Genomic DNA, 144,179 nt, shown 5'->3' on the forward strand with positions numbered 1-144,179 from the left:
TTTCCTTTCATATTTACTTATCTATTTCATTTAGTAAGAACATCATTGAATAAGAATGATTGTTTGCAACCATGCCAACATCTGTATTCCTTGTATAATTCTCAATAACTGCAGAATGAGATTGATCAAATGCCAATATGACCCTTAACCCAAAAACTTGCAGCATCTCTTTACACAAAGTGAGGATGCTTGTAAGAGAGTTAATTAAGGTATCATCATCAAAGACACAAAACCACATGATAACAAATCATCGATGAGGAACATGGATAAATACATATAATATCCCCATACCCAAATATTTTATAAAATTTTCTTAAACCGAGAATTTCATGGCCATTACATAAAGTGTAATAGAATTCTAGTGCAAAATAAAAGGATGGTAGTGAAAATAGACAAACCCAATAAAAATTTCTTGTATTAGTGATATCCAAAGATATATTTTCAGTAACTTGTATGATATAATACCGACCATAGAACTTAGGAGATATATTTTTGGGTACCATATCATTAATCGATCTTTGCTTATAGGTTTGTAGGAAAAGAAACATAGAGTGTCCTTTGGTAGAAGAAAATTCAAATCTTTGTTGCTCAACTTGTTATCTCATTTGATTTTTCACCATAACCAAGTTGTCCTTGAGGGTACAAATAACTGATTCTCTAGTGTGAATCATTCTATATACTACATGAAACTTGAAGGTTCCCAATATGTAGGGTTCCATTGACAAGGATTTTTGGCTTTAAACAACTTCATATGGTGTCATATATGTATCTCCATGAAAAGTGTTGTTGTACCCCCATGGTGTGGAATTTTAGAAGAAAACCATCTCAAACCAATTTTTAAACACTTTTGGACCACTTATGTCTAGCCTTTAGTTTGGGGTGATATGTAATTCTCATATTCAACTATGTACCTTGAATCTGAAATAGACCCTACAAAAATTTTCTAGTGAATGTGGTGTCCCAATCCAAGACAATATAAGTAGGAATGCCATGTATATTAAATATATGATTCATGAAGGCTTAGAAAGTAGATCAAGAAGTGATTTTTCTCTAAATCTATGAAACTAACTCCTAAATGTAAGTCATCAATGCCTACATCCATAGAAGATTGTCCTCTATATTCTTGGAACTAAAAATAAGTTTGGATTAGGTTCTTCTTACCCAACATTCATTGATAAAATGAAGAAATTCCAGCGGAAAAGGGGAAGGAATTATAGGAGAGGATAGATAAGAGAAAAAGAGAGTTTTTTCTTTGAAAAGGAAGGCTACTAGACTATATGATGGAATGGCCATGAAAAGAAGACATTAGAGCTCTAAGAAGACTATGGACCAAGATAACCCTATGGGGTTTTTTGGGGCATCACTATGGTCCTTTTCATGGATTAACTAAATAGCATTAGATGGAAGATACTTCTAATGGACTATTGAGTAGAGAAGGAATGCCTCTCGTGTTGTGTGGACCTAGGTAATGTAGCTATTAAAGATATCCTTTCTCTTTGAAAAACTCTACTGTAAGACACTTGGATTTTAATATTGTTGTTTGAGATAGAAAATATATCTTAAGTTATCGACATCAGTTTTTCATATTGGTGGTATCATAGCCCAACTACAGCATGATGTCAATAGAAATATAGTTATGATTTTGTGGAAAAATTCTTACACATAACTAATTTCCTTGGATCTAAAAATATGAATCATATATGGGTGGCTTCAACCTAATTATGGTCTTTCATGATGCATTAGTGGCAATAAAAATATGGAAAAAGATAGTATGATAACTTGGATCAATGATTCTAAAATCTTTTCTTGAAGAAATTCAGGATCTAAAAACTTCTTTTAATAGTTTCTCCTTATGTCATATATACAGGGACCAAAATGATACAGTAGACAAACTTTCTAAGGAAGGTTTGTAGCAGAATCTGGGCAGCTGGAAAATCATAGAAGAAGAACACGGACAGATCTGTGTGTCAGAGTTCCCTCCCTATATTTAGATACATGGATGCAGTTGTTTTATGTTTTCTTGTCTCTTTTTAAAATTTTGAAAAATGAAAACACAAAAATATAAAACATTTCAGCAAAACATCTTAATATGTAAGGGTTGTTTTCCTCTCTTGAGGGGACCTTGTTTTTTGACTGTTTTTACCCCTTTTTGGGAGGATTTCTTATAGACTATGGCTAGGAAAGTTCTTAAGCTTAAGGCTTGAACAGTTTTTCAGTTTTTTTTCTCATGGACAGGTGGTCTTTCTTAAAGGAAGGACAGTTTGATCGCAGCAGCTGTATGGACTGCCCCATAACAACAAAGGAATGCTATGCATATGCAATGTAACTTTTTATCATTTCAATAAAAAGTTCGCTTTTTCTTCGGAAAAAAAACTTGGATCAATGATTCTAGATGCTTTTATAATGATTTTGAATATGGTGTAAAACAATTAAATGTAGAAAAATGAGTTAGATTTGCAAATATATAATTTTTATTTATAGGAATTGTGTATACTATGTGGCATTTGACTTTTCTTAATAGTGGTATTTTATGGTCATGCAAAATATAATCCATATGTTTTATTAGTGCTCATTTTGACTACCTAAATTGTGGTATTTTACTACAAATATTTGTCAAATTATATAAATTACATTATTCTTGTGTACATATATTGTTTTCAAATTTTATGATCCTAAGTTTATAATCCTAAATTTATAATCCTTGCAAGAAAAGGTGTGGAATCTCTCTCTGGATTTGTTACCAAGTGTAGCATTTGACTAAGTGATCATTTGGTCACTCTAGTGATAAAATAGAGGATAGGTGGGTGGATGGTCAACTAGTGGGAACACAAACTAAATGCTTAGAGGAAATGACTAAACTATTAGGTTGACTTGGACAATTAACTGATCGACAAGAATTTTATCGATGAGATAGTGTGGATTTGTTGGAAATAGTTATGAACATTCAATGTTTTTCAGTGGACCAAATCCTCTTTGATTCAAGGAAATTGGTTAGATTTGGTAACTACGAATGAAGAACCCTATGCAAAGAAAAATTTAGGGGTGATATTTTTTGAATTATGATCTATAAAATGCCATGGATATTCCACTGTATTGTTCATCACAACAGATCTAATAATATTATATTAAAACTCTAAAAACTTTACGCTATTACAGTTTATTAAACTTTAAGATCTGTGGATTTTACTGTAATTAGTGAATGCATGCAAATGGAAATTATGCAGAGAAGTAGAGAATGAACAAATAATCTAACACACACATAAGACACAAGATATGATTTATGGGCAATGTGTGTGGCTTGTGGGCTGCTACAATGCACATATCCTCTTTATGTGCTCTACCTCCTATCTCTCATGACTATCTTTTCTCAGCTATGGAAAAAAATGCTCTCGAAAGAATGGAATTACCTCTTCTTCCTAGTGGCTCAGTTATAATACAACCCGATAGCCTACTAGTGGCTAATTTTTTATTACATCAATGCTTAACAAGAGTTACAAAATAGTGTTAAAATTGGAAACTAGGGAAAAACTTCATGTGGGTCATCTTATTCATGGCTAATAATATTTTTATTAGATTCCTCTCGTTGAGAGGTGTAGGATTGATATAAATATCATCCATTCCAATAAGTATTCATGGAGATATGAATTTATTTTGATTATGGAATTATTATCAAGCCGACCTACAACTCATGTAGGCTTAGAAGCCCAACAGTCGTATCTATTCACCCACCAACGTTGTGTATGAATATAAGAGGACTTTTCCTCATTTAGACTCACTCATCTCATCACATCTCTCTCTCTCTACTGCGCAGATATGAGTCTCTTCTCTACTGCGCTGAAATGGGTCTCTCTCTCTCACACATGTGAAGCCGGAAGCTATTGAATTTAAAGCTGCAACTACAGAAGTAAAGATTGACTTGCATGGCCTAGAAGGTCTCCTCTTTGGAACTGTGCTATAGTTTCATCTGAACCTCCTTTGAAAGTCGCAACTTTTGGTGGTGGAATGAAGTCAATCCGACGAACGGTTTGCAAGATATCGACTGCCCTAGTTTGAAGTCGGAAACTGCTGAAACTAAAGCTGCAACTGCAGAAGTAAAGATTAACCTACGTGGCCTAGAAGATCTCCTCTTTGGAACTGCGTTGTAGGTTCATCTTAACCTCCTCTAGAAGCCGAAACTTTTGGTGGTGGAATGAAGTCAATCCGACGGTCGGTTTGTGAGATATCATTTGCCCTAGTTTGATAATGAAGCCGCTAATGCTGATGCTACTGATCTAGGGTTTGCTACTGCTGATATGAATCAGATTTATTGTACTATTTCTCTCTGCTGAATTATTGAAGATAAAAGAAGATTTGATCAAAGGGTTTCTCCACACATTGTGGGGTTTGTCCTTGGCTAGCCGCCACATCTTGTGTCTCTTGTCTTGGCTTGTTTTATGTCGATCATTTAATGTTCTATCTGCACTTTACTTTATGTACATGTGATTGCTAATCGGTGGAATATAATAAGAAAAAGAAGTAAACTGTTATAAGCATAGAACATACCATAAATTAACATGGTATCAGAGCTGAGGTGAAGACAAAGCCCGAGCAAGAGCAAGAGCAATCATTGAAGAGAATATTGGCAAGGCTATCCTAAAAGAACTATGGGGTCCTCAACACTCTTTCCTACTGAAGACAAGCTCCGTGAGAAAGCTGACTATCACGGATGGAAGATGTCTATCGATCTAACCCTTGAAGATCAAGGAGTGTTGGACCATGTAAGAGGCAATATTGTTGAGCCTTCATCAAATGCATCTGCTGCTGCCTGGAACAAATGGAAAAATGGAGAAGTCAAAACAAAGAAGATCATCCGGGACTTTATCGACAAGCGCTTGGTGGCCTACATCTCTGATCTAGATACCTCCAAGGAAATCTACGACAGACTGGTGAGTTTATTTAAAGTTAATGATGCAAATCAAGTTTTGTTTCTTAGAAATAAGTTGAGGGAAATCAAGAAGGGTAAAGATGAAAGTATGCAAGCATACTTCTTAAGAATCACCGAGATGAAGAACGATGTCCTATCTATTGGGGAAACCATTACTGACAGAGAAATGGCACTCACAACTCTCGGAGGATTACCATCTGAATGGTATGTGTTCAGGACTACTCTTCTGAACAATAATGTAATTCCTAGTTTCGAGGAATTAATGGCTAGATGCATTCAAGAACAAACAAGGGTAGAAGAGCAGGAAATGCCCTTGCCTAAAGGTCCTCCTGCTGCTTTTTCTTCTCATGCTAAGAAAAGAAATAATTTTGGGTCTAAATCGAAAAGAAAGGCTGGATTTAAGGGTCGAAGAAAAGGACGATGTTTCATTTGCAATAAAGCAGGTCACTATGCAAGGGAATGCGCAGATAGAAAGGACTCTCACTGTGACGATGATCAAAATCCCTCTCATGGTAATTGAAGGAATGGAAAATTCAACAACAAAGGAAAAAGGAATGCGGGAAATCAAGGAAGAGGGCAACCATTCAAGAAGGCTAGAGATTCCAGGTATGAATCTAACACTGTTGATGATAAGCAGGCTGAATATTATCTACCAGCTGCTCTATCTACCTCCGCTCCTTCGGACTGAATGGGAATTTGGCTCATTGATAGTGGTGCCTCAAGACACTTCACTAGTTACAAAGAAGTACTCTATAATCTGGTAGAGAAATAAACTAACCTGGAAATTGTCCTTGGAGATGACATGAAATACCCAGTGAAAGGTGTAGGAAATGTTTCTCTTTAACTGAATCAAGGTAATATGATTCACTTACAAGATGTATTATATGTACCTGATCTCAAAAAGAACCTGGTATCCATCTCGGCAATGGAAGACAAAGGCTATAAGGTAACCTTCAGTGATGGTAAGGTACGCATATGGAAAAATAATGTTAAAGATGCTTTCACTCTTGGGTTTCGAGTTGATTCTTTATATCAAGTCGGTGGAAGTCCGCTAGGTGTCATGTCTTGTGACACAACGCTTCAGTCTGAACTTTGGCATCGGAGGTTTTCCAACCTTCATTACAAAGCTCTACCCGATGTAAGACAGATGGTAACAGGGATGCCTGAATTCCAAGTAGAGAAAGAAGGTGTATGTCCGGGATGTGCCGAAGGAAAGCTCAAAAGGGGACCATTCCCTTCAAGTCAAAGCAAGACCTCTGATATATTACATCTAGTTCACTCAGACATATCAGGTATGATGCCTGTGAACTCCTTGGGAGGATACTCATATTATCTCACTTTTACAGATGACCATTCTCGAAAGACCTGGATATACTTCTTGAAAAAGAAGGATGAAGTGTTCCCTTGGTTCTGACACTTCAAAGCCCTAATCGAGAATCAAACCGAAAAGAAGATCAAGATCTTAAGAACTGACAATGGGACTAAATATGAATCTAATGAGTTCCATGATTTTTGTAAAGAGGCTGGCATCAAGAGGGAGACTACTACACAATATACTCCTGAACAAAATGGTGTGGCAGAAAGGAATAACTGCACAATTATGGAAGCTGTCCGGACCATGCTACATGATCAAAGTCTTCCTAAGTTTCTATGGGCTGAAGCTGCAAACACTGCCGTATATGTACAAAATCGATGCCCTCATCAAGCATTGGGTTCCAAGACTCCTGAAGAAAAAATCACTGGTAAGAAACCTGATGTTTCTCATTTTAAAATTTTTGGAAGCCCTGTATACTTTCATGTGCCGAAAGAGAAAATAAATAAATTGGGAGCATCTGGAAAGAAGGGAATTTTTGTGGGCTATGGTGAAAATACTAAAGGCTATTGAATCTATGTAGCCGGTCAAAGGGAAGTCATAATTAGTCATGATGCCACCTTTGACGAAGATATGGCTCTCAGCAAGGTGATCAATCTTCCGACTTTGAGGAGCTCTCAAGAAGCCGACACCAGGGAACCGAAAGAAAAGGATGATGAAGCAATGCCTGATCCGATTGATCCTCCTCCATATGAGCCTTCCTCTTCTAGGAAGAGGCCTTCATGGCTTAAGGGGTTACTTGATGATGCTGAAGGACATGCTGCACCCCAAGGAACCTTTCGTGAAAGTAAGAAACCTAATAGGTATCAAGGATTCCTGACCATCATGAGCATGATCATACAAAATGAGCCTTCGTCATTCTCAGATGTCGTCAAGCATCAAGTATGGAAGGATGCTATGACCAAAGAATATGAGTCTATCATAAAGAATGATGTTTGGGAAGTAGTTCCCAGACTCCAGGACAAGACTGTTGTTACTTCCAAATGGCTTTACAAGATAAAGCATGCAACAGATGGAAGCACAGAAAAGTATAAGGCTCATTTTGTTGCTCGAGGTTTCTCCCAAAAGGAAGGTATAGACTATGATGAGATATTTGCACCTGTTTCCAGATATATGACCATCCGCTCGATCATAGCCCTTGCCGCTTCACAAGGATGGAACCTACATCAGATGGATGTCAAGACTGCGTTCTTGCATGGCTCGATCAAAGAAGAGGTCTACGTGGAGAAACCTGAAGGATTTGAGATTTATGATCGAAAATCTCATGTATGCAGGTTGAAGAAAGCTCTCTATAGGTTGAAGCAAGCACCCCGAGCATGGTATGAGAGGATCGATAGCTACTTGATGAAGCTGGGATTCACTAGGAGTGAAGCCGATCCTAACCTTTACTTTAAGGTTGAAGATGACAAGCCTCTCATACTGGTGTTGTATGTGGATGACCTATTTCTAACAGGTGCAGACCCTCTCATTCACAATTGTAAGAGGGAGCTGGCCTCTGAATTTGAAATGAAAGACCTAGGACTGATGCACTACTTCCTAGGACTTGAAGTGTGGCAAAAGCCAGGAGAAATTTTCCTATCTCAAAGAAAATATGTGGTGAAGATATTGGAAAGATTCAGAATGGTGGACTGCAAGCCTGTAACTACTCCAATGGAGCTTGACTTCAAGAAGTTAAGCGGTAGTGCTGCTGGACCTATTTTACGAAATGCTACCGAGTATCGGCAACTCGTTGGAGCATTAATGTTCTTAGTGAACTCTCGTCCAGATATATGCTTTGCAGTCAACACGTTGAGCCAGCATATGGTTGAACCCCACCACATACACTGGATTGGTGCCAAGAATCTACTGAGATATCTTCGTGGCACTACCACTTATGGGTTAAGATACATTGCCAGAGATGTGAGACTATTTGGATACACAAATGCTGACTAGGCAGGCAATGTGGAGGACCGTAAGAGCACTTCTGAGTGTTGTTTCTCCTTGGGATCTGCTTCGATATCCTGGATGAGTAGGAAACAAAAGTCGGTGGCTTTGAGCACCACCGAAGCAGAGTATATTGCTGCTAGCATGGCTTCTTGTGAGGCAGTTTGGTTGTGAAAGCTCTTCAGTGAGTTGTTTGGATTCACATTGGATACCACTGTGATCCTTTGTGACAACCAAAGTGGGATTCGTTTGTCAGAGAATCCTGTATTCCATGATCGCTCCAAGCATATTGATATCAGATACCATTATATTCGAGATATGGTGCAACGGGGAGCTATAAGGCTCCATCATATCGGTACAGATGAACAGGTCACCGACATTCTGACAAAACCCCTTGGGAAAGTAAAATTTCTGACTTTCTGTGAACAACTTGGAGTTGTTCAAGGACCCTCCAATCAGGGTCATGTATGATGCATTGAGCTCTGAGAGCTCTAGGGGGGTGCGGGGTGCTTCTTGGAGCAGCATATGACCACAGGATTATTCACTATCCCCTGGTGGTATACATGTACACCCTGTGGCGACATTGTAGCAGGATTGATGTGTTCTCCTGTGAGGCCTGGATTGATGTGTTCTCCATGGCAGCCTGGATTGATGTGTTCTCCTGTGAGGCCTGGATTGATGTGTTCTCCATGGCAGCCTGGATTGATGTGTTCTCCATGGAAATTGTAGCAGGATTGATGTGTTCTCCTGTGAGGCCTGGATTGATGTGTTCTCCATGGCAATTGTAGCAGGATTGATGTGTTCTCCTGTGAGGCCTGGATTGATGTGTTCTCCATGGCAATTGTAGCAGGATTGATGTGTTCTCCTGTGAGGACAGGATTGATTAGTTCTCCTGTCGAGGCATCCTACCCATGCAGTCTGGGACTCATGGGAAGTACCTCTCATCTGATCAATGAGCAGGGAAATGAAGTTAGGGACCATAGTAGTACCGATGGACGCATCGTTGTAACTACTGTACTCCCTATGCTAGGATGACCTCCATTGATCTGGGATCAATGATACTGGTCTGGGACCAGTGGTAGGAGTTGTACCATACTATGACGCTGACTTCAGGTCGGTTGAGACTGGTCTGGGATCAGTGGTACATACTCTGAGACTGACTTTGAGTCAGTGGAGGATGATATTGGTCTGGGACCATTGGAGTTGTACTCACTATGACGCTGACTTTGGGTTGGTTGAGACTGGTCTGGGACTAGTGGTACATACTCTGAGACTGACTTTGAGTCAGTATGATACATCCTCAATCATTTCTTCTTCTTCATAATTCGGACAAAAGCAGAGTAGAACAGAACAATGCAAGAGTAGAGCAGAACAGAACAAAACAGTACAGATCAGTGCAGGGAAGAACAAGAAAAAGCAGAACAGGCAAAATAGAGCAGAGCAGGGCAAGGGTTAGGCTGTACAAGGCAGTGCATTTGATGGATGAATAGTAACGACCGATAGACAGATTGCAGATGAAGTTCTCCATGGTTGAGAGGGAGTGTTAAAATTGGCAACCAGGGCAAAACTTCATGTGGGTCATCTTATTCATGGCTAATAATATTTTTATTAGATTCCTCTCATCGAGAGGTGTAGGATTGATATAAATATCATCTAATTCCGATAAGTATTTGTGGAGATATGAATTTATTTTGATTATGGAATTATTATCAAGCCGACCTACAACTCATGTAGGCTCAGAAGCCTAACAGTCGCATCTATTCACCCACCAACGTTGTGTATAAATATAAGAGGACTTTTCCTCACTTGGACTCACTCATCTCATATCATCTCTCTCTCTCTACTACGCATATATGAGTCTCTTCTCTACTACGCTGAAATGGGTCTCTCTCTCTTACACATGTGAAGCCGGAAGCTGTTGAATTTGAAGCTGCAACTACAAAAGTAAAGATTGACTTGCGTGGCCTAGAATATCTCCTCTTTGGAACTGCACTATAGGTTCATTTGAACCTCCTTTGAAATCTGCAACTTTTGGTGGTGGAATGAAGTCAATCCGACGAACATTTTGCAAGATATCGACTGCCCTAGTTTGAAGTTGGAAACTGCTGAAACTGAAGCTGCAACTGCAGAAGTAAAGATTAACCTGCGTGGCCTAGAAGATCTCCTCTTTGGAACTGTGCTGTAGGTTCATCTGAACCTCCTCTGGAAGCCGAAACTTTTGGTGGTGGAATGAAGTCAATCCGACGGTTGGTTTGTGAGATATCGTCTGCCCTAGTTTGATAATGAAGCCGCTAATGCTGATATGAATCAGATTTATTGTACTATTTCTCTCTGCTGAATTATTGAAGATAAAGGAAGATTTGATCAAAGGGTTTCCTCACACATTGTGGGGTTTGTCCCTGGATAGCCGCCACATCTTGTGTCTCTTGTCTTGGCTTGTTTTTTGTCGATCGTTTAATGTTCTATCTGCACTTTACTTTATGTACATGTGTTGCTAATCGGTGGAATATAATAAGAAAAAGAAGTAAACTGTTATAAGCATAGAACATACCATAACTTAACAAATAGACTCTTCTAGAGTATTTTACATCAAAAACATGTGGCTATCACATTTTCCATGAATAATGGGAGTTGACATGGCATCCTCCCAAAGTATAGGTGTGAAAACATGAAGGTCAACTTCTAAGTAACATAACTTTTGCATACAAACTCTAATTGACACGCTTCTTAGACTGTTGGAAAGGTATCTATGTGTAGAATAACATGAAAGGTTTCGTGCAAAAGAAATAAATTTTTACCCCCAAAAAATGTCGTTTGATGCCTGAAAACACTCTTCGGAAGGTTTTAGACCCTGTTTTGCCAAACTGGGTCCCACCGGTAAAAACAATCCCAAGAGCTGATCCTCCTGTTTTTTCACTCCAAATGCATCAAGATGGATGAAAAATAATATAATTATCCAATTAAGACCAAATTAGCTAATTTTTTTAAGTTTTTGAAAAAATAATTGCCCATTTAGTGAAGATATTTGCCTATTTTTACATGTGATTGAATGGATGATATTCACCAAAAAATTACCAATTTTAACACTAATTACATTTTTTATTTAATATCTGCCTACAATCTTTATGCATGAATTTTCAAACCAAAATAATCAATTATAATATTGTACATAGGCATAATATTTGGATCCTTCAAAAATACCTTTACCCTATGGGTCGAATACACAATATACTTGGTAGTACATTGATTGTGATTGTATTTGTTACTATGCATTGTAATGTTCTAATCACAATGCATTATGATTAAATGCTATAGTAGTTTCTTTAGACACCAACTATGATCTTAGAATTGTTATTAAAAACTATTTAAATTTTCTTTAAACTCAATTATTTGTCCTCTATTCTTGATTTCTCTCATTCCTTACCACTAATTCCATGTCAATATACCAATAACCTGATACCACCATACCATACATTGTATACATGCATTGTTAAAATATTTTGAGCACTAGTTATCCTTCATGAGGCCCTCGACATGGCCATGGGAAGAAATGTAGTGATTAGACCCTAAAGTAAGAGTTTTGGAATACATAAATATGAAAAACATCTTGAACCACCATACAGTACCTATGGAAGTTATTCCTTCATTTGACTATGGAGATGGGTGTTATTAGGGGACTTTTACTACTAGGTACATGATTCTTTAATCCCATACATATTTGAAGTAGAAAACCTAATCCTTACACCATAAAAGGAACCTTCTAAGAATCAAGGTTCAATAATGACACCTTGATTAACTAAATATGGCCTATTAAGAACATTATTACCCTTTAAGTGGGGATATTGACAATGAAAACCATTAGAAGGTTTTGATCACTACCAATGTGGTTTCATGTCACACATCAAATAGAGAGATTTTGAAACAATTTTTTTTTATTTAGTATTAATATTCAGAAAAAGGTGACATGGATGGTTTTTCTTTTGAAAATAAGAGAATAAAATAAAAGTTACCATAAACAAATAAATTTCTCATGTTCATATTCATGTTGGATATCCCTATGTCTTAGATTCATCCAACATTCTATCGGATAAAAAACAAAGTTCATATGCCAAATATATCACTATTTCGCCCCACGTATCTTCATTACTTCCATTTATCATTACACAAACCTTTCCTCCGCACACTTTCTCACACTCCATGTTTTATTACTTAGTTTATCTTATCTTCATTCCTTTTCTCCCTTAATCAATTTTACTCTTATTTACTTTTATTTTCACACTTTCTTATTTGGGAGCTAGTTTGGCATAGCTTGAGTTGACAATTAGAAGGTATTAGTCCAAAAGAGACCACTAGGCAATGGTTTATCGTAATGACTAGGAAATGAGGTGGTAACAAAAAATTACATTAAGTGTAATCTATGTAAGCTTTTGTGTCTCTTTCTACTTCGTATACAAAGTATATAAAAAAATCATTTTATTTGTAAAGCATTATAAGTCCCCTCCCATAATGCATGTGGGATGAGTAAAGCATATTTATAAATCCAAAGGTCAACATTTATGTGGATAAAGCCACAATTATTTAAGTCATTTCATGCAAATCAATGGTGCTTGAGCCATGAACTTCTAGGGGCCACAACTTGAGTTCCTGATGTCCATTTTTTGAAAACAAGATTTTTTGGAACTATATAAGAGAGAAGAACACATTGGGAGTGGTCTATAGGGCTAATATTATAGATAATAACTTATAAAATTAAAAGAAAAATCGAGATCAATTTCAGGTCCCACTTCAAATATTCCATATTTCACATTTTATAAATTATTTTAAAAAAGAATTTAAAGTCAATCCCTAACTGTAGTTTCTCTCATACTTTTAGGCACCCTCACATGTACCAGTCAAAGGGAGCCCAATACTAGTCCCTTAGGGACAAATTCCTTTACATTTTATGTTAAGTATTAGGATTTTATGAACTATTGTAGCAACTAATTATATTCAAAAACTTAACCTTGTAAAATTATTCTTTGACTCTTGTAGAAAGTTGTTTTTGAGAGAACATATCATTTTTCATTCTAAAACGTTTAAATGAGTAGGAATTGAATCATGAATTTTTTCGTGTGCTCTTTATGAACATTAAATTCATTGTATCATTTTAGAGCTCTCCAAATGTTTGATCCACCTTCTCTTAATTTCTCCTATTGAATGCAATTCAAATGTGTATCCTCAAGATATGTGAATGGATGAGTATATTGGAATGAATCTTGCAAGTATATATTTTATTATTATTTTGAAAATACTTATTCCACTAATAGGTGCATGTGTTGAAGGTTCACATTTTAATATTTGAGTCATTTTAATATTTGAATGTGTGGAAAAAGAGGTTTATCACCTCTACAAAAATGTAGAGGGAACTTGAAAATAGACCCTAGGTGGTTCAATATTTTCCATAATAGAAAAACACATCAACAAGCACCAAGTATAAGTCATGGCGTAATAAACATGGTCAATGGAGATAAATCAAGCCTTAAGACCTAATTTACGCTTCTAGGAATTCAAATTTGGGAACAAGCCATAAAACCACAATATGTAATGTCATAAGAGTATCACCTCCCTCTTAATTGGGATATGCACATAATTAGAAGGTATTAAGCTCTAGGTATGAGTCTCATTTCCTTAACCATGGTTAGGGAAAAAAAATTATGCCCCAATGCCCAAAGTTGTTTTCTTAAATTGAAGGGTTAAGAACAAAGATTCGAACCACCACTTGAGACATTTATATTTGATATTTGACCCTTACAAGGATTTATGGAACATATTCAAAGGTTTTTAGCATAAATATTCTGTTCTTGGGGACTTGTACATTGGTGGGAGAGGAAACCCTACCATTAGACTATAAATAATACTTCTGAATCTTGGGATAATAATGTCAACTCAAACCTAGGTCTTAGGGTCCTGGACATAGTTGAGTGAGGAAACATGAACCATAGTCTACAATATAAGCTTTTATCCATTTAAGTCTAATAAGTACACCTCAAACAACCACAAATTCCGTCTTAAGGGTATCCCTTCCATATTGTTTGGGAATTTATTACTAGTATATGCTTTTGATTAGTAGGTATGTATCCCAAGAACTTGGAAATGATCTAGGGAAGAAGGCAATGCATTAGGCTGCAATCAAAGTTTGAGGCATCTAGAGCATGGCCTTCTTTAGATTCCTTAAAATTTTCTTTAGGACTAAGATGTGGCCTTCTTCCCTATATAATTTTCATGATATCCTTACCTATATCATTTCTAGGGTCCTAGGCAACATATCTATTTCTCAGAATCACATAGTGGAATTGATATCCCTAATCATAGGCCGAGGATATCCTCAAGATGCCATGTTTGGTTGTTCAAGGCGTCCTTCTAAGCCCTAAAAGAGTAGATGTTTTTTTCATCCTAAGGTTTATGTTCCTTCCCATGACCATGTACATGTCCATTTTCCCAAGACCCATGTTTAAGGTGAAAATATTGACCCAAAATTTGTAAAATATTATTTAGGGCCTAAGGATTTTGTTTTATTCCTTAATCATGATGAAGGGATTGTAAACAAAATATAATTCTTAAAAACTTCCAATAAATCACAATTCCCTTCTTACAGGCTATTGATTCCATGGAAGGGTCCTACATTATGGATCAAGTCTCCATTCATTTCTCTTCGTCCTTGGAGGCTGCCTTTAGGGATTGAAGCTTGAGTATCATCCCCCAATCATTATCAAGGCTAGTCTAGATGCCATAAATATTTCTTTATAACCTAAATCATGGCCTTCTTCCCTAAATCATTTACAACACCCTAGGAGACATGTCTACTACTCATTTTCCATCTTTTAGTATTTGGGGTTCTTGTGTATCCATGCCTCTTTGCAACTTTAGGCTCTCTCCTTAATCAAATTTTATTATTGTGGTTGTAAGTCAGCCAACATAACCTTCTTTAACATTCTAACTAACATTTTTGTTCCATTCTTATAGAGTTATTATTTCATGGCAATTTAAAGGTATTACATATGTTCCCACATGTGTAATGATATATGGTTCTATATGCGTTATCTCATTTATGTAGTTCAGGCTCTACTTGGACCCTACCTTGTGCATATTATTTTTATTCTAAAACAATAGAATTTTATTCTACTTCAACACTTTATTTGTCCTCAACTTTTCTATTTTTCTCCTCAATTCCTATAATTCTCTTGTCAAAAAAAATTCATCCACCTCTACATGTTATCTTTCTAGTCCTAAACCATTTCACATGACATTTTTACACTCACGCTTCTAATAGGCTCTTGCTTCAATTTGATACCAAATTTGCAATGGATGTGGAATCGGCCCCTCTTACTCACTATGCACAATTCAAACCTGAGTTCTCTATAAACCTTATGAAATGAAAATACTTAACAAATTATAAAGAATCCACAACAAAATGAGAAACACTAATATAGAAATATTAATGAACATATAAGAATACAATAATTTTACCCATTAATATTCAAAGGTCTGTCTGTAATATATGTAGGACATAAAAATCAAGAGACATTGAAGGGCATTTCCAACTTGCAACGATAGGATTTACAAGCATATAATAAATTATATCATATTATCATATTGTAAGTTCATTTGACTCTAGCTTATGTTGACTTAGGATTAAATGAGGATTTTAAAACTTAGCCTTAGCCATCATAGATTAATACAAGCTAACACAAATCAAATTCTTCAAACCCTAGATAGGAAATCCACCAAAGTAACAAACCTTAGCCACCAAATATGGTTTTCAAATTCCACAAAATAGGGTTTTCAAATTACACAATACTAAGTATTCAAATACATCTTGGTTTTAATTAGTGAGAATTCTTTAGATTTATTATGTGTCCTTTTTATTAATGGTTGGTTGATTTATTATGCATCTCACTCATTAATGTTTCTTCTTTTTAGTGTCCTCACAATTATTTTTATCATCCACATTATTGTCTTTATAATATCTAATTTTTGTCCTTTTATTACATTTATTATCACTTAATTATCCTTGTAATCATATTTTAGCTTTTAAACCTAATACCAAACTCACAATGTTCCTTAAATGTCTCTAAGAAGTTAGGGTTCCATTATATAAAAATTGATTTATTTGAGGTTCTCTGGAGCTATGGTTTTGTTAAGGACCAATGGAAATTTTGCACAAAGGGGTTGATTTTGCAAAACTTTACATGAATGATTATGGGTAGTGTGTTCCCATGGGCCTTTTTCATACACATTATTTTGGATATTATGAAACTATTTTATGTTTCTAAGTCTTATTTTTATACCCTTGGACCAAATCCATATCATCCTTGCATGGCTCCAAGAAGCAAGCTGCAACTCACCATAAAACTCCAACTAAGAATCGAATGGATGAAATGTCAATTTTGTTGCACACATGACACTAGACACAACTAGGGACACCTGTCCAATAGGATCTCATTGGCCCAAAATTGATTTATCTAAGGTTATCTAGGTCTATTATTTTTCTTAGAAATGATTAATGCAAATTTTGCACAAAGGGGTCAATTTTGCAAAACCTTGGCTGAAACTATTATCGGTATCATACTCATATGGGCCTTGGAAAAACACACTTTTTTAAACATACAAAAATAATTTACGCTACTCAATTTCACTTTTATACACATTGACCAAATTCATGACATGTCCCTAAATGGCTTCAAGAGGAAAGATACAACTCAACATAAAACTCTAACCAAGACTTCAATGGGTGAATATTCAATTCCATTGTATCCATAACATAGAGTTAAAAGCTAGTGTAAGCCCTACCCTAGGATTACATTACCCACAAAAATAAGTTATTCAAGGCTGTACTATAGCTAGGGTTTTGTTAAGTTAAGGTCCAATGCAATTTTTGCATCAATATGTTCATTTTGCAAAATTGTAGGTCAAGTGATTATGGGTAGTGTGCTAACATGAGCTTTGGAAAAACATACTTGATAGAGCTTACAAACTCATTATTGTTGCTTGGTTTTTTTTTATACCCCTAGAATAAATTCACAGTGTATCCTTGAATGACTCTAGGAAGCAAGTTACAACTCACCATAAAATTCTAAAAAGATTTTGGTTAGGAAAACCATAAATTTTTATGGAATACTAACATTAGTATGTATTTAGGTGAACCCATCCCTTAGGATATCTTGACTATAATTTGACTTATTTAAGTATCTTTAGACCTAAATTTTTACTTGATAAGGACCAGTGAACATTTTGCACAAAGGGTTTGATTTTGCAAAACCTTATCTCAAGAAATTTTGGGTAGTGTGCTCACATGGGCCTTATCCAAAAGAATTTTTTTCAATATTAAAAGACTCATTTTACTACTTGATCTTGATTTTATAACCCTAAACAAAATTCAGAATGTGTCCTTGAATCGATCCAAGAAAGGAGTTGTAACAAAAACTCTATTCCAGACTGAAATGGGTGAATCATTAATTTATTTTGGAATATTGAACTCAATTTATAGCTAGGGGACTCTCCCCAGGATTCTATTGGCTAAAAATTGATTTATTGGACAATATTCAGAGCTACAATTTTGCTCAGTAAGGAAAAATGAAAATTTTTCACAAAAGTTGAATCTTGCAAATCCCTAGCTTATGAAGTTATGTGTAGCATGCTCACATGGGCCTTGGCCAAACAAAATTTTCAAATATTAAAGAATTCATTTATGTTACTACATTTGGATTTTATAACCTTAGATCAAATTCACAATGTGTTTTGGAATGGCACTAGGAAGTGAGTTGCAACTTGTCATAAAACTCTATATGGGACTGAAATGGTTGAACCATTGGTTTTTTTAGACTCATGACACCATATTATAGATAAGGTTACCCATGCCATATGATTTTAATAGCCATAAATTGATATGTTTAAGAATCCTTGGAACTACGACTTTGCTCAATAAGAAAAAATGTAAAATTTACATAAAGAGGTTGATATTGAAAAATCATAGCTATAGTAATTATGGGTGTTGTTTATAGGGCAGTAAAAACGGTCTTTTTCACCTCTATTTACCCCACATTAACTTATCAATCTAGGAACAATTTGTTATCACAAAGACTATACTCAGTTTGAGGTGGTCATTTGTCAGAGTAATGCTAGTAGTATAGTGCTCAGAATACAAGAGTAAACGAATGCTCAAAATGAGATCTGCTCATAGCAAATCACTTTAAGACCTAAATTATGCATTCATAAAACTAAAGCAAATTATTAGTCAAGGGTCCAGTAGTAGTAACTCATCCCTCTATAGAATGATGTAGCTAAATATAATCAAGGAACAGATCATCAACCTAGGAAATAAACAACAAATGTCAATGCTCACTATAGTCTCAGATCGTTCTACACACCAAAGCAATGATAACACAAATAACAGGAAATGGAATAGCAACTAGGAAATGGAACAACAACTAGTTCTGATAAATAGCAAAACCTTGATCTACAGAAATAAGTGTAGCAATCGTATCCTACAGAAATGAAATAGCAATATTTACTCTAAGAATAAATCGTACAACACATGGAAATAGAACGGCAACTGATTCGCAATGAAATATAGAACAACACTTAGAGCCAAATGTAAATGTACAATGAACCAAGATAAATAACACACACGACACGCCTTAATATTGAGAAAAACGGTAATCTGACTTCGATACCACAAATATCAATCTCAGTTATAAAGAATAATGAATGTAATTCATAATGGAAAAACAATGTCAGTTGAACAACAATCGTGATTAAGTGTAAACCATAGATGAATACAGTAATACCAACTTATGAATGTTACAACATGAGTACTCTATAATTGAAACAAAAATAGCATTCTGTAAGGACTAGAAATGTTATATCAATGATTAAAGGAACAATAATGCATTACAAAGTCAAAATGAACAATACGACATTCCTGACATAGAGAATAATATTACTCAGTTGAACATAAATCAAATATAACAGAACTGTGATGTAAAATAACAAGACACATCAGATTACCGAACAAAGATAATAATGAAAACCATGCATGAATTTAAAGATAATGGTACAGGAGCAAGTGTTCCACCAGGGCTGGGCCCTTAGCCTCCATAGACACACCGCTTGAGATTATTCCAAGATCAAAGATGGAACATCAACCATACTTATATTAAATCATCAAAGCAAAGTTATAGTAGATCACTTCTCAACGAGAATCGATGATCAAGTTTCAAATACAAAGAGAAATTACATAAAAATAACAACAGATCATCCCCTGGGCCAGCAATGCTGCCCCTTTTTATAACAGTCGAGAGGAGATACCAATGATGCAAAACTAGTTAAGATAGTGATCCATCAGGATCAAAGGATCCTGAGGGATTTGCCAAACTGTTAATTCCCAGTTATCTATTTGTTTTCTTGCGCCGATTTTACATCTCCTTTTCCTTTTCTTGGCTGATACGCTTTAATTTGGATCACCTTGTTTGCATGTGGTTACCCGCCAAAGGGACAACAATTAACTTGGCCCTGTCTTTTTCTTTGGAACAACAATCTTTCGTTTTTCCCTTTCTTTGCATAAGAAATGGCAATTATTAGTAGTTTTGTGTTGCATATAAATCCCATAGATTTTGTCATGATTTCTTATTATCTACCTAGTTCATGATGCAAAGAGGTTATGAGTTTTAAAGAAAATATGACAAAATAATCAATAAAAACATACCTTCTTCAGTACTCCACACACCCCCCTGCTTACCCTTTTTCATGCCCTCATGAAAAAATTATAGTTGACATGTAAGGCAGTGACAGAGTAGGCTGGAAATGGGATCTCATGTGGTGGTCTATAGCCATGATGCCTAACTAGGTGTTCAAAAACATGGCTTGTCTGAACCTCAGGCATCTCATACAGGGCTTGGTATCCAGGTGCAGGGTGCCAAATAATCAAACTCCGGAACCTATATCCTAACCAAAATGGCCCTACCCTCAAGATAAATTTGCCATAGAGGTTCAAGTGATCAGCGGCTCACTTAAAGTTCTCATAATTAAATGGTTCAGTGAGTTGCATATTCGGATTAGAAATCTGATATCAAAATTTAGCAGCGTCAATGGCAAGGTCTTCGATGGTAAAGAAGTATTCTATCCCTTGCCGATTGATTGTTGTATGAATGGGCCCTAATGCTTCAATCACACCTGGAGTCCTCATGAGGTTCCTATGTTTCCTCCATAATTGCACTGGATTTCTAGGCTCAACTCTTACCCACAAATCTAATCCGTTTTCTTGTCTTTGGAAGGCATTATAGGCTTTAAGCCATTTGATTTGATTAACCCCAAATGAAATAAATGCCTGCAGTTGGATATCACCAACGAAAGGGTTGAGGTTCTGCTCTGTCTCTTGATCTAACACAAGGTTATGCAAATAGAATTCACACAATATTCTTTGAACCTTTACTCCATAGTGCTTACAACAATTTATAAAATCATCAATAGTATTAATTTGTATAGGGGCTCCTGCTTTGATAGCCTTAATTTTCAATTGCAAATATCGTTCCATTAAAAACAAGGCATAATTCTTAGCAGGGGCTCTACATGCTAGGACGTTAGTGTACAAAGAGCATAAGGTATCCATCTGCTTGATAACTACATCTAAACTATGAGTTATCTTTGTGAATTTTTCTTCTTCCTTTCGCCATCCTTCAAAAGCCTGGCTTTCGAATAAATTGACATTCCTTAGCTGTTGTTGTAATTCTTCATACTTTTCTCGAGAAACCGTTTGTTCTGTGAGTTTTTCTACTGCTTGTTGAGCTTGCATCAAACCCTCTCATAGGGTTACTGTCCTCGGATCATTGTCCCACATGGTAGTGGTAAGTAGAAGGTTCACTTGAATCTTCTTATTGCATCATCTCGTATTTATGGTTCTCATTTCTTTGGAGGGTTGTACCTCTTTCTGAACTTCTTTGACAGAGGCTGATATATCATCTGTCTGCTCTTCAACATGGGCAACAACTGAATGTTGTTCCTTTTGGTTTTGAATGGTAGGCTGGACTTGGGTCCTTCTACCCTTTTTATTGAGGGGTCTTGTTGGAGTGGTTGCATGTCTTACTCCCGAAGTCCTTTTTGCTCTCTTTCTCATTTTCAAAACCCTGATTTGTTGTCAAAGTCGAGCTATCTCATTCAGTAATATTTGTTGTTCTTTTCGTAATATTTTAATTTCTTCTATTTCCTTAGAAGGAACAACTGTCTGTTTACTTGGGCCTGGACCATCATCTTGGCCAATTCGCTGGTTTTCTTCCTGGGGTATTCCTTCATTGCTCTGTTCGGGTTGCTCAGGAATAAAAACCCTAGCTGGTTTTGTTATTTCCTGGGTGACTTCTTTTTCCACCCCTTCTTCTCCATGAAATTCTTCCGGTGTAATCTGGCTGGGAACAGATTGTTTCTCTTTTTTATCTTCATCACTTTTCTCCCCTGTCGTACTTTCATCATGAATGGAATGATTCTCCTCTTTTTCTTCCCTGTCATGCAATTCTTCGGGTACATTTTTGTCCTGAGCAGAATTATCTTTTGGTTCTTCTTCAATATGGAGGCCTAGCGGGCTGAGAGGTTGGGTATATTCGCCCATATTGGCCATAATTTGGGCCAATTCATCCTCTTGCAATTGATTTTGCAATGGGCTTTCTTTGCATTTCTCTGTCTCTTCCTCTGCCTGCCCAGGCTGCTCAGTCTCTTCCTCTATTTCTCCTTCCTTATTTTCTCCCATTTCTTTCTCATTCTCTTCTCCTTCCAATTGCAGGGGTTGCTCATCCCCTGAATCATCTATCTCCACTAGTTGGCTGGTATTCCCTTGGGGATTTTCCATCCTCCCTCTAATCCATTCTATTCTAACTAATTTTCTCCATTTCAGTGGTCTATTTGATGTGCTGGCAGCATGTTTACATTTTGGGGCTGGCAGAGTGAGTCCACGATCTATCATGGCAATTAGCTCTTCCCAGCTACTTTGTTGTTGAGCAAGACTGTGGCTAACTATCAGTCATATCAACCCATGGTGAATTACTACCAATTCTACATGTTGTGATTTTTTCATGCTTCGGGAAACATTATGAAGTAATGAATTTAAAAATGCAGGTAAGTTCACAGAGCATTTATGTTTTAATATGGCTAAAAGTTTGAGGTATGGTGGTCTTACCACGTCTTTCCTGCCTTCACAGGTGATGTAGTTCTGGATGATCTTTGCCAATTCTTCCCACAACTCTCCTAATGCTGCTAGTAGAACTCCCTTTCCTCTGACTGTTAGGTTCTGGCCTTCATCTTGGAAGATTTTTAATGATTTTTTGCAGTCTCTCCTTCTTCAGAGTCCACACTGGTCCAGTGGCTGTCAATCCCGAGACCTCTGCAATTATGTCATCGGTGACTGTTATGTGTCTCCCTCTTATTGTGGAGTGATATTCTTGCAAGTTCTACAAGAATTCTATTGATACAGTCTCGTTGGATTCTTGTAAATGATTGAGATAAACTAGCCATCTTGCCCTTGTCAGGATTTCCCGTGTAGCATCAGAAACTGTCAATACCTGTGGTTCTCTCCAAATTGATCTTCCTCCCATGCTTTATCTCACTGTAAAAATGCAGAGATGGCAATGGAACAACAGGTTGTTCAAACTGTTAGAAACACAGAGAGAATAACAAAACAGTAAGGCTCGTTCAAATCCTAAGTCACTTACTAATTGCTGCAGAGTATAATACGGAAATAGCTTAGGAATAGAAAGCCATGCAAATTGAAAAATGATATATCATTGAGCCTTGATATTCCCAAGTAAAAGGTTTTTGAATAATATTCTAACATGTATACCAACAAATTATGAGGTCACCTGCCTCCCCTCTGCAATGTGATAGGCGGTCCTCAGTCATCAAATGAGGGAGCGACGTGCCAAACTGCCATGGTACAGAGTCATAAAGGAACATCATATGCCAAAATGCCATGTTTACAGAAGGAGGAGGTTACCAAAATCAAGGTATAAAATAGATTCGCTTAACAAATAAGAGAATGATGTGATATGATGTGAGGCTGGGAGGATAGGACAGCTAATGTGCAGAAAAAGTCTAATGCAGTCAGTAATGAATTTTTCATCATGATTGGTTATAATAGATTTTCATGTGTTTAATGGTTCAGGGAAGTGATATATATAATCTTATTTGACGTATTACAAAGGTATAAGACAAACAATGGTGTTGATGATTGCTATTGGTGTATAAGGAATGTGACTTCAATACCATTAACAGAGTTTTGCTACCGACAGGTGTCCATAACCTTGACAGAGTTGTTTGTTTCAACCATGGAACCATGATCCTTTGTGTATGCTTAGGAATTGTTGTGCAATGTCAAAATGGAGGTCATTATGCTGGCTTGGTAACCAGTTAAACCATAATGCCATTCACCAGGAAGGAGTGAAAGGTGGGCAGGCCGGCTCGTGATGAGACCTCCTATTCCAAGGACTCTCTATTTTTTCTGATGTGCCTCTTGGATCATATCCCTGGTGTGGTTGCCATAGTGGGAATGCCACTTCACTTTCTTCCTTATGATCATGGTAGGCTAGCTGTTGATGAGACCCCTATCCTGCATTTGACAACTCATATAAACAAGTCATATAAACATTTTTCTCTCTTTTTTTTCTTTTATAAAGTACTTTCCTATTTATACAAAAAGGGTGGCTCAACACTCCTTAAGAGTAGGAATGGTGGAATAAGTCTTAACATCTCAATAGAAAAATATAGACCCTTTGTTCTTATTCTTTAATAATGATCAAAGAAGATTATGGGAATTTAAAAAAAGAACCACCATGATAAAGATAACCAATCATATCAGTATTAGCAGGATAATGACAGAAAAAGTGATGAATAATTATGTCCTTTCCTCTTCCATACTATCAATTCAAAGGAATTTCTTGTAAGAATAGTGGTTTTATATAATTTGTTGATTTCAGTATGCTCTAGCGCTGTATCCATTGCATAAGTGTATAGTTGTGCTCCAAGAGACTTGAAACAGTAGGAATAATAGGTATCTTTAAATTTGAAGAGCAAGGAGAACAAGCATAAGTAAAGGAATACAAGAATGTTGTCGTTTCAAAAAGGAAGAGAAAAAAATACAAGTGATGTTCCTTTGGAAAAGGAACAGCAGAAAACACAAGTGTCGTTCCTTTGGAAAAGGAATAGCATAAACCAAAAGTGTTTTTCCTTTGGAAAATGTACACAACAAAAACCAAAAGTGTTGTTCCTTTGCAAAAGGAACAACAAAAATGCAAGTGTCATTCCTTTGGAAAAGGAACAACAAAAACACAAGTGTCGTTCCTTTTGCAAAAGGAACAAAAAAAACCAAAAGTGTTGTTCCTTTGGAAAAGGAACAACAAAAATGCAAGTGTCATTCCTTTGGAAAAGGAACTGCAAAAATGCAAATGCCATTCCTTTGGAAAGGGAACAGCAAAAACCAAATGTGTTGTTCCTTTGGAAAAGGAACAACAAAAACGCAAGTAAACCAAAAGTGTTGTTCCTTTGGGAAAGGAATAGAAAAAATTCCAGTGTCGTTCCTTTGGAAAAGGAACAGCAAAATGAAAGTGAAAAAGGAACGGATAAAGCAAAAGGTGTTGTTCCTTTGAAAAAGGAACAGCAAAATGAAAGTGTTTTCCCTTTGGAAAAGGAACAGTAGAAAAACAAAAGTGCACACAAATGATGTTCCTTCAGAAAAGGAACAACAAAAGCGACAGTGTTGTTCCTTTTGGAAAAGGAACAACAGAAAAATGCAAGCGTTGTTCTTTTTGAAAAAAATAGGAACAACAAAATAGTGAAGGTGCTGTTCCTTCTAAAAGGAACAAAAAAAATGATAGAATTGTTGATTCTTCGAAAAGGAACAGCAAAGTGTAAATACAAAAAAGATATGTACAGAGAATAACTTATGCTAACAAAACAAAGGAATTATGTACAAAATGTAAAAACAGGTGAATCACTTAATGAATCATAGGTGAGGAAGATTTCTCTTCCTCCTCCAAAACTTTCATGTCGGAGTCTTCACGGAGTTGCCGGTGGAAGGACTCTCGAGTAAGTGGTTTGCGATAAAGTCGAACTCGTTGGCCATTTGCCTTGAAGGTATGTCCAGATTTGTCAATGGTGACCAGAGTAAGGGTGCCATTATCATGTACCTTCTGGATTTCATATGGCCCCAGCCAATGAGTCTAAAGCTTCTCAGGAAAATCCTAAAACCTGGAATTGTATAAGAGCACCCAATCTCCTTCATGGAAGACTTTATTTTTAATGAGAGCGTCATGCCATTTATCTCGTTGTTGTTGGATTAATGCAGTGTTTTGAAGGGAAAAGAGCCTAATTTCATCTAGCTCATTGATCTGTTGTAATCTATTAATCTGTGCCTCGTTTGAATCTAGACGGACTTCTTCTGTTGTTCAGAGTGTTTGGATTTCGAATTCTATGGAAAAAATGGGTTCCTTTCCAAACACCAATTGGTATGGTGAATAGCCGGTAGTGCTTCTCCATGTTGTTCTATAAGCCCACAAGGCTTCTAGTAATCTTGTAGCCCAATCACATCTATGTGACGCAATGGTTTTTGTTAAGATTGCTTCTATTATTTTGTTGCTACTTTCTACTTGACCATTTTCTTGTAGGTGGTACGGAGTGGTGGTTTTGTGCTGGATATGATAGTTTTTTAATGTTGCAGCAATCTTGTTACCAGTAAAATATGGTCAACCATCTATAATTATATCTCTTGGAAGCCCATACTGCACGAATATATGGAATAGGAACTGTATGACAGAATCCTCTGTAGCTCTCAGCAATGCCTCTACTTCGACCCATTTGGTAACATATTCTGATGCTACCAAAATATATGCTTTCTGGTTCAAGGATGGGTTAATTGGACCAACAAAATCGAGGGCCCATCGCTCGAATGGTTTAATGACTAGCTGTGGATTCAGGGGCATTTCGTGGGACTGACCAGGGTGTCCTGCACTTTGGCAACTGTCACAAGCTTGAACAAACTTCTTTGCATCTTTGAAGATCATGGGCCAATAATACCATGTTTGTAGCACCTTATGTCCAGTTCTCCGATGGGCAAAATTTCCGCCACATGGTCCATCGTGACAAGCTTTCAAAATGTCAAAAATTTCATCCTCATGGACACATCTCCTGATGTGCATATCTGCCCTTGTGTGGAACAGGTAGCCCCCAATCCAAGAAAATCGAGCACTTCACTAGACAATCTATTTTCGTTCATTGGTGGTCAGATGTTTTGGTAATTTACCTACTGCTAAGTAATTCACAACATTAGCATACCAGGGTTTTTTAACAGTGACAACAAGCAAATGCTCATTTGGAAATTGATCTTCAACTGTTGATGTGTCTACTGGTTTTGGCATTCGCGAGAGAAATTCAACTATAGGATTTTCTTTTCCAGGTTGGTCCTTGATTGTAATATCGAATTCCTACATTAAAATCAGCCTTCTAGTTATTCTACCATTTGTGATTGGTTTATTTGCTAAATATTTTATGGCAAAGTGATATGTATACAAGATAACAGGATATCTAGTAATGTAATGCCTGAACTTATTGACAGCATGTATTACAGCTAGAAATTCCTTTTCAGTAACAGTATAATTCAATTCGGTAGGAGATAAGTTCTTGATAATATAATAAATTGTATATGGTTTTTTATCTTCCTGCCCAAGGGTTGCTCCAATAGCTGTATCTGAAGCATCTGATGAAATTTGAAATGGCAGGTCCCAATTTGGACCTCTGAGTACTGGGGCCGTTGACACAAGCTTCTTTAGATCCTGGAAAGCACGGTCGCATTTTTCTGTCCAAAGAAAGTCAACATTACCTGTCAGTGCATATAGAGGTGCAGCAATATGCGAAAAATGTTCTATAAATCTTCTATAATAACCAGAAAATCCAAGAAAACTGCGTACCTGTGTTTGAGTGGTAGGAGTAGGAATTAGCAAAATTATTTGAATTTTGGTCCTGTATGCTAGCTGCTGAGATATAATGGCCTAGAATAAGTCCTTCAGTCATCATCATATAGAATTTTTCATGGCTCAAGCAAAGCCTGGTGGCAATGCAGCGCTGCAAGACTTTTTCCAGTGTGTCCAATGCTGGGTCAAAATCGTCTCCGTATGGTGTAAAATCATCCATGCATACTTCGAGCCCTTCATTTATTAAATCTGAAAAGATGTTGAGGATATCCCTTTGAAATGTGGTAGGAGCATTGCATAAGCCAAAAGGTAGGCTTCTGTAGGCAAATGTTCCCCAAGGACAAGTAAAAGTGGTTTTGTCTTGGTCTTCAGGGGAAATCTAAATCTGATTGTATCCACTGAAGCCATCTAAGAAAGAAAATAATTTCTTTCCTACCTAAGTGTCTAATACTTCGTCAATGAATGGAAGGGGAAAGTGGTCTTTTTGTGTTTTTTTTATTTAGCTCTCTATAATCTACACAAATCCTCCACTTTCCAGTATTTTTTAGTACCACAACAAGTAGAGAGACCCATTTACTATCAGAGATAGGGTAGATGAAGTTCACATCTAAAATTTTTTGAAGTTCAGCTTTTACAACATCTTTTACATGAGGATTAAGTCTCCTTTGTGGTTGGTGAACAGGTCTCGCATCTTTTTCTATGTAAATGTGGTGTGTACGTAACTGGGGATCAATTCGTTTCATATCAGGATAGTCCCATGCAAATGCTTCTTTGTATTTCCTCAGTAGTGGGATGAGCTTCTCTTCTTGTTCGGAAATCAGGTTGGCATTAATGTTTAAAGTCTTTCCTGGCTCAATTTCTACAATTTTGCTATTTGAGATAGAGGTAGTAGATATTGTTTGATCATGTGTAACTTTAAGAGGATCTTCTTCTAATTCATTATCAAATGTTGCTTCTATCATGTGACATTGTATATGGGATCTGGATTCAGCTTAGCTAATGAAATTGTTAATGGCATCATCTTCTGTTTGGTCTTTGAAATCAAGGGCCTCTTTTATGGTTAATGGAGATCTAATATTTTCGGTGAGGTATAATACAAGATGCTTGTTAGTTTTTATTATTGTGACACTTGGCTACCCTGGAGGATATAAATCTAGGTTCTTGATATTTTCCCCCCTAGTTATGGTCATACTGCCTTGTCGCCAACAAATATAAGCATCGGAAGTTGCAAGCCAAGGTCTGCTTAAAATCAATGGATGTCCATCAAGTCGGTTTTTGGGGTTTATTATCAGAAAATCAACCGGATACTCCCAGGAGTCAACAAGTACCATGACATCATGTTGTTTTCCTTCTGGTCTAACCACAAATTGGTTAGCCAGTTCTAGTAAAGTAGAGGTTGGTTCTACTGATGTGATGCCCAGTTTTTGGCAAGTGGTGGTTGTTAAGATATTAATTGTAGCTCCTAGATCAACTAAGGCATTTGAGAAGGTTTTTCCATAGATTTGTACGGTTACTATTGGATTTCTTGGGTCTTCGTATTTAACGGGTGTTTCTTTTCCTGATAATAAGTCGGATAGAGTACCAACTACTTGGACTTTTGGGTTATTTGTTATTTTCCTCCTTGGTTTATTTATACATAGCTCTTTGATAGTCTTTGCATATATCGGGATGTCTTGAATGGCTTGGAGGAGTGGGATTTTTATGTACAAATTTTTTATCTCCTAGAATGTCAAAATCAGGATATTGTATTGGTCGAGGTATAATTAATCATTATGGGAATGGGGGAGAGGATGTGGTTGCTTGATCATGAATTTGTTGTTTGGTCACGTCCTCTTCTTATGACGGTTGTTCTATAGGTAACTAATTTTCAACTTGAGTTATTTTATCTCCCTCTGTTTCAATGATACGCCCAGATCTTAATTGAAGGTCATTACACTCCCTTAGATCAGTTCCTATTTTTGGTGTATCAATTATTTGTATAGATTGGACCGGTCTGTTATTTGGATTAGGGTTGGGTTGGGCTGGGAGCTGTAGTCTTAAGTTAAACTAGGGGTTTTGTTGTAAGGCTGGCAGTGTAGGTTGAGGGAGCGGGATGGTTCCTACTAGCTAATTCATCGGTCTTTGCCAGTTTGTCTGCTAAGCTTGACTCTGTGAAGTAGGAGGGGACCATTGTGCTGGATATACATTATTTTGCCAATATGGTGGGGTATAGGGGAAATTTGGCCAATTGGGTTGGCTTGCTTGATTTGGCCATGGAGATGATGAAGGAAATGATTGTTGTGACCAATTCAGGAAGGGAGGTTGATTTTTCCACATTGTATTATATTGTTGAGCATCATATTATGGAGGCTGAAAAGAAGAAGCTGGGTCTGAAAACATACCTAATTGTTGCAACTGCCATTGACGGCGCTGATTGAGTAGATACACCGATTCTGGCTCTTCTTCTGCTTCCTTGTATACTGCTTTCAATCTAGGAAGTGAGGGACAACTCTTTGTAGAGTGGTATTTTGTACAAATGGCGCAAACTTGGACTGCATCTAATGGACACTCCTTATGGTTGTGTTTCTTTCTGCATCTAGTGCAGAAGATTGCCAAATTCTATTTTGCCTCTGCTTTCTTTTGTTTGGCCTGCATAATATCAAGTTTTGTTTTCAGTTTCCCCAATATGTTAGTTTTAAAATTTTCTAATAAATTTCCAATTTCTACACGAGTTACTCCTTCTGCCGAAATTATGTTATCTCTTGCAAACCGATCATGTTTTGTTGGTTTTAGTCTTGTGCTGCCTCTCGAGCTCCTAATACATAGATTAATAATGTCAGCAAAATCTTCCTGATAAATATCTCCTTTTCCCATAATATTTAGTGTTTCAATCCATTGTTCCTTCACTCCCCTAATTAATGTTGTTTTTAATACATTATCAGGTAAGGGTAATTATGCATAAGGAGATCTTTGAAGATTATATTGAAAACATTCAACATACTGTTCTAATGTTTCATTCAGTCTAGCTAATATCTGAAATATTTCATCTTTTAACTCTCTAGACCTGCAATAATCCAGATATTTTTTTAGAAAAGACTCTCTCATTTGATCCCAGTTATTTATAACACCACCATCTAATCCCATAAATCATCTTAAATTAGCCCCTTTTAATGTAGAGGGAAATAATTTCAATTTCTGGGGATCGGTGGTATAGTCATATCCTCTACACAGCACATCAAATTCAAATAAGAATGCATCAGGATATTCTGATGTAAGGCCATGGAATGTAGGGATATGCTGGAGAGGAATTGCTTTCATAGGTGCATTAACTGCAGTATCCAAAATGGGGTATTGTAGTGTAGAGGTTTGGGTGTTTGGCTGGTTCTGGGCCATTTGGTCAAATATAAGCCAATAACCTTTTGGGATATCTAGGAGGGTATTCCTAGGTTGTTGAGGGGAAATGGCTCTAACGGGAATGGCCTTAACAACACTTCATTTATCTGGGATGATGAGAGTGCCTAATGTCTTGGGAGGTTCAGATTCTTGAGTTTCTTCAACTTCATTATAAATGATTTTTGTAGCACTTCCCTTATCTGGGCTGCTTAATGGCTGAATTAACCCAAGAGGAGATCTTGGTTCTTCAGTCTCTCCTGTTTCTCCTGTCTATCCTTTACAGAGGTTACTAAGGTTCCCTTCTTGCAATGATTTTGGGCTAGAATTTTCAATTTCTTGAAAATCTTTCTCTTCGATTTGACTATGCACCTCAGTAAAGGCTACAGATGGTGATCCTGTGGCCTGAAGGGAACTAGTAGGCTATCTATAAGTAACTTTTCTAGGTCCTACTAAAGGCTGAGATTCTGCTTTCTTAAGGATTTCATCTATAAAGGTCGATTGGCCAAGGGTCACCAACCCCTTAGCTTTATCAGGCTTAGGTAGAGGTTTGGGATTCTTTTCTAGCTTTTACTGCTTAGTCATGCACACAAATCAACTGCTAAGTTCTACCCAAACAAAACAGCAACAAATCTGCAAGAAAGGAGGCAAGGGAGCAGGGCTATTACATACTCCACACGCAGGTTCTTACCTTCCGTTGTTAAAACCCAATTCTTTCCTAACAGGTTCTTACACTACTCTGAAAAACAAACAAATGGCTACACTCTTCCTCGGCAATAGCTCCAAAATTTCGAGCAATAAAAAGGGTCTTTTTCACCTCTATTTACCCCACATTAACTTATCAATCTAGGAATGATTTGTTATCTCAAAGAGTGTACTCAGCTTGAGGCGGTCATTTGTCAGAGTAATGTTAGTACTATAGTGCTCAGAATACAAGGGTAAACGAATCCTCAAAACAAGATCTACTCACAGCAAAGCACTTTAAGACCTAAATCATGCATTTAGAAAACTAAAGCAAATTATTAGTCAAGGCTCCAGTAGTAGTAACTCATCCCTCTGTAAACTGATGTAGCTAAAGATAATCAAGGAATAGATCATCAACCTGGGAACTAAACAACAAATGTCAATGCTCACTACAGTCTCAAATCATTTTGCACACCAAAGAAATGATAACACAAATAAAAGGAAATGGAACAACAACTAGTACTGATAAACAACAAAACCTTAATCTACAGAAATAAGTGTAGGAATCATATCCTACAGAAATTATATAGTAATCTTTACTCTAAGAATAAATCAGACAACACACAGAAATAGAACGGAAACTGATTAGCAATGAAATATAGAACAACACTTAGAGCCAAATGTAAATGTACAATGAACCAAGATAAATAACACACACGGCATGCCTTAATATTGAGAAAAACAGTAATCTGACTTCGATACCACAAATATCAATCTCAGTTATAAAGAATAACGATTGTAATTTGTAATGGAACAACAATGTCAATTGAACAACAATCGCGATTAAGTGTAAACCATAGATGAATACAATAATACCAACTTATGAATGTTACAACACAGGTACTCTGTAATTGAACAACAATAGCATTTTGTAAGGACTAGCAATGTTATACCAATGATTAAAGGAACAACATTGTGTTACAAAGTTATAATGAACAATACGACATTCATGTCACAGAGAACGATATTACTCAGTCGAACATAAATAAAATATAACATAACCGTGATGTAAAATAACAAGACACATCAAATTATTGAACAAAGCTGATAATGAAAACCATGCACGAATTTAAAGATAATGGTACAGGAGCAAGTGTTCCACCAGGGCCAGGCCCTTAGCCTCTAGGGACACACCACTTGAGATTATTCCAGGATCATAGATAGAACAACAACCATATTTATATTAAAGAATCAAAGCAAAGTTACAGTAGATCACTTCTCAACGAGAGTTGATGATCAAGTTTCAAATACAAAGAGAAATTACATAGAAATAACAACAGATCGTCCCCCGAGCTAGCAGTGCTGCCCCTTTTTATAACAATTGAGCAGAGATACCAATGATGCAAAAATAGTTAAGATAGCGAACCCTCAGGATCAAAAGATCCTGAGGGATTCACCAAACTGTCAATTACCAGTTGTCTATTTGTTTTCTTGCACCGATTCAATATCTCCTTTTCCTTTCCTTGGTTGATAAGCTTTAATTTGGATCGCCTTGTTTGCATGTGGTTACCCGCCAAAGGGACAACAATTAACTTGGCCCTGTCTTTTTCTTTGGAATGACAATCTTTTGTTTTTCCCTTTTTCTGCATAAGAAATGGAAATTATTAGTAGTTTTGTGTTGCGTATAAATCCCATAGATTTTGCCATGATTTATTATTATCTACCTAGTTCATGATGCAAAGAGGTTATGAGTTTTAAAGAAAAGATGACAAAATAATCAATAAAAACATACCTTCTTCAGTACTCCACATGAACCATAAAGAGAAAGAGGTTGATATTGGAAAACCATAGATGTAGTAATTATGGGTGTTGTTCTCACATGAACCTTGAGAAAACATTCTTTTTGGACATTATAAAACTTATTTATGTTTTTTTTCCTTAGTTTTATACTCCTAGACTAAATTCACCAAGTATCTATATATGTCTCCAAGAGGTAAAACACAAACAAAGACTCAAATGGGAAACCATTGTTTTTGTTGAACTCTTAACACTAGGTTACATCTAGGGGTACTCGTCTCCTTGAATTCAATTATCCAAAATATTATTTAAATTAGGATCTATGGAGCTACAATTTTTCTCAATAAGGACAAATGAAAATTATGCACAAAGAGGTTGATTTTGCAAGACCCTAGCTTTAGTGATTGTGTGTAGTGTTTTTATGTGCACCTCATTCAAACAAACTTTAAAAAGTTTTTAAACTCATTTATGGCTCTCAATTTGATTTTATGTCCCAAGACCAAATTCTCAATGCATCACTAAATGGCTTCAATAACTTGCCATAGAACTATAATTGTGACTTATATGGGAAAACAATTGATTACATTGGACTCCTGACACCAATTTGCAACAGGGGAATAACTATTCTTTTAATCTATTGGAGAAAGGGGTTTTCTCTGTAAGGGCTAATGCAATTTGGATAGGATTTTCACATGGGCCTTAGAAAAGTACACATTTCATAGCTCACGAGATTCATTTATGCTTCTCAATTTGGTTTTTATATCCTTTAGTGACCCTAAATGGCTCCAAGAATCAAGTTGGAACTTTCCATAAAATCTAATTAGGAATCAAATGGATGAACTGTCAATTGCATTAGAATCCTAAAATGAAGTTACAACTAGGGGAACCACTCTCCTATGATTCTATTGGCGGGAAACTGATTTAATTGAGGATATTCAAAGCTATGTTTCTTCTCAATAAGAACCAATGAAATTTTTGGAAAAGGTGTTCAATTTTCCAAATCCTTTTCTCAAGAAGTTTATTGATACGGTATTCACATGAGTCTTTCCCAAATGCACTTTATAGAACATACATAATTGATTTATGATACTTAATTTGGTTTTTATACCCCAACACCAAATTTACAATGTGTCCCTAAATGTCTTCGGAAATAAATTTCCAATTACCATAAAAGTCTACCTAAGACCTATATGGGTGAACCATTGTTTGCATTGGACACCTAACATTTAATTAAAAGAAAGGTAGCCACTCTTGTATGATTCAACTAGTTATATATTGATTTATTTGAGGATATCTAGAGCTAGAGGTTTTTGCAATAAGGACCAATGCAACTTTTACACAAAGGGATTGAATTTTCAAAACCTTACTTCGAGCAGTTATGGATAGGTATTCACATGGGCCTCAACTGAACACACTTGCAAAAGCTTTCGATTCCATTAATGTTACTTAATTGAGTTTTTATGCCCCTAGACAAAATTCATAATGTGTCTTTTAATGGCTCCAGGAAGCAAGTTACTATACACATGTGGACTTTTAAGAGGGTTATAGAAAATAAAAAAACTTATCACCAATGGAGGTTTGAGGATGTAAAGTCCCTATCCATAGATGACTATCAACATATGTTAAATTCTAGGCTGCTAGGGGAGAAGAGGTCTCATTCTTTATGTTATGAACCTTTCACCTCAAAAATGATAAGAAACCTATAATTACAATCTACTTTGAGGGGGAAGCTTCATTTTAAAATAAATACAATGTATACGACAAGATTTTATGATCCTAATACTAGTTTTCCTTAATGTATATATAGGAGAAAAAGGGTATAATTATAATAAAGTGGGACTATGAAGTGCAATACATGGATGTTGTTCTAAAAACATGGTTTTGATATTTACCTTTTGTAGGGTTTCCACTTGGTGTAAATCAAGTTATTGCTTCATTTGGAATATCCATCTCATATGATCATTACCGTCATACATCCCCATATTGATATTTGGAATGTAGTATTTCCTTGGTATTAACTTTAAGACCTATTGATGTGGATCTTGGATTCAAAATTCATGATTTTGGTTTTGTGATTTAAAAGTTTATGTTCTCCAATTGTGATAAAGTATTCCCCATATGTGATTGATTCTCAACACCATGTTTCTAATTATGTTCATGATTTGATTTTATTTTCATATCTCTTTTAGATAGATCCTTTAATGGAATGTTTGTGATCCTATTATTTTTTGTCTAATGGATTTTTATATATCCTCCATATTTCCATTCATATTCTTTTCCATTTAATCAATAATTTATATTTTCAAGTTTTGTTGACAACTTGATAAGTATACCTTTTTTAACATACTTCCATCCATTTCAATAACTTTCTTCTCTAATTGGGAGAACCTAAATTCTAACTCCTCACATTATTCATGGATATTGGATCAGCCTTCAGGAGGTTAATTCATGTAGTAGTTTTATTTGGAGCTGTTATCTCAAAATCAGACCCTGGAAGGCTGCAGACCAGGAAGACTTCAAGTAACTGTTTCAAACCAATCTTTTGACTAAGGCTTAGCCTCCTTAGCCTGAGAGGGCTCTCTCATAGGGTTATTGATTTTGATTAAGAATAAGATGGCTAACTCTTGTGAAATAACAGTGATAAAAATGAATGCTGGAATTACATTAAACAAGTTTCCATTGGGCCCATGGAGTCAATAACACCTCAGTAAACAATGATACTGCCTTTACATAGAAATCAGGGCATTTAGCATTTGGATGTTCAGAACACAACTCATATAAAACCATAGTTCATAAATGCATACAGGAAATCAGAGCACAATCAGTGAATTCTGAGTGATTACACATCTATGCAAATGTAAAAGACATTAAGGAAAAAATAAAATCACACATTTTGAACATGGAAATCCTTCATGAATCCTGAGAAGAAAAGCAGCCAAATTATATTACTGAAACTCTGTCTTTGCATAAGCCAAAACAGTCCTCTGTTATAAAATTTCCAACCCTCATTACATTGTTGTTTCAGCTATATATAGAATCCTTACTCTAACTAATTCGAGCTTCCTCCTCCAGCATGAGGGGAATTCGATAACTACCTCTAATGACACCTATCAGCTATTTAACTAACTAATAAATACAATAAAGTGCTGACTGGATTTTTTAAAGAGTTCTAAATTAACTATGACTCTAACTCCATTTTCCATGCATAATGGCTTCTCCTTGTTCTTTGACACCTGGTCCTCTTTCGATTTGGCTGAGCTAGATGTTTAATACTCCATATTGACCTTGAACGCTGAATCTTTTAACTGCTTAGAAGTATTAGGAGATTTCCCTTGCTTCTCGGCTCCAGTTTTCCTCAAAATGCTCGAATGTACAGAAGCATGTTTTCTAGCCTTTAATAACCCAAAATATGGAACACTGCCATGTTATTGATGTGTTGTAAGCTGCATCGATGGACATGTGTGCAGGAAAAAGTTCCTTGTATGCAAATCGTTTGATACCTCTTGAACGGTGATAAAGGGACTTTACAACAGAAATTTAAAATTGGGTCGAAATATTCCACCTTTTTAAAGCATCCACCTGTCTTGATCTGATTGACTATTGTTGTTCCAGCTGATGTCTTGCATACCCTTTTGGCGTTTCCCTTTCAAAATTCCCGCTCATAATACAAAACTGCCTGTCTGTGTTAAAATCATTACCTACAGCAGTTTCGTAGCGCACTACGAAACTGCTGAATTATTTGAAACAGCTTGCCTTTGACCCGAGATCTTTATCACCCAAACATTTGATTGCCAAAAATTCCCTTCAACTTTTCATATGTATAACAGGGATGTACATTTCTTCAGAACAATAAGCCTAAGCAAATTTGACAAAATTTGGAGCAAAACCTTTCTTGAAAAGAAAATTTATTTAGCAAGTAACTGGCCTAGCTGTGCCTTCAGGTCTTCAATTTTCCTCTTCATAGCTTTATTCCTAGCTCTTAGTTGCATATTTATCCTTCTAATGTACCTGGCCTCTCTGATTGCTGGTACTGTCCATGTGTGAAATTGTGCATGGCCATCAACTACTGAATTCAGCTGGTTTTCTAGGGTTTCACTCCCTTTCCACAGAGCTTTACGATAATTTGCATACATGACTGCACGTTTTCTAGCAGCTTTCTTCAATTTAGCAATCTCATATTTAGCTGCTTCTAATTGACTCTTTATGGCTGCTATATTATCTCCTTGAGATGTGATGACTGTTCTGCTTGTATCTTTTTGCCTAACTTTCCCGGTTTCCTCTGTTCTTGGCAGCGCTTCCTTTACTTGCCTCCTTGTAATAGGTATTCTGGGGTTAAAAATAAATTCTTCACCTGGCTCATCGAATTTAAGCCTTTTTGAGGCCTTAGACTTCTTGGTACCTTCTTGCGGTGACTGTATTAAATCAATATGGACTGGTTCAGACTGCTCGAATTCAATGGCCTGTAATAAATCATTCAAACTCGCCTTAGACACTGGGCTCTCTTCAACTGCTATGGCTTTACCTTTTTCCTTATTTATCTGGCTTCTTGTCCTTACCCTTGAGACTGCTTCAGATCTGCTTGTTTCAGGTATAGTCTTCTTATCATGAGTTTTTTCCTTTGTTGATTGCTAAGGTTGATCTTGAATGATTAGTGGCTTCACTGGTTTTCTTAGCTATGACTTGGTTTGCTTTTTAGCTCTTGCCTCTTTTTGGAGCTCAGCTATTGTGAATTCTCTGGCTGGTTGTGGAGTAAGGCCAGTCTTGCTTTGGAATCCAGCCATGAAAATAAACGAATTCCAGTCTCTGCCTATCTTTTGGAGGCCATCTAAAACTAGCAACTTGATCAAACCATGATGAAACAAAGAGGTTTCACAGTCCTCTTTCCTCAGCTGCACCTTATCACACATCTTACTCAAACTGCGAAACAAATAAAAAGGAATGTCTATGGAGACTTTCCCCGTGAAATGCAAAAGCAGTTTGAAATGGTAAGAATAAACCTTATTGTACCTTCCTTCACAGGTCAAATATTTTTGTATGCAGGTGAGAAGAAGAGCATAATGTTCCTTGACATAATTCCTGGGCACTGCTTTTGTTAAATCTTCGTTTACATATGCCTCCTTTAAAAACTCCTTACAAGGATTCATGTCAAACTTAAAATTTTTAAACCATTCTTCTCGTCCTCTTGGGATCTCTGTCACAACAGATATTGCTTCTGGAGAAACCTGTACTTCTAACATGGCTACCTTTGAATTTAAACCAGTGAAGTTTAGCGCAAATTCTTTAGTTACCTGCGAATGTCCTCCTTGTAGCTTTTTACAAAAGTTCCAGCACCCGGCATCTTTGAACGCTTTCTTCACACCTTCATCCCTCAGTGTTATGTCTAAGCCCTCAGGTTCAGTCCTCTGGCATTTACCGGATCTGTGCTCTTTTTTCTCCATTTTTTTCTTCGAGATCTTCACACACAAAGTCTAACAGCTCTGGTTGAAATGGTGATTCAGCTCCTTTTTAATTCAGCCTCGCTTGAAATCAGCCTCGCTTTGAAATTCAAATTCTTTCATTTAAAACGCTTCAATACATAATCAGGCAGATTCGTCACTCATGCAGCACTTACGACTATCATTAAGGTCTATGCACGGTAAAATCCCTTGGGAATGATATTTCTGTGCATATCAACAGATCTAGTGGTGTGGTAGTGGCAAATGAGCGTTCAAACATGATATGAGAGGTACATAAACTGACATGAGTGGACACAACTGGTGACTCACCTAACGGACTTGACATTTCGGGAAAGATTCGCTGCAGAATGCACGAATCCATGATTTCACAGCGCTTTTAGTTTTAAATTCTAATGATGCGCTGCAAAACAGCCTAATCATGACGCGCTGCGAAATTGCTTAACCATAATTGCACTGCGAAACTGGCAAATGGGATTACGCTGCGAAATCACTAAAAGACACGGTGACTCGGATAAGACAAGATATGACTATGGAACAATGATAGGTGGAGGAGAACCAATGGGTGTCGAGTATGGTTTGAGTTAAAAACCTTTAAAACTCCAAATCCTAAGTGAGGAAAAATAAAATGAAATCAACTTAACACAGACCTTTGTCATCGGACTAGGACAGACAATTATATGCATCAAATTTTTAGTTCTAAGTGATAACAGGAGCGATAATAATAGGAATCCTACTTATCACAACGTCAAGCTATTAGAGCCTAGATTGACCTTAGGTTGAAGGGAGGCAATCCTAGGATAACCACAAACCAAGCTTAACCTGGTAGCTAGCCCTACTAGGTCGAGAGAGGGCTCTCTCCTTGTGACTCTCAGTCAAGATGACTGATTCAGATTTGGATTTTAGACTAGGTATAGTATCTCTAGGGTTTTTTGGTTGATTTTTATGGTTTTGTTGTTGGATCAAATGGAGCAGGCGGCTTTCGGTCCGGGAAATCAAGTCAGGAATGTAGGGTGTTCTGTGGGGTGAGGTAGGTAGGTGTTTTAGCACTTGGATTTGAGTGAGATGCTAAGTATAAGACTGGTGAGGAACTGAGGAGGGAATGCAAATATCATGAGTCCTCTTCAAACAACTGAAAACATAAAAAACTAATGTATTCTCAAGGTAGAGCACTGTTACCAATGTATTCTACCTATCTATCTTGACTTCAATTAGCTGAGAAGAATGAATTAGATTTTGACACACATAACACATGCGAAAAACTATTGATAGAAGGAGAAACAATGCAAAAACACATTACCACAAGAATCCCACAAAAATAGCTACAAGTCCTGGTTTATTTCCTTGGTAAACTGCTATAGAGATGTACAATGTACCTCAAAGCATCCAAGAGAGTCCAACCTTTGCTAATGACTGAAAAAATACATAATATAGACATGAAAACCACTTATGCTAGCCATCAGGGGTCGAAACCAAGAGATAAGGGATTGTTTCAACCATATATAAACTAAGAATAGGAATATAGGCAGTGGAACAACTTGCCTCTAAAACCATGGAAACTGATTCATTCACCCTCAAACCACCTCAAAATGATGAATCTACTCTCTAAGGTCATTTTACAATTACATTTACGTAGCAAAGCATCATTTATAATCATAAATTCATCCAAGATGAGAGAAAAAGTCAACTTGTAGAAAAACTAGGCGAAATTTGGATTTTTGAGCAAATTGGTTCTATGCGCAAAGCCACCTGCCAGGTGCATAGCACTACTTCACAACTAATTTTGGAGGCCTTCCCCTTAGCCAAATTTAGCCCAAGATATCTTGTTGGAAAGGTATTCCTATCTAGTTTCTAGAACATCTTAAATTTTTTCATTTGGATGTAATTTCCCCCCTCCAAAGTGGAATCTCCCAAGGCTTCTTCCTGTGTGTCCAAAAAGAGGTAGAGAGGTCATTTTTCGATGCTTTTTGAACTTTAGGTGACCAAGTTTTGCTCAAAAATTGCTGAAACTTTCAGGGATTGATGTTCTCATCATGCAAAATCCAAATATGCAAACCATTTCTCCAAAACGTTCTCCATTCAAAAGGGTAACGCTGGTGGCACTACGCACCTAATGCAAATTTTTGTGTTGGAAAATTTCAAAATGACAAAAACTCACCATAACTTGCCTAGATTTGGCACAATGCACCCTCATTAATTGATTTGATGGGATAGTGAGGCATCAGCCAAGATTTTTAGCTTGTCATGCTCCTTTTTTCTCCTTAAGGCTTTCTGCAACCTAGCCTTAAGCTTCCTCATCCTTATATTGTATATTTTATTCCAGGTCATGTAGTGGTAGGCCATGTGACGAAGCATCTTCTTGTCTCTATTGGCCTTCTCAAGAAGCCCCTCAAGGTGTATATTGACCCTTTCAAGCTAAGTTTCCTGGTCATTCTCGATCTCTTGTTCAATGGAGGTTAACAGAACATTGGCCTCCTTGATCTTTTGCCTACCTTCTTTTATCATTTGTAGCTCCATGAGGACTTGCTTTTCAATCAATTGTTTCTCTTATTGCTCTAGATAATTGATGATCCACTATTCCCTCTCTAAATTGTCTGACAAGGAATGTATCTCAACCTCTTGCTCCTTGATGATCATGTCTTTAGTAATCTTTGTACCTCGAGTTTCCAAATCAATGACATCAACTCCTTGTGTCTCCTCATTATCAACAAGGTCAAAATCTCTCTCTTACTCATCACTAAGTTCTTTGTCCTGCATCTTTTTCTTGCCTTTACCTTTTCCCTTGTTGTGTTTCCCAACCTACACCTATTTAGCTGAAGATGAAGGCAAAGCCCCTTCCACTCCTTGTGGAGATAACATTTGCTTGTAGCCTGTAGATGAAGGCGAGACCCCTTCCACACCTTATGGAGATAATACTCACCTGGCAGTTGCAAAAATTTTCCTAGTGCCTCTCTCATATGTGAGAAACATTGGAACTCCCACAGTTTTAGTCTCTTGGACCTTTTCCTATCCTGAAGGTCGACCTTCTTCTTGAGGAATTGATGAAAAGACTCGAGTGCTTTCGAACATTTCATGAGAAGTGGTAGATGCTGGTTAGCTGCTAGGGGTATGATTTCTTCTTTATAGTGAGTGTCATCTTCTCAATATTTCTGAATATGAAGTAGGGAATATTCATCATTCTCACCCTAGTGAAATCCATTAGCAGTCTAATGTGGTAAGCATACAGTCGGGAGAACCTACCTTCACAAGTAAAGTAGTTAATAATGATCTTCATCAATGGAGCAAACTTGTCCTCCAAGAACTTGAAGGGGAATACTCTGTTGAGTTTGTTATGACATTTAGCCTTAATGTAAGGATCATAGTACTCCCTGCTAATGTACTGACCTTTGTTCCATTTTTCTCCCACATTTGGAATACCTGTAGCCTCTGAAATAACAGCTGGTGACAAAGTGAATGTGACTTCAGCAAGGTGTACCTCATTGTTATCCAAATGTGTCACAAACAACCTTGCTAATTCACGATGAGATTTAACCCTTTCAACCATTTCACAAAAACTGAAACATGACTAATGTCTAAAATAGGAAAGGGCAAACGGGCAGGCTTGTAGTTCCCTCAAATTGGTGGGCTCCTCTCTAATATGTTTTCCTCCCTTATGAGGCCTTCTACCATGTGTGTCTCTCTCCCTAGAATTGTCACTATGGGTTTCTTCCTCCATTTCATACTCACTGTCCATCTCCATTTTTGTATAGTTGTTTCTCTTTGTGGTGAATGAAGAGTGGTGGATTGGTGAATGAAGGTAAGATGAGTATGAAGAGATTTTGAATAGGAAAGTAGGTGAGGGTGAACAAGAATGAGAAAGGGGATGTAGGGAGTAAGTAGGATTAGTGAATAGTGTAGAGTTTGGGATGTATGTATAGGGTTTGGGGATTATGGGTATAGGGTTTGGGATGTATGGGTATAAGGTTTAGGGAATGATGTCTAGGGAATTATGGATGGGAGGATGGGATTTAGGGAAACAGTAAAAAATGATATGGGACAACAGTAATGAGTGTATTTTTACAATATATGAAATAGTTTAGTGACAACTAAAGTTTGATGTTTTTGAGAGAAAACATAACCCAAAACTGATGAAACAACACTTTTTAGCAAGAATAGTGATGTTACTTACTCACAATGGAGGAATTTGGGAGTTTTGAGGCGATTTGATGAAATGTACAACTATTTGTAGCCCAACTGCCAGGTGCATAGCACACTTTCCTACGTGTGTAGCGCCACTAATGTGCATAGCGCCAGTTCAAAATAACACAACAAAGAAAACCCTAGTGCGTAGCACCGGGTTTTGGTGCGTAGCGCCAGGTAGTTTTCTCCAAAAACACAACAATTTCCCTCCCTTTGCTCAATAACACCTTAAAATCACGATTTTGTTCATAAAATTCAACTCAAACAATGAAATAACTTGAGAGAGAAATGACCTTTATATGGCTTGGGCACTTTTGATTTTTCATTTTTCAAAACCCACTTTATAATGTCTTTTGGCCTTTTTTCAAATACTTTTTTTTTATGCTTGACTTTTTGTTTGAATTAGGTGAACTGATGCTTGATAATCTTTTGTATTTGTAGTGGCATGTACTTGGAAATATTAGCAGGTGACCAGGAGCAACATGAGACTTATTAATTACATATGAGAAATGATGAAATTACATGAAATTTACAAATAAATACCAATGCTCTGTTTTCACCTCAAACTGGTTTTGAGGTGAAAAATTTATTAAGTTTACAAATTATGAAATTAAAAGTTTCCTGATGATTATTGTCATCCTCATGTGTCTGCTAACCATTATTAGTCAATGGTTACTGAAAATTTGACATGATGAAACCCTATTACCTAATGAAACTGAAACCCTAAGACCTAAGACCTATTTGATGAAATAAACTGAAAATGAACCTGAACCTAAACCATTGACTGAAGCACACATGAAAAGAGGTCAGCAAATATGTGTCATGAGGGAAAAACTAACATGTGCCTACCATCAGTTGATCCATGACCTAATGTAATGCAACTCGTTTAGAATGGAACTCCTAATATGAATTCAAAAGAGTGAATTTTGATCATTGATGGCAGTGTGAAGACACTGACACTAACACAAGCCACCAAACAAATGTATTTTCTAATGAAATGTTATGTCATTTATAAGTTGTATACCTTTAAAACCTTAATCTAAAGAATATATGAATAGTTGACATTATTTTTTAATCTAAAATTATCACTTATGATACTTTCATATGTCTTCTCTGCATTCCACAAGTTTGACTAGAATTTGTTATGGCAAGTTAAAGTTATGATAACTTTCCCAATACTTGCTAATTGTTTGCCTCTTCCCAACATAAAACTTATATAACATGAATCATGTCCAATTTTTCAAATATAATTTTGAAATTTTTACTTGAGGTGATTTGTTAGATCTCGATATATCTTTAAAAAATTCACATTATGAAGTATCCCAATATATATATCTATATATATAGATATAGATATAGATATAGATAACGAAAAGTTCCATGATCACTTTTTATATCTCCAAAATTATAGTGAACTAAAATAGAAAAAATTTAAGAGATATGACTTGATATTTATTCTTTATCTAATAAAACATTTATGGTTTGAAACTTCCTAGAGAAAATAATATAGTGAAAATTACAAGATGGCTCATTTGAATCAAATTTATAGGCTAACCAAAAACCCTAAATTTCATATTATATATCTCTAAAATTAAATAAAACCAAAATATGATATTTTAATTAAATTTTCCCCATTATCTCACTTAAATCTTATCAAAATTTAACCATCTTAAACATTGCATAAAGATATTTGTATTAAAACCTCCAAGATGATATGTCTGAAGTAAGAAAACCCTAGGTACATATGCTCTGATACCAAATGTTAGGAACCGTGTACCTTAAAAATGATAAAAAAACCAATAATTATAGTCCACATCAAGGGGGAAACCTCCTTTACAAAGAATATAATGTATAAGACAAGATTTGATGTTCCTAAGAATAGGTATCCTTAGTATATATATCAGAGACAAATGGTACATTAATAATAAAATGGGGCCATGAAATATTCTAGACTACATAACAATGTAACCATATAAATATAATCACTTGATATCTAGGGATTAATAAGAAGTTTTAGGGTTAACTTGGGGCTTATACATAGATTAACACTTTAGTATGAAACTTGTTCCGTAGTTTAGTACAACATCTAAAAGTGGATTTAATAACATAACAAAGGAGGAAGTAGATTGTGTAGTAGCCATTTAAGCTACATTGTTGTAGGAAAATCCATAATGTGTTCCTATTTCTTTGTATTTGCATATCATAATTAGAAAGGGAGTAGAGTATAAGCCTTACCTTCTAGCTAATTTTTCACTCATTTTGAATATCCCATGATACATCTTGTGTTCATTATATGGATGTTGTGTTCAATTTCATAACTCTTTCATTTTGATTTTAGTTATTTTTTATATTTAAGAATTAATAATTAATACCAAAACCTAAGGAAATAGTTTGCATGATCTAATATTTTTATAATCTTACAAGATATATTATCATGAAATATTCTAGCAAAATATCCATAGTAGTTTCGAGATCATATTGATATCAGAGCAATTTTCCTTGGTGCATTTGTGGAAAGATGTAGAATCTAAGAGTTGGCTTAGGAAATAAGTCATAGAAGCCCACCTTTGGTGGATAATTATATTTGTAACAACCCCTATGATGTAGTGGAAGAGATCATTTTTAGATAGAAGATAAAGTTTTCGATATCTCTCGCAACATACATCTCTTCATGATAGCTTTAGTGAAACAATTTAGGCCTTTTGGGAGGCCGCTAGTTCTAAATTAAAAGTTATAATCGATGAGAAATCAATAGATGTTAAAAACCTAGAAAAGGAGCCAAAAAAAGTAGTTGAGAAGGAGAAACCAAGTTCTAGAGCCATCACTCCTTTGCTACCTCTATTCAAAATGGACACAAAATTGGATATCAATCTCTATTAAGTAGAGATTAATGTTATCAGGTTGAATCATTGGTTACAATAGTTAAAGGTGTATTTTAGTGTCCATAATTTAGATAAATAGAAAAAAAATCATTTTCTCAACTAAAACTAGAGGGACATGCACTGACCTAGTTGGAAAGCAACATGGAAACACTTAAGCTGGGAAATGATCCACTAGTAACTCATTGGGATGAAATTAAATCCATGTTTAATTCATTGGCATCACTTTAAGAGAAGGCAAGGGAAGAGTGTGAAAGAATACACCACCAAATTTAGGAGGATGAGGATCATTTTGGGTATCTCTACTAAGAACATAAGCATACTCCTCAAGTATCTGAGAGGTCTACCTAGTCATTAATTTGTGAAAGGAAGTGATGACCTTGAATCAAAGTACCATTGACAATTCCTATGTGTAATTGTAGTATAAAGAACATAGACCATATGAAAGGAGATCCAAGTGGTTCCAAATAAAAATACCACCAAGATGCTTCCAAGAAGGGGACAAAGAAGTGGAAAGAAAATATAAGAAGGAGATAACCACTACAAATAAATGTAGGGATCTAAAAGACCATTTAAGTGTTTATGAACATGTTTAAGATAAGTGTTTGAAGCTACACCTAGTGTCGAATCCAAAGAAATATAAGAAAGATGCAAAGAAGAAGAACCTACTAGGAAACGATTTGGGTAACTAGGTGCAAAGTAATTCAAGTGTGTATGAGAATATCATAACACTACGTTATCAAAGGAGGTGAATCTAAGTAGCTTTAATCAAAAGGAAGAGATCTAGATGAAAAAAAGCTTCCATATCAAGAAGCAAGTAAACAATGCTAAGACATGCTCCATTTGACCCCTCCTCACATTCCAACCTAATATTATATTATTTGGTTAGCAATATTAAGTTGTAAATTCATGATCATCCAAGCGCATGTTCATTGGGACATGTGAATAAATATGTATAGATAAAATTTAGAAAATAGTGTAATATTATGTTAGCCACAAGTGTATATTTTATGGATGGAGTTGAGTTAGATGTAGTATATCTTAATGTTTGTTGTGAATTGTTTAGAAGCCCCTACATGTATATGAGGAATGTCATATTCATGAAAAGAGAAAACTAATACTACTCGATCAAGGATTGGAAGTATTACATGATCATTGAACACAAATGAATGCCAAACATATCTTTGGTAATTTCTAACCAAGCCAAAATGTTGGCCATCTATACCAAAATGTATATATTTCTTTTCTTAGGAGAAGAGTAAGGGCATCCATAGAAGGATGTACCTAAGAAAAAATTATTTGGAAGATTTTTGTAGGATTATAGAGATATTATCCAAGATATTAAAGGGTTTGCATAAGATAAAAAAAATCCTAACTACCCATTACCAAATACTATGTCTTATAAATGTTATATTTAGGAATTAGACAATGTTAAAAAAATAGTCACAACAAATACTAGATAAGGGGGTAATATCACCAAACACTTCACCTTATGGGTCACCTATCATCATAGTACACAAGAATTACAGGACTTGGAAAATGTGTATCAATTGAAAATATTTGATTAATATCACACTTAAGAATCCATACCCTTTATCTACGATTAATGGTTTTACAGACAAATTGCAACATTCCAAGTAATTTATTAAGTTGGATCTCAAATATGGATACTACCAGGTATATATCAAGCAACAAGACACCTATAACATTGCCTTAAAGACAAGGAAAGTTTGTCAATAATGGTTAGTCCTCCATTTTAGTTTACGGAATGTCTCAGACCAGAAGTAACTCCAGACTTGGCAGAAAAACTGATTCATTTATTTCATTAGGTAGCTATTGTTATATACATGAATGTGACTGATCAGTTCATCTTCTTGATGACTGTTCACATTCCAAATTCTCCTAATCGCAGAGGATTAGGTGTCAACATTCCCCCCCTTAATCTAAAGGGATGTTGGTGAGTCCAAGCATCGTTCTGAATCTTTCAAGCTTTTCTCTTCCAAGCGCTTTGGTGAAGATGTCTGCAATTTGCTCATTTGTGGAACAATGACGGAGATGGATTGTTTTGGCCTCAACATGATGTCGGATCAGATGATATTTAGTATTGATGTGCTTTGTACGATCATGGAACTTTGGGTTCTTGGCCAACTTTATTGCAGAGGTGTTGTCAATCATGAGTGGAGTTGATTGTACTTGTTTTACCTGCAAATCTTCAAGAATTTTCCTGAGCCACACAATTTCTTTTGTTGCTTCAGCTGCTGCCACATATTCTTCTTCTGTTCTGGAATCTGCTGGAACTGATTGTTTGCATGATCTCCAAGAGACAGCTCCTGATCCAAGACTCATAGCATATCCTGAAGTAGATACTCCAGTTTCTTTGTCTCCATCGAAGTCTGAATCAGAGTATCCAATCAAGCTGAAGTCGTCCACCTGTGTATACTTGATTCCAAGGTCTTGAGTTCCCTTCAAGTACCTTAGAACTCTTTTTGCAGCAGACCAATGTCCCTCACAAGGTTTTTGCATGAACCTGGAGAGGATTCCAACAGTAAATGAAATGTTTGGTCTGGTAGTAGTGAGGTAGATGAGACTTCCTACAAGTTATCTATACCTTGTTGCATCCTCAAATTCCTTTCCTTCAATAGATGTGAGCTTTAAGTTTTGTTCCATTGGAGTAGAAAGAGGATTGCACTCTGTCATGCCAAATCTGTTTAACAAATCTCCAATGTATTTCTTTTGAGAAAGAAATATGGATTTTGGATGTTGGGTTACTTCAATGCCAAGATAGTAATGAACATAGCCCAAATCAGTCATTTCAAAACTTTTTCCTAATTCTTTCTTTATGGATGCAATATAGCTTTCATTGTTCCCTGTCATTAAAAGATCATCTACATATACCACAAGATATACAACTATTTTTCCAACTTTCTTGACAAATAAAGTTGCATCATCAAGATCAAAATGATTGAAGTTGAGTTTCAGAAGATGCTCAGTTAGTTTTTCATACCAGGCTCGTGGTGCTTGTTTGAGGCCATACAAGGACTTCACAAGTTTACATACTTTATGTTCATGTCCTTTCACAGCAAATCCTTCAGGCTGGGACATAAAAACATTCTCTTTTAGATCTCCATTCAAGAATGCAGTTTTTACATCCATTTGATGGAATTTCCAACTGTTCTGAGCAGCTAGTGCAAAGAGTGTTTGGATGGTGGCCCATTTTGTTGTGGGGGAAAAAGTTTCCTCATAATCGACCCCTTCCTTCTGTGCAAAGCCTTTTGCCACAAGCCTAGCTTTGTGCTTGTTAAGTGAGCCATCAGCTTTGTATTTGTTCTTGTAGACCCACTTGCAGCCAATTGGTTTGGTTCCAAATGGAGGATCAACCAGCTTCCAAGTGCCATTCTTTATGAGGGCATCATACTCCTTTTTCATCGCTTCTTTCCATTCATCATGAGAAGCAACTTCTTTGAAGGAAGTTGGTTCAAAATCTGTAGACAAGTTCAATTCACAATCATAAGTAACATCCATATCAACAGGTGAATTAGAGTCATCTATATCACCTCCATTTTGTCGGTTTGAATTTCTGGTTCCTGTTTTTCCAATTTCATCAGGATGAACACTTTCAAGTGTCTTTGTCAGCCACTTTGGGGGACCTTTCTGAGATGGTCCAGGCTACTCTGTTGATTGAGTTGGGACTGAATCAAGATTGAGTCTCCCAATTCTATCAATTACATCACTTAAAGCATCATCCGTTGTTGGAATTTCATGCAGGGGAGATTGTTCTTCAGAAGAAGATTCCACATGTTGATCTAGTATAGGAATCCCCCCTTCAAGATGTGGAATCTGATTATCAAATTCTTGAAATGATTTTTTTTTGCGAATCTATCCAAGCGATCAAGTTGCCGCTCAACAACATTGTCAGATTTGGATGATTCCAGAAAAATGACATCTCTAGATACAACAAACTTTTTATTTACTTCATCATAGAGGCGGTATGCTTTAGAGGTGTTTGAATACCCCAGGAAGATACACTTACGACTTCTAGCACCAAGTTTGTTTCTATGTACCTTTGGTATCAAAGCATAACAGGTGGAACCAAAGATCCTGAGATGTTTTACCGAAGGAACATGTCCATACCACAATTCATAAGGAGTCTTGTTTCTTATAGCATTAGATGTACATCTATTCTTTATATATGCCGCACATAGAATAGCATCAGCCCAAAATATTATCTTTACATTTTTGAAAAAGAGCATGGATCGTACCATATTCAAGATTGTTCTATTCATTCTTTCAGCTACAACATTTTGTTGGGGATTATAAGGCACAGTTGTTTGATGTTTAATCCCATGTTGGCAAAGATAGTGTTCAAATTCATTTGATGTATATTCTTTTCCATTATCAGTGCGAATAGACCCAATATGAGATTGTGCATCATTTTCAATCCATTTATGAAAATTCTTGAATGTTTGAAAAGCATCAGATTTGTTCTTCAATAAATAAACCCAACACATTCTGGTGTAATCATCAATAAATGTCATGATATATTTATTCCCATTTGCAGAAGGAACAGGCATTGGACCACATAAATATGAATGAATGAGTTCAAGCTTCCTATGTGCTCTTGAATGTGAATCATGAAAAGACTGTTTGCTATGCTTTCCTAGAATGCAAGCATCACATTGCTTATGTTTCCTAGGAATTGTAGGCAAACCAGCAACACCATTTTTCTTCAATAAGTGGAGACTGTCATAGTTTAAATGTCCAAATCTAGCATGCCATAATAGACTTGATGGAAGTGTACCTTCTTCATGATGAGAAATATATGAGAAATGTTGTGCATGAGCAGAGGTTCCTTGCAGTTTGAGAAGCCTTTCTTCTTATATTCCCCTCATGACAAGTGAGTGGTCAGATGCTTTTCTTACCTCAAGCTTGCCATCAAACATATGAATGGAGTGACCTTGCTGGCGGATGTGGACCAAAGACAACAAGTTTCTCTTGAGCTGTGGGAGATATAGAACATGATCCAGAAGAAAGTCGGGAAGACCAGGCAGTTTAAGCCTGATTGTGCCAAGCCCTGATGGCTTGATTTTTGACTGATCTGCAAAGTATACTGTTCCATCAACATTGTCAATGAAATCTTCAAAAAAATCTTTCCTATCAGTCATATGATAGGTTTCTCCTGAATCAAGAAACCAATCATTTTTCGAAGAAGCAAGTGAAGCATTAAACAAATCTTCATTTACTCCAATGTTACATTGTGCCTCAATATAGTGAGCAGATTCAAGTGCTTTACCTTTGTCTGTATCATCAGTTTTACCTTTCTGCTGGTTTCTTTTCTGCTCAATTTTGTCCCATGGTAGCTTGCATGTAGAAGCATCATGTGATCCATTTTGTTGGCATCGAATGCAATGCAGATCTACTTTTTCTGCTTGAGAATGTCTGCCCCCCTGCCTCTGAAGCATCTTCCTCTTCCTCTTCGTCCATCTCTTCCTCTTGTAGAATCTTAAGCATGATGCTTTTCTTTATGAGCAAGGCAAACAGTCTCTTCAGAAGATTCAGGGACTGTCTTCTTTCCAAAGGCTTTCTCTCTTTCAGCAAACTTTTTCACAAGAGAATCAAAGGTTATATCTTTAAGATTTCCATTTGCTTGTAGAGACTTAAGATAATTGGAGTAAGTAGGATAGAGTGCCTTGAGAAAAGCAATAAGAGGGATATCCAGCTCAACCTTAGTGGATTTAATATCATGCATTATAGACTTTACTTCAGATGCAAGAGCAAGAGGATCATTATTTTTCAGTTCAAGAGTGAAGAGTTTAATCATGAGGTGCAGAATGTGAGTCATAGAGTTCTTTCAGCTTTTGTAAAGCTTCAAAGGCAGTTGAATATGATGAAATATGGCGACTTACTTCTTCATTTACAGATGTTGCGATTAATGCATAGGCTTTGCTGTTCTTGTTTTCCCAAATGACGAGCTCTTTGTTTGATGTAGGCTGCACTGGGTCATTTTCTCCTTCTCCGACACAGACTCCTTTCCACAACTCATTGAAGATGAGGGTGTGTTTTATCATCCGGGACCATTCAGGATAGTTCTCCTTGCCAGTGAGAACTATTCCTACCATAGAGATGATTGAATGCATTCTGTGAAAAAAAAATAACTTCTGCTGATAGAATAATACTTCTAATGGCAAAAAGAATGTGCTTTTGTGGAGAAAAAAACTTTTGCTGCTAAAAGAATGATTCTGATTCTGCTACGCCATTTATATATTATTGACTATTGAAATGAATGCTGATAACATGCTACCACTGTAACATATATCACCACATATATATCACCGCATGAACAATTTGAGCGCTTGTGTTAAACGCTGCCACTGTAAAAATATGAGCACTGCTATCACCGTACCATATATCACAGCATATATGTGTCACATAAAAATTGAGCGCTGCTACTGTAACATATATCACCGCATACATAAAAATTGAGCGCTGCATATATCACCGCATATATATATCACATGAAAATGTAACATATATCACCGCATATATATATCACATGAAAATTTAAACGCTGCTTACTGTAACATATATCACCGAATCATCATAGCAGAGATAACGGCCAACACATGAAGCACCAAGCTATGAGGGAGGAAGAGTCATATTTGTGCATTAAGCATCAAATCTGCATAACATACCAAATCCCGCTCAACTCAACCGTAGCCCAGCGCTCTAGTTTAGAGCCAAGCCACAAAGGGAAGAGCCCACAAGGGGTGCAAGTGTATGCACGTACTGGAAAGAAACCCCGGAATACCGCTTCCTTCCAAACGACTCTTCAAACCACCGTTCCAAAGCTGGCCGACAGAGGCATTCTCCAAAGCTCGAGCTTCTGATAGACATGAAACCACTAGCAATAACAAAAACAACTTTCAAACTGTAGAGCAACCATGTCAGTTCATACCAGTCTTTAGCCGCATTCGATACCATTCATAAGTATCGATCAGCAGTATTTATTTGAAACAGGTCCGATACACGAATTCGCCTGTAGCGCAGAACCAGGGTTTCAACGAGGCCGACAATGCTATTTTTGTTATTTTTATCATTTCTAACATCATTACTATGACCGTGAAAAACATTTTTCAGGACATGAAAGGCAGTATCGGGAGCATCTCCAGGCGGAGCTTTGAAGTAAAGTTCCTTAGATCTCGTTCACAGAGTGCTGTGGACGATTTACATTATAAAAGCAATGCGAATAATAAGAATAATAGTAATAATGGAGGCTTGCAGTGCAGTTTGTGGGCGAATATGCCCCCTGAGTTGATAAGAGATGTTATTCAGAGAATTGAGGAGAGCGAGAGCAGTTGGCCTTGCAGGAAGAGTGTGGTGGCATGTGTTGGGGTTTGTATGACATGGAGGCAAATTACAAAGGAGCTTGTTCTGATACCATTGAAGAAGGTAACGACAGGGGACGTGTTCGAGGCTTGATGTGGAGCACCTCAGGTATCTTGACTGTTCAATTTCAGATGTCAGGCCTATGCAGGTCAGAGACAAGCGTTATGGACAGAGCGCAGTGGCAGAGGCAGATTATTTTAAAACAAAAGGGAATAAAGTAGAGGCAGAGGCAGAGGTCAGGACAGAGGAGTTACAAGGAGTTTAATAGCTAAACAAGAACCTGGCTCTGATACCATGTCAGACCAGGAGTAACTCCAGACTTGGCAGAAAAACTGATTCATTTATTTCATTAGGTAGTATTGTTATATACATGAATGTGACTGATCCGTTCATCTTCTTGATGACTGTTCACATTCCAAATTCACCCAATCCCAGAGGATTAGGTGTCAACAGAATGCACTAGCTACACTATGCAATTGATGATTAATGTATTGCATCATTATTTAGATTTATTTGTAATAATGTATTTGTATGACATAGTTGCTTATATATCTACTTAGGATGATAACATATCCCATTTCATGTGAGTTTTAGAGACTAAAAAAACATCAATTGTTACCAAACCTGAATAAATGCGAGTCTTCTTAGAAATCATTGACGTATTTGGAATATATAATTAGCAAAGGGGATCTCAAGTTAGATAAAAAAAAATTCCGTCGTGAGGTGGTTGATTCCTACTATTGTTACTAAAATTATGAGCTTTGGTGGGGCAACATAATACCTATGGAAATTCATATCATCCTTTGTAACAATAGATGTGCCACTTCACATAATAATAACTAGTGGAAAGAGTTTCCAGTGAGGAAATAATCAATAGAAAGATTTCAATAAGCTAAACTTAAGGATCATTCAAGCACTAGTTCTCATTTCCTTCATATGATAATAGCTACTGGAAATAGTTTCTGATATGGATCTTGGTGGGAGACCCCCAAGATCTAAAAGATTGAAATGGATCTTCGCGGGGGGAGGGGAGGTGTTGAGAAATCTAGGGTATGAATAGTTAAAATTTATTTGCTAGTTAATTGCTTGTGATATACTTTTTACTTCTTAGCTTATATTCTTCTCTTCATTATAATATTATTGTGTTATTTTTGTTATGACAATTACCAATATGCACAACAGAATACAAGTGACACAGTTTATAGACTTGTCAACCAAGGCCAAAACCACTCACCTCTTGAGAGGAAAACCCGATCAAAATTATTCTTCTAGACATTCAATTGATGGATATGAAGACCATGACAAAGACCGTTGACTCCAGTATCCTCCCAAGAAACTTGTTACTAACCTTGATGATCTACCTCTTTCCTCTCTCAAATTTCTTCCTGATCTCAAACTGCTCTCCTCGGCTTCCTCTTAAGAAACTCAGTCTCTATCCTTCCCACTGCTTCTTCTTGGCATCCTCTTAAGAATATTGGTCTCTATTATTTCATTGGCTTCTTATAGAGAATCTAAGTATCTATTCTTGATCTCTTTTTTAGTCATCCAAAACAAGTACCCCAAAAGAATCCCTCCTTCATTGACCCCAAAAGAATCCCTCCTTCATTGACCCCAAAAGAATCCTTCCTTCGCTATCCCAAAAAGAAACCTTCCTTCGCTGACCCCAGATTAAGCCTTCCTTAGCTATCCCTAGAAGAATCCTTCCTTCACTCACCCTAGAAGAATCCTTCCTTCAGTGACCCCATAATAATATTTCCTTCATTATCCCCAGAATAAACCTTCTTCGCTATACCCAAAAGAACCCTTCTTATCATGTTTTCGAACTTCTACTTTGTAACCTATTCTTCACACTTCTCTTCACTGAATGCTTGTCGAGGTGATTTCCTCTAAGTGAGGCTGGGTGTGACTATTTATACACCTCATCTCATGTCCCTTAGGCCAACATGATCACAAGTAGTAAGGAAGACTTCTTCTAGAAAGTTTTTTCATCGTTGTAGGCTGAATTGAAGAGGATATGTGACAAGGTCTTGGAGGATATTTTACATAGATATGTTTGACCTTTTGCAAAGTGTAACATGACTTCATTACATAACAATGAATCTATCATTTTATGACTAGATGATAAATAATACCTAAAGACTCTCAATGGGATCCTTGACGCAAAATAAAATATCTTGCTCATGAAACCAATGAAGAAAGAAATACAATAATTTTATTTTGCTTCTTTACATATTATTACATAAAATCATAATTATATGTCATTATGAAGACTAAACCTAGTTACACTTTTTAACAAGAGGCCCATAAGATCTGAAAATTTGAAATTCCAGGAGAAAAGTGGAGAACATCTAGTAAACAAAACTACAAAAAACTTTCTTATTAAAACTGGGAATAATTGTAAAAGATACATTATGGTGAACAATTTGTCCTTTTACAAAATGTGACTTGTTACATACAGTTTTTTTTTATAGTTTTAATAGCACAAGTAAATTCCATGGGTGGATAGATACCATGGGTGATTGAATACCATGGGTGGGTCTCACTTACAATACCATGGGTAAATATAATGGGTGAATGAATACCATGGGTGGATGCCACTTATAATACCATGATTAAATTCCATGAGTGAATAAATACCTTTTGTGGATGAATACCATGGATGGATTCCATTTACAATAACATGGGTATATTCCATGAGTGGATAAATACCATGGGTTGATGAATACCATGGGTGGATGCCAATTTCCATTCAGATCATTCCTCCTTCCTTTAGAATAAATGGTCCCCATTGCGTGAAGTTCCCTCGTAAGAAGCTTTTGTTGAATATGAAGAGCCACAGAAGAGAAGGATTTGATGTGGTTAACCCATAATTGTGATGAACGAAGATCCTAGGACTTCGATAAAGTGTGGTTTTTTGTATGACATATAACCATGACAAACAAAGATCTAAGGATATAGATACCCTGTAATTCTTGTGACCAACTATGATACTAACATTGTGCGCCTAGCAAATGGACTTCAATGGCAAGGATTTTGTGCGATTGACCCATAACCATGTTGCTGATTGTTGATAAAGTAGCAGGTGCCTACATAGCTTGGGGTGAGAGGGCACATCTCTAAAGAACCTAAGCAAGATGCTTCTATGCTGAAACTAATGAATGTGAAGTAGGTGCCTACTAAAGTAGGGTGGGAGTGCACGTCTCCAAAGGGAACCCGCTTCGAATGTTGTTCCAGATATAAAAAGTAATTTAAAATGGGCATAACTCAGTCAATATAAATCAAAATATTAATTATAACCTGTTTTTGGAAACAAATTGACCATTATGAATCTTCTTGTGAAATTGAAATCCATATCTAGACACTCTAAAAACTCATATTCGGGCTGCAATTGTCTCGTCGTCACAAACGTTCTGAAGAAAATAGCTGAAATTAAATCAACGATATCTCCCTCATCTAAACTCTGATTCGACTATTTTTTTTTTGAATTGGGTGTTTTTTTAAGAGGACCTCAAATATGCAATAATTTTTCTGAAATTATTCACAAAAAGATCAAAAAGTGATAGGAGAGTCATTGTCCATGAATTTTCGTCAAAATATTTCTACAACACAATTGATTTTAAATCAGCGATATCTCCCTTATCTCAACTTCGATTCAGTTGATTTTGTTTTTGAATTAGAGTAATTTTTCACAAGGAATCTAGATATGTTAATTGAATTTGTAAAATTTTCACTAAAACTTTCAAATTCTAATTTGCAAACTCCTCGCACAAAAAATTTCTTCAAAAAAATGAAAGGATAAAAAAAAAAAATCTTCCCTCTTTGCCCAAGAAAATTCTTTGTGGAGGTCATAGCATGTGCATGAAGTTTGTTGAAGATTGATGAAAAACTTTGAAATTAAATTATGTGTCAAACCCTCATTCCCATAGTCGTATCCTAAATCTGATACCACTAATCCAATCTTGGGGGTGTGCTCCAAGATCTAAAATTTGAAATGGATCCTCGGGGGGAGGCCTCCAAGATCTAAAAAATTGAAATGGATATTGTGGGGGGAGGCCTCCAAGATCTAAAAAATTGAAATGGATCTGGCAGGGGAGACCAATAAATAAAACGACAAACAATTTTTTTAATTAAAATAGAGAATAATTGTAAAAGCTACATTGCGATGGAAAATCCATCCTTTTACAAAATGTGACTTGTTACTTAAGTATTTTTTTAAGTTATAATACCACAGGTAAATTCCATGGGTGGGTAGATATCATGGGTGATTGAATACCATGGGTGGATCTCACTTACAATACCATGGGTAAATATAAGGAGTGAATGAATACCATGGGTGCATGCCACTTATAATAACATGGGTTGATAAATACCTTGGGTGGATGCTATTTACAATACCATGGGTATATTCCATGAGTGGATAAATACCATGGGTCGATGAATACCATGGGTGGATTCCAATTTCCAATCAGATCAGTTTCTAGTGAGGAAAGAATGAGTAGAAAATTTTCAACAAGCTCAAATTAAGGATTATTTAATTACTAATTCTCACATTTCCTAACTTACTTAATCATTTTGAATTGGATATGCATGTAAATGGACATGTTATAGTGGGGGTGGGTGGTTGGGTTTTGATGCAACAAGGTAATATGGTTTGTTATCATTTTGATATGTTTCAAGGAGAAGCGTTTAACAAACCATACATAGGATAAGGAGCTCTATGCCTTTGTACAATATGTTAAGAGTTGGAAGAACTATACGATGGGAAAGGAAGCTATTATCCACACTAATTACAAACCATTGTAGTGTTTTCATGCCTAGAGAAAGATACAACAAACTAAGAATTAAAATTGGTTGTATTTTTTGCAACAATTTCATTTAGTTATCAAATATAAAATAACACTAATAAGTTGGGAGACATGATTCCAAGGCCACCTAGCTTCAAGATCACATATTTGGTAACTCTTATGCGCATGGATCATTTTACCCATGATACATACAAAGAGCATACATATAATATGAAGACTATATAAATTTGTTTCAATGGCTACATGACCAAATTAATGTAGCAGGTGATAGGAGGCTAACTATGATCTCTAGAATGGTTATCTCTACAAGCTATAAATTCTCCTTATTCATAAAGTTGAACAATTGTAGCTTATAAGAGAGGATCACACCTCCAAGGTTGCAAGACATTTTTGTGTTGAGAAGATAGTTGAAAACTTACAAAGGTATGTGTATTGGACTAGAATGAAAGAAAAAGTAGTGTATTAAAGAGTGCATGATTTTTTTAGACCAACAAGCCTAGTAATAGAAAACAAGGTTTATACCATCCATTACCTATACCCACTCAACCATCATAAAGAATTTACATGGATTTTGTTGGTAATTTTTCAATAACTAGGATGGCACATGAATACATTTTTATGGTAGTTGAGTGGTTTCTTAAGATGTGCATTATTATGCCTTGTAAAAAGACCATCAAATGATAAGAAGATCACACCTCCAAGGTTGCAATACATTTTTGTGTTAGGAAGATAGTTGGAAACGTAAAAAGGTAGGTGTATTGGACTAGAATGCAAGAAAAAGCAGTATATTAAAGAGTGCATGATTTTTTATACCAACAAGACTAGTAATAGAAATCAAGGTTTATACCTTCCCTTACCTATACCCACTCAACCATCAGAAAACATTGCCATGGATTTTGTTGGTAACTTTTCAATAACTAGGAAGACACATGAATATATATTTATGGTGATTGAGTGATTTAGTAAGATGTGCATTATTATTCCTTGTAAGAAGACCAACAAATGACGAGAAGTAGAAAACATGTTATTTTAAGAGGTTTTGTTTCTCTTAGGGATACTAAGGATCATCATCTTATATATTGATAAAATATTTCTTAATGCCATTTGGACTACACTTTGGAAAACCATGGACACTAAGATAAAAAGATCTATACCATTCCATCCAAAAAATTGGATATATAGAAATATTTGATGGGAATTTGGTTCAACTTTTAAGGGACTATAATGAAGCATGCAAATATCTTAGATGAAAATCTAATTTAAATTCAAAACTCTTATAACAAAGTAATCCATATTTCTACTAGTAAGTACCCTTTCAAAACTGTTTTCAATATCTTCAACCTTTACCCTTGGATGTTGTCTAAGGATAGCAAGGAGGAGAGAGGGAATTCATTGGATAGAAGCATTGAATATGGAGAAGTTCGTTGAGAATATTAGGAAAATCCATTTGCAAATATGGGAGATTCTAAAGATGTCATGATAAATGTATAAGGTCCAACATGAGGAACACAAAATAGAGAAATCATTTAACTCGATAGAGTTTGGTTACAATTAAACAAATGAAGGTTATATGGTCTTAGGAAGAATATCGAGGCTATTTGGTATGTCCCTTTTAAAGTATTAGATAAAATCAATTATAATTATTATAGACTCACTCTACCCTAGCATATGAAAATTTACTCAGTAGTGAATGTTTTGAATCTAAAACTCTATGAGCCTTACATGTTGGATCAATAAACTAAGTGGGACCTACCTACCATAAAGTAATTAGCACTACAAGCTCAATAAAATTTGGTATAACATATAGCGTTCTAAAAGAAGTCTAGAACTACTAGATATGGATAGGATGAGATATGGTAGATTGGGATGAAAGGTCAACTTCAAAGCAGGGAAAAATGGAACTCTAGGGAGAAAGTAGGGGGAAAATTTACTCACCTCATTTAGTTAAAGCTTCAAGGAACCAAAATCCTCCGTAAATGGGGAAGTATGATTATATATTTTCACATATATATTGTAACTTATTGGGTGGAAGAATTGGAGGAATTGGCTAGTATATCCTATTTTATTAGTACTTCCTAGTTTAGAAAATTGGGATCCAAACCTTCCAAATCCCATTTGAGATATTATATGGATTTTTTCTCAATTAAAACTTTGTGAACATATGCTACATCCCATTTGTTATGTTTTACAAATTTAGACTTATACAACAATGGAGAAATAACCTTAAATAGAGCTTGTATGTTGAATTTCTACCTCCAACAAATTTTGACAAACATGATACAAGTGGATGACAGTTCAACCCCCATTACTCACATATGTATGGATATATACATGTGAATTTTCAATGAGATTCTAAAAGGTTCAAAATCTTATCATTAATATAGGGTTAACAACGTAAATCCCTTAATCCTAGATAGGCATTAAGATATATTAAATATCAAACCACTAGGAGGAGAGGGGTTTTATTCTCTACCATTTTACATGTTTCATAGTTGAGTAGAGCATGTAGGAGTGGATTTTGAGACCATAACATAGAAGGAAGTAGATTCTATAGTACTCAATTATGCTACAGTGCCATAGGTAATTGTATAATGAGTACCCCTTTCTTTGTATATACATACCATAATTAAGGAAAAGAGAATAGGGAATAGTATTCATATTGTAATTTTGTTTTCTTTGCTTTTGGGTTTCACATAATACATCTTGTGTTTATTGTATGGAAGGTGTGTTCATTTTAGTTTTTCTTTTTTTTTATGAAACCAGCTCAAGAAAAGATAGAAAAGATAGATCAACGCCTTAGAATTCAGCCTCTTCGAGGGGTAAACCTCCTTTACATTACATAAATGATCAATTTTTGGATGATACAAATGACAAAGCCTCCTTTCTATATATAGGAGTCTAAGGAGTCACAATATAATCCAGCCGACCTAACAATAATAATATAAAGCCACAAAAATAACAATAGAGGGATTCTATGGGGCACAGTAATAACAATATGGGGGCAATAGGGGCACAACAATATTAATAAGGGGTATAACTACAATAGTAATGGGGTAATCACTAGTATTATAGGGACCCAACATGCCCCTCTCCTTCAAAAAAGTGTTGTCCTCAATGCTTGAGTAGTTTTGGATACTTCTGCATAAAATTATCATCCTCCCATTTGGAATCTTCAGCGGATAAGTTCTTCCACTTGATAAGATACTCTGAAATTGATCGATTTCGTAGCTGTCGAGTTCTTGTTTCTATGACTGCTTCCGGTTCCAATATAATTTTTCCTTCCTCGTCAAGTTCTGGCAATATTGTTTGAACTGGGAGCTTGTCGCCTATAACCTTCTTTAAACATGAAACATGGAAAACTGGGTGCAATCGAGAAGCTGCAGGAAGCTCCAATTTGTATGCCATAGTACCAATCTTTTGCAACACCTTGTACAGACCATAATACTTTGGTGATAATTTATTATCCTTCTTAGCTTGCTTGAGGGACATTTTCTTATATGGTTGTAGCCGTAGGAATACCCAATCACCTACATCAAAACTTCTTTCACTGCGATGTTGATCTGCCTGTTGTTTCATTCTATTCTGTGCCAACACGAGGTTATCCTTTAAGAGTTGGAGGACTTGTTGTTGATGTTCGATGTGATGTTCCACTGCCTGAACCTTAGAATTTTCTCTTAAATATGATGTGATGGATGGTGGTTGATACCCATAAAGTGCCATAAATGGGGTCATTTTTGTTGCTGTATGGAAGGAAGTGTTATACCACCATTCAGCCAGAGGCAACCATTTGACCCATTGTGTCTGTTTATCAGATACAAAGCAACGAAGATATCCTTCCAAACATTTGTTTACTATCTCAGTTTTCCCATCAGATTGAGGATGATAAGATGAGCTATGAGCTAACTGAGTACCAAGACAAGAAAATAATTCTGTCCAAAAATTTCCAGTGAAAATGGGATCTCTGTCACTTACAATAATCTTTGGGTTTCCATGTAGCTTTTGAATTGTTTCCATAAATGCAGTAGAAACTGTACTGGCTTTAAATGGATGTGATAATGCACAAAAGTGTGCATACTTGGTAAGTCTGTCAACTACCACCATGATGACACTCTTTCCCTCAGACTTGGGTAAACCTGTGATAAAATCCATTGAAACCTCCTCCCAACGTTGGCTTGGAATGGATAAAGGTTGTAATAGACCTGGTGTCTTAATTGTTTCAACTTTATTTTGTTGGCAAACCAAACATTCCGCCACAAACTTTTGAATATCTGATTTAAGGCCATCCCAAAAAAATTCCTTCTTAACCCTGTGGTAAGTTTTTAAAAATCCTGAGTGCCCTCCTAAGGGAGAAGTGTGCAATTCCATAAGAATCTTTTGTTTTAGCTGGGAATTCTTACAGAGGTATAAGCGATCTTTGTACCATAACGAATCATTTTTCCAGCTAAATGTATCAGACATACTGGAATCTTGTTGTAACTTTCGAATAAGTGCCCACACTTCTTCGTCATTCTTCCATTCCTCCCTTGCTTCATTTATCCAATCTGGTTGGATAATAGAAATGGTGCACAACAATGCTTCCACATCCTCATCCTTTCTTGAGAGTGCATCTGCCACCACATTTTGCTTCCCTTTTTTGTAGATGATTTCAAAGTCATAACCCAACATCTTTGTGACCCACTTTTGTTGCTCTTCAGAGGATAATCTTTGTTCTAAAAAGTATTTAAGGCTATCATGATCCGTTTTTACCTTGAAGTGTCTTCCCATTAGGTAGGGTCGCCATTTCTTAAGTGCATGGAGTATTGCCAACATTTCCTTCTCATAAATAGCTTTGTGTAAAAACTTTCCCTTGATTGGACGACTTTCAAAAGCAATGGGTCTTTCATCTTGCATTAAAACAACACCAATTCCATTTCCTGAAGCATCACATTCCACAATAAAGGTTTTTGTGAAGTCTGGTGTAGCTAAGACCGGTGCTTGGCACATTGCCTCTTTAAGATGTTCGAAGGCCTTTGTTGCTTCTGGAGTCCATGAAAATGCATCTTTCTTCAATAATGTTGTTAGAGGTGCTGCTATTCTCCCATAATTCTTAACAAACTTGCGATAATACCCTGTCAACCCGAGAAGTCCTCAAGGATGCTAGGGTCTACCTTAACTCCTTCATGAGATACAATATGACCCAAATATTCCACCTCTTGGACTCCAAAGAAACATTTGGATCTTTTTGCATATAATTGTTTCTCCTCCAATAGTTGTAGCACCCTGTCAACATGTTCAACATGATCCTTCCAAGACTTGCTGTAGATTAGTATATCATCAAAAAATACTAACACAAATTTTCTAAGGAATGGTTTGAAAATTGAATTCATCAAACCTTGAAATGTTGAAGGTGCATTGGTAAGGCCAAAAGGCATGACCAAAAATTCATAATGACCCTCATGAGTTCTAAATGTTGTTTTCGGAATGTCTTCAATCTTCATTCTGATTTGATGATATCCCGAACGAAGATCCAACTTGGTGAAGTAAATTGATCCATGCAATTCATCCAGTAATTCATCAATGACAGGAATGGGAAACTTATCTTTAATAGTGAGCTTGTTGAGCTCCCTATAATCTGGACACATGCGCCATGATCCATCCTTCTTGTGCACCAATACTACTGGAGCAGAGAAAGAACTTTGACTTGGTTGAATTATACCAGCCTCTAGCATTTCTGCAACCATACGTTCAATTTCACTCTTTTGGGCATAGGGATATCTGTACGGCCTGATGTTTGGAGGAACACTTCCTGGAATCAGATGAATAGCATGATCATGATCACGCATAGGTGGGAGACCTTTGGGAGTCTCAAATACCTTGGAATGATTGTCCAAGACTTTTTGGAGATCTGGAGAAATAGATGATTCCAATGTGGAAACATCTAGCGAACATAATTGTGCAATTACACCTCTTTGTTCCTTTTTTAGAAGCTTTGTCATACCATTAGAGCTGATTATCTTTCCTGGTTTCCCTGCAATACCCCTTAATTCAACTTCCTTTCCTTCCACAGAAAATTTCATGAAAAGTTCTTGAAAATTAAAAGCTATTGTACCCAAGGATTGTAGCCATTGGACTCCTAGTACAACATCAGCACCTCCCATTGGAATGGAAAGCATTGGGCTAGTCAATACATATTCTCCCATGGATAGCTTGATATTATGGCACTTTCCAGAGCAATTTATTGTTCCTCCATTTGCAATCATCACTTGACACTCTGGTGCTGGATATAGGAAGCAATTCAATTCTTTTGCTACCTTACAATGAATAAAATTGTGGGTGCTTCCTGAATCAATCAACACTATTACCTTTTTCTTCTTGATTTGTCCTTCTATCTTGATGGTTTGAGGAGTGGTAATTCCCGCCAATGCATTACAAGATATGGTCGGATTTATTTCTTCTTTATCTAGGCTTTGTTCCTGGAGTATATCCTCTTCTTTTGACCTTTCTTGCTCCTTTTCTTCTTCCTCTTCACAATCTATGTAGAATAATTTCTTCTCAGCACACTTATGACCTTTAGTGTATTTGCTATCACAACTGTAACAAAGCCCTTTTGCTCTTTTTTCTTCCAATTGTTGTGGTGTCAACCTTATAGGTTGTGGAAGACTAGGGCAACAACACTTCCGTCTTTATAGTTGTGAGTGGTATGCTTCCTGGTTGCCATAATTTTGCTTTCCATTTTTCTTGCTAACCTGAATGCCTTCTCTAATGAATCAGGTTCCCAAAGGCGAACATCATGTTGGATATTATCCTTTAAAGACCCTATGAACACATCAATCCTATGCTCCTCTGGAATATCTTTTACCCTTATGTTCAATTTTTGGAACTCCTCAATGTGCTCCATTATTGAACCCTTTTGTTTGAGACTTATCAATTGGCTAAAAAAAGTGTTGCTTTTTGTATCCTCATAATGTGCTATCAATTCTTCCGTAAAAATTGCCCAAGTGATAAATTGTTTACGAGAGAAAAGCCATTGATACCATACAAACTGATTTGGTTCCAAATATAAAGTTGCCATACGTACCTTTGTGTGTTTTGCACATTATTGAGATCGAAGAATTGCTCCATCTGTAATATCCATGTGGCGGGATCCTTGCCATCAAACTTCCTCATATCGATTTTTGGAATATGGTGAGTCTTCGATCCAACATTAGAGTCTATGGAATCATGATTAACATTTCTTTTGTTCTCATCATGAGTTTCCTTTAGTACCCTTTCACCCTTAGTGACCATTTCTTGTAGCAACTTATTCATATTTATCTTTAATTCTTCCATCTTATCATCCATGCCATCAATTTTAGCATCCATGCCATTCACCTTAGCTTCCATGCCATCCATCTTAGCTTCTACGCCTTTCTTTAAACAATCCATATTAGCTTCTACACCCTTATTTAAACCATCCATCTTAGCTTCTACATATTTGCTTAAACCATCCATCTTATATTCTGTTGCTTTTTGTGCAAGTGACACTTGTTGCACTTGTTCTTGTAATTTTGATATATCATATAGCATTTCTTCTTCTTCTTCATGAGTCATGCTAGAGCTTTCAGGTTCCTTACTAGGTGTTTGCATTTTCTTTCCTCGGGGCATCAGTTACCGATAATAATGCTCTACTATGCCCTTTGAATTCCTTCAAAATAAATTTTCAAACCAAGCTTAAGCAAAAATTAAAGAAAATCTACACACATTTTTTCACTTTGTAGGAGCTCGATATTGCCTCTGATGTATCTTTGTAATTTCTGATTATCTAGTTCTGAATTTGTGACTTGTAGTATCCCTCTGTGTCCTCTTTCCAATGCCACAAGTCTGACCCAAATTGGATTCTCCAAGGAAGAGTTATGCGAAATCTCCCACAGTGACTTGATTATAGACTAGTTCAGTAGAGCGAACTTGTACGATGTGCCACGAGTCACTGTTTCAACCCTTGGATCTGAAAAACACGTAAAAGAAACTACAATCCATCCTCTTTCTGTACCTTCTTACGAAACTTCAATCTGATCCCCAGAGAGAAAGTTATGATGATTTTCCCTAGGTCACCTATTTTGAATGTAATTCAGGAGTCTGCAAAAAGACCAACTTCCTCATATCATATCTCCGCAAATATCACGCGAAAAGATTTGAAATTCGGACCCAAGGTTCAGCGCGATTTATTCTCAAATGGGTTTTTTTGTGACTTCTGAAACGTCACAGAAAAAAAGTTATAGTGAAAATGCCACGATGACCTGTTTGGAGCAGCGAAACCCTAGAATCCAAAGCTCTGATACCAAATGTTATGAAACCAGCTCAAGAAAAGATAGAAAAGATAGATCAACACCTTAGAATTCAGCCTCTTCGAGGGGGCAACCTCCTTTACATTACATAAATGAACAATTCTTGGATGATACAAATGGCAAAACCTCCTTTCTATATATTGGAGTCTAAGGAGTCACAATATAATCCAGCCGACCTAACAATAATAATATAAAGCCACAAAAATAAAAATAGAGGGATTCTATGGGGCACAGTAATAACAATATGGGGGCAATAGGGGCACAACAATATTAATAAGGGGTATAACTACAATAGTAATGGGGTAATCACTAGTATTATAGGGACCCAACACTTTCATTTCGATTTTAGTTATTTCATATATTCAAACACTATGTTACTAACAATTAATTTGGGGATCTAAGGAAATAGTTCCATACCATAATCTAATATTTTCAAAATATTACAAGATCATTTTTGACAAAGAATATCATTGGAATATCCACAACAATTTACAAAACATGTGTGGTGGTTTTAGGCTACACATAAGGCCCATCAATCATGAAGACAAATTCCATGGTATAACACCTTGAATTTTCTTCTTGGAGAACCACCCATATTTTTTCAAATGTTGAAATAGCCAATATCTCACTTATAACCAAATATTTATTATGTGAATATTATGTGGTAGTGTTGGTCCCCATTCATGACACATTAATGTTCTTAGTTTTTGTCCCTCAACCCTTTCCTTGCCCTTGAAAATCATTCATAATATATTAAATCTTAATATAACCATATTATATCACTAATGATTTTCATTATTATGATGTTTTGTTATGGCCTTGTATCTGTATAGATGATCATCCTTATAGAGAAATGTTATGACATAAGAGTGTGGATTTTGGACATTTACTTATTATAAAACTAGTATAGATCTATCATAACCACAAATCTAGCAAGCATAGAGAGGGATCAAATCTTTTGAATGCAAACTTGAAAAAAGGTTTGCATCTTGAGAAATTTGGTTCCCCATTTTTTGTATGTGTGTTTGGGACATTTTTCATTGTTTAAATTGCAATTTTGAATGAGTAAATGGATTCAAGGCCTTGAAAATTCCTTTGGTAACTTGGATTGTGTAGACCATAAATCTTAATCTTGCCATTTCAATAAATCTGCATTAGATTTTATACAAAAATGACAAAAAAATGGGTGAACATGTAGAATATCTAGACTATTTAAAATGTTTTAACCATAACATTTTATTTTCTTTTAATTGCTTTAAAATATTTATGCATAGATTTTTTTTTTAACCATATAGAGAGAAAAAGAATTGACATTAAAATATTTTTTCTATGACCATGTTGATTTTTTTTTATCATTACTAATATTTTTGAAATGTTGCATATTAATTTTGTAGTAAGAATTGAATAAATCATAATGTCTTTTATTATTCTTCTTGAAATTAATTGAATTTGTTTGATTTCAATTAGTTTGTACTTAATCATTGTATTGAAATATTTTTAAAAATAAACAAATTTTACATCTTTATAGAGTGAAAAGTGAAAACATAAGTGTTTTTATGATTAATTATTTTATCTCTTTAAAATTAATAAATTATGTTACTTCATATAGGTATAGAAATATTTTATTTATGGTTAAGGTAGAGTAAAATATTTTTACAACATCAACTTCATACCTAACACATATATTCAAATTTGTTTTTTATTAGATTGGACATTGTTTTTCATTGTTTTACTAAGGATAAGTGTTGACTCCACCTTGAGTGCTCTCCATATTAACTCTCTTATTTAACATATGCAAAATATATATTATGTTCACTTTAACTCCTAACATCTATTGAAACAACATTTATTACATCTAGAGGGGCTCTACAACAAGATATTGGAGAGATGATGTCACCTAAAGTTACATTTGAAAGTAATAAAATAATACTTACATTAATAAATTTAAAAATAGTATTAGCAAAAAACATTGTTGCTATAAATAAAATATTTCAATTCCAACCTTAATTTTATATCAAGTTTATATAGAGAAATAAAATAATAATAATAAAAAAACTCTGATTTGGTTTACAATTATTTTCTACTTTTAATGTGTAATTCCTTCATTACTCAATATGAAATTAACAATTGACATCTGAAAATATTTGATATTATGATTTAGTGAGAAGGAGACGTGTCTTTCATTTTTTGTTTGGGTAATACTTACACTCACAAATTAAAAAATAACAAATAACAAATAAAATCAATGTCGGCCATAAATGAAATACTTCAATTTCCATCTTAATTTTACATCAAAAAAAACATTATTTGCAATTCTTCACTATTTAATATTGAGTTCACACATTGCATGTAAAAATAACATTATTGATATTACATTATATGTTTATATGCTTTTTTGTAAACACTATAATACGGTTTTATCAGTGATAAAATCTGAATATATTAACTATAAACTAAATGGTTGTCCATGTGAGATACCTGGAGAGTGTACTAACACTCATACAAGCCCACTTACATTGAGTGAGATGAGCCTCAAATAGATAGGCTTTCAGACTAACGTGATGGTTTCAACCACTCCCTAGCTATTAGGATATGAGGTCTAAGATTAGAGTCTCAAACCTATCATCATCATAACAATAATCTAAGTTTAGCTTTCTCCATTACTTCCAACACTCCCCCTTAATGGAGAAAGGGTATTGAACAATAACATATGCCTGTTGGTTTAGTCTCAGCTAGGCTTACAATTAAAACATGAAAAACTTGGTAACAAAGGTTTTCATTTTGGTATTTTTGCTCGAGTGTCCATACTTGTTCATCTTGAGTCGAGGTGTCATCTTCACTTTCCTCACCATGAAGTAGTGATGTATCTTCTCCTCATTTCTTCCCTAGTGATGGAAAGCTTGAATTATTGTTCTCGCCCTTCTGAAAATTATGACATGCTGGATAGGATAATTTTCCCTCTCACTATTTCTGGTGTCAACCATCTGAACGTCAGCTATGATGTCTTCATCATTCATTGATGTAACATCTAAACACACAGAAATATTAATGAGATCATCACAATTTAAATTCTCTCCAACTTTGTCTTCTTCTGCCACATCTTTGCAATCAGCTTCATGTGGCTTGTCCAATTGATCTTCAACACTTTGTTCCTCTTTACACCCTTCTTGGAGATCAGCTCATGTGTCTTCAATCTCAGGATCTTGCAAAACAAATCGTGCCTCTTGATTCTCGTAGTCATCAACAGAACCACATTGTTTTTCTAAAATTTCTTCTAACTCGAACATACTACTCATGCTAATGCCTCCAAATTCCCACATGAGAAAATCATCATCATCGAATTCAAAAATATCTAAAAATATAGACATGTTGTTAAAGTCTAGCTTAGCTCACTTTATCTTTCTTCAAGATTTCTTTTCGACTCCACACGGTCCTCTAATGAGCTCCAACAACCCCGTTACCACACGAGCGAGAAACTTCTCCCTTTGGTAACTCTTTAACTATAGAACCTTATATACTGTGGCTTCTATGCCACGTAGGTCTCATTGCCCTTGACTCTGGAGACGAGCAACAAAACGACCTCTCACAAGTTGGAAACGCTATTAATATCTAATTCTAATGTATGTAATTAGCAATTTGTGATAACACATATTTCTGAAGATGGGTTCAATTCAACAAGAACTTTCTCATTTTCATTATGGCATATAATAACTTAGAAGAAAATTTACCCTATTGGTTTTGAGGTCTCCACAACCTGCAACTTATAGGTTTCTCAAACAATAATATTTCCACGACAAATCTGCTAAATGACACTCTAGAAAATGCCTGAACAACACACTGCCTCCATGTAGCTTTCTTGCTCCACTGACTTCACTGGGAATCTGCTTTACTGGAGATGTTACTACTGCAACGACATGAGAATGTGCCAAACTCATGAATAATTAGATGGCTTCCATATTGAATTCACGCTAAAATTCCATAAGTGCTTCTTTCTCAAGATGTAAATGATTAGTGCCTCGCCATTTCATCGTGGAGAAAGAATGTACCAACTCCTTCCACAAAAAATTAAACTCCATGACCTCCACATCTCAATCACGATCTCCTTCCTTCTCGGTAGATTGTAGCAACTTCGGCCTCAGGAGAAGATCCACAATGATATGGCAGTGAAACCATGCTTACGCAACAACTGTCTACCACCTCTGCTACTAAAGAAGGACTCCTCTTCTGCTGCATAGGTCTCATCCATGGATCAACATCTTACTCCCTGGATCAAAATCCACCACGCTGCCTCTGCTCTATGCACACCTCCAGGCATCCAACACGGCCTCGGCTCCAAAGTTCCATGCAACGGCCTAATCTGGCAATCCAACGATCCAACATTCTGGCAATCCAATGATCTAAGTTGTTGTTGATATCCTCACAGCCTGCGAACAAAAACCAGAGATCTGGCCTCCTCGGCCTCCTCCTCATGGCCTCCACGCAAGTCCGGCCTCATGCAATCTCTTCACAGCATAAGAAGCCACACATCACAATTTTGTTTTGTTGTTCCACACAGTCAGCATGATTTACCATGACAGATTCACATTGTTCAACCCTTCAGTCGCGTCGTTCCACCCTTTAATGCCAAAATATCAAAATAAAATGCACACAAGTCTCATAGTGGGATCAACACAATTTTTACCCCAAACCACGCAACGATTTCACCTCAGGCGCGCTAGGAAAGTCCTTCACTCAGCATACAGGTTCCTTGACCCTACAGCTCTGATACCATGATAAAATCTGAATATATTAACTATAAAATAAATGGCTCTCTAGGTGAGATACCTGGAGAGTGTACAAACACTCATACAAGCCCACTTACATTGTGTTAGATGAGCCTCAAATATATAGGCTTTCACACTAATGGTATGGTTTCAACCACTCCCTAGATATTAGGATATGAGGTCTAAGATTAGAGTTTTAAACCTATCATCATCATAACAATAAGGGTTTCTCGTTATTTACTTCGATATTTCAATTCTGGCATTTTGTTTACCTCAGTGAGCTCTTAAAGTAAATTAGAAAAATAAAGTAGATTTGGTGGTAGTCCCCAAACTTTGTGCAAGTCACGGTAGAGTACCATCTTGTAACTTTTTAGTTATGTTTAGTCTATGTTGTGTTCTGTTTATCTTGGAAGGTAGTCATGATCCTCCAGGTCAATTGTGGGTATCAAGGATTTCCAATGTAATATCTTTTGCTATTAATAATAAAAATTAGTTGAACAAATTTACAAAAAAATTTATTACATTATATGTTATTCATTCTCAGTTACCATATGATATTTAAAACAAAAATATATTAATAACAAAAAAATATTTTAGTGCTATGCATAAATAAACTATTTCAATATCCAGCCCACCAGGTTTTGGATTGATGGTGAATGGGTGCATTATTAAGGCGCTCCTTGCTATAAGGTCATTGGTTCAAATCTCGTGTGAGTGCTTACCTACCAAAATAAAATAAAAAATAAAAACTATTTCAATATCCATGTTAGATAATATAATTTTATTTAACAAAATTAATTTAAATTATATATGTGTGTGTGTGTGTGTGTGTGTGTGTGTGTGTGTGTGTGTGTGTGTGTGTGTGTGTGTGAGGAATATTTTTGATTCCGTAAATGCTTAATATGAAATTTAAATGTAATATTTTAAATAATATTAATAATAAAAAACAAAAATAATTCCTCATAAAACTTGTAACATTTTAAAAAATATTATAATAAAAATAATAGTGTGTGGTGCCAATAGATATAATATCATATATATATATAGAGAGAGAGAGAGAATGTATATCATAACTAAAATATATAAATATTATAAAATAATTGAAAACAATTATAGTCAAAAACTTTTATGAGTGTGTTTCTCAAAACCAATATTTCTAGATCTACCAAAAGTTGAGAGAAATAAGATTTTTATAAAGTACAAATCTTCTCACCTTTCCTCAAGTTTTACACCCAAAAAGAGGATTTCATCTTCATCGATTTGATCCCTCTTGGTGCTTGGTAGATCCAAAATTAAAATGGATCTCTATTAATTAATTAACCTGTGTTATTTACAAAATTATTGAGCCCATAGGTGCATTTCCTAGTATGAGGGAGATGAGTGATTTCATGCTCAACAACCTAGAGTTACATGTCTCCCTATTAACATAAAGATATAATATTTTCTCAATAGAAAAGCAATGTCAACTAAAATAACAAAATAATATAAATAATATGCATATTTAGTTAGTTTTAACCAAAAGCGATTTTATAATATAATTTTATATTAACTTTTAAAAGAGATAAAGTAATTAGAAATAATAATAATAATAAATGAACAAGTGTGAGTAAGATGTTTAAATCTTATGCATTTCAAAATTTTCAATAGAAGATTTAAATAAACTCAAAGATATATGTTAACTTATTTATGCCAATATCAACTTCATATATGTTTATATATAAAAAAAAAATGACTAAAAAATATATTATAATGTTCTATATAGTAATATATTCAACCTCCAAAGAAAATATGTAATTTAAATTAAAAAAATAAAATAAAAATAGTACTTCTTAATAAGAATAATAAGAGGGAAATGTGTAATTCATTAAATTCTTAATATAAAATTAATATGTGACATTTAAAAAAAATCATAATAATAAAATTTTTCAATGTGACTCATCAGTGAAAAAATTTTAACATCCAAGATTAAGTAATACTGAAGTATACTTAAAACTATATTGATAACAAAAAAAACATCATTTTAATATGAACAATGTAGTCCATACATAAATTGCCTCAATGCGCATGTTATGTAAAATATTGTAATGCCAACTATATATATGTTATATAAAAATAATTATGTTTATATTATATGAATCAACTAAAAAAGTAAGTTTTATATAGTTAAAAAAATAGGCTCACTATTTTACATTTTGGTATCTTTTAGGTTTTTTTTTGTTGGTTGCCTTCGAAATCTTACAAAGCTTTCTTGAACTTACATATTTAAATTATGTATTTTATCAAGATACAATTTAAACAGTGAAAAATTGCAGAGAAAAAACCACTACAAATTCATTAGAATTTGATTAAATAAGTCAAATAAAAAAAAAAAAAAAATCAAAATTCAAAATTTTCACTATAAGAAAATTTGCATATGTATAGCTTTGATTTCTTTCCAGGGATACTACATAGATGCTTAAAATGAACCTATACTAATATTAATAACAAAACAATATTTTAATGACTCTATACTAATAACAAAATAATATTTTAATATCAAATTCTTGTGAAAAAATTGTAATTCCTATAATGAAAGTATGAATAACCTAAAAGGCTAGAGCATGCAGAAGGTCAAGAGGTTAACTATAAAATCACGCGATATATATATGTATGTGCAGCGCGATAATGGAAGAAAATCTTCAGCTTGTTGATTGTTCAGTGCAGTGTTAATGGCGGCCAGGGAGTTGATGTGGAAGTCCCTTATTTTCCTTGGGGAGGCAGTCCTGATTAAAACATTCTCACGAACTTTAGAGGAACGCCTTGTACAACAGGGAGGAAACTTGGAATCTAAACATGTTACTGAGGCTGGTGAAGTAGAAGTAGCTCATAACTATAGAGACGTAGTTTCTGAAGACTGGTCTCCTCGCTTGTATCAACGAATCGAATCTATCATTCAAGAGGGAGGGCGACTGATGCTCATGGAACTTCATGCAGCCCTTCAAATGCGTCTGGAAGGTATGTCATTCAGAAGAAATGGAGCATTAAATCCCCTGGCAGAGTTTATAAAAAGAAATCCCCAAGACTATTATGCACTTATGCATGAACTCCTGCCATTGACTTACGCTGAGCTTACGGGAAAATTTTCCATCAGTGCACCCAACAATCCACACATCATACGCAAATAGGGGATCGAACTCTAATTATTATTCAGTTGCTATAACACATGGATGAGGCCATGGTCACAAGTTGTACCCCACCACATTAACTGAATAACACATGGATGAAGCCATGGTCACAAGTTGTACCCACCACATTAGAAATAATACAAGGATTTAATGGTACGATTAACCTAGAATCATCCACATTGACACCTAAACATGGTGGATTGATCTTTGAGCCAATCATAGGATGTTTAGTTTTTCAGTTATGTGCGTTAATTTCCCCCACCCACACAGACAATGTCATTCACAACGGTGGTTACTATTTTTGATATAAGAGATGAAAATATAAAGCTTATGATGCACAGTGGTTTTCATAATTATAATAAATTTCTCCTAGTTTTGATGGGTGGAATTTCTTTATAGGATTTTTTCAATGATTATGTGAATTTAGGCCTAGGTTGAACCTAGGGTAAGGACCACTCGAGGTAAGACATTATGCCATTGTTATTTCTTATATCATGTAGCTATTTTTGGTTAGTTAATTCTTGTAGTACTATTTCCTTATTGCCTTGTACACCTACATTATTTTTATGTATATTTTCTTTAAAGCTCTAGTGTGATTTTTGTGTGTTACGTTGATATTTTACATAATGGGTTGTAGAATGAGATGTTACAAATTTCATATATTGTAGTGTTGTGTTAATGAATAAAATTGGTCTTAATTGATGCTCTGTATATAGAGCTACATGTTGTTAAGTTATGAATAATTTTTTTTTATGGATAGTGATATTTGAGGTGTCACTAACTTATTTACATATTTGGATTGATATTGATTCTCTTATTGCACATTCTTTTTTTCCTATAATAGAGTTTGAAGTTACCTTTTAATGGTAATGTGTGGAATAGCTTAGAGAATGCAATAAGTGTCTTATTTATGTGTTTACTCCTTCGGGTTCCTTTCACAAGTTCTTAACTAGCCATGGGTTGACAAACTAAGTATTTGTTTCTATCAATTCATCCTAGATATAGGAAAACCTACATGATAACACTATCATTTTTTGTTCCATTTCCATGGAGGAACTCAATGAACTAAGATTTTACTTTCAATTAAATAAAGATACCAACCAAGGTGACTATAGAAAATTGTTGACTATCCTATGAATGGAATTACCCTCACTATCCCTCATTAACATATGATTAGATGCATAATAAAGAACAATACCTAAACTCCATTGTAGGAGTCATTCGTCATACTAACACACTAGTAGGTAAACAAGGTCAAAAACCCAAACCAAAGAAGGAAAAAATAGAGATTGAAAGAAAACAATGTCCAAGAATCCAACCCAACAATCCAAAAGAACAAGTAGCATCCAATAATATAAGAGATCCTCTTAAACCTAAATCAAGTTGCTAAAACAATATTCAGCACTCCATCTTTAGGATCTCCAAAGTATAAGGAAAAGAATCTTGTAAGGTAACTAAAACCCTAAGCTAAATCCAATAACTCAAATCTTTGGGATAATAATACATTAATATGGGAGAGGAAGTAGAAGGCACAAAGCAGATAGAACTAGTAATTTGAATTTCCTATTTGAGACCTTGATGGCTTGGCTTAGATGAAAAGCATCCCACCTTCTTCTCTTCCTAATTTCAGAGCATTGGTTGGTGAAGATCCTAATACTTTTCTCTTTCAATTTGGAGTCCTATGTCATAATTATTGTTACTCCATAGATGTAAAAAAGCTTAAAATCTTTTACGCCAGCCTAAAAGAAGGAACACTCCACTAGTTTATCGGACTTGGGGGAGGGAATCCATTAGAACATGGGAAGAAATGAGGTAGCAGTTCCTAAATAAATATCAATATTATTGAAAATTAGGGTACATCAGAGACAAGATATTTAAAATGACACAAAAAGATGAGGAATGTTTAGAATATTATATTTAAAGGTTTCATTGTAATTTTCAAATAACCAAACAAAATACACTTGAACCTAAAACTTTGCATATAATTCTCCTTCAAGGGATTAGATATGATCATATGGATGAGCTGAATATCATGGGATCTAGAGACATCTCATAGTTAACCTATGATGAAATCTAGAAGCTATGTAGATGATACTCGCGAAGTACCTAGAAATATGTGAGGGGTTTTATGGCCCTAGTCTCTAAGGTTACTAAACCCACAAGTTGGGGGGTGGGGGGTGCGGGAGAATCACTAAAACCAATATAGGGAATCTATTAGAAAAAATTAAAATCAATATTATTATTTTACTTAGTTCCAAACTTAATACATTGTATTCTAAGAAGAAAGAGGAAGCAAACTTGGCTTTATCCTTATTATACTCTTGTTGTGCGAAGAAACACCCTCTATGGGAATGTTTATTGGATAATGTAGAGATGTGTGATATCTATAAAGAGAAGCACGTAACCAAAGTGTTCCCTTCCTTTAATGGATTAAATTTTGTATACAAAGGGACCAAGGAAGAAAATGAAAAAAAAATTGCCTTGTAACCTAAAATAAATCATGGCCATTTCAACCACCTAGTATGCAAAATATCAATATATCCCATACTAATACCCATCAAAAAATTATTACTGATCTACAACATGGAAATAATAGCATGGTCATTCTCAAATCCAACCCTAATAGCAGGGCTAGTGAGGGATTGCACTCGGAAAAATACCTTCTCAAAACCAAAAGAAATCTCCTCTACCTCATACAACACTTCACCATCCACTGCAACTACAATTAACATTCATTCAAACTCCCTAGAGGACATCACAATTACTTTTCTAGCCAAGACCCAACCCTAATAGCAATAATTCAGTACAACCTACCTATAATATTGAATCACCATCTTTCCCAACATACACCATCTCTTTCGTAAATTGTCAAGATTTTCACTTATGTTTGGGAAAGGCAATACATGATCATCTTTCCCCATTATCCAAATACAAGATGATCAGAAAAATAAAACTGAACTGGATCATTAAGTTATTATTCGTCCCTTACAAATCCAAGCTCCAATTCTAGAATAGTCACCAACAAAACAATCAATCTCAAATCCCCCATGTCTTGAGAGATTGTGCATGGAAACAAATGCCCTTCGAGACCAAAGTCTGACTTTCTTGGAGAAGTTAGAAATGTCTATATTAATATTCCTCTATTACAAACTATTAAGTATATCCCAATTTATGCTAAATCCATTTAATAGTTTTTCCTGAAAAGGCTAGTTAAAAAGAAGAAGGATAAAAAAATTGTGCATTTTATAGGGAAAGGCCTTTGTAGCAAAACACTTGGACCCAAGAAGTCCAATTGTTAGTGTTAAAATCAATAATACCTCTATTCCTAATACTTTGATTGATTTAAGGGGAATCATAAATGTCATGATTAAGGAAACAATGGAAAATGTTTGGTTTCATAGTCTATGACCAACCCCCTCAATCCTTGAATTAGCATACAAATCAATAGTAAAACCTGAGGGTATTCTTGAAGACATAGTCATATCTTTAGCTTCATGGGAATATCAAGTTGACTTTATAGTCCTTTAACTAAAATCCAATATAAGGGAATACCCATTAATTCTTGGAAGACATCAATGTGCCATACCCGATGCATATATTAGCTATAGTTCATAGGACATGACCATTTCTCATGGGAACTCCACTAAATATCTTACCCTCTGTTGGATGCCTATAGTAATAGGTTTCATATTTCATGATTGATTATTAATTTTCCAAATATGCTCTGCATTGTTAGCACAAAGATCACATATTTCCAGGTAATCAGAGGTGTGTGAAATTACTTCAGATATGGAGGACCTTATTTCATTTTGTGGATGATTCAACAGTCTAAACTGGATCATGCCATGTTTCAATTTTGAGTTGTAGAATAGATGAAGAAGTCTGTCCAAACAGCCTAATCTTGGCAGACAAGTAGTTCAGGTAGAGAAACAAAGGTTCCCAAAAGTCTAATCTGGGACCTTGGAGGAGATAAGGGTAGAAGTAGATAGATAAAAAAGGAAAAAGCCAAAGAAAAGAAAAGGCAATTGAGGGTTGCAAGTCTAAGTGCCCCTCCAAGAAGAAACAAAAAATGTTAGGTGAAATAGTTGGGTAGGCAGTTGTGGTTGCAGAAGGGATATGTTCACCATTACACAGTTGTCACAAGATGTTTTGCCAAGGCAATAGATATATCAGCAAACAAGGTGGTGAATTCCATGGACTCACAGCAAAGAGCATCACTAACTTCTCTTTTCCCCCTCTACTCCATCACTAACACCCCCTTTCTAAACCCCCCACCTTCACTTATACTAACTCCTAATTCTACTATTTAGCTCCCCTATTTTACCCCTACCCCTAATAATACTAACACTAAGGTGTATAAAGCCCCAAATCTTATGTATATTCCCTCCCCTAGGCATAATAGCCGAGCATTCTTCAAAAAGGGACCATAATGGCATCTGGCCACTTTGGTGAACCTATTCCACCCCTTTCCCCTTTTGCTGCAAGTCAATTTACCCTCAAATCACCTCTGCATTGGTAAAACCCCTCTCCAAACCCCTTTGGCCTATAAAATCCTTTGCAAACCTTACAAAAATCAAAATCCGCCTTCGGCACACTCCCAAATGCGAGCGCAGGTGATTTGAATAAAAACATTTGAAAAAACCATACAAAACCCATAAATTTTAATATTTTCCGCCCATATTATCGAACGTACACCTTCCTCCTCCGTCAGCCGTCGGATCAAGCCCATCAGATCCGACGGTCCTCATCAATATCGGAGCACATCCGATGGCCGCACGTTATGTCCCGAGAAGATGACGTTGCGCCTTGTCATGCTTCCGCCACGCGTCAAGCGCTCACCCATCTCGGAGCTCCGTCTGACACCCTCCGCGCCGTACTCAAACCGCCCCGAGAAACCGCGGCGGTTAAGGCTATAACCGTGACCGCTACGGTTTGACCACCACCGGTTCGCCGCTGACCCAGCGCCACGTCTTTCTCCGCTCGTACCCGCCTTTCTTATTGGTCCACCTCACTGCTGACTGGGCTGCCACCTCATCGCCCCGTTGACCAGTCGTCTGCTGCCACGTCCTCCCCGATGACGTCAGCCGACGTCACGTCGCCATGACCCACCAATGACGTCATGCTGACGTCATCATAAAAAGCGCCAAGTTGGTAAAAAACCCATATTTACCAATTCTACCCGTGTTTTTCGTCATTTTACTGTTGTGTCTGCTGAATGCTCTGCTTAACCGTTGCTGCCCGAATTTTCGCCAACCTGTGAAATTCGACCAAGGCGACCGCTCCAGTACCTGCGCCACACCTAACCACGACCTCTGCACGTCGAATTACAGGTATTTACCCTGCTCTGCCCTCCATACGACCTGCATTCTTCTCTAAGCTACTCACAGGCACAATAGGACCGTAAAACAAATTTTTCACCGCTGGAACCAAATTATACCTCCACCATTGTCCCTGTGAAGTCCCAAACTTCCCTGCAGAGTGCTAACAAACCGCAAATCAGTTGAAAACCCCTCGTCCTCCGTGTTCTCGGTCAATGCCCCTCTGAACACCTCTGAAATACTACCAGGAGCCAAAATTGAACACCAAAAAGAGCCTCTGTAACCAATTACCAGCAGTATTTCAATTTCTAGCTGGTAAATTCCCTTCTGACAGTTCAGAAAATCAAGTTTTACCACAGAGGGCAATCTGCAGTCTGTTTTGCCACTCAATTGTCCAATTGCAACTGTTTATCCTTTCACAAGCTATGGAGACTCCCATTGCTCTCAATATTAAGCCTATCAATGCCCCCCACCAAGAATTAGCATGGCAAGCCCTGGGAGACATGGATTACCAGATGTTGGACTGGTTTCCTATGGGAACTAAGTATAATATCCAAATGTTAAATGAACTGAGAGCCCAGCACATGAGTGGAGCAGATATCCTGGGAATTTGGGAATCAAATTTGCCCATATACAACCTTCCCCAAGTCAATCCCATGCCAGAGCTTATCTACAGTTGCCAAGAGCGCTATGACCCCAGCCAAAGGGCAGTCATTAGCCCCACAGGCCTAGTACTGTTTCAGATCACTCCAGAGAGTATAAATCAGATGCTGCATTTCCATACAGCCAAGAAGTTGACCCCTCTTTCCATGCAAGATTTGATAAAGAGAGGAAGCAGCCTGCCTAATGACCAGATTGTGAAGATCAACCAGCTATTTGTTGCACCTAGCTCTGAAGCAGTCAGAACCCCTCCCATTGGTTACCAATACCTGAATGAGTTGGGCAAGATGATGGTGGACTTGATTAGCTATGTCCTAGGATTCAGAGGACTAGAAGATGTAGATGAGTGCATATTGGCAATGCTGTCCATATTTGCCCCTGGTAAGCCTCCAGCTATCCACTATGATTATGCTACTTATATAGCTGAGAAGATTCATGACCAGTTCATGAACTTGAAGAGGGAGAGGCTGTTCAAATACACCTCCTACATATACCATCTGTTCTTGTTCAACCAGCCAGCTACCTTCTCTGTCCCTTTGAGGCCACTCAACGCCCAAGGAACCCCAAGATCAGTTGTCTTTTGGACCCCAGTGTTCCATCGTACCTCAGTATCACCTTATACATACTGTGAGTTTATTGACTTATTTGTCCATCCAGCCCTGACAGTGCTGCAAGGTGCCCCTCCTCCTAGACTGACAGAGGAGATGAAAAGAATTCTTCATTTGAACAAGCTTTACAACATTGGCAACTGGTACTTCTACCAGAATCACACAGTCATTAGGGTGTATGGATGTGAATTAAATCCATTTAGACTGCCGAGGTACGTTCCCATGAGACTGTTTGCCTTAGAATACTTCAGGCAATTTGGGAACTCAGATTACCTACACTTTCAGAGTAAAAACAAGAAATCACAGTTGAAAGTGAGAAATCAGCTAGGTCCCTTCTTATACAACAGAAAGGAAGAAGGCTGGAAGGAGGCAGACAGGATCCTGGAAGGACTCCAATTGAAAACCAGTTTTGAGTGGATTCCATATGACCCTAACCACTCTATTTCTCTCAGGAGGATCAGGTACAAGTTAGGCAACTATGCACATGCAAGACTACCTGAAATTGAGAAATATGCAAATGCACCAGACTGGGAAGAGGGCACATTAATAGAGCAAATGACTAGTGAAGAAATATTTGAGCAAGAGGCTAGAAATGTCCAAAAACAAGCTGACTTGGAAACTTGTGGACAGGTGCCTACTTCCTACAGGAGGCAAATTGGGGCAGCCACCACAACACCAGCAACACAACAGCGAACTGCCGAGCAGACAACCCAAGCAGCAAGCAAGGACAAAGGCAAACAGGTGGAACAACCACCTATATTAACAAAAGAACAGGTTGACACCTTGCTACAGCAGCAAGAAGAAATGGAAGAACGGGAGTTGGGGCAGCAACAAGATAAATCACAAACTAGTGAGCAGCAGCCATTACAGCAAAATAAAGAGACAGATTTGCCCGGATCTACAGAACAGCAGCCCCAAACAGAGTTGTCTCCAAGAACAGACATCAATGTGGACAGCTCAGTCCTCCAAACACCCCAGAAGGAGGACTTAACCAGAAAGAGAGAGAGAGAGACTCCCCAGACTTCATCCTTTATCAGAGGAGAGAAGAGACAAAGATTGAATGACTCCCAAGAGGAGGACATGGCAGTAAGGCAGGCCATGGGCATGGGCCCACCCAGTGGAGAACTCTCGGCCAGCTCATCTCAAAGAGGACCAGATATGACAATGGGAGGAGAGGTCAGCTCTTCTGGCCAGCATAGAGAGGGGCACTCAAGCATAAAGCAGCAGTTCATAGAAATCAAGAGAAGGAGTGATCCCATAAAAGTGCAACTCTATGATCACTTGTTAAAACTAGCTCCCAGCAACCAGCAGAGACTAATGTCTGCTTTTGATGTGAGTGAGGGAAAAATGATAATGAGCCATTTCATGCCCACAACTCTACATCCTCAGTCCACCTCAGACTATTTAAGAACCAACATGGAGGTTCTGGCTAAAGATATTCACCCCATGGATAAGATAGAGTTACACAAGCAAACGGGTGAAATGGTGTACGCCTCCCTGGCAGATGAGACACTGGAAAATTACAAGTTAAAGAGCAGCCTAGACAATACATCATCCCAGCTGGAATTGGAAAGAGCATCCTCACAGGCCAAGGACAACAGAATCAAATCCTTGGAGGAGGTAATCATAGAGATTGGACATGATCCCAAGGATGTCAAGGGCATCCAAGAACTGCTGAAAATAAGGGATGCTGACATGGCAGCCCTAAGAAAGAAAATCAAGCTCCCGGCCACCATCCATCCACAAACAGATGAAGTTGCCCAGCAGAGGCAAGAAAAAGATACCACAGACTTGCTGGTATCCTTATACAAGGAGCTGGTTAGGACTCAAGACCAGCTAGGGCAAACTGAAGCTGCAAAGGCAGCGCTACAAGAAGCCATGAAGCAGAAAGGGGAAGGTCAATCCTCCCAGCCTCCTCCAATAATAATAAATCTCGAGGAAACACCTCCGATCATCACTCCTCCTCCTCAGCAAACAGGAGCTACAGCATCATCCACAGCCCCCACAACAACATCAGAGCAAGCTGCTACCCTAGATATGCAGAAGCTACAAGCAGAGATCCGAGCTATGGAAGCTCAAATGAAAGAGCTGGATGAGCTCAAACAGAACTTGGCTAATGTTCATGAGAGATTTGATAAAAGCAAACAAAATGAGGCAGCCAAGGAAAGGGAGGTGAAAACCCTTAAGAGAAGGATTGCTGAGCTGGAAAAGGAGCTTGCACTGGAAAGGGTGACAGCTGACATGAAAGCAGTGTTGTGGAGCAACATTGGGAGATCCATTGCCAAACAGTGGCAATACATTGAGACCATGGATGAACAAATGGTGCTCATCACCAAAGCTAACAAAGAGATACAAAGAGCAAGGGCAAGCCTTGGGCACATGCCAGAAGCAGCTACCAGGATGATCAATATCCTGAATTACAAGACCAGCACTCAATTGGCCACCATGGGAATCAACAACAGAACAGAAACAATAGCCATAGCCAAGAGAGTTGTTACTCTGAGAAACTTGATTGGAACCTTGGAAAGAAGGACACAAGATATGCAAACAGAAATCAACAGGTTCCTGGAGAAGTTTGTAACACTGCAGAACAGAGGCCTCCCCAACATTTTGAGCAGTGTGGGTAGACTGCTCACTTTGGACAACTATAATAAGAGAATTGATGCCCATGCTGTGGCAGAGATTGCAAAAGCTCCCAGCAGTTCAAAGGACACAGGGCCAGCCACGGGACAAATGATGTATGATAGAGTGGAGAACCTGTTTTTTCTCATGAATGAGATAGATCACCTGTTTGATACACCTCCCAATTTCTTTAAGTTCACAGAGGCAGATGAAACTCTAGGGGCAATTTTGGCACATCAACTGCCCACACAGGATGTCTGGAGGCATTTGACTCAGACAATTTTGACAGGACAGAACCAATAGCGCAGAAGGAAAGAAACAGGTACATACAGCGACAATTTTGGGAATTAATACCCACAGGAAAGGACAGAGGCTGAGCCAACTCAGCCAGACCAATGACTCACCACCTGCAGCAGTCAAAGTCATAATGGACAGGTCCGAGATACAGTGTACCAGCCTACAGTCGGGTTCTCCATGCATTAACTCCAAATATTCAGACCGACTTAGCTATTCCCAGTAATCTGAAATATCTTCTGACAGAGCATTAAAATGCCTGTACTATGTATTAAATGCTGTATTAAATTCTGCCCATAATATCTTAGATAGTTGGTAAAGAAGTAAATCTGAGATAACCGAGGACTCAGATATTTTGTAAAGAATGACTAGTATATATTCACCCTTCACAGCAGTGAAAAGGGTTGGTTGGTTGGTCGATATTTGTAATTCTCCTAGAAGAGCTCTGGATCATGGTAATTTTTCAGAGAAACTAATACAAAGAAAGCATGGAATTTCCAAGGCTGAGTGTTATCTGATGTCTTGTGGTGAAGGATGCATGTTACAGGATTCCATGGGTGTTGCATAAGACTATAAGTATTCTCAAATCTCTTTGTCGTGTCTGCTTTGAGTCTTTTGTTCTCTTTACTGTTCTTATGTTTACACTTGATAGCAAGGTGAATGATTAGTACCAGGATTTAAACATGTTTACCCTGGACTCAAACTGAGCTACTATAAATGTTTTCCTCTTATACAGTAACAGAATTGTAATTCTTAAATGCTGCAATTCAGAACTGTGTATTTATTATAACAGTCATTCTCAGGGATTCAACTCTGCCCCTAAGACATCTGTTTTCTCCTCTTAAATCTATCTGTTGGGAACATATAAATAAATAATGAAAATTCTTTAATGCTTTCACTGTTCGTGCTAGCTGTTTCCAGTCTTTTAATCAAAATCTGTCTTATTAAACACCCAAGTGGCCCTGTAAGTCCCATCTTTCATCCCAAAACTTCAAATATATACAGCTACAGACTCCATTGCCCAATGGTACTCAACTTCTCAGAAAACTACTTCACTAGAACCTAAAAGGAATTTCACCAACCAAACATAAACAAAACACAGTGCATAATAGCTAGCCTAAAACCCTACAACAAACAGTTACAAATCATAAAGAGAGAGCCCTCTCTGATCACTGTTAGGCTAGAAGCAGTGATCCAAAGATTGGTTAGTGGTTACCCCGGCCGTATTCCCTTGGGAGTCATAGGGAACAACCTGGGTGTTAACATAATTGGCGACTCCACTGGGGAAAACTATTCAATTACTATCTATCTTCCAAAGCTTTCATCAAGCCTGAAACTAGCCAAGACATCTTAGGACTGTTTCTCTAATACAGGGGCAGTCTTAGGGAAGAGCTAAACTAGGGAAACTTATCCTAGCCTTGAAACATATATAGTCATTCCAGAGTTCTTATTTTGCCCTTGTAAATACTAAACTTCTGTATAAAGTTCTGAAAGAACACTTAGAAGCTGGCTCCTAAAAGAAACCCAAGGCATACTAGGGCACACCCTGACCCTGATCAACCCATCATTGTTGATAACCCTAATATCATCCCAAAGAACATAAGGAAACAGCACAAGCAGGATAAACCTGCTGATTCAGGTATAAGGTCAGACCAACCCATCCTCATTCCCACTCCTTGCAAAGTCCTTTTTCGTTCCACACCCAACTCCCCTAGTTCATCTTCAACCCCTCAAAGTCCTACCTTTCCATCTTCACCATCTGCACATACTCACTCAGCCAGTTCTCTACTTGTTACACATCCTATTAACCCCAGTACACCTGTTATCCCAGTTGTCCCATTTGTTCCTATCAACCCTATTAACCCTATAAACATGGCTAACAGATATGCACCATTGCAGATTCCAGCCAATGCGCCAGCCCTACCCCAAGATTATCAAACCAAACTCTCATTTTTTGATTCCCATGGCCCTTTGACAGCCATCCAGCATGCTAAAAAGATGCAAGACCACTTTGAGACCTATGAAATTGATGATGACAGTGTCAGGATGAGAATCTTTGTTCAAAGCTTGACTGGGGATGTCAGAACTTGGTTTAGATCCTTGAATGCAAATTCCATTGCAACCCCTGAAGTTTTATACCACGAATTTACTAACAGATGGGAGAAAAAGAGAGATCCCCACCACATACTGGGTGAATATAACACTATTAAAAGAGGTCCCCAAGAAACGGTGTTGGAATATTGTGCTAGGTTTAACAACATATACAATGCTATTCCCCAGAACTTAAGGCCCCCTCCTGATTTGGCCCTTTATAACTTCCCTGATGGTTTTGACTCGGATATGGCTTATCAGTTGAGAGAAAGAGACCCTCCAACCCTTGCAGAAGCCCAAAGAGTTGCAGTCACTGTAGAGGCCAACCTAATTGCCAAAAGAAACAGGGCAAAGCTGGAAAAGAAGGTTGGTTTCAAGGAAGAGCCCTCGGGCTTTGATCAGAAGTTGGATGCAATACTAAACAGCATGAAAAGACTAGGTGAGAGAGTGGAATCAGTAGAAAGAAAGTCATCCTGGGAAGCGCCACAAAACAATACTCCTAGAAACCCAAATTTTAGGAGAACACAAAACCCCAATACAGGAAAAACAGGTGCTGACCAAGATATCAGACCACCTTTTCAAGAAAATTATGCAGAAACTTCCTCGGCTAATCAGCTCAATGAAGATCCTGAGATCAATTTAATAGGGCTGGATGGTAAAAGCCATGTTTTCCTAACACAAGAAGACCATGATAAGGATGAAGACAAAACATTCCAAACACAATCAGGAGAATCCTTTGACTTTAAGCAAGGATATGATACTGCTGTCTATGAAGTCCATAAGCAGTACAAACTAAGAAGTCGGACTGTAAATGCAAATCAGCCTGAAAAGGTAAAGGAGAAACAGCAATCTAAAGAAGCCTCAGTCACTGAACCTAATGACAAAACAAACTTACCTGCAAAGGAAGTAGTGGTTGAGGAGGTCACTGAACTTCTGCCTACATCACAAGAGCCCACAGCAACATCATCCTCTCACCCAAATCCGAACATCACCCCTCAAGACATGGACATGGGGAGCAGGTTCCAAAATCAAGATGAAATCCAACCAGAAGATTCATTGAACAAGGAAAGGACTGCTGTCCGTGACCTTAAAATTCAGGTGGATAAACCCTTTGACTTAGGAGTAGAGATAGGCAAGTTAAAGGTAGCAATTCCCCTCTCAGAGTTAGCAAAGCATGACATATACAAACAACAGATCAAAAAATCCCTTCAGCTCACCAACAACAAAGATGATGTAAATGTGCTAGATGACACTCCAGAATTACTGTTTGGTCCAGAGGTAGATGGAAAAACAGTAGTCACAGGGGTCTTACCTTTTTATGTCAGTTTGCATGTTCATGATAAAATACTGCACAATGCAATGTTTGACTCAGGTGCATCTCATAACCTCATGCCAAAAGCAGTCATGGAAAGATTAAATTTGGATATAACAAGACCATACAAAGACCTGTTTTCTTTTGATTCTAGTCAAGTCAAATGCTTGGGCCTGATTAAGGATTTGTGTGTATCCTTGGTTCAATTTCCCAACAAAACCATTTTGATGGATGTTGTTGTTGCTGATATCCCACCCAAGTATGGGATGCTACTATCAAGATCATGGGGAGCAAAGCTTCAAGGCTCCCTGCAGTTAGACATGTCATATGCAACCATCTCTGTCTTTGGACAACCAAAAAGACTTTATAGGGAAACACTCATGAAGTATATGGTTAGCAGTGAAGAGAAACCCCAAAATTTTCCAATATATGCTGTCCATTCAGACGTAGACTCTTACATCCTCTTTAATGACAGCATAGGCCTCTCGGGCAGTCACATTAGTACGGAGACATTTAAACCAGAGCAAAACATCCCTCAAACAAATGGCACCTGCAAAAATTTAATCAGCCCAACAATACCCATTCACCCTCCTTTAGTTGTCAAAAATTGTCAAACAAATGATGAAGCTACCCTGGAAAACAAATGGGAGAAGATACCCCAACTCATGCTCACACCGCCATCCCATGAACAGAACCTCAAATCTCCTGAACAGCAGGATAGTCTGTGGGTCCTAGAGTTTGACGGCTCAGTTAACAAGTTAGGGGCAGGGGCTGGAGTGTGGATACATAACAAAGAGAAAGCCTGTGCACAAGGCAGGGCTTATAGATTGAACTTTAGATGCACTAACAACATGGCAGAGTATGAAGCTCTGCTACTAGGCCTCAAAATTGCAAAATCATTACAAGCGCATAGCCTCTCAATCATGGGGGACTCTGATCTAGTAATTCAACAAGTAAAAGGGGATTTTGTCACCAATGACAAAAGATTAAGGTCCTACAGGTCTGCTGTAATTGAAATACTAGAAACTTTCTCCGAGTTTGTTCTCACAAAGATTCCAAGGGGCCACAATCTCCATGCTCACAGCTTGGCAACATTTGCCAGCACCTTCAAATTCCCACTACAACCCAACCATTGTTTCACAGCAGAAGTCAAATATAGGCCTTCTATTCCAAACAATGTCAAAGAATGGCAAGTATTTGAGAATGATAGGCAAATAAACAACTTTTTAACTTTGCAACAAGAGTTTACAGGATTAAATATTGACCTTGAGACAGCAAGTCAATCTCAAATTGTTGATGGAGCAAGTCAATCACAATTACAGTTTCAACAATCTGCTCGCCCAATGTCACTTAGGACAGCAAAACAATTACTCAGCCCAACCATTTTCAACAATGAAAACATTCAACAAATTAAACAAATGGACTGTGAAGAGGTGAGCAACATTGAAACTGAAATTATACAACTCAAAGACAACTTCCTCCCAGCAGGCCTTACCCCACTAGAGGACATTTTTGACTCAAATGATGTCCCCAGGAAACCAAAGATGCAGCCATTAGATGCAAGAGTTGAAGAATGTAATATTGGCACTATGGAAAAGCCTAAGATAGTCAAGCTGTCCGCCTCTTTGCCCCCCGATCAAAAGCCCAAATATGTTGATCTCTTTAAAGAATTCCAAGATGTCTTTGCCTGGGGTTATCAAGACTTGAAGTCTTATGATACCTCTGTTATACAGCACACCATTCCCCTCAAGCCTAATCAAAAACCATTCAAACAGAAATTGAGAAGAATCAATCCTGTGCTTCTTCCGTCCATTGAAAAGGAATTACAAAAAATGTTCAAAGCTGGGATCATAGCACCAATCAGGTTTTCTGACTGGATTTCAAATTTGGTCCCTACAAGAAAGAAAACTGGTGAGATTAGACTTTGTGTAGACTTAAGGAATTTGAACCTAGTATCACTCAAAGACAACTATCCCTTACCCAAAATGGACCACATCCTCCAAAGAGTAGTAGGAGCATCAAGAATATCATTGTTGGATGGCTTCTCAGGTTTCAATCAAATCCTGGTACACCCTGACGATCAAGACAAAACTGCATTTACTACCCCATGGGGAACTTTCAAGTATGTGAAAATGCCATTTGGTTTGAAAAATGCAGGGGCGACATTTCAAAGAGCAATGGACATTGCTTTTGCAAAAGAAATTCATGATTTCTTGGTCATTTACTTAGATGATCTTACACCCTTCTCAAAATCTGACCAAGAACATTTGAAACATTTAAGACAGATTTTCATAACATGCAGAAAATATGGCATTTCCTTGAACCCCAAGAAGTCTTTATTTGGTTTGGAAGAAGGGAAACTTTTAGGACACATCATTTCAAAGGATGGCATAAGAATTGATCCAGAAAGGATACAAGCGATCCTACAAATGCCTCACCCTAGGAATGTCAAAGAGTTGCAAGGATTCTTAGGAAAACTCAATTTTTTAAGAAGGTTCATCCCAAATTTAGCAGAATTGATCAGACTGCTAAACAATATGCTAAAGAAAGATTCAAAGGTTAAGTGGACTGTGGAAGCAAAGCAAGCCTTTGAAAGCATAAAACTGGCTTTAACCCAAACCCCGGTATTAACTAACCCTCAGTTTGACAAAGACTTTATTATTTTTTCTTTTGCCTCCCAGCATACTATTGCTGCTGTTTTATTGCAGAAAGATGATCAAGGGAATGAAAAGCCCATTGCCTTCTTCAGCAGAGCTCTTAGAGATGCTCCTTTGAAATACCAAATAATGGAAAAACAAGCCTATGCATTAATCAAAGCTATCAAAGATTTTAGGATCTATATCCTTTACTCTCATGTTGTGGCTTATGTACCAAGTCCTATTGTTAAAGACATTCTCACCCAAGAAAACTTAGAAGGAAGGAGGGGAAAATGGATTGCAAACATACTTGAATTTGACATTGAAATCAAACCTACAAAGTTGATAAAAGGGCAGGGATTAGCTAAGTTAATGACAGAAGCAAATTTCCAAGCCTTAGATATAAACCAACTGGACAGTGAAACAGAGCTGGCGACTCCAAAGATCAATGTAGCCTTTGAACAATCTCCATGGTACTCTGATATCTGTTATGTGTTACAAAACCTGTGTGCTCCCCCAGGACTGTCCAGAACTAAGTCTAGGTTCCTAAAAATGAAAACATCTAAATTCTGTGTGTTAGATGAGAATCTGCTTTGGAAAAACCATGAAGGTATTTTGCTGCACTGTCTTCTTGAGAATGAAACTGATAAAATTATGCAAGAATTCCATGCTGGAGACTGTGGTGGACATCTGTACTGGAAATCCACTGTGGACAAGATATTAAGGGCTGGTTATTACTGGCCCATTATGTTCTCAGATATGAAGAAATTCACAACATCATGCCACAAGTGCCAACTGTTTGAAGGCAAAAGACAGCTGCTGCCACTTCCTTTGAGGCCCATTGCAACAGAGAGACCTTTTCAACAATGGGGCTTGGATTTCATTGGAGAAATTCACCCCTCATCTTCAGGACAACACAGATGGATTCTAACAGCAACAGACTACTTTACCAAGTGGATTGAAGCTGCCCCATGCAGACAAGCAAATGACTCAGTGATCATTCAATTCTTAGAGAACAATATACTGGCCAGATTTGGCTGCCCAGACAAGATAATAACAGACAATGCTGCTGCCTTCAAATCCAAGAAAATGATAAATTTTTGCCATAAATTTCATATCACTTTAGGCCATTCTACAGCTTACTATCCTCAGGGAAATGGTCTTGCTGAATCATCAAACAAAAGCCTGATAAACATCATTAAGAAAGTGCTGGAAGAGAACAAAAAGAACTGGCACAAGAAAATAGTAAATGCTTTATGGGCAGACAGATTAACCACCAAAAGATCAATTGGGACCAGCCCATATGAGTTAGTCTACGGATTAGAGGCCAGGTTTCCCTCATCACTAGGGGTGCCAGTTATGAAACTTCTACAAGAAAGTCAAGCAGAGCCAAATGACATGCAAAGAAGGATCAACCAGATAATCTGTTTACAGCAGACCAGAGAACAAGTCTTCAACAGAGTGCAGATACTACAAGAGAAACTGAAAAAGGCCTTTGACAGAAGAACCAAAGCAGAAGACTTCAATCTAGGAGACAAAGTTCTAAAGTGGGATGCAAGAAGAGAAGACAAAAGGAAACATGGGAAGTTTGATTCTTTATGGAAAGGACCATTTGCCATCCAAGCAGTACAAGGTAATAATACTTATTTCCTTAAGAGCTTGACTGTGACTGAACCAGATGAAGGTCCTGTCAATGGCAGGATGCTGAAGCACTATTATGATGGTTCAATATGATGAGGATTCCGAAGGTTCATTGTATATATGCAATTGTATATATTCTCTTTTGATTTACATTGTATAAAGAGGTTTTCCCAAGTGCTGCAACTAGCAGCAACAGGCAGATAATATCAGAGGTTCTCCAAAAAAGAAACACACCATTTTGACAGGTTACATGCATAAGATCTCAAAGATCAAGATGGACATCCAAGGAACAAGGCAATCTGACCTGCTGTTCTTGGTCTTTCAAAAGAAAAACCATCCCCATGTGGAGCCACTGTTGGATGCCTATAGTAATAGGTTTCATATTTCATGATTGATTATTAATTTTCCAAATATGCTCTGCATTGTTAGCACAAAGATCACATATTTCCAGGTAATCAGAGGTGTGTGAAATTACTTCAGATATGGAGGACCTTATTTCATTTTGTGGATGATTCAACAGTCTAAACTGGATCATGCCATGTTTCAATTTTGAGTTGTAGAATAGATGAAGAAGTCTGTCCAAACAGCCTAATCTTGGCAGACAAGTAGTTCAGGTAGAGAAACAAAGGTTCCCAAAAGTCTAATCTGGGACCTTGGAGGAGATAAGGGTAGAAGTAGATAGATAAAAAAGGAAAAAGCCAAAGAAAAGAAAAGGCAATTGAGGGTTGCAAGTCTAAGTGCCCCTCCAAGAAGAAACAAAAAATGTTAGGTGAAATAGTTGGGTAGGCAGTTGTGGTTGCAGAAGGGATATGTTCACCATTACACAGTTGTCACAAGATGTTTTGCCAAGGCAATAGATATATCAGCAAACAAGGTGGTGAATTCCATGGACTCACAGCAAAGAGCATCACTAACTTCTCTTTTCCCCCTCTACTCCATCACTAACACCCCCTTTCTAAACCCCCCACCTTCACTTATACTAACTCCTAATTCTACTATTTAGCTCCCCTATTTTACCCCTACCCCTAATAATACTAACACTAAGGTGTATAAAGCCCCAAATCTTATGTATATTCCCTCCCCTAGGCATAATAGCCGAGCATTCTTCAAAAAGGGACCATAATGGCATCTGGCCACTTTGGTGAACCTATTCCACCCCTTTCCCCTTTTGCTGCAAGTCAATTTACCCTCAAATCACCTCTGCATTGGTAAAACCCCTCTCCAAACCCCTTTGGCCTATAAAATCCTTTGCAAACCTTACAAAAATCAAAATCCGCCTTCGGCACACTCCCAAATGCGAGCGCAGGTGATTTGAATAAAAACATTTGAAAAAACCATACAAAACCCATAAATTTTAATATTTTCCGCCCATATTATCGAACGTACACCTTCCTCCTCCGTCAGCCGTCGGATCAAGCCCATCAGATCCGACGGTCCTCATCAATATCGGAGCACATCCGATGGCCGCACGTTATGTCCCGAGAAGATGACGTTGCGCCTTGTCATGCTTCCGCCACGCGTCAAGCGCTCACCCATCTCGGAGCTCCGTCTGACACCCTCCGCGCCGTACTCAAACCGCCCCGAGAAACCGCGGCGGTTAAGGCTATAACCGTGACCGCTACGGTTTGACCACCACCGGTTCGCCGCTGACCCAGCGCCACGTCTTTCTCCGCTCGTACCCGCCTTTCTTATTGGTCCACCTCACTGCTGACTGGGCTGCCACCTCATCGCCCCGTTGACCAGTCGTCTGCTGCCACGTCCTCCCCGATGACGTCAGCCGACGTCACGTCGCCATGACCCACCAATGACGTCATGCTGACGTCATCATAAAAAGCGCCAAGTTGGTAAAAAACCCATATTTACCAATTCTACCCGTGTTTTTCGTCATTTTACTGTTGTGTCTGCTGAATGCTCTGCTTAACCGTTGCTGCCCGAATTTTCGCCAACCTGTGAAATTCGACCAAGGCGACCGCTCCAGTACCTGCGCCACACCTAACCACGACCTCTGCACGTCGAATTACAGGTATTTACCCTGCTCTGCCCTCCATACGACCTGCATTCTTCTCTAAGCTACTCACAGGCACAATAGGACCGTAAAACAAATTTTTCACCGCTGGAACCAAATTATACCTCCACCATTGTCCCTGTGAAGTCCCAAACTTCCCTGCAGAGTGCTAACAAACCGCAAATCAGTTGAAAACCCCTCGTCCTCCGTGTTCTCGGTCAATGCCCCTCTGAACACCTCTGAAATACTACCAGGAGCCAAAATTGAACACCAAAAAGAGCCTCTGTAACCAATTACCAGCAGTATTTCAATTTCTAGCTGGTAAATTCCCTTCTGACAGTTCAGAAAATCAAGTTTTACCACAGAGGGCAATCTGCAGTCTGTTTTGCCACTCAATTGTCCAATTGCAACTGTTTATCCTTTCACAAGCTATGGAGACTCCCATTGCTCTCAATATTAAGCCTATCAATGCCCCCCACCAAGAATTAGCATGGCAAGCCCTGGGAGACATGGATTACCAGATGTTGGACTGGTTTCCTATGGGAACTAAGTATAATATCCAAATGTTAAATGAACTGAGAGCCCAGCACATGAGTGGAGCAGATATCCTGGGAATTTGGGAATCAAATTTGCCCATATACAACCTTCCCCAAGTCAATCCCATGCCAGAGCTTATCTACAGTTGCCAAGAGCGCTATGACCCCAGCCAAAGGGCAGTCATTAGCCCCACAGGCCTAGTACTGTTTCAGATCACTCCAGAGAGTATAAATCAGATGCTGCATTTCCATACAGCCAAGAAGTTGACCCCTCTTTCCATGCAAGATTTGATAAAGAGAGGAAGCAGCCTGCCTAATGACCAGATTGTGAAGATCAACCAGCTATTTGTTGCACCTAGCTCTGAAGCAGTCAGAACCCCTCCCATTGGTTACCAATACCTGAATGAGTTGGGCAAGATGATGGTGGACTTGATTAGCTATGTCCTAGGATTCAGAGGACTAGAAGATGTAGATGAGTGCATATTGGCAATGCTGTCCATATTTGCCCCTGGTAAGCCTCCAGCTATCCACTATGATTATGCTACTTATATAGCTGAGAAGATTCATGACCAGTTCATGAACTTGAAGAGGGAGAGGCTGTTCAAATACACCTCCTACATATACCATCTGTTCTTGTTCAACCAGCCAGCTACCTTCTCTGTCCCTTTGAGGCCACTCAACGCCCAAGGAACCCCAAGATCAGTTGTCTTTTGGACCCCAGTGTTCCATCGTACCTCAGTATCACCTTATACATACTGTGAGTTTATTGACTTATTTGTCCATCCAGCCCTGACAGTGCTGCAAGGTGCCCCTCCTCCTAGACTGACAGAGGAGATGAAAAGAATTCTTCATTTGAACAAGCTTTACAACATTGGCAACTGGTACTTCTACCAGAATCACACAGTCATTAGGGTGTATGGATGTGAATTAAATCCATTTAGACTGCCGAGGTACGTTCCCATGAGACTGTTTGCCTTAGAATACTTCAGGCAATTTGGGAACTCAGATTACCTACACTTTCAGAGTAAAAACAAGAAATCACAGTTGAAAGTGAGAAATCAGCTAGGTCCCTTCTTATACAACAGAAAGGAAGAAGGCTGGAAGGAGGCAGACAGGATCCTGGAAGGACTCCAATTGAAAACCAGTTTTGAGTGGATTCCATATGACCCTAACCACTCTATTTCTCTCAGGAGGATCAGGTACAAGTTAGGCAACTATGCACATGCAAGACTACCTGAAATTGAGAAATATGCAAATGCACCAGACTGGGAAGAGGGCACATTAATAGAGCAAATGACTAGTGAAGAAATATTTGAGCAAGAGGCTAGAAATGTCCAAAAACAAGCTGACTTGGAAACTTGTGGACAGGTGCCTACTTCCTACAGGAGGCAAATTGGGGCAGCCACCACAACACCAGCAACACAACAGCGAACTGCCGAGCAGACAACCCAAGCAGCAAGCAAGGACAAAGGCAAACAGGTGGAACAACCACCTATATTAACAAAAGAACAGGTTGACACCTTGCTACAGCAGCAAGAAGAAATGGAAGAACGGGAGTTGGGGCAGCAACAAGATAAATCACAAACTAGTGAGCAGCAGCCATTACAGCAAAATAAAGAGACAGATTTGCCCGGATCTACAGAACAGCAGCCCCAAACAGAGTTGTCTCCAAGAACAGACATCAATGTGGACAGCTCAGTCCTCCAAACACCCCAGAAGGAGGACTTAACCAGAAAGAGAGAGAGAGAGACTCCCCAGACTTCATCCTTTATCAGAGGAGAGAAGAGACAAAGATTGAATGACTCCCAAGAGGAGGACATGGCAGTAAGGCAGGCCATGGGCATGGGCCCACCCAGTGGAGAACTCTCGGCCAGCTCATCTCAAAGAGGACCAGATATGACAATGGGAGGAGAGGTCAGCTCTTCTGGCCAGCATAGAGAGGGGCACTCAAGCATAAAGCAGCAGTTCATAGAAATCAAGAGAAGGAGTGATCCCATAAAAGTGCAACTCTATGATCACTTGTTAAAACTAGCTCCCAGCAACCAGCAGAGACTAATGTCTGCTTTTGATGTGAGTGAGGGAAAAATGATAATGAGCCATTTCATGCCCACAACTCTACATCCTCAGTCCACCTCAGACTATTTAAGAACCAACATGGAGGTTCTGGCTAAAGATATTCACCCCATGGATAAGATAGAGTTACACAAGCAAACGGGTGAAATGGTGTACGCCTCCCTGGCAGATGAGACACTGGAAAATTACAAGTTAAAGAGCAGCCTAGACAATACATCATCCCAGCTGGAATTGGAAAGAGCATCCTCACAGGCCAAGGACAACAGAATCAAATCCTTGGAGGAGGTAATCATAGAGATTGGACATGATCCCAAGGATGTCAAGGGCATCCAAGAACTGCTGAAAATAAGGGATGCTGACATGGCAGCCCTAAGAAAGAAAATCAAGCTCCCGGCCACCATCCATCCACAAACAGATGAAGTTGCCCAGCAGAGGCAAGAAAAAGATACCACAGACTTGCTGGTATCCTTATACAAGGAGCTGGTTAGGACTCAAGACCAGCTAGGGCAAACTGAAGCTGCAAAGGCAGCGCTACAAGAAGCCATGAAGCAGAAAGGGGAAGGTCAATCCTCCCAGCCTCCTCCAATAATAATAAATCTCGAGGAAACACCTCCGATCATCACTCCTCCTCCTCAGCAAACAGGAGCTACAGCATCATCCACAGCCCCCACAACAACATCAGAGCAAGCTGCTACCCTAGATATGCAGAAGCTACAAGCAGAGATCCGAGCTATGGAAGCTCAAATGAAAGAGCTGGATGAGCTCAAACAGAACTTGGCTAATGTTCATGAGAGATTTGATAAAAGCAAACAAAATGAGGCAGCCAAGGAAAGGGAGGTGAAAACCCTTAAGAGAAGGATTGCTGAGCTGGAAAAGGAGCTTGCACTGGAAAGGGTGACAGCTGACATGAAAGCAGTGTTGTGGAGCAACATTGGGAGATCCATTGCCAAACAGTGGCAATACATTGAGACCATGGATGAACAAATGGTGCTCATCACCGAAGCTAACAAAGAGATACAAAGAGCAAGGGCAAGCCTTGGGCACATGCCAGAAGCAGCTACCAGGATGATCAATATCCTGAATTACAAGACCAGCACTCAATTGGCCACCATGGGAATCAACAACAGAACAGAAACAATAGCCATAGCCAAGAGAGTTGTTACTCTGAGAAACTTGATTGGAACCTTGGAAAGAAGGACACAAGATATGCAAACAGAAATCAACAGGTTCCTGGAGAAGTTTGTAACACTGCAGAACAGAGGCCTCCCCAACATTTTGAGCAGTGTGGGTAGACTGCTCACTTTGGACAACTATAATAAGAGAATTGATGCCCATGCTGTGGCAGAGATTGCAAAAGCTCCCAGCAGTTCAAAGGACACAGGGCCAGCCACGGGACAAATGATGTATGATAGAGTGGAGAACCTGTTTTTTCTCATGAATGAGATAGATCACCTGTTTGATACACCTCCCAATTTCTTTAAGTTCACAGAGGCAGATGAAACTCTAGGGGCAATTTTGGCACATCAACTGCCCACACAGGATGTCTGGAGGCATTTGACTCAGACAATTTTGACAGGACAGAACCAATAGCGCAGAAGGAAAGAAACAGGTACATACAGCGACAATTTTGGGAATTAATACCCACAGGAAAGGACAGAGGCTGAGCCAACTCAGCCAGACCAATGACTCACCACCTGCAGCAGTCAAAGTCATAATGGACAGGTCCGAGATACAGTGTACCAGCCTACAGTCGGGTTCTCCATGCATTAACTCCAAATATTCAGACCGACTTAGCTATTCCCAGTAATCTGAAATATCTTCTGACAGAGCATTAAAATGCCTGTACTATGTATTAAATGCTGTATTAAATTCTGCCCATAATATCTTAGATAGTTGGTAAAGAAGTAAATCTGAGATAACCGAGGACTCAGATATTTTGTAAAGAATGACTAGTATATATTCACCCTTCACAGCAGTGAAAAGGGTTGGTTGGTTGGTCGATATTTGTAATTCTCCTAGAAGAGCTCTGGATCATGGTAATTTTTCAGAGAAACTAATACAAAGAAAGCATGGAATTTCCAAGGCTGAGTGTTATCTGATGTCTTGTGGTGAAGGATGCATGTTACAGGATTCCATGGGTGTTGCATAAGACTATAAGTATTCTCAAATCTCTTTGTCGTGTCTGCTTTGAGTCTTTTGTTCTCTTTACTGTTCTTATGTTTACACTTGATAGCAAGGTGAATGATTAGTACCAGGATTTAAACATGTTTACCCTGGACTCAAACTGAGCTACTATAAATGTTTTCCTCTTATACAGTAACAGAATTGTAATTCTTAAATGCTGCAATTCAGAACTGTGTATTTATTATAACAGTCATTCTCAGGGATTCAACTCTGCCCCTAAGACATCTGTTTTCTCCTCTTAAATCTATCTGTTGGGAACATATAAATAAATAATGAAAATTCTTTAATGCTTTCACTGTTCGTGCTAGCTGTTTCCAGTCTTTTAATCAAAATCTGTCTTATTAAACACCCAAGTGGCCCTGTAAGTCCCATCTTTCATCCCAAAACTTCAAATATATACAGCTACAGACTCCATTGCCCAATGGTACTCAACTTCTCAGAAAACTACTTCACTAGAACCTAAAAGGAATTTCACCAACCAAACATAAACAAAACACAGTGCATAATAGCTAGCCTAAAACCCTACAACAAACAGTTACAAATCATAAAGAGAGAGCCCTCTCTGATCACTGTTAGGCTAGAAGCAGTGATCCAAAGATTGGTTAGTGGTTACCCCGGCCGTATTCCCTTGGGAGTCATAGGGAACAACCTGGGTGTTAACACCCTCTAACCCCCTCCAAACCTTATTTTGATTTAGAAGAGTCTTTGCGGCTCAAATATAGTAATGAGGAAATCAATCAACATTTATTGTCTCTTGATCAAGCATCAACCTTTAGTGAAGATATTGAAGAAAATATTATTTTCACTTTTCTATAACAACCTCATACATCCATTAACCCATCCATTGATCATATAAAAGAGAAACATTCTTAGAATACCATTTTTCCAATCATATTAGCATACTTAAATACACTTTTTTTCCTGGATGCTACATCTATAAACCAAAGCTTATCATTTCATATTTATCTTGGAAAAAACTTAAACATCAATGGTGAGTTGGAGAACTCCCAACATAACCAACTTATTAAGATGATAAAAATACGAAGTAATTAGGTAGGAGTGGGAGGGGTTATAATAAGCCTAAAAGGAAAAACAAATACAAAATTCGCTTAGGGCTTAGGATGGAAAAAAAATAAACAAACGGAGGCCCTTGCATTATGGTAAGGAATGACCATAGCTCTGAAAATAGAATTTGGTGGCTTGTAGTATTTGGATACTCCATAATAAAAATTCAAAAAATTTATCATTCTAAGAAATCTCCAGAGAAAGATCATAACCCTCTTGATGCAAAAATTCGAATATAGTTGGAAAAAAATTAATTATATTAGCCTTTACCGTATAAAAAGGGAGAATAATGCAATTGTCAATTATTAGTCTAACAAAGGATCAGCCTTGGATTCGGGGTTAATATCCTTGGACAAAGACTCTCCCTCCATATGTCATCTTCCATGATAATTAAGTTGACATCAATCAAAGGTCCAAATGATTTTAGGAGACTGAGCACGTGGATTGTCTAAAGTACCATAATATTAATTAATGTAATAAACATTAGATCTATAATAAGGCACTTTTTTAGCACGTCAAGAAAATAAAGGCACCGGGAAGAGGACCATATATGGGAATGCAATAGTTCAAACATAATTTGGGAGGACGACTGGAGATTAAGATTGGTCCCTATTAAATTAACGGCATTGGAATTGCAAGTTGATGCACCTTCAACATCAATTCATTTTGTATGTGTGATTTTGGGAACATGGTGAATGATATAATGCAGGGTTTTGTTGGTTTATTGATTTAGACATTTCCTAGGGATATTAAATTGAAAGTGATGGCCAACATTGGAAATGGAGAAGGAAACAGGTAGTATAAAAGAGGTGTTCACCTCATAAAATATGAAATATTTTATGTGAAAATCTCAATGTTTGGAAGTATGGCCTCCTCAATCATAAAGAACAACAAGAATGTTAGTTTGGTTCATCTGTCAAATGAATTGGAGGCAATTTCAGGTTCAATTATGAAAATTGGGGAGAAATTCATGTTGAAGGCTCGTTCACATTTCTCACTGCTTAATCAAAATATGGAGGATTTGTGGAAGGAAATGGAATCGATTATTTTAGTGTTTTGAAAGAAGTCTATGGACTTTGTGAACAAACCCCCCTTCGAAACATTGTTGAAAGACTGTAGATTGATGACCCTTAGAATCAGATTATGGGAGATTTTGCTAAGAAAAAGGATGAAATGATCGAGAATGAGAAAGCGGCTGGAGAAAAAGTGGAAAATACAACAAGGGACTAGGTAATATAGATTAGTTGAATGTTATATTTTGTTGTTGAATTCTGTGGAGATTTTGGGTAAATATATAAGATAAATAATGTAAGAATTCTTGCATGAAAAAGACCAAGTAGAATTAAAATTCTTTGTGTGTACTACTGGTCCATGGAAGAAGAAGAATTATATCTAGATGTAATAGTTCTTGCTTGTTCTCTAGCTAAATGAATATAATATAATTGTTTCTTCAAAAACAAAATAAAAAGAAAAAAACACACGTTCTTCAAATTACATTGATTTGAAAGGAATTCGTCCTAACTTATGTACCCATCATATTTATATGAAAGAATATTCCTAAATATTTAGAAACCCTAACATAGAATGGATCCAATATTAAAAGACATGGTGAAGGAGGAACTCTAGAAACTCCTTGATGTGAATTTCAATTACCCAATTTCTGATGGAAAGTGGGTTTCAACCATAGTTATTGTTGTTGGGTGTGGGCTTTTACCTATTTTCTACACATTCTTTTCCTAGTTTTGACCTTTCTGTCCTTTAGGCCTATGACTTTACATGATCAAATTCCATTTTTTGTTACCTTTTTAATCTATTCTACTGTCATGTTACTTTGTTGTATTTTACCAAATAATACAAGGATTTATTCCTTTTTGTGGCTAACTGGGAGAATATTGAAGAAGTATTTTGCGAAGCTCTTCTTTTCAGGTGATGGATCATGATAACAAAGCTATGAAGCAAACACGCAACACACATTAACTACCGAAAAGGGTAGAACAGTTCACTAGTACACCCTGGATGCTATTACAAGTTGTTGTTACACATTGGATGTTGTTACAAGATGTTGTTACACCACACACTGATACAAGAATCTGCCCTCACACCAAAAGTGTTGTCGCCGGTGATTTCATGACATCCCAAACTGCCATTCGCTCAATGTTGTTACGCCAAAGCTAGAAAATGTGGGTACTATTCCACATAATAGTTGTTAGCAGTAAGGATCGTTTATTTTTAAAAAAACAAGACCCAAGAAGTTGCAATCGTAACTAATGTATATTTTTATTTAGCAATAGGTTGTAAATACTTTTATTTTTCATCAACATGAGAATCGTGAGATTCTCATGACTGATCTGTTTCTAATTTTGGGATGTAATAACTATAAAGGAACTCGATTTTTCATGTACAAGGACACGACATATAGAAAAGCATTGTTACTCTACTTCTGTAATTCTGAGTTTATTTTTAATATCAATCAACACAGTGATGATGTTACTGTTCTTCAACTAATTCGTTAATCACTTTTGTGTTAGTCCTATGCCCTGCTGAGGAGGAAGGGCCCTCCTCTTTGGCATGGATTGCAGTGATAGAGGTAGTGTGCATTCTAGTTTAGTTAATTGATTTATGGTTTCTCGCTATTGTTGTACAAATCGTGGGTTACATTCACTGTTGTTTCCATTTATTTTATGTTTTTACACTAAGTTAATCAACAGAATCATGGTAACCAGCTGGAGTATATATTAGTTCATGTGTGGCACGCCCTTGCTTTGATAGTTGTGAAGTGTGATTTAATCATGTAGAGTGTTTTTATGTCTACATGCATGGTTTGATTCAACAATTTAGATCGACAACATCCTTTACTGTTTTCTGCATTTTCTTATTCTTGGTTGGAGTGTATTGGCACAAACAATGCGAACTACACTGAAATAGCAAGACCTACCCTGGGTTGATAATTAAATGTTGCAGTCTTAGTCAATTAATATTGACTAAAAACACTAAATTTTGGCATTTAAATTATTTTATTGATATTTTTAACCTTAAATGTATGATTTTAATTGAAATATATATATATATATATATATATATATATATATATATATATATAGATATATATATATATATATATATATATATAGATATATATATATATATATATATATATATATATATATATATATAGATATATATATAGATATATATATATATTAACATTAATTAGTGAACAATTTAAATAAATAAGTGAATTATCTTCTTAAACTAACCTGTTTTGAATCCTAACTTTTATTAATAATCTAATATTATAACTTTAATATATATATATATATATATATATATATATATATATATATATATATATATATTAGTTAATAAATTAATTAATCTTTAAAAAAAAAATGTATTAATATTAAAATAATAATATTATTAAATTAATGAATAGTAATTTGACCTGGGTCCGTAGGTCAAAATTGGCCGTTGGTCGATTTAGCCATTGGAGTCTCTGCTCAGACTATTTAACATGCTAAGCTGGATCTGTTTCTTCAACTTGTCCTAACGATGAACCACACTGGTTGGTTCGAAACGCGTCGACAAATGGTTTATCTTGTGATTTTCGCCGAAGATCTTCTCTTAAATTTGGCATTGTTGTCGGGGTTGGCAGTTGACAATACAGTCAGCCAAGTTGTTTGTTTGATATAGAGTGTTCCTAGTCCACAGTTGTTGGGCAGTAAGACGAGAGGTTAAAACCTACGCATCACTTTAACATACCTGGGTGGGCCCACCATTTTGATTACTAGGACACTTAGGACATTTTGATGTTTAGATTCGCGTGTCTTCATCGCTTCAGTTTCTGGGTGGTAAGACATGATGCAGGAGCATGTGACTTGGAGGAAAAAAATCTTCAAACTTATTCCAAAAATCAAAAAAAAAATCTACAGGTAAAGAAGTGGGGTCCTTTAGCCATAAATTTCCATGCTTTTCTAGTTTAGGATAAGGATAGAATGTAAGAATAAGATCATGATGTAATAATCGCTTTATGGATAAGCTATAGTAATCTTTATGGATAATTGCTTTAATCGCTTTATGTAATTGGCATGTTTTTGTAAAGGGATAAAGACTGAGTGGGCTGTATCTATGATTTTGAAAAGGAAATAATGGGACTTCTTTGAGGGATCCTAACCTGGAGACATTGTCATCTTTGAAACTCTCTCTATGCATTTGAATTTATGGTTCTCTATCAACTGGAATTTGTATGTATATTTGGTTGTGGTTCTTTATTCCTGAACCTTGTTAATGATGATTTGGCTCTATTTTCCTTATTAATGTTTGTTTTAATCTTATTAATGTGTTTTTCCCTTATATTGGCACGCCTTGTTTCCATTATAAGAATTGTTGAGCTTCCAAGTGGAAACTCTGTTTTACACAAGAAAACCGTGAAATTACTTAGCTGAACAAAGTTCTGGACCTGATATTTTATTAGATCTGGCTCATACCCATGTTAGTTCCAAACCATTATCGCATCACAGAACCATAGTAGAGTGGGAAGGACCTTTCGAACCACCGAAGTCCGAAACTCAGATAGCTCAGACCCGAAATGCTATAGAGTAGGGTGGATAAGTTGTCAAGTCTGCAAGCCTATCGCATCACAAGATCGAAGCAGCAGGAGTCTAGTGTTGGAATATTGGAATCGCCGATTGCGATTTCCGATAACACTACGTGTTATCGCATCGGGGAAAAGAATATTGAAAGGCCGATAGTAACTGCTGATAGTGTTATCTTGTGGCGATAGTGTAATTCTTTGGAATTAACACTATAGTGGTTTTAAAGCGCCGATAGTGTTATTCTGTTCCTTTGGAACAAAAAGCCGTCGACTACGTATTTTGCATTTAAAACACATTTTCCTTGTTTTAAAGCAATGATAGTCTATTTTTATAATTCCTATGGGGTTATAGTTTTGGTAGAGGAAAACAGGCCTATGGCATGATCTGCATTCGATAATGAGGGTTGAGGGTGATAAAAAGAGAAACTTATGAAGCAGTCAGTTTATAAATGGATGAATGATACACCAATTGAAGAAGAAGGAGAAATTCAGCGAGTGTTAGACAAAATTATATCAAGTTTTAGGCGTTTGGACATATCGCTCGCACCCAGGCCACCAAGACGAGAAGTAAGAACCTAAGCAACGCTCTAATATACCTGGGTGGGCTCACAACTATCGAAGACTAAGACACTTAGGGTGTTATTTAATACACATAGGGTCCATGTGTGCACTTGTAAGAATTGGAGAGATACTGAAATCGCCCCCACTCCAATAAGTGTTAGGGTCCAACCCTAACCCCCTTATTTATGTAATAGGGTCATAGTATAGTTAAGTAAAGAGTCAATAAAGCCCATATTAATAATTGTAAGTGGTTGACTCGTATTTAAATAAAGACCACAATTAGTTACAAATGGGCCATGGTATTAGATAGATGGTATTAATAAGAACCATGGTATTGACCCATGGTATTGCATGTATGAATCCTATGTAAAGGATATAGACTCCCATCGAGAAGCATCGTGTCTTATTTTTTAAAAGCCTAGCTCTATTGGAGGTTGCCCCATCGAAGAGGCAAGTGAACATTGCTTTCCTTTTTTAATAATAAAATACTTGCTATTATTTCTTATTGTTATGTGTTCTAGGTATATTTCTTCACATATTTGGTATTCAGGTATCTTCTAGTAGGTCAAGAGCATAAAAAGTGGTATCAGATCAATTTCCAGGGCCAGTGGGATCTCCATTTTTAGCCAAAAAAAAAAAATTGGCTAGAGACGTGTTCGGGCGTCTTTAAACCACAAGATCTGTCATTGAGCACATAAACTTGCAGATTTGGGGAGGCATGCACATAGGAAATACAAGAGTTGGTCACACTTGTTGGACTCCCTTGTAACCCCTGTGGGTACCCCTTCGAGTAGTAGCGCATTAGACAAAACCACGCACAGGCTGTCTTCCAAGTACCCTCTGGGTATATCGGAAGCCCCCTAGGCTCTCTTGAAACCTCGCCATGCATAAACCATCAACCGTCTTGCTATTACAGTACATCGAGAACAACATTCGGGGATATCACTCACGTGTATGATAGGGTAGTCAGGTTGTATGGCTAAGGGTGTGGTTGATCCTCCATGGTTAGTGCCCTAAAATATTGGGCCAAGTACTACTATCAGACCCTTATGTATATTGCGATTTGTAGCACCTGACACTCCTTGAGACCATAGTTCCCTAGTCTCTCTCTGGATCACACATCATCTTTGCTAGATCAAATCTAGCAGGTGGGGTTCTGTTGCAGCTACAACAATCAGTTCTGCCATTCAAATCTCTTAGATCCGCCATTCAGATCTATCAAATCTGCCAATCAGATCTATCAGATCCACCATTCAGATCTAACCATTGGGCTCTATAGCAGTTGCCACAATAGATCTACCATTCAGATCTAGTAGTCGAGGTTCAATCACTGCCACATTCCTACTCATACTCTACAGTTGATGGTTAGCTGACAGATCAAACTATTTGTGTGGGCCCCTATAACTAGGTGTGATTCTTGCAGGACATTGGGAAAAATTGTCTTTTTTGGGATTCGGCTACGGCAGTATTCCTAAGCAAGGAGTAAAACTCTTTCGGAGTAAAAAAATAAAAAATACAAAATACAAAAAAATAAAAATAAAAATCTGAGAGCCTCTTGGGACACTTATAGGAGACTTAGCCCATAAGAATCAGGTCGATGAGCTGAGCAAGGTGGTACCATTCACTTGTTAGCGTCAAAAAATTTCAAGTGGTCCCAAATTTTATGTGAACTAGATCGGTGCATGGTACAAACCAGAGCTCAAGCTATGGCCAATGAGAAGATCAACACCCTTGAACAAAAGATGGACACAGTACTGACGTTGATCAAGACCTTAGCTGACACACTCACAAAGGGAAAGTTAGAGGAACAATTGGAGGCATATGCTTTCAATGAAAATATTGAGGACGAGTCTAGCCATTCTCTTCATCTCTTTGGCAAACACCAACAGTCCTAGCCATGACCACCCAAGCTGGACATGTACAAATTTGATGGCTCTCATCTGGTCACCTGGCCAGCAGAAATGGAGAAATATTTCACACTAAATCACATCAGACATGATGTGACTCAACTTAGTGTGGGTATCATGTACTTGGACAATGAAAGATGACAATGGTGGCAGTGGCATCAACGTTGCTATGGAAAGCCCGTGACTTGGAAATTATTCACAAAAGCCCTTACAGATCGCTTTGACCATGAATGTAATTTTTTGGGTAGTCTTACTAAGCTCCGATAGATAGGAATAGTGCATGAATATATTACAGCCTTTGAAGCCTTAGCCTTCCTCACAGGAGGTCTACAAGATGTTTTCTACTTGGAATGTTTTTTCAGCGGTCTTAAAGAAGCCATACAAGCCCACATCCGACTATAACACCCAATCTCATGGCTCGATGCTTGCAAGATATCTCGTGAAGTATAATGCGCGTTAGTGGCTCAGTCGACTTGTCCAAGTTTCATAGCCAAGGGTCACCCCACCCAGGCTCCAAGCACTGCCCAAACACTGATCACAGTTGAGCGGAGGAAGCCCCACCATTTGAGGAACCAGAGGAGGAAGATGAGGACAACCAGCTGGACAATGCGCTCCCAACTACACCTGACGAACTAGTTATCTTGCTTCATCCTTTGGCAAGGATTTCTTCTCCCCAAACTCTTAAAATCAGAGGTTTTATTAAGCATCACCCTGTAGTAGTCTTGATTGATAGTGGCAGTACATAATTTTATCCATCAAAGAGTCGCTGAAGCAGTGCATTGTTTTGTCAGACCAATCTCTAATTTCTAGGTCCAAATTGTTGATGGGGGGACAATGAAATGTGAAGGCTGCTATGAAAATGTCAAACTTCAAATGGGGGACTATCAGCTAAAGACCCACATGTTTTCCATACACATGGGAGGGTGTGACATTGTCTTGGGTATTGAATGGCTCCGCACACTTAGCCCAATCACAATGGATTTCTAGGAGTTATATATGAGCTCAAGTAGAACAACCACACACATACCCTCCGAGGACTCTAGGCGGGTGCTCCCTCTATCATCAACTCGCATAGGATGGAAAAAATGTTAAAAATGGGCCACCATGGAGTTATAGCCCAATTTAATGCCATCCAAGCCTTCAAACCCACTTCTATTCATATTCATCCTGAGATGCAATAGATCTTAAACAACCATTTGTTGGTCATTGACAAGCCTCATGAGATTCCACCCTCAAGAGGGGAACATGATCATAACATTACTTTGGTCATAGGGACCCAACCACTAAATGTGTGCCCATATAGATATCTATTTTCCCAAAAGAAAGAAATTGAAAAAATCATCAAGGAACTCCTAAAAGCAGGCATCATTCGTCCTAGCATTAGTCCTTATTCATCACCCGTGGTCATGGTGCTCAAGAAATATGGGGAATGGCATATGTGTCCTAACTTCAGGGCCCTCAACAAGCTGACGGTCAAAGATAAATTTCTCATCCTAGTTGTCGACGATTTGTTGGATGAACTAAATGGGGCTCAATTCTTTACTAAGCTCGACATTTGCTAAGCCTATCATCAAATTCACATGAAAGAAGTAGACATTCCAAAGACTGCTTTCCGAACTCATGAAGACCATTATGAATTCCCAGTCATGCCATTTGGCCTTTGTAATGCCCCATCCACTTTTTAGAGCCTCATGAACCACTTGCCCAAACCATATCTCAAAAAATTGTCCTTGTTTTCTTTGATGACATCCTCATCTATAGCCGCACCTGGACCACACATCTTCAACATGTAGATCTAATCTTGGAACTACTCCAGAAGCATAAATTATTTGTCAAGATGTCCAAGTGTTCTTTTGGAATGAAATAAGTTGAGTATTTGGGCCACATTATGGGGTGCGAAGGTGTCAAGGTGGACCCCAAAAAGATCCAGGCAATGTAGTATTGGACTCAACCAAAGACCTTGGAGAGCTTGAGAGGATTCTTGGGTCTCACAAGCTACTATCACAAATTTGTTTGCAATTATGGTCGCATTGCTAGACCCATCACTTACCTTCTCAATAAAAATCCATTTCTCTTGAATGATGAAGCGCAACAGACATTTATAGCTCTCAAACATGCCATGTGTTCCACTCCCATATTAGCACTACCCGACTTCACCAAATCTTTTGTGATTGAATGTGATGCTTCAAATACAGGTATTGGGGGTGTCTTAATGTAGGAAGGTCAACCCTTGGCCTTCACTAGCCAACAACTAAGTGGATCAAAATCTGGGACAATCTACCTATGAGAAGGAGATGATGGCCATCTTACATGCAGTAGATACCTGGTGACCATACTTATTGGGGTGGCATTACCAAATCCACACAGATCATCAAAGCCTTAAATATTTTTTGGAGCAACGCCTATCCTCGCCACAAAAAAACAAATGGCTTACCAAAATGTTGGGATATGATTATGAGATAATTTACAAGAAAGGGCATGAAAATGTTGTAGGAGATGCTTTATTACACCAATTTGAGGAGGAAAGCATCCTGCTCGCAATCTCCCTTCCTATTCCAGAATGGATTGAAGAGGCTCACAAGGAATGGTTTTCACATCCTTTTCTCTCCCAACTCATTAATAAATTGCAGGTAGATCAAAATTCCATAGCGGGATACTCTTGACAGGATGAGATTCTTCGCTACAAGGAAAGACTCATGATGTCACCAACATCCACCCTCAAAAGTCTCATTTTGGCAAAGTTGCACTCATCTCCCATTGCAGGCCATTCAGGCTTTCAAAAGACTTATGCTTGCACTCAACGTTCATTCTTTTGGATAGGCATGGAAAAGGACATTCTTACTTTTGTAGCTAAGTGTGACATATGTCAGTGCCACAAAGGAGAAACAGTCAAATCCCTAAGCACATTATAGCCATTTCCCATCCCGGCCTCAATCTAGATAGAGGATCCTATGGACTTCATTACGAGTCTTCCGAAGTCAGGAAACAAGTTAGTCATCATGCTGGTTGTGGACAGACTTTCTAAGTATGCTCATTTTTGTGCCCTACCCCACCCTTTTACACCGGCTTTGGTGGCTCAATCTTTCATGGACCAGATCTTGAAATTTCATGGCATGCTCACTTCCATTGTGTCTGATCCTGACTCAATCTTCACCAGTAACTTTTAGCAGAAACTCTTCAGGCTACAGGGTACCCAACTACAACTCATTACTTCCTATCATCCCCAAACTGATGGTCACACTGAAGTAGTCAACAAATTTCTGGAGACCTACCTTAGTTGTTTCACTTCAGAAAAGAAACATCTATGAGTATAGTGGTTACCTCTAGCCAAATGGTGGTATAACACTAACTATCATGCCACCACTAAAATGACTCCATATGAAGTAGTTTATGGTCAACTCCCTCTTTCACCTACTTCTTATATCTAGGGAGGCTCAAAGGTACAAGAAGTGAATCAACTCCTACAGAACCACACACCCATGCTGGCCCACCTCAGAGAGAATCTCCATCAAGCTCAAAACCGCATGAAGCAACAGGTATATCAACATCATTCAGAATGAAAATTTCAAGAAGGGGATCAGGTATTTTTAATGCTGCAACCATATAAGCAAACATCACTCAAAGAAAAGGATTGCCAGAAATTATCTCTAAAATTCTACGGACCATATCAAGTACTTCAGCACATCGGAGAAGCAGCCTACAAGCTAGCTTTGCCACCCACAGCAAAAATCCGTCTAGTCTTCCATGTCTCATGCCTCAAGAAAGTGATTGGGAACCATTGTTGAATTCAAACCAGTCTACCGAAATTGGATGAAGAAGGTTCAATCTGGCTCCAACCTGAACAAGTTCTTGACAAGTGAGAATAGTATCTGTGCAGCTGCATGATCAAGGAAGTCCCCGTCAAGTGGAAAAAGACACCTCTCCAGAAGATGCGACCTAGGAACCAACCATTGTCCTTTAGCAGTTTCCATAGCTTCAGCCTTGAGGACAAGGCTAATTTTATGGGGGATGGCATGTTAGGGTCCAACCCTAACCCCCTTATTTATGTAATAGGGTCAAGTCATAATATAGTTAAGTAAAGAGTCATTAAAGCCCATATTAGTAATTGTAAGTGGTTGACCCGCATTTAAAGAAGGGACCATAGTTAGTTGCAAATGGGCCATGGTATTAGATAGATGGTATTAATAAAAACCATGGTATTGACCCATGGTATTTCATGTATGAGTCCTATATAAATGATAGAGACTCCCATTGAGGAGCATCATGTCTTTTTGTAATTGAACCCAGCTCTATTGGAGGTTGCCCTATCGAAGAGGGAAGTGAACATTGCTTTCCTTTCTGAATAATAAAATACTTGTTGTTATTTCTTATTGTTCTATGTTCTGGGTATATTTCTTCGCATGTTTTTTTGGTATCTTCTAGAAGGCCAAGAGCATAACAATAAGTCACAGGAACGACAGGTTGTAAAAAGGAAAGGAAGGGTGAATATTTGGGAAGGAAGACATTTATCCAGGAACTAATCTCCAAGGCAGAAAAATAACAGTCTAAATCTCAAAGGAATGCAAGGAAAGTAGGCTGCAAGAAGCTGTTACTCCCATAGCGAAAGTAGAAACCTCTAATTCCTCCATCTTGGGACTGTATCATTCTAAATCTAGCGCCCATACCCCCAAGACCAAGGATTCAATTCATGAGAAAGTAGGGGAAGCTAGTAGCCAGAACTTGAGGATTAAGGGGCAAGGGGAAACTAAGGGGGAACATCGAACACCTGAGATGGAAAAGAATTTGTTCATTTATCAATATCCAGATGTAGGTAGTGTGGTGAAACAACCATCCCCAAGGGTATCTAAGGTATTAATCACATCTGCAAGGCCATCACAAAAATAGTTTGAAGGATGTCTACTACAACAAGGGTTAGAATAATTAGTCATGGGGGACAACAATGACAACAATGCTAAAACAGATGTTACTATCACCACCTTTGAGTTCCCAACTTGGAATATCAGAGGTGAAGCTCCTGTGAAAAATATTCCTCTATCATCCTTACCGTCCTCTCAAGGGATGACTATGGAAGATCGAGACACCTTTCTATTTTAGTTTGATGTCTTATGTAGAAGTTATGATTATACAACAGATGCTCAGAAATTAAAACTATTTCCTGCTACTTTAAAAGGGGCAGCCTTGAGATGATTCATGGGATTGGGCTCCGCTTCTATTCAAATGTGGAATTATATGAAGGAGATGTTCTTATCTAAGTCTCAGGACTATTGTAGGACCAGGGACTTAAGGGAGGAGATATTCATAATGACATAGAAGGAGGATGAAATCCTGGAAGGTTATGTGGAATGGTCCCACTATAATATGCGAAGGTCTAAACATAGCGATTTATACCATGAAATATTTAAGACTATATTTATCACATAAATGAGGGATGATTTCCTTGACACCCTGAACCTATTAGGAAAAGGGGATATATCGCAAGAGCCATTCATTAAAATTGTAAAGATCTACCTAAGATGCTCTCGAGGATTGTCCAAAGGGAGGAGTACAATTCAGGATGCCTCTATCTACATACAAAAATCTACAGGTAGAGAAGTAACCAGAGCGAAGATTGGGAATTTGTTTGAAAATTTAAAGATCGATATCCTCAGTAACCTCTCTACCTAGATAATGATAGCGTAGATCAAGAAGACACAAGAAAAATTTGACACACCTCTAGTTGTTTTCTGTACAACTTATCGGAAGAAACATCCTTTCAGGGAATGTGAATTGAATAGTATTATCCTGTGTAATATCTGTGAGCTGGAGAATTCAACAGGGAATTTTCTGGAGCTTCCTAGAATAAAGGTAGTACTCAGAGAATCAAGCAAGGAGGTGCAGTCCTCTTATTTCATCGCATCAAGGAGGCCATGGCAAGTGCAACCTCCAGGTATGTCTCAAGACTTTTCCTCTTTCAATTTGTGGAATAACGCATATAATACCCAAAAATATCCATGGAAATATTCTAGCCCTCCTTCAGCATAGCTTCCTTAACCATGGAACCAATGGTCTCCATCTCCTCTTGCTCAATATCCTCAATCCCAACCGTATCCTTGGAATCAGAATTGGAGAGGAAATGCCCAGAATTCAGCTCTTCCTGGACTACCCATGCAACAATAGCTGCAATTACCTCCTTTCCAAGCTCCTACTCCTCCACCACCTGTGCGACCCCAACTACCTATGCAACCTAACACAAACCCAAACAATAAAACAGCTTAGGGCATAGAGGCTCCAACTACCTTCTAGACCTACCCTATTACTTACATGTGACTTAGTGAAATACAATTGTGATCGAGCAAGGTAGTTAACCTAAGTCACTCCCCTATCATTACAGAGGAGGACTGTGAACCATCCAAAGGAGATGTCAGAGGCTCTGAGATGGCTATTGCGCCTACAACATATGATATAGAGGAATTTGTTACATATGTAACAGTTGACCCACAATGAACTGTTATTGTTGTAACAACCAATTCGGGGAAGGTTGATACACCTGTAATAGCATATTCAATTTTTGTAACATAGGATCCCCCGTATCCTCAAAGATTGGCCAAACATAGGATGACATCACAACCTGAATCTGATTTTCTTAGGGAGCTACAAAATTTGCATGTACAAATTCCTCTGTTGCAATCCCTTAAAGAAGTACCTATTTATGCTAAGATAGTGAGAGACTTGTGCATCAAGAAACCTAGGAGGAAGCCTAAAGACCCTACCACCATACATGTGATGGGGAAATTATCCGAATTAATATCTGCTCAGCCTCTCCTAACTAAGTAAAATGATCCAGGAAATCCTACGGTCACTATCTACATTAATGATCAACCCATAGCCAACACAGTGATCGATCTCAAGGCTACCATTAATGTAATGACAAAGGACCTCTTTATCGCTCTTAGGCTATAGGGACTCAGACATACTCCTACTGCACTTGAATTAGCAGACAGGTCCCGTGTTAAACTCGATGGGCATATATTGATTACAATAGCTTCCTAGATGTATCCCGCTAATTTTCTTATCTTACAACCCAAATCCAATTTCGGGGGGCATCCTTTGATATTTGGGATACCTTGGTTAGCCACTACAGATGCATTTATAGGCTTCAGGTTGCGATATATGGTGATCTCGGATGGTCAGGCAACACAGAACCTTAATCTTTATCCTCCAAAACCAAATTTGGATGTGTACAACCCTTGGTGGTATGAGTTTGACCCTAAGTTAGATCTTTCCCTACCACTCCTCACTCTAGAGAAAGCCTAGTATTTCAAAAATGAGATAGAAGATGATGTCATTAACAGTTTTATTAGTAACTCACTTTCTGCCACTTCTATTAAGAATGAAAATGAGGAAGAAGAGGTGGAATATACAGATTTTTAACAAATGAGAACTACTCAGAATATTGACAGCGGTCCAATTGATATTGAATCTATAAAGTTTTTGAATGTTAATCCCATCCTGACTACTGAGCAAAACCAGTGGTTGCTACAACTGTTATAGAAATGTAAAAAGGAATTTGCATGGGACTATAAAGATATGAAAGGGATCCACCCTAACCTATGCATTCACCATATTTATTTGAAGGATGGTTGCAAACTAGTCAGATGCCACAGTGCCAAATGAACCTTGCATGAAAGGAGGTAGTGAAAGAAGAACTACAAAAACTCCTGAGTGCTAATTTTATTTATCCAATATCTGACAGTCAATGGGTGTCACCGCATGTCATCATTCCTAAAAATAACGACAAGTGGATAGTTTGTGTTGATTACAAATAACTCAATAAGGCCACTTAGAAAGACCATTTTCCTTTACCATTTATAGACCAGGTCCTGGATACCCTCTCCAAACAGAAATTCTTTTCATTTTTGGATGGATTTAGTGGTTACAATCAGATATAGATTTCCCTGGAAGACCAAGAGGAAATGACCTTTACTTGTCCTTGGGGAACCTACACATACAAAGTACTTCCTTTTGGACTTTGCAATGTGCCAACAACCTTTCAAACGGAAATATTGGGAGTTTTTTCTGACTTGTTGAATGATTGTCTATAAATATTCATGGATGATTTTACACCTTATGGAGATGCTTTTGAAATAGCATTAGTCAATCTAGAAAAAGTGTTGGAATGGTGCGTACAGATTGATGTTGCTTTGAGCACTAAGAAATGTCACATGATGATGACTGAAAGGATCATGCTTGGACACTACAATTTTGCTGACAGAATTAAGGTATACCCTGCAAAAATGGAGGTAATTCTAAAAATTCCAACCCCAAAAATGCAAAAATAGGTACATATTTTTTAGGGCATGCAAGGTATTATAGGAGATTTATAGAAAATTTTCAAAAATTGCATCGACATTATTTTCCTTGCTCATGAAGGATGTTGATTTCTTGTGGACAGGAAAGTGTTAGCAGGCCTTCTTAAAGCTGAAATGATGTGTATCAGTAGCTCCGATCTTGCAAGGACCTAACTGGGAACTTCCATTTCACATAGCTATGGATGCATCAGATATTGTTGTAGGTGTTGTTTTCGGCCAACTATAGGATAAGAAAACTTATGTTATTTACTACATAAGAAAAAATCTAATCCACGGGTGAGCTCAACTACACAGTGATCGAGAAGGAGTTCTTGGCAGTCATGCATGCCATCAATAAATTCTGACATTACATCACTGAGTATCAAGTATTTGTACACACTGACTATTCTTCCATTCATTTTTTAATGAATAAGCCAATTAATAATGGTAGGATTACACACTGGTTATTTATGTTATAAGAATCTGATATCACTATTGTAGATAAGCCTGGAAAAGATAATGTAGTAGATGAATTTCTTTCTAGGTTAACTATTGATGATAGTTGCACTCCCAATGAGGATTCTTTCCCTGATGAATATGTTTTTCCTATTTCTACTTACTCACCTTGGTATGTAGATATAGCCAATTATCTTGTTGTAGGAAAGTTTCCACAGTATTTGTCCTCCAAGGAGAAAAGAAAAATCATACAACAAAGTGCTACATATACTTAGATAGATGGGAACCTCTATCACACTTGACCATATTTCCAGATCAGACGTTGTGTTAGAGAAGATGAGGTCTTTGATATCCTTAAATCCTATCATGAGGAACCTTGTGGATGACACTTGACAGACAAATAGACAGGATACAAAGTTCTTTAAACAGGGTATTATTTTCCAACAATATTTTAGGATGCCAAGAAGCTTGTGAAGGGATGTGATAGTTTTCAGAGGATGGGCCAACCACTACAATTAGACAAGATTTCGTTACAGCCCCAAATCGTCTTAGGACCATTTAAGAAGTTGGCTCTAGATTTTGTGGGGCCAATTAAACCTTCATCTAGACAGAGATCCTACATATTGGTCTACATTGACTATTTAACAAAATGGGTTGATGCGAAGGCACTAACCGGAGCATGAAGCAAGTTGTCTCAAACTTTTTGTTTGAAGACATATATGTCTGGTTTGGCATACCTAGGGAGATAGTCACAGACAGAGGGCCCTAGTTCACATCTCATAAGATCAAGGAGTTGGTTGAGAAATATAAAATCCATCACGAAATCACAACACCTTATCATCCACAAGAAAATGTCCAAGTGGAAAGCACTTACAAAGTCATTGAGGGGATCCTTACTAAGACTATGGCTAGTCACTGAAGAAATTTAGCTGACAAACTTCTAGAAGTGTTATGGGCATACAGGATGACATTGAGGAATACCACTAGATTCTCACCATATGAACTTGTATATGGCAAGAATCCTTTATTCCTCATTGAATTTGAAATAAAGAGACTAAGGAAAACATTTTAGTTCAATTTGGATTTGGCTACAGCACAAAGGCAGAGATTGAACTAGCTCAATGAATTGGAGGAGAAACTCTTAGCTGCTATCCAACAAACAGAGATCATCTAGCAGCAGAGAGATAAGTGGCATGAAAGATTCCAAAGAAGAAGAAGTTATAGAAAGGATATTGGGCTCTCTTATATTAACCAAGATTTAAAGACTTCAAGGATAAGCTCTGCACCAGATGGCTAGGTCCCTATGAGGTAGATGAAGTCTTTGACAATGGGACTGTAAATTTGGTGACCATTTATAGTGTGAGGACACCATTGCTTGCAAATGGGCACCATATTCGGTTATATCACAAACCTACATCAAGGGATTCATTTTTCAACATTGTCACAAATTCCGATCTAAAAATTACAGGAACAGGGGAAAGCCCCCCTGTGCTGTAAAAATTTTAATTTTTCCGATAAGTGTGACAGCTGAAAATCAACTTCAGTTGGCAACTGTTACACCTTGGAAAAGTAAAAATAATAATAATAACAATCTGGCTATGAAAACCTTTTCAAGTGTAAACAAACACTTTTTGTAATAGTTGAAAACCACTTGGTGGCATATGTTACACACTCTGTAATAGCATTTGTTATTTCAAAGCATATCTTACAATAAGTGTTATTACATGACCTTTTCTTCTTTATCTTTTTGTAGAATTTAAAATAATATATATCAGTTGTCTTGGTTGTTACACCTGTAACAGCCGATGACTTTTTAGGAATAAACGAGATATTTTATTATAATAAGTAGTAGAACATCACCATGATCCTCATCATCGAAATTAATTCCGTGCGTCTCACTACCAGAGCTTGTTTTGTGTGTCACGCCACCCATTACTTCACCCCACGTCACCTAGGTATGTCATTAAAAGGTAATATCCAATTATTTTTATTTTGTAATTATGGAAACTTAACATGACTTTTGACGGCCGAGGACAGCTGTCATATTTAAGACAGGGGGGAACGTATCATATTGCGACATGATTGTCGCATGATTTGTGATTATTCAAAAAATCCTACAATTAAGGCATGCTGACCTAGTATTTATTGTTTCTTAATGCTGATCATACCAAAAAGGGTAAGTGTACCTTTGTTAGGTCCCTATAATACTAGTGATTACCCCATTGCTATTGTAGTTATATCCCTTATTAATATTGTTGTGACCCTATTGTCCCCATATTGTTATTATTGTGCCCCATAGAATCCCTCTATTGTTACTTTTGTGCCTTTATATTATTATTGTTAGGTCGACTAGGTTATATTGTGACTCCTTAGACTCCTATATATAGAAAGGAGGTTTTGTCATTTGAATCATCAAGGAATCATTCATTTGTGTAATGTAAAAGATGTTTCCCCCTCGAAAAGGTCGAATTCTAAGGCATTGATCTATCTTTTCTATCTTTTTGTGAGCTGGTTTCATAACATTTGGTATCAGAGCTTTTGGATTCTAGGGTTTCGCTGCTCCAAATAGGTAATCGTGGAATTTTCGCTATAACCTTTTTTTGTGATGTTTCAAAAGCGAAAAAAAACCCATTTGAGATGAAATTGTATTAAACATTGGGTCCGAATTTTAGAGATTTTTGTGCTATATTTGCGGAGATACGATCTGAGGAAGTTGGTCTTTTTGCAGACTCCTAAATTACATTCCAAACAGGTGACCTAGGGAAAATCGTTAATTTTCTCTCTAAGCATCGGATTGAAATGTCGTCAGAAGGTACAGAATGAGGATGGACTGTAGTTTCTTGTATATATTTTTTAGATCCAAAGGGCGAAACAGGGACACATGGCATGTCGTACAAGTTCGCTCTACTGAACTAGTCTATAATAAGGTCACTATGGGAGATTTGGCATAACTCTTCCTTGGAGAATCCAATTTGGATCAGACTGGTGGCATTGGAAAGAGGACACATAGGTTACTCTAGACTGCAATCTCAAAACTGGATGATCTGAAATTACAGAGATACATCAGAGGCAATATCGAGTTCCTACAAAGTGAAAAAAGGTGTGTAGATTTTTTAAATTCTTGCTTAAGCTTGGTTTGAAAAATTATTTTGAAGGAATTCAAATGGAATTTTAGAGCATCATTATCGGTAACTGATTCCTCAAGGAAAGAAAATTCAAACACCTAGTAAGCAACCTGAAAGCTCTAGCATGACTCATGAAGAAGAGAAAGAAATGCTACATGATATATCAAAATTACAAGACCAAGTGCAACAAATGTCACTCTCACAAAAGCTAACAGAAGCTAAGATAAATGGCATAGAAGCTAAGATGAATGGCATGGAAGCTAAGATGGACAATTTGAAGATAGATTTGAACACATATTTGAAGACAGACATGGCATATTTGAAGACAAATTTGACCAATTTTCTACAAGAAATACTTACTAATGGTGAAAGGGTAGTAAAGGAAACTCATGATGCGAACAAAAGAAATGTTAATCATGATTTCATAGACTCTAATGTTGGATTGAAGACCCACCATATTCCAAAAATCGATATGAGAAAGTTTGATGGCAAGGATCCCGCAACATGGATATTATAGATGGAGCAATTTTTTTATCTCAATAATGTGTAAAACACACAAAAGGTATGTATTGCAACTTTATATTTGGAACCAAATCATTTTGTATGGTATCAATGGCTTTTCTCTCGTAAAAAAATTATCACTTGGGAAATTTTATAGAAGAATTGACAATACATTATGAGGATACAAAAAGCAACACATTTTTTAGCCAATTGATAAGTCTCAAACAAAAGGGGTCAATAATGGAGCACATTGAGGAGTTCCAAAAATTGAACATAAGGGTAAAAAACATTCCAGAGGAGCATAGGATTGATGTGTTCATAGGGATTTTAAAGGATAATATCCAACATGATGTTCAACTTTGGGAACCTAATTCATTAGAGAAGGCATTCAGGTTAGCAAGAAAAATGGAAAGCAAAATTATGGCAACCACGAATCATACCACTCATAACTATAAAGATGGAAGTGTTGTTGCCCCTAGTCTTCCACAACCTATATGGTTGACACCAGAAAAATTAGAAGAAAAAAGAGAAAAAGGGCTTTGTTACAATTGTGATAGCAAATACACTAAAGCTCATAAGTGTGCTGAGAAGAAATTATTCTACATAGATTGTGAAGAGGAAGAAGAAAAGGAGCAAGAAAGGTCAAAAGAAGAGGATATACTCTAGGAACAAAGCCTAGATAAAGAAGAAATGAATCCGACCATATCTTGTAATGCATTGGCTAGAATTACCACTCCTCAAACCATCAAGATAGAAGGACAAATCAAGAAGAAAAAGGTAATAGTGTTGATTGATTCAGGAAGTACCCACAATTTTGTTCATTGTAAGGTAGCAAAATAAATGAATTGCCTCCTATATCTAGAACCAAAGTGTCAAATTATGGTTGCAAGTGGAGGAACAACTCTGGAAAGTGCCATAATATCAAGCTATCCATGGGAGAATATGTATTGACTAGCCCAATGCTTTCCATTCCAATGGGAGGTGCTAATGTTGTACTAGGAGTCCAATGGCTACAATCCTTGGGTACAATAGCTTTTAATTTTCAAGAACTTTTCATGAAACTTTCTGCGGAAGGAAAGGAAGTTGAATTAAGGGGTATTGCAGGGAAACCGGGAAAGATAATCAGCTCTAACGGTATGACAAAGCTTCTAAAAAAGGAACAAAGAGGTGTAAATGCACAATTATGTTTGCTAGATGTTTTGACATCAAAATCATCTATTTCTCCATATCTCCAAAAAGTATTGGACAATCATTCCAAGGTATTTGAGACTCCCAAAGGTCTCCCACCTATTCATGATCATGATCATGCTATTCATCTGATTCTAGGAAGTGTTCCTCCAAAAGTCAAGCCGTACAGATATCCCTATGCCCAAAAGAGTGAAATTGAATGTATGGTTGTAGAAATGCTAGAGGCTAGTAAAATTCAACCTAGTCAAAGTTATTTCTCTACTCCGGTAGTATGCGTGCACAAGAAGGATGGATCATGGTGCATGTGTCCAGATTATAGGGAGCTCAACAAGCTCACTATTAAAGATAAGTTTCCCATTCCTGTCATTGATGAATTACTGGATGAATTGCATGGATCAATTTACTTCACCAAGTTGGATCTTCATTCAGGATATCATCAAATCAGAATGAAGATAGAAGACATTCCGAAAACAGCATTTAGAACTCATGAGGGTCATTATGAATTTTTGGTCATGCCTTTTGGCCTTACCAATGCACCTTCTACATTTCAAGGTTTGATGAATTCCATTTTCAAACCTTTCCTTAGAAAATTTGTGTTAGTATTTTTTGATGATATACTAATCTAAGGAAAGTCTTGGAGGGATCATGTTGAACATGTTGACAGGGTGCTACAACTATTGGAGGAGAAACAATTATATGCAAAAAGATCCAAATGTTTCTTTGGAGTACAAGAGGTGGAATATCTGGGTCATATTGTATCTCAGGAAGGAGTTAAGGTAGACCCTAGCAAAATTAAAGCCATTAGGAATGGAAAATCCCCACATCCATAAAGCATCTGCGAGGATTTCTCAAGTTGACAGGGTATTATCGCAATTTTGTTAAGAATTATGGGAGAATAGCAGCACCTCTAACAACATTATTGAAGAAAGATGCATTTTCATGGAGTCTAGATGCAACAAAGTCCTTCGAACATCTTAAAGAGGCAATGTACCAAGCACTGGTCTTAGCTACATTGGACTTCACAAAAACCTTTATTGTGGAATGTGATGCTTCAGGAAATGGAATTGGTGTTGTTTTAATGCAAGATGAAAGACCCATTGCTTTTGAAAGTCGTCCAATCAAGGGAAAGTTTTTACACAAAGCTATTTATGAGAAGGAAATGTTGGCAATACTACATGCACTTAAGAAATTCGACCCTACCTAATGGGAAGACACTTCAAGGTAAAAATAGATCATGATAGCCTTAAATACTTTTTAGAACAAATATTATCCTCTGAAGAGCAACAAAAGTGGGTAACAAAGATGTTGGATTATGACTTTGAAATCATCTACAAAAAAGGGAAGCAAAATGTGGTGGCAAATGCACTCTCAAGAAAGGATGAGGATGTGGAATCATTGTTGTGCGCCATTTCTATTATCCAAGTGGACTGGATAAACAAAGTAAGGGAGGAATGGAAGAATGATGAGGAAGTGTGGGCACTTATTTGAAATTTACAACAAGATTCCAATACATCTGATACATTTAGCTAGCAAAATGATTCGTTATGGTACAAAGATCGCTTATACCTCTGTAAGAATTCCCAACTCAAGAAAAAGATTCTTATGGAATTGCACACTTCTCCCTTAGGAGGGCACTCAGGATTTTTAAAAACTTACCACAGGGTTAAGAAGGAATTTTTTTGGATGGTCTCAAATCAGATATTCAAAAGTTTGTGGCGGAATGTTTGGTTCGCCAACAAAATAAAGTTGAAAAAATTAAGACCCTGGGTCTATTACAACCTTTATCCATTCCAACCCAATGTTGGGAGGAGGTTTCAATGGATTTTATCACAGGTTTACCCAAATCTGAGGGAAAGAGTGTCATCATGGTGGTAGTTGAAAAACTTACCAAGTATGCACACTTTTGTGCATTATCACATCCATTTAAAGCCAATACAATTTCTATTGCATTTATGGAAACAATTCAAAAGCTACATGGAAACCCAAAGATTATTGTAAGTGACAGAGATCCCATTTTCACTGGAAATTTTTTGACAGAATTATTTTCTTGTCTCGATACTCAGTTAGCTCATATCTCATCTTATCATCCGCAATCTAATGGGCAAACTGAGATAGTAAACAAATGTTTGGAAGGATATCTTCGTTGCTTTGTATCTGATAAACAGACAGAATGGGTCAAATGGTTGCCTCTGGCTGAATGGTGGTATAACACTTCCTTCCATACAGCAACAAAAATGACCTCATTTATGGCACTTTATGGATATCGGCCACCATCCATCACATCATATTTAAAAGAAAATTCTCAGGTTCAAGCAATGGAACATCACATCGAGCATCAACAACAAGTCCTCCAACTCTTACAGGATAACCTCGTGTTGGCGCATAATAGAATGAAACAACAGGCATATCAACATCACTGCAAAAGAAGTTTTGATGTAGGTGATTGGGTATTCCTACGGCTACAACCATATAAACAAATTTCCCTCAAGCAAACTAAGAAGGATAATAAATTATCACCAAAGTATTGTGGTCCGTACAAGGTGTTGCAAAATATTGGTACTATGGCATACAAATTGGAGCTTCCTGTAGCTTCTCAAGCGCACCCAGTATTCCATGTTTCATGTTTAAAGAAGGTTATAGGCAACAAGCTCCCAGTTCAAACAATATTGCCAGAACTTGACAAGGAAGGAAAAATTATATTGGAACTAGATGCAGTCATAGAAACAAGAACTCGACAGCTACGAAATCAATCAATTTTGGAGTATCTCATCAAGTGGAAGAACTTATCTGCTGAAGATTCCACATGGGAGGATGAGAATTTTATACAGAAGCATCCAGAACTACTCAAGAATTGAGGACAACTCCTTTTTGAAGGAGAGGGACATGTTAGGTCCCTATAATACTAGTGATTACCTAGTTACTATTGTAGTTGCATCCCTTATTAATATTGTTGTGCCCCTATTGTCCCCATATTGTTATTACTGTGCCCCATAGAATCCCTCTATTGTTATTTTTATGCATTTATATTATTATTGTTAGGTCGGTTGGGTTATATTGTGACTCCTTAGACTCATATATATAGAAAGGAGGTTTTGTCATTTGAATCATCAAGGAATCATTCATTTGTGTAATGTAAAGGAGGATGTCCCCTTGAAGAGTCTAAATTCTAAGGTGTTGATCTATCTTTTCTATCTTTGTGTGAGCTAGTTTCATAACAACCTTCGACGAGACCTCCCCATGACTCACCAATAAAGAAAAATCATTGTGGAGTACGAACTATGAGTTCCAAATCCCAATCTAAAATCCTCACTTGCACCACCCTGCCACCCTACCATTTACCCCTGTTGGAAGCACTGAATCCCCATTTAGAGTGCTCAAAGAAGAGGAAGATAGAAGTATAGGCTTAAACAGCTAGGTTGTGTGTCGACTACCCCAGAGCACCTAAAGGGAAGGAGAAGTAGGTGGAATAGCACTGAATTTTCATAAGCAATGGGAGGAGCAACAATATGGCACAAGTCAGGGTCCACAAAAGCCTTGGAGGATTTCCTAGCAGCATGCTAGATTTTCAAGGATTCAGGCTGGTTTGAATTATTCCAGAGGCTGGAAGGATCAGATGGTGGTGTTTCCATGGAATTTGCAAAGGATCTGGAGGGAAACCAGACAGAGGTCAAGGGGTTGAAGCTGGAGGTCACAGAAGAGGTGATTGCTAGAGTAACATGATTGCTAGTGGAAGCGAAGAGGTTCTTCAACGAGAAGGTTAATGACCCCTCACTAAAAGGGGATTTCCTCCAAGAAGAAGAGTCACTGGTAAAAAAAGGAAGGGGAATTGATAGATTTTCACTCCCCGAGCCATGGGCAGATGCTTCCCTCTATCTCATCAATTACATTACTTGTGAGGGAAGGGCAACAATTGTGTTTAATTATCACTTTGTGAGGGAAGGGCAACAATTGTGTTTAATTATCACTTTCCATTGCTGAACCACCTCCGACATCAATAGTTGATCAACCTTCCTTACTTCTTGTTGGGAAACATTACACGTATCATTGTGGCTGTGAAAACAGCTGCACATCTAAAAACATTTTTCACCAACCATGGCCTTATCAAACTCATTGTGCTAGACGCTTTGAGCCAACAGGGAAAGAATTGGGAAGAATTCATGAGGAAAAGGCCTAGGACCACCCGCAAAAGGAAAACAGAGACGTTTGATGAAGCTCTAGAGGTGACAAAGGAGAAATCCCAGCCCTCGACAATAAGGGTTAACAAGAGGTTGATTGATAAACCAATTGGTGACAAGAGACCGAAGTAGAGGATAAGGGTTAGCGGGCATCCAGAGTCCCCGTCCATGTCAAGAAAGAACAAAGAAACAACAAATCAGAAGGACGAGGAGAAGGCTCAACCAGAGGAACCTTCTTCACCGGGTAAAAGAAAAACCCATTGTCAAAAATTGAAATTCTAGAGAAAGAAAATAGAGAACTAAGGGAACACCTAGCATAAGGAAAGGCAGAGCCAAGAGCCCCAGGGCTAGATACTTTGGCAGAGGTCATGGATAGGGCCAAAAGGGGAGATGTCACAGGCACTCTATGCATTAACTATGCTGAGAAATTGGTGGCAAAAGGATTTAAAGTCTATGCAGCAAACATCACCTTGAGGGAGACACAAAACCAAATCTGGGAAGCTGTTACACAAGAACCAACAGCCAAGGTGGAACAGTTTCACCCTCGAGAGGCTGCTACACCCTCAATTGATAGTGCATGTGGAACAACACCAGGTCCTGATGAGGGATGGTGTTCTAAGAGGATTTTTTTATTTCTAGAGCTACAAAAACAGAAACAGTTCATGCTCTCTCTACAAGAGGGAGTGATCTCACTCAAAATACATAAAATAATGATGGACTCCCTAGGAGAAAAATGGCTAAAAGAAGAATGGGAAAGAGAAGAGAAAGCATGGAGGCACAAACAAGTTATAAAGATGAAGGATGAAAAGTTGTATCAGTTGAATTGACAGGTTTTGGACCTGATGGACAATAAGACGAAACTCTGTGACCTTGCTTTAAACCTGCTAGCATGCAGGTGGTAGTCCCCGTCATACCCAGTGTTCCTTTGGGAACATTATTACGTATTTCAATTAAAGGCAGTCTTTGAAAGTAGCTCTTACATGGGTTCTTCAACCTATGCTTTTTTGGAAATTTTTCGCTCCTGTGACTTTGATGACGAGAGCTTCTTGTGCGAGTTGTTCTTGCACAATATCATGAGTGAATATGTCAGCATGAAGATGGTGGCGAGTGTCCTCTCCTACATGGGGGATTTACAATTACAGACCTTCATTTCATTCATGAGGAATCAAATTGAGTAGCACTTGTCCAAGAAATTAGCAAAAGCTAATGAGGAGAGAACAACATTGTGGGTCAGAGCTAAACCAAGGATGGCTTACGAACACCGACGTGATTTTAAAGTATTCCTGAGCACTCCAGAAATTAAAGAAAAATCAGCTACATATAGGAAAATGATTGTGAGGATCTGCCTCAACATGTATAGAAAGATGAAAATTTGAGTGTTAGCAAGATGTCTCAAGTTCACTGAGGCCTGTAGTGTTGAAATACAAGAACGAGATCCCTTTGAGTATAGGGACTTTTTGGCTACTATTACATGGGTATTAGAATATGCTTGGACTATGCAAACACTGGGGGCATTTTGGATTGGACTTAGATTCAAATTTCCTTTGATATGGTTGCCAGTGGAGGAGTATCATCCGGATTATCACCTATGTGACTACGAAGAGGAATCTTGACCATGTCAGTTGATATCTATTCAAGGGTTCAGAGCTCCGAGTGAAGACACTGCTGGTGCCTACAATTTCACAAACTTGCATGGGGGGTATAGTAGAAGGAGCTGAGATTCTGCATGGGGACATGAAGTTGCTTCAATCAGGGGAAGATGTTGGATGTGGTTCTTTACCTATTTTATGCACATTCTTTCCCTAGTTTTGACCTTTCTATCCTCCAAGCCTATGAATTTACATGATCAAATTCCCTTTCTTCTTACCTTTCTAACCTATTCTACTATCATGTTACTTTGTTGAATTTTACTGAATAATACAAGGATTTATTCCTTTTTATGGCTAACTAGGAGAGTATTGAAGAAGTATTTTGGGAATCTCTTCTTTTCAAGTGATGGCACGTGAGAACAAAGCTATGAAGTAGACAGGAAGCATAGATTAACTCTAGAAAACAGTGGAATGGTTTGTTGTTACACCCTAGATGTTGTTATAGGCTGTTTTTACAAATTGGACGTTGTTACAAGTGGTTGTTACACATTGGATGTTGTTACACCATGCGGTAATACAAGAATCCATTGTCACACCAAAATTGTTGTCTCTAGTGATGCCATGACATCCCGAACTACCATTCACTCAATGTTGTTATGCCGAAGCTGGAAAATGTGGGTACTATTCCACATAACAGTTTTTGGAAGTAGGGATTATTTATTTTAAAGCAACAAGACCCAAGTAGTTGCAATCGTAACTGATGTATATTTGTATTTAACAATAGGTTGTAACTACTTTTATTTTTTTATTAGCATGAGAATCATGAGATTCTCATGACTGATCTGTTTCTAATTTTGGGATGTAATAACTATAAAGGAACTTGATTTTCATGTACAAGAACCCAACATATAGAAAAACATTGTTACTCTACTTTTGTAATTCAGATTTTATTTTTAATATCAATTACCACAGTGATGTTGTTACTGTTCTTCAATTGATTCATTAATCACTTTTTTGTTATTCCTACACCCTTCTAAGGAGAAAAGGCCCTCCTCTTTGGTAGGGATTGCAGTGATAGAGGTAGTGTACATTCTAGTTTAGTCAATTGATTTATGGTTTTTTGTTGTTGTTTTACAAATTGTGGGTTACATTCACTGTTGTTTCCATTTATATTATGTTGTTATACTGAGTTAATCAAGAGAATGGTAGTGACCAGTTGGAGTAGATATTAGCTCTTGTGTGGCACGCCCTTTCTTTGATAGTTGCAAAGTGTGATTTAATTTTGTAGAGTGCTTTTATGTCTACATGCATGGTTTGATTCAGTGATTTAGATCAGTGACATCCTTTACTGTTTTCTAAATTTTCTTATTCTTGGCTAGAGTGTATTGGCACAGACAGTGTGAACTCCATTGAAACAGCAAGACATACCCTAGGTTGACAATTAAATGTTGCAGCCTCAGTCAATTAAGATTAATCAAAACATCACTACAATTTTTCCCAAGAATAATGGAAAACTACATATATGTGTGAATTAGAGAGAATTGAATAAGGCCAATTAACGTATTAGTTTCCCCTATTTTTCATTTTCCAAGTTCAATTTCACTTTCACTTTCCTTTGGGGAACCTATACATATCAAGTCCTGCCTTTTGGATTATGCAATGCTCCAGCTACCTCCCAAAGGGTAGTCCTCAAGATAGTATCTAACCTAAACATTGAACATGTGGAGATTTATATGGATAATATTTTATATATGGAAACACCTCTAAATAAGCCTTAAACAATCTTGAATTTTTTTTATTAGATGTCAAGAAACAAACCTCTCTCTCAACCATGAAAAGTGTCATATGTTACATAATAAGAAAATTGTGTTTGATCACCATATATTTCCTATACGAATTCAATAAGACCCTACTCAGATAGAGTTCATCCTAAACCTTCCAATTCCTTCAACCTAGAAGATGTATACATATTTTTAGGACACGTAGGGTACCATCGAAGATTCATAGAAAAAATTACTAGGATAGAATCACCTTTATTTTAATTACTCACGAAAATTATAATATTCTTCTAGAATTATCAATGTCAAATTGAATTCAAAACTATTTGAAAAATAAACTACCAATTGCACTGATGTTGCAAGGACCAAATTAGTCCCTACCATTCCACATCTCTTTTGATGCTTCAAAGATGGATATTGGGGTTGTGTTGGGATAATAATAATATCAACAACCTTATAGAATTTACTATATTGGTAAGAAACTCACTCTTATTGAATAAATTAATATAGTAAAAGAAAGGAATTTCTTGTCATGATACATGTCCTTAATAAGTTTCATCCTTAAATCACCAAATACTCTATATTTTTGTATATTCACCACTCTTCCATTCAGTACCTCATGAAAAAACTTATTACTAATTTCAGGGCCCCCAAGTGGCTACATTTAATGTAGTAATTTGACATCACAATCATGGACAAGCCAAGGAAGGAAAATGTGGTTGTTGATTTCCTCTCTAGGCTTACTCATGATAAAAAAGTTATTTTTATGGAAGAATCCTTTCTAGATGAACATGGTTTTTCATTACCTACTAATACTTGTTAGTTCATATATATTGTTAAATATCTGGCTACAGGGAAGCTTCCATGTCACTTATTTCCTAAAGAATGACAAATTTTTCTAACAAAGCATCATGTACTCATGGATCAATGGATATCTATATCACATTGGGCTAGGTCATATTATATGGTATTATTTCCAAGAGGGTGAGATTTATGAAACTTTTAAGGAATTTCATATGAACCGTCTAGAGGTCACTTCATAAATAAGAGAATTAAAATAAAGTATTAAACCTGGGGCATTATTTCCCTATCATCTTCTTAGACACAAAGAAATATGTCAAAAGTCATGACGAGTGTCTGTGGATGGGTTGACCTATGAAATAATATGTAATTCCACTCCAACCTCATATTTTGATGGAACCATTTGAAAAGTAGGCCCTTGATTTCCTAGGGACAATTACCCCCCAACAAGGCAGACGATGTACATTATAGTGTGCACATATTATGTAACCAAGTGGGTTGAAGCAAAGGATTTGTTAAAATATATAGATGAATTAGTGGCTACTTTCTCGTATGAAACATTTTTTGTTCATTACGGAGTCCCCTAAGAAACCATTATTGACCAAGGGACCCAATTAAATTTTGAGGGAGAAATGTTTATAATAAAGCATCTAATGATAAGCACTTAATTATAGGATTTCGCTTTTCAAGATCAAAATAGAAGCCACCTCATCCTAATTTCTTTGGGGTAATAAATAGAATAACTCATAATGGTTATTCAAGGTTTCAAATATCATATATATGAAGGAAATAGAAATGACATCAAGATCATATTTTATTATACAATGATTCATGTCTTATCTAAGCACATTTTTTACTTCTCTCTATAAATAAGAATATGGGAGAATGAAACAGAAATATGTGATACCACAAGACCACTCAGCCCTTATATTCCTTGAACCATAACCCTAGGACTTAGACTTATTATTGACCTTTAAAAATATATAAATTTTCACTATTTCATCCTATGTTGGTCCTCTAATGTACATATTGATCAGCTCTTAACATATTTTATTCTGAAGCTTTCTCTTTTATATACATTATAGAGAAAGGCTTAAAACTTTATTTCAAGGTGCTTAAAATCCTAATAAAAATTTAAACTTATTCTTTAGACTCAACTCTTCCCTCACCTTAACAAGTCCAAATCATAGTGACAAGTACATAAAAAGAGTAATATTGATGCCATATAATTGTTTTTCTGATGAATATAAAAAAAAAGAATATATTCATGTTGAAATCCTCTTAAAATTTAAAAAAATAGCGATATAATTTGACATCGTGTACCATCTATAAAAATGTTAAAATCCTAAAGAATTCCTCTTTTGGACACAACTTGTTAAAATATTTCATTAACCAAAAGGGTTTTTGGTAGAATTACAAATGTCTTAACAATAATTATAAAAAGGAATTTGGCTATTCTATAACATAACCTATGTAGCAAAATGATGGTTATTATTGTAAACAATGTTTAATATTGAGATGGGGGTGGGGATGAATTAGTATGAAGGCCGAATTAAATGTTTTAAGCAAATTTATATTTTCATATTCAAACTTGTCATTCATTCATGTGACAATCAACAACATATCATTTGAGCAATGCAAATCAACACATGAATACAAACACCATGATAAACATACACATGAACATCAAGGTTTAATGTGGAAACCCTTACAGGAGAAAAATTGCCAAAGCTTATTTTTTATTATGATGTAAATAAGAGCACCTAATCTATTAAATCAATTTGTTTGTGAGCCACCACTCACATGAAGCACCAACTCCCTTTAATTTTTTGTTAGCACCCACTAGAAGAAAGAACCAAATCCACTCTTTTATAGACACCTGATCAACTTATCAGAAGCACCAACTTCATGGATTTATTGCAAGCACCAATTTGTAGCTCCTTGGATTTATGCAAGCACAAACTTGCAGAAGGGACAAACCCTAAAGCCTTACTCAAACACCCACTAAGATGGAAGCACAAACTTCTTGTATGCACGCTCGAACTTGCACTAAGGAAACTAATGTTCATTGTAAATGGCAGCAACTCTACCTATTTTTAGATTTGTTCTCCTTTTCAACATTCACTACATTAATCCCATGCAACACGTTATTCTCTGCACTCTGTAGCATCATACACTCAATTGACGATTATTTTCTCTCAACAACATACACTCAGCTCTCATCCCCTTATCATCATAGGCTCTATTGTCCTCTCACAATAGTACAAGAACACTCTCAACCATTTTCTTCCACATAGGCACTCTCAGCCTTTCCCAATAGCACTCACGCCTAGAGATTTCCACTCAGATCACTCAAAACTGTTGCTTTCCCCCACTTGCACAACTACAATCCTAGGTTTTGTTCCTTTGTTGCAAAAGGAATGAGGTTGTATTTTTTTTCTTACATACTTCACAAGAGCATACTTCTACATGGGACTCCATCCTAGTCTTACATCAAAATGCAAGGTCACTGAAACTACATAAAGCAAAAGAATGGGTTATTGTGGATTATCCATACTAAGAATTAAAATCCGTCAACCTACACACTCAAGGAGTACTGCTCATGAATTAAATTCTTCCTTTATTCAATTGTTGACACCTTCAAGCCTTCTTCTCCACATTGTTGCAAACTCCAAATATCACAGAAGTGTTAGGCCTTAGCCTATAATGTAAACGAGCTAATGACTCATCCATCCCATTAAACATACCCATTCTACCCTGGAGCTCTAAAATTATTTAAAATGAATTACATACACCTTATGGGATCGCAGGCTTCCGGCCTGACCCACCTGTAATTGGTGTATCTACCAAATATGGCACATAGTTCCCAGGAGTTACTGACTCATCACACCATGCATGTTCCCCCAATTCACTTTACTATAGGCCCACTCAAATACATATGTTGTTATCGAGATGGAGCCTTGATGCCTAGATGCTTGTAAATTTTTAATAACCTTCCTTAATAACTTACAGGCTTTTGAGCTTCCCGGCTTGGCCCATCTGTGTGCACCACTAACAATGTTTGATTATATACAACCCCTCCTATTATTTTGCATGTTGTTATGGAAGTTCCAAGGTTGGCCCACTCCACAAGTCAATTTTCCAGTGGTTGGCTTCTCTGTAATGAGTACCTCCGCTTGTCAACCCCACTCATGCTAGGTTCCTAATTGAAAGAAATTTTAGGCAATTTTTGTTTAGGGTAATGGAAAATATTATTGTTGGTCGTTGTCCTGCTCATGATGGATTTCACCCAACTCCTCGAATCTTTCAATACCTGTCACAATTATTAATAAATTATCAAGATTTTAGGCTTCAAGGCTTCCAAGATTTTAGGCTTCCAACCATATTCCAGGCAATCTCCACCAGTTTTCAACTACCTTACAGGATTCTAGTCTTCCAGGAAACCTATCTAACTATCAACTAGCTTCCAGGATTTCAAGCTTCCAAGCACTATTCTGACTACCCCGGCTCAAGACTATCCTTAACACTTATTAAAAATGTTTCGAGCTTTTGGGCTTTTGGCCTTCCGCATAGGCACTAGAACTCTAACCTTGATTGTCTTGGCTTTTACTAGAAATAATTTGCAATCCAAAAGGCCATTTATGAACTTCCACATACCGCTAGAAATATTTTTTAAAGCATTATCCAACTATGCCATACCCACAAGCATCTTACCTAAACACAGGTTAGAATATCCTCTAGAGTCTGGGACTCCCAACCATCATTGTCATCATCTTATGGATTATCCAATAAGTTTGCTACTTTGATGATTCTCTACAAGAGACTAAAAAAATATTGAGACTCCCTCTTAGCTTGAATAATTATGCATATGATGCCAACATATACTACCTCCAACCTTAATGCTCATCTGGTTGACATCAATGCCAACATCTATTACCTCCTACCTCAACGCTCATCTGATTGACATCAATTCTAACACACTTTCCAACTATTAAACAATGCCATTTGTCCAACACATCTACCCCATGGTTGTTGACATCAATTCCAACACACTCAATTCCACTACCCATCAAGGCAATGCCAACTTTCCAACAATATCCCCCTTTGGCATTGATGGAAACACCTCATCACTTCTCCACATTGATGGCCAATCCTCATGTTGCTTCCATACTTCTTGCATGGACCACCAATGGCTTTGTCTCCTCTACTTGGGTCATAAAAAATTCTTCAATAAGCTTCTCTCCCCTTTGAAATCAATGGAAAAGGGCTACAAAATACTTCTTCTCCCCCTTTCAATCATCAGTTGTCAATGATAGAGGGTCTAGTTGTTGATGTGCATTCTACTCTGCAAACTTCTCTTCAAGGGTTGATATCTCCTTGTATCTATTGTTGTTGCTTTAGGAATTTGGCATATATGATATGCTTCTCCTCAACATATACTACCGCTTCTTTGAACTTCTCCAGTTTTGAATGCCTTAGGTTGCTTCCTGAATTCCCTCTCTTCCAATGCATCATTTGTACCAGTTAAAAAAATTGTTACTAATTAAAACTGCAAATGGTATTGTTGTTGCTGCAAATACCAATCATTTGTGATGCATTTGGGCTTTACTCTTCATTGTTGCTACTATTTTCTACTTCAGATATTATTCTTTTTCTTCTCAGCATGCTAACAATTAATACTGCTCTCCTTGAGATCATGCTACTCCAAATATGGACTTTTTATTAAATAATACCAATTGCACCAAGAAATTGATACAAATTGGATATTGTACAAAGAACCCTCTTATAGCTCCTTCTCAAAAAAAATTCCCCATTTACACAAAAGGGCTACTCCATCTAAACGCAAGATTGCCTATTGACATAGTGATACCAATTGAAAGATAAGGTACATGCAAATATTATACCAATTGTGTTCATGAACTCATGAATACTAGGAGTAATCAAACTAACAATATTAAATGAAATAAGGGAATTTCACCCAAGATGAAAATTATTCATTTCCTATGTAATCTTTCTTCCTGAGATTCAAAATGTTGCCTTTTATTTCTACCAAAGCAACTCCCTCTGATTCAATCCTCACTCTCTTTTCAAATCGCTTCACATATTCTTCCTTGCTTCTTCATGGGGACTGATCCTGTGGACCTGACTTAACGGTGAGCCACTTTTCATTCCACACTTCAACTGCATCACCTCTTCTTCCGCAACATAAAGTATTGGTGTGTACTCCCCCTAAAACCATGTTGGTTGTTCTTTCCTTTCTATCACAATGTTGATACATTTGAAATAAAATAATCAACAAGGGGACTTGACCATACCTCCAAAGTTTAGATGCACCTTTCTGATTGGCCTTTCTTAGCTACTTGTAACTGACTTATTCAACCTCTCTTGATGTCAATTTCTTATTTTAGTGAGGATAAACATAGGATCTACTCCTCCTTCGTAGAATGTCCTCCTTCTTAATCCATATCCTCTTTTACTTCCTTCTCTCTTGAGGCTTGTGATTACTACAACTCAAACTTACAGAGGAGTCCACGATAAGAGTAAGGGGGGAATTCATCTTATTTTTCTTTTGATTTCTTCCTACTCTTTACACCATGTTGTCTTTACAATGATCATTGAATACAAACTCATAATTCTTTGATATGTCATATATTTTTGTTCTAAGGGTTCGAGTTGCTCCATTTGCTTACATATGATAAGAAGCAAGCTTCTTCTTGTCAAATATTCAACCTATTGCCTTGTGCCTAACTTTTCCATAGTTGTAGAAATCAACATGATATAGGAGTGGGACAAAAGGATTGACTATGAAAATGATTTTGATAACTGAAGCTACCTTTTCTTATAGGGATTTTTCCTTCACAGGGAAAGGACCTTTGTTGGTTATTGATGTACCTTCCATGATTGTCAGATTTATTGTCTTGCGCTCTTCTTTATTGCAACTTAGCTTTATTTTTCTTCTCTCCTCGATGTTGTTTCTAATTTCCTTTTTGTTAGTATAATCCAACAATTTATTTTCCTTTATTTTTGTTGGGATCAAAACCAACCTTAATGAGAGGAGATGTTTTCTTAACAAGCATCTCATTCAAGGCCTTTATGCTCTCCTCAAGCCTCTAATATTGAGACAAATCCTTATTTTTGTTTCCTATTCCATGTTTCAATGAGACTAATTCAACTTGTAGTATCTAACAGTGAGATTCCTTCTCTTCAACTGATTAGTTAACATCCCATTCAGTTGTCTAGTTTCTTCTCATTGAGAACTTAAATCTACAATTTTTTTTCTCAACTTCTCATTCTCAAGATCATATATGTGCAATTTCTCCATTTGATTGAGGTTTTCTTCTGATAGCTCCTTGATATCCTTTAGAGTAGATATCAACTTCCTCCTAAAATATATCATTTCATATAGATCCTTTTCGTCATTGCCGAAGGTGCTAGCTAAGTCACATTAGAGATCTAAATTCTTCTTTGTGTCCTTAGGGTCTTCCACAGGTATGAGGATTATTCCATCTTCATCACTACTAGGAACTCTCTCATTATCTGTTACATGGGAACACTCATAGTACCCATATTTAATTTGTTCATGATGTAATCCTTCATCTTTCTCTGAGGTACCCTCATTCGCTATTGCTACAAATGTAGATCTCTCTTCACAACAACTAGATGTATGACTACCCTCATTAGATATTTCTAAAAATGTAGATATATCTTCACAACAACTAGATGTATGAATATCTTTATATTTAGAAAAATAATATGTACATCTAGTGGCTAAATGACCTATCTCTTTATAGTTATCACAAAAAAATAGCTTACCTTGATAACAACCCGACCTCTCTTTTGAGTCTACATCATCCTCTTGATAGTGATGAGTGGCATCTTGAGAATTAAGAGGAATACCTTTAATCTTCTTAGCATCTCTTCTATAGAATGCTTTCTTCATCTTCTTCCTTCTTCTCTTATCTCCGCTAGAATCATTTGCAAGTTCTAGTTCGTTGCTTGAGCAACAATTTCATCAATATCGTATGTTGCTACATAACTCTATTTTCCACAAATCCATTGCAATATGTCCAGAATTTCCCTTGTTGTCTCATAGTGTCCCATCTTATCAACATTTGGCTTTGATATACCTTTCATGATAATATCTAGAGCTTCTCCATTAAGCTCATCATTTTCTCCATTCACTATGGATCACCATACATCAACATCTAAATCCATTAAATAGGCTACCATTCAAATCCTCCAGAGCTCATAGTCTAATCCATTTAAGTATGGAACTCCCTCTGGTGTTAGCCAAACTTGATAAATCATTATTTCAATTTGATCTAACTTTGAGTGGTCAAGCTGCTCCTGAAGGAACCAGGCTCTGATACCAATTTTTGGAAACAATGTTTAATACTAATAGGGGGAGTGAATTAGTTATAAGAATAACTTTAACTTGTTATGCCAATTTATATTTTCATATTCAAACTTGGCATTCATTCATATAAAAATCAACAACATATCATTTTTAGTAACATAAATCAACACATGAAGACAAACACCATGAGAAACATACACATGAACACTAAGGTTTAACATGGAAACCCTTCAGAGAGAAAAACCACCAATTTTTTTTATTATTATTATGATATGAATAAGAGCACCTACTCTATTGCATAAAAGAATTTGTGAGCGACCACTCATAGGAAGCACCAAATCCCTTTGATCATTTGCTAGCACCCACTAATAGGAAGCACGAACTCCATTCTTTTGTAAACACCTGATCAGAATACCCAAAGCATGAAATTCATGGATTTCTTGCAAGCACCAATTGCAACTCCTTGTATTTATGTAAGCACCATCGCAAGAGGCACCAACCGTCAATCCTTACTCTAACACCCAATAAGATGGAAGCACCAAATTCCTTTATGTAATATCCAACCCACACTAACTAAGGAAACTAATGTCCACTATAAATGGTAGCCACTTTGCACGTTTTTATCTCTATTCTCAACTACACCCTTCACTATATTAAGCACACAAAATGATATGTTCTTTGCTCACTATTAAGCATCATACACTCACCTCACCATCCTTTTCTCTCAACAACATACACTCAAATCTTGTCCCCTTCTCTCCACAAGCTATCTTGGCCTCTCATAGTAGCATAGGCACACTCTTGGCCTTTTTCTTCCACATAGGCACTCTCGGCCTTTCCGAACAATGTTAACACCCATATCTCTCCGGTCAACACACTCAACAATGTTTCTTTCCCCCAACTTTCACAACTACAATCCTCGGTTTTGTTCCTTTCTTACATAGGGGATGAGGTTATCTCTATTGTCCTCCAAACTACCTAAGGACGTACTTCTACATAGTAGCCCATCCTATTATTATATCAAAATGCAAGGCCACTACAACTACATTAAGCATAAGAATGGGCACCTATGGATTCTCCATATCGAGAATTAAATCTTAGTCAACTTGCACACTCAAGGAGTTCCACTCATGAATTGAATTATACTTGATAAAAATTTTGAACCTTAAACTAGAACTCCATTGTTTCTTTTTAAGTCTCACGAGGCTCGAGATGTACTTTAGCATGCCTTCTTTGAGCTTGGTCTAATCTTCACTGCCTAGTATTATTTTCTTATTGAATTCTTCTCAACGTGCAAGAAATATGAAGCATGGTTGCTCTCGAGTCAATTGTTGCCTTCGTAAATCGTGGTCCTTTCTATCTCAAGGCAGTAGACTCTATAGTCACCATTACACCAATGTCACCAACCTTACTATGCACACTTATTCAGTTATCAACCTGTTCAAGCCTTCTTCTCCACGCTATCCCAAACTCGAAATATGGTAGAAGTGTCAGGCCTTGGCCCATAGTGCCAATGATTTATCGGCTCGTCCATCCCATTAAACATACACCCACTACCCTAGAGCCCAAAAATTCTTTAAAATTAATTGCATACACCTTATGGGCTCATGGGATTTAGGCCTAACCCACCTGTGATTATCTTATCTACCAAATGTGGCACATAATTCCCAAGATTTGTCGACTCATCACGCAATTCATGTTCCCCCAATGCACTTTACTATAGCCCCACTAAAATAAAAATGTCGTTTCCAATTTGGAGCCCCAATGCCTGTATATTTTTAATAACCTTCTTTAATAACTTATGGTCTTGTGGGCTTATAATCTTGCCCCAACTATGTGCACCACTGACAATGCCTACTTATATATGGCCCCTCCTCTTGTTTTACACATTGTTATGGAAATTTTTGGGTTGACCCACTCCACGAGTCATCTTTCTACCTATTAGCCTCTTTGAAATGAGGACCTATGCCTATTGTTGGGCCTCAGTTTTGTCTCATTTTTCACTCAAAATATCTCATGTTACTATTTGATTAAATGATTATTTTTGCAAGTATTTGTTACTTATTTTGTTTTAACTGGATTAAAATACCATTAATTGAAGTTTAATAAAGGTTTGTATGTTGCAGGTTAAAGTTGATTTGAACATGTTTTGAACCTACACTTACCTAACTGCATTGTGCAATAGATTACTACACCAATTCAGTTCTTACAGCGTGTCTGCACTAGTGCAGTTAGAGTGCATGCACTAGTGCAAGTTTTAAAGCGTACCTCCACCAACTAGGGGCTTTCATACATTGACACATTTCTGGGAGAATTTGAAAACGGTTTATGACCAAAATGTCATTTGAACACTTTCACATAAGCCAAAACACACCCAAGTCATACAAATTTATATTTAGAGAATAATTAATGCTATAGCCCTGAATTTGTAGCAGTTTCCAAATTGCCTATTTACACCTCGATTTCTGTGTCAATCATAGTGAATCTCATAATTCTGAAACATGGGTTTTTCTCCTAGCATAGCAAATTGAGTAATCCTTGGGCAGTTTTACAAAATTCGTAATGGTTAAAGAGATACAAAGGGGGCTTTGGAGGAATTTTGTTAAAAATACCAACTTTTCCAAAATTCTAGAAAATGCCTAGATTTGGGAAATTCATGGTAAATCTCCATTATTTCAGTGAGGAAACGGTTGTATTGATATTCTATTAAGGATAATTAGTGGGGATTCAACCCCCATGATGTCTGCAAAGGATTGGTTTTTTTTATGCCAAGTTTGGAATGTAAAAAGATTATAAAAGAAGAGTTATGGCTCCAAGCCTAGCTAATTGATTAGTCAATCAATTAAGCAGAGAAGAGAAGCACGCACAGGAAGGCGTAGCGCAGAATGGAGGAGAAGTTGTTCCAATGTAGCAGCACATGGATTTCAGTGTGGAATGCTTCTCCTACTTGTTGGGATTAGCCGATGTCTGCATTATGTAAAAGATTGTTTCTTTAGTAATTAATTGAAAGATGTTTAGTTCATTTATCTGTCTATTTATTTTATGCATTTAATGATCTATATTCCTATGTAAATCAGTGCACTTAAAGAGGGTGCGAGCTGGCTGGGTTGGCTACCAGACCAGCTCGACACCACTCTATGTCTTTTAGCTAGAAAGCATTCGTCTCTTTCCTTATTTAAGTTGATGATTTAATCTACTGCAACATTTTATTTATAGTTTTAAAACTAATTTCCTTTTTGCTACAAATTATCTTGTACTTAAATTATTTTTTTATTTTTCTTGCATGAAAGATATTTATTTATAAACATTGCATCCTCTAGATTTACTAACAGGTTGATGCTAAGAATCCTATGCTCTAGTCAGTAATTCATGCATTTGTGTTTTGATTAGGTTCACCTTACGCATTTAATAATTATGAAATTGTGAAATCATTAACTCATGCATCATTAAAGCAACAGTCACATATAAGTTTATCTAAAATTTGTGATTCTTATAACACAAAGCCAACATGTATAAAAGGGAAATTGCACTATGATAAATGCTTAATTAATATTATGGTTTCCTTTAACTTCTAGATTGTTCTTATACATAATTAGTGCAAGAAGATTGTTACACAAAATTAGTGCAAGAAAAATGTTACACGGAATTAGTGCAATCAAAATGTTACATAGAATTAGTGCAAGCAGATTGTTACACAGAATTAGTGCAAGCAGAATAGTTTGAATTTCTTTTGAATTTATTCTAGCATTTATAGTCTTTTCGTTATTATGCTGGCACCGCTTGATTTCCAGTTCTGATTTCCCTTCTGTTTACTTGCAATTAGAATTTCCTTTCACATTAATTTCTTTTACTTTCCCACATGATTTTAATTGTTGGGATTGGTGTTTCTTGAACTAGTGCACGATTACATCTATTTTCGAGATAAATTGCATTATAGACTAAATTTTTTTTTACAGGTAACAAGGGACTCTCTCTGGCATTTCCAGTGCTGCGTCTCGAAGTTCACGAACTATTCGGATTGAAAAACTAAATGTGGGTACATTTATAGACCCTATACTGTACCCAACATTTTGGCATCGTTACTGGCGAGGTTCTTAGGCGATTGGCCTTGTTGACCTATTGCATTTGGTTTCTATTCCTTCACCTAGTTTCTCTTGCAATTTTATGTTTTTTGAATTTATTTCTTTCCTTCATTTCTGCTTTAAGGTTTCTCATTGTCTTTAATGTTGTAAGAACCCCACACCCACCCTACACACACACACACACACACACATATATATACACTACTCGTGTGCTAGCAAATGTATTGGTGGTCTCATTGAAGACAGAAACATGGTATTGTGATGCATTTTTCAATGAAGAGATTGAGGCTAACATCAATCATTCAATGCACCTATTTTACTGATTAGTTGGAAGAAACATTCAAAGAAGGAGTCTCAAAGTAGTGCATGGAGAACCTCTTTTAGTTTGGTAAGAAATGGAAAACATTGTTACTTTTTAATTTCCTATCAAATATCTAGGAGTGGTTGAAATGCATAATACTTCCCCATCTTCACTACCAAAATTTCATGGCTTGGAAAATGAAGACCTGGATACATACTTATTTGAGTTTGAAGTACTTTGTAGAGGATATGGTTATTGTACTAATTCTCAAAGGTTGCAAGTGTTTCTTCTTACTCTTAAAGGAGCAGCTCTCTGCTAGTTCATGAGCCTTGGTGGGAACTGCATTCAAACATGGGAGGACATGAACAATGCATTCTTGGAGAAATGTAAAAACTATTGCCAAGCCAGTGAATATATTTTTGGAATAAAACAAGGGGAAAGTGAAAGCTTGGAGGATTATGTGGAGCAATTTAAATACAACCTCCAAAAATCAAAACATAAGAATTTGGTAAAAGAGACCTTGAAAACACTCCTACTCAAAGGAATCAAAGACAAATTTGTAGAACCTTTAAATCTAATAGGAGCAGGTGATGTTTCTCACTTACCATATGATGATCTTTGTAAATTATGCATTACTTATTCAAGAGGAATCTCCAAGTTTGGTAAGAATTCTAGAGAAATTTCTTCTCAATTTTCGAAATCTACTACAAAAATAGGAGCTACAAAATCTTTTCTAAATTTACAATTGGATGATTTGCAGGAAGAATGGAAGCAGTGTAAGGAGGATCATTCAACAAATTATTTTCCATCACTATCGAGGTTTCAATAGGTACTTAAGGAATCAAGTAAGGAAATAAATCGACTGCCAGGTATAACTCAAAACTCATCATCATTTAATACTTGGAGTAATATTTATTGTCCCCAACAGGTTCCTCAACAAATCTACAACCCCACAGTTCCATGGCAGACTTATAATCCTCCTTTGATTCAATACCCCACCATATTCCTACAATGGCCCTCTCCCTCGAGCCAGATATTCCCACAACCTCAAGCATGGTTTTCAACCTCCTCTCTAGGGAAATTCCCCATGCAAATTCCATTACCTGAGCCACAACAGTTTCAATTCTCATCCAACGTACCACCATGTTATCCATCTCTATGGTCCCAACCATTTGTGCAACCAAACCCTAATTTCAACAATCAGGTTGCACATCAATTTAAAACACCTATTTTTCCTACTCGCTCCCCTATCAAATGTAATGTCATATATTTTAGAGAGGTGAGAGGACTAAATACAGAAACTTCCCCTATTACCACACAATGTTTACCTCGAGAAGAAACTTTAATCCATAAACCATTAGAGAAGCAATCCATGATTGGAACTTGTTCGAAAACTGTTGTTGAATCTCACAAAAAAGAAAACCCTAGAATTTCCCTTAGCCATCCTTGTCAATCTAAAGAGAGAAATCTTCAAGCTGTGGAAGACCTATACAAGTTGGAGAACCATGAATATGTGTGTCCTATTGAATCATGGTTCCAAAAAATTATTAGTGCACCCCATTCCCTCATCATTCAAAAACTCTTGGTACCATATCAAGTAAATAAGTTGGTTTCTCATACTCTGATATGCATTAAAGTTTACATTTTAAACATGAGTGTGAGTATATTTAGTATTTTGTTACGCACATGGCTTCATTGGAAGTATGCCTACACTTAAAGGTGATATTTCTTTATTTAAAAATAGGGTAGGATAATAGGAGAATAATGAATAAAAGTTCATAATAACACTCATGAGCTTGTGATTCCCTAAAAGCAAAACTTTTGAAATTTCAATTATCATGCAGTCTCATGGTAAGACTTTTCAGAAGAAATTTACACTTAATACCTCATATTTTAAAGTGACTTTGATTGTTGATCAACATGTCAGTCAAGGATATTGTTTTAATTTACATGTAATAATTTCTCCTATTCTAACAAACTATCATCTAAAAAAAAAATTTCAAATTCCTCTTTGAAAAGACCAGTGAACAACCTCCTATGGTCGACCACGCCTACAAAAATCTAATAAGATTTCATAAAGAATCCTGACATGATCTACTCAAGAAATATTTTTGGTCATTATCCGAAATGTTTTTTAAATAAGTTCTTAGGGTAGCATGACCAACCGATAAAGAATAGCAATTAAAAACTTTTCATGCCATCCTACACTTTGAAGGAGTATATTTTCTTCTCCGCCTATTAAGTGACCCATCAAAGGTTAATCATAATCAGAGTTTTTTTTTAAAACATAAATGAATTAATTGAGGGATAGGAGGTCTCATTGTGAGCTGACCTACTATGATCATGGATCCTAAGGAGAATTACATTACCACACTAGTCACCAAGTCAGGGTAATGGATTTTAGTTGAAAAAATAGAGTACAAGAGGTCTCATTGTGAGCTGGCTTGTTCATTCTTGTTAGTTCTCGTGAATGGCACTGTTGATCACTGGTTACCAAGCCAGGACAACGACCTTCAATTAACTTCTAAAAAGAGAAAAAAGTAAAATATTCTTAAATGACTCTGAATCTATATCTAATAGGTGGGACAAAATCATTTCATAAGGTTAAAAGGTACCCCTGTCGAGGCTCTGGATGCCTACTGGCAGTAGGGCCATGCTTGTGGTATTAAAGTTAAATCTACACTATAATTTACTTGGTTGTTTTTTCTTTCCATGAACCCACTATCAATCTCTTTGAGAATGGATTTAAAATCCTTCTATTCTTATACTTTGGAGTTCTATCTCTTTCGAATGATTTTTATGGGCGTATGGACCTTTAGTGCAGGTAATTCATTGTGCCCAGGTAAAACAAGCTTCAACTATACATGGATAATGGTAAAATATTTATTGTGGGAAGGTATTTCTATGTCACTTTTAACACCATGGCTTTTAAATCATCTCACTCATATCTATAATCAGGATTTCCAAGTGTAACTTCTGATTAGGGATCCCTGTGAGATATCATTTTGGAAATTTTAAAAGTTAGCAATTAATAACACCATCTGTGCAATTTAGTCTTTCATGACAACTTTCGTTTTAGATTTCTAGAAATTAGTTTGAACAAATAAAGAGTCCAGCAGATAGTTTGTTCTTAGAGCAAGATTTATCAAGTGAAGGAAATGTAATCATGCAGAATTGCAGGAACATCATTATGAGTGTTTATACATGTTTCTAATTTTGTTTTTTTTTGCAAAGGAGTAACAGTACCAAATTTTCTTGCATGAGGACATGCAATATGGTCAGCATGGGGGGATATTGGGCCTCAGTTTTGTCTCATTTTTCACTCAAAATCTCTCGTGATACTATCTGATTAAATGATTATTGTTGCAAGTATTCGTTATTTCTTTTGTTTTAACAGGATTAAAATATCATTAATGGAAGATTAATAAAGGTTTGTATGTTGCAAGTTAAAGTTGATTTGGTCATGTTTTGAACCTACAATTACCTACCTACACTGTGCAATAGGTTCCTGCACCAATTCAATTCTTACAGTGTGCCTGCACTAGTGTAGTTAGCGTGCCTACACCAGTGCAAGTTTTACATCGTGCCTCCACCAATTTGGGGATTTCATACATTGACACATTTCTAGGAGAATATGAAAGAGGTTTACGATAAAAATGTCATTTGAACACTTTCCCATAAGCCAAGACACACTCAAGTCATACAGATTTATATTTAGAGAATAATTAATGCTACAGACCTGAATTTGTAGCAGTTTCTAGACTGCCTATTTACACCTCGATTTCCGCATCGATCATAGTGAATCTCATAATTTTGAAACAGGGGTTGTTCTCCTAGCACGGGAGATTGAGTAAGCCTTGGGCGATTTTCAAAAATTCGTAATGGTTAAGGAGATACTAAGGGGGATTTGGAGGAAGTTTGTTAAAAATACCAACTTTTCCAAAATTCTAGAAAATACCCAGATTTGGGAAATTCGTGGTAAATCTCCATTATTTCATTAGGGAAATGGTTGTACTAATATTCTATTAATGATCATTAGTTGGGATTCAATCCCAAGGATGTTTGCAAAGGACTAGCTTGTTTTATGCCAAGTTTGGAATGTAAAAAGATTATATAAGAAGAGCTATGGCTCCAAGCCTAGCTAATTAATTAGTCAATCAATTAAGCGGAGGGTAGAAGCATGCATAGGTAGGCATAGTGCAGAAGAGAGGAGAATTTGTTCCAGTGTAGCAACACATGGATTTCAGTGTGGAATGTTTCTCCTACTTATTGGGATTAGTCGATGTCTGCATTATGTAAAAGACTATTTCTTTAGTAATTAATTGAAGCATGGTTAGTTCATTTATCTGTCTATTTATTTTCTTCATTTAATGATCTATATTCCTGTGTAATTCAGCACACTTAAAAAGGGTGTGAG

This window comes from Pinus tabuliformis, chromosome 9 (genome assembly GCF_031772625.1).
Source record: "Pinus tabuliformis cultivar Carrire ecotype Pingquan chromosome 9, CPIR1, whole genome shotgun sequence".
NCBI lineage: Eukaryota > Viridiplantae > Streptophyta > Pinopsida > Pinales > Pinaceae > Pinus > Pinus tabuliformis.